Genomic DNA, 113,143 nt, shown 5'->3' on the forward strand with positions numbered 1-113,143 from the left:
CGCCTAATTCTTATTGCGTCTCTAATAAAGTGCTCTTAAAACCCTCTAAACTCCGCTGGAGCTACTGGAGTCATTACTCAGATCATTACATATGCTATTATGGAAAATCTAAGAATATTCGACCCAGACGCTCGGCACCTATAAAACCCGTGGGCTAGCACACACAAAAAATAGGCCAAATTGCTTAATTCCTATTGTGTCGGAAATAAAATGCTCCTAAACCCCTCCAAAGTGCCTCCGAAGCTACTAGAGTCATTATCCAATGCGGTATAGATGCTTCTATGGAAGAATCTAAAAATAATTCGACCTATACCCTGATATGTAAAAAATTTGTGGGCTAACCTACACGAAAACCTTGCAAAATCGCCTATTCCAATTGCGTCGCCAATAAAATATTTGTAAATCCCTCTGAAGCACCGCCAGGGATACCATCATCGTTCCTCAAGTTGTAACAGACGCTATTATGGAAGAATGCAAGAAAATTTGACCCGGACCCTCAAAACCTAAAAAATCTGTGAGCTAACACATAAGAAAAACTGGCAAAAATCGCCTAATTCTAGTTACGTCACAAATAAAATCATCATAAACCCCTGTAAAGTATTGCCGAGGCTACTAGAGTCATTTTCCAGTTCATTACAGATGCTACTATAAAAGAATTCAAGAAAATTCAACTCAGACCCCTGACTCTTAAAAAACTATGTAACACACATGAAAAACTAGCAAAATCGCCTAATTTCTATTGTATCGCAAATGAAATGCCCCTGAACCCTTCTAAAGCATCGTCGGGGCTACTAGAGTCGTTCTCTAATTCGTTACAGACGTTACTATAAAAGAATCCAAGAAACTCGACCCGGACCGCTAACACCTAAAAAATCCATGGGCAAACACACATGAAAAACTGACAAAACCGCCTAATTCCTGTTGTATTGTCAATAAAATGCTTCTATACACCTCTAAAGTGTCGATGGGGCTAACAGAGTCAATCCCAGGTCATTTCGGATGCTACTATAGAAGAACTGAAGAACATTCGACCTGAACCCCTGGCACCTAAAAAATCTGTAGGCTAATACACACGAAAAACTTGCAAAATCGCCTAATTCCAGTTAAGTCGCAAATAAAATGCTATTAAACCCCCTTTAAAGCATCGTCAAAGCTAGTGAAGTCATTCCCCATGTCATTATAGACGCTACTATGAAAAACTCTTAAAAATTTTGACCCGAATCCCTACACCTAATAAAATCTATAGGCTAATACACACGAAAAATTGGCAAAATCGCATAATTTCTGTTGTGTTTTCAATAAAATGCGCCTAAGCCCCTCTAAAGCATTGTTGAGGCTATTTGAGTTGTTCTCAAGTCGTTATGGATGCTACTATGGAAGAATTCAAAAATATTCCACCCGGACCCCCGGCATCTAAAAAATTTGTGGGCTAACATGCATGAAAAAATTGGCAAAATCGCCTAATTCCTGTTTCTCGTCAATAAAATGCTCCTAAACTCTCTAAAGCACCGCCGGGGCTAATGGAGTCATTCCTCAGGTCGCTACAGACGCTACTATGGAAGAATCCTAAAAAATTCAAACCGGACCCATGACACCTAAAAAATCTGTGGGCTAGCACACACTAAAAACTTTCAAAATCGCTTAGTTCCTGTTGCGACGCAAATAAAATACCGCTAAACCCCTCTAAAGCACCGTCGGGTTTTCTGGAGTCGTTCCCCACGTTGTTACGAACGCTACTACAGAAAAATTCAATAAAATTCATCTCTGACACCCGACACCTAAAAAATTTGTAAACTAACACACATGAAAAACTGACAAAATCACTTAATTCTTGTTGTATCGCAAATAAAATGCTCCTAAATCCTCTAAAGACCGTCGGGGCTTCCAGAGTCATTCCCCAGATAGTTACAGACTTTACTATATAAGAATCTAAGAGAATTCGACCCAGACCCCCAACACCTAAAAAATTTATGGGCTAACACACGAAAAACTGAGAAAATTGCCTAATTGTTGTTGTATTGCAAATTAAATGCTTTTAAACTCCTCTAATGAATTGTCGAGTCTACTGAAGTCATTTCCTTGGTCGTTATAGACGCAACTTTAGAAGAATCCAAAAAAATATGATTCGTACCACCCTGACACCTAAAATATCTATGGGCTAATACACAAGAAAAATAGACAAAAATTGCCTAATTCCAGTTGCGTCACAAATAAAATGATCCTAAACTCCAGTAAAACGCCGCCAAAGCCACTGGAGTCATCCCAATTCATTCCAGACGCTACTATGAAATAATTCAAGAAAATTCAACCCAGACCCCTGACACCTAAAATATCCGTCGGCTAACACACACAAAAAACTAGCAAAATCACCTAATTTCTGTTGTGTCACAAATGAAATGCTCATAAACGCTTCTAAAGAGCCGCCTGGGCTACCCGAGTCATTTTCCAGATCGTTATAGACTCTATTATAGAAGAATCTCAGAAAACTCCACTCAGACCCTCGACATCTAAAAATTCCGTGAGCTAACACACACGAAAAACTGAAAAAATCATCTAATTGTTGTTGTGTCGCCAATAAAATGCTCTTCAACCCCTCTAAAGTGTCGCTGGGGTTACAAGAGTTGTTTCCTAGGTCTTTATGAATGCTACTATATAGGAAGCCAAGAAAATTCAACATGGACCCTCGGTATCTAAAAAATTAGTGTGCTAACACACACCAAAAACAGGCAGAAATCGCCTAATTCCTATTGCGTCGCAAATAAAATAATTTTAAAGTGCCTTTGGGCCACTGGAGTCAATCCTTAAGTCTTTACAGATGCTACTATTGAAGAATGTAAGAAAATTAGACCCAGTCCTCCGGCACCTAAATATTCCATTGGCTAACATACACGAAAAACTAACAAAATTGTTTAATTTCTGTTGCATCGCAAATAAAATGCTCCTAAACCCCTCTAAAGCACCATTGGGGCTACTGAAGTAGTTCCCCAAGACGTTACGGACGTTACTATAAAAACATTTAAGAAAATTCAACTCAGACCCCCGACACCTAAAAAATCTGTGGTCTAACACATACAGAAAACTGGCAAAATAGCCTATTTCATGTTGCGTCCCCAAATAAATGATCTTAAACCTTTTAAAGCACCGACGGAGCTACTAGACTCATTTCCGAGTTGTTACGGACGCTACTATGGAAGAATCAAAGTAAATTGATCTTGGACCCCCGATACGTAAAAAATCCATAGGCTAACACATACGAAAAATTGACAAAATCACCTAATTCCTTTTGTGTTGCAAACAAAATGCTCCTAAATCCCTCTAAAACACCGCCGGTTCTACTAGAGTAGTTACCCAGGTCGTTACGAACGCAACTATGAAAGAATCCAAGGAAATTCAACCCGAACCTTCGGCACCTAAAAATTATGTGGGGTAAGACATGAAAAACTAGCAAAATTACCTAATATCTGTTGTGTCGCCAATAAAATTCTTCTAAACCCCTCTAAAGCAACGTTGGGGCTTTTGGAGTTGTTTCTAGGTTGTTATAGATGCTACTATGACAGAATCCAAAAAAATTCGACCCTGACCCACAGTACCTAAAAATTTGTAGGATAACACACACAAAAAATTAGAAAAAATCGCCTAATTCCCGTTGCATCGCAAATAAAATGCTTCTAAAACCCTTTAAGGCGCCACTAGATCTACTAGAGTCGCTACCCAGGTCGTTACGGACGCTACTATAAAAGAATTAAAGAAACTTTGACTAGGATCCCCGACACCTAAATTATTTTTGGGCTAACACACACAAAATCTAGAAAAATCGCCTAATTCTTGTGCGTCGCAAATAAAATGTCCCTAAACCCTTTTAAAGCATCGCCAGGGCTACTGGAGTCATTCCTCAGGTCGTTAAAGATGCTTCTATGGAATAAATCAAGAAAATTTTAACTCGACACCTAAAGATTCCGTGGGCTAACACATACTCAGGTCACATAATTTCTGTTGCGTCATAAATAAAATGTCCCTAAATATTTCTAAAGCACCGCTAGGCCTACTAGACTTGTTCATCAGGTTGTTACAGACGCTAATATAGAAAAATCTAAGAAATTAGAACTGGACCCCAGGCACCTAAAAAATTTGTTGCTAACACACACAAAAAACTGACAAAATTACCTAATTCTTGTTGCGTTGCCAATAAAATATTCGTAAACCACTCTAAAGTGCCGTTGGAACTACTGCAGTTGTTTCCCAGGTCGTTAGAAATGCCACTATGCAAAAATCCAAGAAAAGTCAACCCGAACCCCCATCACCTAAAAAATTTATGGGCTAATACACACAAAAACTAGCAAAATCGCCTAATTTTTGTTGCATCGCCACTAAAATGCTTCTAAATCCCTCTAAAGTGCCACCGGGGCTACTGGAATTGTTCCCCAGGTCGTTACAGATTCTACTATAGAAGAATCTAAGAAAATTCATCACAAAACCTTGGCACCTAAAAAATCCGTAGGCTAACACACACGAAAACTATCAAAATTACCTAATTCCTGTTGCGTCGCAAATAAAATGCTCCTAAATCCCTCTAAAGCGATATTGGGGCTACCAAAGTCATTCCTTAGGTTGTTATGGATGCTACTATGAAAAAATTCAAGATATTTTTGACCGAACTCCCAACACTTTAAAAATTTATGGGCTAACACACACGAAAAACTGGCAAAATAGCCTAATTCATATTGAATCGCCAATAAAATGCTCCTAAATGACCCCTAAAGTGCCTCTAGGGCTACCAGAGTCGTTATCTAAGTTGTTACGGGCGCTACTGTGGAAGAATCTAAAAGCATTCAACCCGAACCCCCGGTACCTAAAAAATCTATGGTATAACATAAACGAAAAACTTGCAAAATCGCCAAATTGCTGTAGCATTACCAATAAAATGCTCCTAAATCCCTCTAATATACCGTTGGGGCTACTAGAGTCATTACCCAGGTTGTTATGAATGTTACTATGAAAGAATCCAAGAAATTTTGACCTTGATACCTGGCACCTAAAAAATCCATGGGCTAACACACACGAAAAGCTTGCAAAATCGCCTAATTATTGTTGCATCGCCAATAAAATGCTCATAAACCCCTCTAAAGCATCGCCGGGGCTAGTAGAGTCATTCCCAAGTCATTACGGATGCTACAATGGAAGAGTCCAAGAAAATTCAACTTGGATCCCCGACATCTAAAAAAATTGTAAGCATACAAAAAACTAGCGAAATCGCCTAATTTCTGTTGTGTCGCCAATAAAAAGCTTCTAAACCCCTCAAAAGCGACGCTTGGGCTACTGGAGTAGTTCCCCTAGTTTCAGCCAAACCCCTGACACCCAATAAATCCTTAGGCTAACACACACACAAAAAATTGGCAAATCGCCTAATTTCTATTGCATCGCAAATAAAATGCTCTTACACTCCTCTAAAGAGCCGTTGGAGCTATTGAAGTCATTTCCTAGGTCATTACGAATGCTACTATAAAATTATCAAAGAAATTTCGACCCGAACCCCGGCATCTAAAAATTCCGTGGGCTAACATACACAAAACTAGCCAAATTGCCTAATTCCTATTGCGTCCTAAATAAAATACTCCTAATCCACTATAAAGTGCTGTCGAAGTAACTAGAGTCATTCCCCAAAACTTTATGGATGCTAATATGAAAGAATCTTAGAAAATTAGACTCGTACCCCCAACCTCTAAAAAATATGTGGGCTAATACACATGAAAAATAGGTAAAATCGCATAATTTTTGTTGCATCACAAATAAAATGCTCCTAAACCCCTCTAAAGCGCCCTCGGGGCTGATGAAGTCATTCCCAAGGTTATTACGGATGCTATTATGGAAGAATCCAAGAAAATTTGACCCAAACCCCAGCAGCTAAAAAAATCGTGGGCTAACACATACGAAAAACTAGCAAAATCACCTTATTCCTGTTGCGTCGCAACTAAAATGCTCCTAAACTCTTCTAAAGCGTCGTCGGGGCTACTAGAGTCGTTCTCCAGGTTGTTACAGATGATACTATCTAATAATCAAATATACTTTGACCAGGAACCCCAACATCTAAAAAATCTGTGGCCTAACACACAAAAAACATGCAACATTGCCTATTACTGTTGCGTCGCAAAAGAATGCTCCCAAACCCCTTTAAAGTGCAACCGTTGCTACTGTAGTCGTTCCCCACGTTATGAAAGCTAATATAAAAGAATCTAAAAAAATTCGACCCTAACCCCCATCACTTAAAAAATTCGTGAGATAACATATACGATAAACTACCAAAATAGTCTAATTCCTGTTGCGTCATCACTAAAATGCTCCTAAACCCCTTTAAAGCATCGCCGGGGTTATTATTGTTGTTCCCCAGGTTGTTACAGACTCTACTATAAAAGAATCTAAGAAAATTCAACCCGAACCCCGACACCTAAAAAAATTGTGGGCGTTACATACGAAAAACTGGCAAAATCACCTAATTCCCGTTGCATTGCCACTAAAATGCTTCTAAACCCCTATAAAGCACCGGCGTGACTACTATAGTCATTCCCAGGTCGTTATAGACGCTACTATGGAAGAATCTAAGAAAATGCGACCCAGATCCCCGCCACCTAAAAAAACTGTGGGCTAACACATACGGAAAACTAGCAAAATCGCTTAATTCTTATTGCGTCGCCACTAAAATGCTCCTAAATCCTCTAAAGCATCGCTGGGGCTACTGGAGTTGTTCCCCAGGTCGTTACAGACTCTAGTGTAAAAGAATCTAAGAAAATTTAACCCAAACCCTCGGCACCTAAAAATTCTGTGGGCTAACACATAAAAAAAACTTGCAAAATTGCCAATAAAATGCTCTTAAAACTCTCTAAAGCGCAGCTGGAGTCGTTCCATAGGTCGTTATTGATGCTACTTTGGAAAAATCAAAGAAAATTCATCCCGGACCCCCTACATCTAGAAAATCTTTGGCTAATACACACGAAAAACTTGCAAAATCACCTAATTACTGTTGCATCACTAATAAAATGCTCTTAAACCCCTCTAAAGTGCCACCGGGGATACTGTAGTCATTCCCCAGCTCGTTACGGATGCTACTATGCAAGAATCTAAGAAACTTTGATCCGGACCCCCGACATCTAGAAAATCGGTGGGCTAACACATACGAAAAACTTACAAAATAGCCTAATTACTGTTGCATAGCAAATAAAATGCTCCTAAACCCCTCTAAAGAGCCATCGGGGCTACTGTAATTGTTTCTTAGGTCGTTACAAATGCTACTATGAAAGAATCCAAGAAAATTCAATTCGTACCCAGCACCTAAAAATCTGTGGGCTAAGATATATGAAAAACTAGTGAAATCACTTAATTATTCCTAAACCCCTCTAAAGCGTCACCGCGAATACTAGAGGCATTCCCCAGGTCATTACAGACACTACTATGGAAGAATCCAAGAAAATTCGACCCGGACCCCAGCACCTAATAAATCTGTGTACTAACATATACAAAAAACTGGCAAAATCGTCTAATTTTTGTTGCGTCGCCACTAAAATGCTCCCAAACCCTCCAAAGCGCCGTCAGAGCTACTGAAGTCATTCCCCAGGTCGTTATGAACGCTACTGTAGAAGAATCTCTGAAACATCAACCCAGGCCCCCAGCACCTAAAAATTCTGTGGGCTAACAAATATGAAAAACTTGAAAAATCATCTAATTACTGTTGCGTGGACAATAAAATGCTCATAAACCCTTGTAAAGTACCACTGGAGCTATTGGAGTCATTCCCCAGGTCGTTACTATGGAAGAATACAAGAAAATTCGACCTGTACCTCCGACATCTAATAAATCCGTGGGCTAACACATACGAAAAATTGGCAAAATTGCCTAATTCTTGTTGCATCGCCACTAAAATGCTTCTAAATCTTTCCAAAGCACCGTCAGGACAACTAGAGTTGTTCCCTAGGTCATAACGAATGCTACAATGGAAGAATCCAAGAAACTTCGACCTAGAACCCAGGCATCTAAAAAATCTGTGGCTAACATACACGAAAAACTTGTAAAATAGCCAAATTCTTGTTACGTCACCAATAAAATGCTCCTAAACCCCTGTAAAGAGCCTCTGGGGCTACTGGAGTCATTCCTCAGGTCGTTACGGACGTTACTATAGAATAATCGAAGAAAATACGATCCGGACTCCTGACACCTAAAAAATTCAAAGGCTAACACACACGAAAAACTTGCAAAATCGCTTAATTCCTGTTGCATCGCCAATAAAATACTCCCAAACCCGTCTAAAGATCCGCTGGGGCTACTATAGTCGTTTTACAGGTCGTTATTGATGCTACTATGTAAAAAACCAAGAAAATTCGATTTGAACCCCCGTCACCTAAAATATCTGTGGCTAATACAAATGGAAAACTGGAAAAAATAGCCTAATTCATATTGCGTCTTCAATAAAATGCTCCCAAACCCCTCTAAAGCACCACCGGGGATACTGGAGTCGTTTCGCAGGTCGTTAGGGACGCTACTATAGAAGAATCAAAGAAAATATGACCCAGATCCCCGACATCTAAAAAATCTGTGGGCTAACATACGGAAAATTGGCAAAATCATCTAATTCTTATTGCGTTGCCAATAAAATGCTCCTAAATCCCTCTAAAGCACTGCCAGGGCTACTGGAGTCGTTCCCCAGATCGTTAGGGACGCTACTATGGAAGAATCAAAGAAAATATGACCAGATCCCCGGCACCTAAAAAATTCATGGGCTAACACACACGAAAAACTGGTAAATTCGCTTAATTCTTGTTACTTCACCAATAAAATGTTCCTAAACCCCTCTAAAGAGCCTCTAGGGCTACTAGAGTATTTCTCAGGTCGTTACGGACACTACTATGAATTTTTTTTTAGAAAATATGAGTGAGTCCAATCGAGGTCTCTAGGTCGCCAAATTGCCGAACACGAGCCAGATCCAAAATGATGCACCATGAGTACATAATATGTCGTAAGAAAAGGATTAGCAGACAAGACAGCTCTGTCTATGCAGCACCAAAGATTTCCCCTATATGGTCTTTCGAAAGAGCCGAGATCGTGGAAAGTCAATATGTCTTTTTGGGAGGGAAGGTGTATTTTTTTGCGATAGAAAGGGTAAAATAAATTCATCTCTCCTGTATCATTTTCCACGGTGCATAGCCATCCCTCCCTATTTGGTAGACACTCTGACCCTCTAGCTTCTGGGAGGAATATGCGCGAAACTTTCATCTCGAAAAGAGAATAAAATTCTCAATAATCGTCATCTTTGACACCCAGCATAAGCAATGAAACTTGGGGTGAAAGCACATCAAAATCTTCCTTTGTAGTAGAAATTCACCAAAGGTACAAACAACACGAAAAGCAATGAAATCTTCAATCACGTTGACACAATTTGCAATTTGAGCAATAAGATCCTTGGGAAGTTCTGCCTAGCCTGCCATAGAGATTTGAAAGAAGAGGGATTTCATGGCAAAACAAAAATTTATTTCTAGGGTGCAACACAATTAGGATGAGGACATTCCCGGGAAAGCTAAAAGGGATATTTGAGAGTGGAACGAAGGATAGGAAATTTCTATTTCTTTTTCCTTTTCTTTTGTTAAAAACATTTAATTATGGGTTAATTATGAAGATATGGGGTTGAATTAGAATATTTAAAAGTTTAGGGTAAAAATTAAAAGTTCAAAAACTTTTAATAAAACCCTAAATTCCATTCATTTTCTCCATTTTTTTAAACGCTCTGTTCTTCTTTTCCCTCCTCTCTTCTCTTTTCTTCTCTTTCTTTTCTCCAATTTTTAAACGCCCTTGTTCCTTTTCCCTTTCATCTTCTTCTTCCTTAACTTTTTTGCCTTTTTTCTTCTCCGTTTTTCCTTTCTTTTCAAACTGTTTGTGTTTTCATCATCTTCTTCTTCGGATGTTGTCATTGTCATTTTTTTCTTCACTCCGATTTAATTGTGAAAATTATAAAAAAAAATTGATATGTTGTTTATATAAACAGGAGTTGTTCAAGCAACCAAGAGATGTTGTTTGAACTAAATTGTTTAAACAACCCTAAGTTGTTTAGTTCAAATAACAGAGGTTGTTTAAACAACCAAACGTTGTTTAGTTCAAACAACCAGAAGATATTTAAATAACTCTAAGTTGTGTAGGTATTTTTTATTATTCTTTAGTTAAAACAATAAGAATATTTTAAATATCAGCTAGTTGTTTGGAGAGATATAAAAAATATTTGCTAATTGTTTTAGAGATCGAGATATGAAAACATTGATATGAAAATATTTGTTAGTTGTTTAGACAAATGTTTAAACATCTGCCAGTTATTTGGAGGTGATGATGACGTGGAGGAAGGGAGGTTGGGGGAGGATGGGGCTGAGGGATGGACGAGGGGCAGGGAAAAAAAGAGAGGGGGTCTTTTATAAATTAAAAAAACTTGTGGGTTCTTAAAATATGTGTCATTATCACTAATTAAAAAAAAGTCCCTTTTACTTCATTTTCAAGACTTGTGTCCTATTTTTTTTATTTAGACTCTCAAAAGTCTCTTTTAATTCAATCCCCCTATCTTCCCTTTATATAAGTGGGATTCAAGCCCAAATATATTCCTATTCTCACCAGGACTGTGAGGACAAACCCAAATTACATATATTCTTATAGTGACTCATATATTTTCTTTTCATTATATAAGTGAAAAGTTTTAAATTTATTTTTTAATTTTTAAAAAAATCAATTAGGGGTATATATATGATCGTTCTAGCAAAGCTTCGGGTATATTTAATTTTTTTACACATGATTTATTATTTTGATTTCTTTAATTCAACGGCTAATTAGTTTTAAAAATCTCCATTATAGATCTGTTTGCTAAAGATTATTTGAGTTTCTTATTCTTATTTAATTTTTTTTCTCATTTATTTTTTTGTGTAAAATATTTCCATACAATTGGTTCTTTTTCTCGAATTTTACTCTTAGCAACTCCAATGTTCGGAGCAAGATATATTTAGTGCCAGATACATGTAACTAGTTTGATTCGCCTCGCTGACCTCCCTCACGTTCTCGCTCGCCTCTCTCCTTGTTTCAGTGTATTTGGTAGCAAGTGGAAGTTCAAATACTTGTTGATGTAGGAGTACTTTAGGCCACAATTCGTAGCCCAAATAAAGTGGAAGTAGAAGTCCAAATCCTTGTTGATATAGGAATATGTTTCAAAATCCTTGTCAGAATTGGAATAGAATTTGCACGCTTATATATGGATATGTGTTGTTGCCCTAAAACTAGAACTAGAATCCTCTTGTTTCAAAGCTATGTCAGGTGGCTGGGCAGATTTGCCCATTGATCTTCTTGCTGAGATTGCAAATCGTATTGAAATGCTCAAAGATTTCATTGTTTTTACTTGTGTTTGTACCTCTTGGAAAATTGCTGCCCCAAAGGATAAAATTGATGTGTTTTTGTCCCAAAGCCCCTTACTTATGTTGGCTGATAAACAGGATGATTATCGAGAATTCTACTCACTTTCCAAGAAGAAAGTTTCAAGTATATTCCTTCCTGAAACTAGAGGACGACCATGTTTTCCATCGGAGGGATGGCTCTGCACCATGGAAAATAATACCGGAGAGATGAACTTGTTGCATCCTTTGTCCCGTACCCAAATTTAACTTCCTTCACGAGAAAACTTAATGGCTTCACATGGTCCATTAGAAGAAGAAATGATTTGGACCTGCATAGAGAAAGTTGTTTTATCTGCCAGTCCTTGTATTACATCGGATTATGTACTGGTGGTTAACTATCACGCAGATGTTAATGAATTGGCTTTTTGGCGACCTGGAGATCTCAATTGGACTCCTATTAAGAGTGAAAAATTCAGTGGTATCATGAGTATAAATTATTATAAGGGTCATTTTTATTTTGTTACATGTTGGGGTGAATTCTGGGTTTTTGAAGTTGCAGGGCGTAGCACTTGCAAACCAATTGTAGAGCCACGCTTGCTTTTTCAGTCCCGAGATAAAGCCATCTTTCATTGTCCTGAAGTTCAGTTTTACCTAGTCGAGCTATCTGATGCCCTGTTATTTGTTGTGCGATTTGCTCATTATTCAGACGGTCCAAATGGTGGACCTAAGACTTTTAAATTTAGAATTCTTGAATTAGATGTAATCAAGGGTGAATTCAAGGAGGAGGAGATTAAAACCTTGGGAGATTCAGCTATTTTTGTGGGCTATAATACTGGAGCATGTTCCATTGAATCACATATATTTTGCTGATAATTGGTTCAAATATTCTAGCAATTTAGATATGGGTCCTTATGATTTGGAAGATGGAAAAATTGAATCTTTCTATCCTGGACCTTCACCAAGTTCAATTTTTCCGCCAGCTTGGGTTATGCCATCATTCTTAAACTGATTTTATTTGCCCTATTTGTTTTCTGTTTGGTGATGAAAAGTTTTAATTCTGAGAGCATTAAGCTATTTAGATTGTATTTGTTGCTTGTTGATATAGACTTGAAGCGGGGTGTATTTGTTGTTTATAGTTCTACAACTTCATTTACATTGTTAATTGGGAAAAGACTCAAGGGAAAAAGGATAAATACACCCCAAACTATCTGGTATGCGTATACCCTTCATTATACTATTGAGATATCAAAGCCCTTTGTCACGGACTTAGACTTCAACTAAGACTTTCGTGCGGCACTTGACAACTTACTCACGAATCTTTCACGATCTTGCAAGCTCAAGTAAGCCTTTAAGAATAGATCGCTAAGGGAACGCTAGATTGTAAGAAAGTCAAGAGAGCTTTTATGAAGAAGACTTTTGTATTGCTTAGAAGAATACTTGATTGGTTGATGATCTTCTACAAATGAATGCCCCCTCTATTTATACTACTCCTAAGGGGCCTAAGTGTAAATAAAATTTATTATACAAGTCCTTCCGTATTTACAAAGAAGTCCCTACTCTAGAACTCTCCACACACTCTATAGAATTCCAAGTCTTTCAAGACTTCTCTACAAATTTCTACAAGAATCTAGAGTCTTCTACCTTCTTCAAGAATTCTCTAGGACATTCTAGAGTCTTCCACTAACATCTCCAAGACTCTAGGTTCTTCTACCTTCTTCAAGAATTCTCTAGGACATTCTAGAGCCTTCTATTAACTTCTTCAAGACTCTAAATCTTTCCCCATCTTCATGATCAAGTGGCGGGTCATGATACCTTGCCATCCAAAAAGGAAATAGGAATTGAGTCCAAAACATTGTTAACCAAAACTAGTCTGCCAATAAAATAATCAAATATATATGTCATACAAACATTTCCGTGATGCCAATTCTTAAACTTCGTGTCAAGTCAAAAGTTTTCTTTACTTTTTTTAAAACATGTCATACACTAGCATATGCTCTCACTGGCTATTAATAAACAAAAACTGCAAGAGTAATGCATAGTCCGATGCATTCCCATGAATCTGATGGCATTTAATAGTGATCGAGTACAGACATTGCTTTGAGAAAGGAGCTCATATCGTGATAATTAATTATGATGGAAACAGAATTAGAGTAGACACATAAATGGATGGACGTCGTGCAGTTTTTACTCTCCACTATTTACCTCATAAGTTGAGGCTACTCAGACCACACCAATATTTATGCATCTACAGTTTTATAGTATGGATCAATTCTGCTTATAGTAGTCTAGTCTCTAGTTCAGACCAAGAAGTGATAACATTATAAAGTAATCGAGTTACAGAAGCACTCAATGTGCCTACTTCCTAGTCTCCGAAATAAACTCTCAAAACCACCTATAACAATACTGTACATATACTTCTGAGGTGACGAGTCTAGTGTCCTGGTTTATTGAGTGAAAGTAGAGAGAAGGGCTAGTGGAAAATCAAGATCCGCATCGAACTTGTGAATGCATCTCGTAGAAATTTTCTAGGAGAAAATATAGTAATCTCTGTGTGTCGTTTGCATATATAATATGGGTAACCTCGACGTTTTTATGATCAAAGCACATATCCTGTATCCCCTGATCCATGATAATTAGGATTAACTTGTGCAAACTTAGAGGAGTCAATAGAAATCACTGCATTACTTCCCAAGAAAATTGATGAATCTCCCAAAGTATTGATCTCCTTGATGTCGCCTTTGATTACATCTAGTTCCACCACTTTAAATTTAAAAGTATCGCGCCCGTCTTCATAGGAAAATCGGGCAACAAGTAATAATGCACCGGATACCTCAACTAGGTAGAACTCAGTTGCAGGTTGTTCAATCATATCGTCTTCTAGATGAACAAGCAATCGGGGTTCAACAATTGGTTGAGGGTCGTTAGGCCCTGCAATGTCAAAAACCCAAACATCTCTATCAAACGTGATCCCATAAAATTGACCATCATAATAGTTGATATCAGAGATCGCACCCCATTTAACATCAGTATCATTCAATTTTTTATCAATATCATTCCAGTTGACAACTCCAGGTCGCCAAAAAGCTAAATTATTTACACCTGCATAATATTAGACTAACACCACATAATCTGATGTAACAGAAGGACTAGCATATAAGATGGCCTTGTCCACGCAATGGTAAATACCTCTAGCTTCAACTGGTCCGTAATCCTGTAAAGCCCATAAATTTTTTTCAGGAGGAAGTTGAATTTGGGTACGGGAGAAAGGATGCAACAAGTTCATCTCTCCGTTAATAGTATATGCGATGGTGCAAAGCCATCCCTTCGTTGAATAACACTCTTGCCTTTCTAGCTTCGGGAGAAATATGGTTGAAACTTCTTCTCCTACAAGAGAACAAAATTCTCGATAATCGTTATCTTTATCAGCTAGCATTAGCAGCGGAACTTGGGGCGCCAGACACACTTTATAAATTTCCTTTGTACCAGCAATTCTCCATGAGGTACAAACAGAACAAAAAGGTGTGAAGTCTTTGAGCAATTTAAAACGCTTTGCAATTAAAACAATGAGGTCGTAGGGTAATTCTTCCCAATTCCGCATAGAGTAGAATATGTGTTTATGGTTTCTGGGGCAAGTAAAAAGGTTAAACCTATGTTTATGGTTTTATATTTAGAATCGGCACAATATTTACGTCAAATCAATAAATGTATGGTATGTGTTGTAATCACGGTCTAAAAACAGAAGATGAGGAGAACGAGGACTCGCACATCAATTGGCTAGGAGTCCTAATATGAATTGGAACATACAACTTTTCCTTCTTTAAATAATATGTAAATTAAGGTTTGCCGTCAAAAAAAAAAAACACACACACAATTACACAACCATAACCAAAATTATTATAAGGGTCAATTATACAACCATACGAACCTCCCGTCTCTGCTCGCAATTTGGAGGACTGAGAATTCGCCATCATTATAGAGCTTGAACCTCCAGTCTCTCCGTGCAGCAGGGGTACTACCACAAACCCTTCCATCTCCAGCCCTAATTAAAAAAGCCGAGTTCCCTTACAGGCATTGCTACTTCTCCGGTTGCAGTTCAGCTACCGCCATTGCTGAAGTTTCGAGTTCTTCGAGCAGTTTGATGAGCTTGAAGCAGATTTTTCCTTGAGTTGCCATGAACACGTCTTGTGGAGCGAATTTGGAACTTTCGAGGTGCATTGCTGCATCCCCTGTTTGTCGTTTAAAATCCTCTTTCTTTGAGTCAAGATCAGGTGTACCCAAGCTCTAGGGCTTCTCAAAGAAGCTATTGCCTTTATGCAAAGATATAAATGCTAAAAGTAACAGGGAGGGAAGCATTACATTCTCGGTTACTTGTAGTGCCAGTCAGGTTGACACTGCTGCAGATGAGCCCAGCAGTCTTTACATATAAGGATGCTGGCGTGGACATTGATGCAGGATCAGAGCTTGTGAGGAGAATAGCCAAAATGGCACCTGGAATTGGGGGATTTGGAGGGCTCTTTCCATTAGGGGATTCATATCTTGTGGCTGGTACTGATGGTGTGGGGACAGAACTTAAGTTGGCATTTGAAACAGGAATTCATGATACCATTGGGATTGATCTGGTTGCGATGAGTGTTAATGACATTGTCACTTCTGGAGCAAAACCTTTATTTTTCCTTGATTATTTTGCAACCAGCCGCCTTGATGTTGACCTTGCAGAGAAGGTCATAAAAGGTATTGTGGATGGTTGCCAGCAATCTGACTGTGCTCTTCTAGGGGGAGGAGAGACTGCTGAGATGCCAGATTTCTATGCTGACGGCGAGTATGACAGTGGGTTTGCTGTGGGCATTGTTAAAAAGGATTCAGTTATTGACGGGAAAAGTATCAAGGTTGGAGACGTTCTTATTGGTTTACCATCTAGTGGAGTTCATTCAAATGAGTTTTCTCTTGTTAGAAGGGTTCTGAAGCAAAGTGGCTTTTCTTTGAAAGACCAGCTTCCTGGTGAAACTATTACACTTGGTGAAGCTTTGATTTGCCCAACTGTTATATATGTTAAACAGGTTCTTGATATTATTAACAAAGGAGGGGTTAAAGAAATAGCCCACATTACAGGAGCCATTATTTACGAGGGCTCTTGGACAATTCCTCCTGTTTTTAAATGGATTCAAGAGGCTGGAAGAATAGAAGATGCTGAGATGATGCGGACTTTCAATATGGGAATCGGCATGCTCCTTGTAGTAAGTCCAGAAGCAGCTCATAGGATTCTTGGGGAAGTACAGAAGACGAGCATTGCAGACCGGATTGGTGAGGTTGTAAAGGGTGATGGAGTAAGCTATAGCTGAAAGCTATGCAGGTGATCATCGGAGGATGTCAATATCAGCATGTCTCCGTTCACTCAAGAATGACATGAAGTGATGAGAGTTTTTTCTCCTACCTTCGATTTAGAGTTTGAAATTTAGGAGCCTCTCTTATTGATCGTGTTTATGTGTATCGTCTAACAACCAATGCATAGACTCTTAAAGATGTGTCATGTTATGTGTATTAGTGTGTCATTAGTTACATCTGTTAGCCATGAGGAGGATGTAGACAACTTCAAGAGATTTTGAAATAGTTTTGCATGGAGTTTAGTAAACGATTTCCGTTATATTCCATTTTGATCAAAAAATAAATAAATACAACCATGACGACCAAAATTGGACTCATATCGACATTAACAATAACGGTGGATTCGATGATATTAAGGGTGGGGTTTTGAAGTTGCTGCTCCTATTTTACAAGCTGGAGATTGTTAGTTCAGTTTTATCTAGTTGAGTTATCCAGTGCACTATTACTTGTTACCCGATTTTGTCATGTTGTTTACTTTTTATATTTTGAAACCCGTTAGTGAAAAACTTGGATTTGTTGGACAGTATGGCTGGAAAGTCCTTTGATGGAATAGTATATTCCACTGTTATTTCCACAAATATAGCATCTGTTTAATAGAGATACTCATGTGTAGTCCAAGACTTACAATTATAAATTCTCAAGACCTTCTACAACAATACTGTACATATACTGATAATACGGCGAGTCTAATGTGCTGGTTTATTGAGTGAAAGCAGAGAGAATTAGGGCCGGTTGACAATCAAGTTCCACATCGAACTTGTGGATGGGTACATTAATATAAACAACAGATTACAGATGTTTGAGCAAGAGAATGCATCTTGTAGAAATTTTCTAGGGGAAAATGTAGTAATCTCTATGAGTCTGTCTGTGTCGTCAGCATACAAAATATGGGTAATCTCGGCGTTTTTATGATCCAAAGCACATATCCTGTATCCCCTGATCCATGATAATTCCATCGCCTTAAACACCAATCTGCTGAAACACTCCTAAACTAGCTAAAAATAGGAAAGGGGAAAGGGAATTCCCTTGCCTTAAACCTCTATAAGCCCGAAAATTACCTTCTAGAGTACCTATGCAAGTAGAAGTACAAATTTTTGCGTGTTTGCAAATGATATATAATCTGTACTGAAATTCATTGATCCCATACATATTTGAGGGATAATAGCAGCCGTAATATATGCTATGACAGTATGACTTGTTTAAAACGACAAGTTTCAAAAATTCACTCAAATGTTATGGCAATGTTTAAGACCACAAATTTCAAAAGTTAATTAAAGAATGTGTAAGTCAAACTAGGACAAACAAAGTGAAATAGAGGGACTAAAGTGAATTGAATATCATAAGCCTCAATTGTCTAGACAAATTGATCAGATACGATGACATTCATTCATCATCCAAAAAAACTAATAAATCTCAAAGCTAGAAAGAAAAGGTTATCAGAATGATGGTGCAATCCAAGTTGCCTGGCTCATAAGACTTAGAGATTCGATTTTTCCATCTTCAAGATTGTAAGTCCCCATATCTCTTCTACTCTCAAAAGTATGAAACAATCCATACAATTTATGGGTAAAATAGCACCAGATAGCTCGACTAGGTAAAACTGAGCTAACTTGTGACGCCATATATGATTCTCCAGCTCAATAACCAAGCGAGGTCCTGAAATTTCGAAAACCCAAACTTTACCACACCATGTCAGATAATAAAATTGACTCTTATAATAATTCATAGCTGTGAACGCGGCGTTAGTTATTTGAATGTGAATTTTAGTCTAGTTGAGGTGACGTAACAGAAGGACTTGCAGTTAAAACAAACTTTGTCCATAAAGTTACATATCTCCTCTATAGGTCCTGCTTCGTAACCATTTAAAACCCATATGCCTTTTTCGAGAGGAAGTTGAATTTGGGCACGGGTGAAAGGATGCAACAAGCTAATCTCTCCGGTATTCTTTTCCATTGTACAGAGCCATCCCTGTGACGAAAAACATAATCCTCCTCTAGCTTCTGGGAGAAATATGCGCGAAATTTTCTTCTTGGTAAGAGAGTAAAATTCTCGATAATCGTCATCTTTGTCAGCCAACATTAGCTACGGAACTTGAGGTGAAAACACATCGGAAGTTGTCCTTGGTAGCGGCAATTCGCCGAGAGGTACAAACAGCACGAAAAACAATGAAATCTTCAATCACTTTAACACGATTTGCAATTTTAGCAATCAGATCGTTGGGCAGTTCTACCCAATTCGCCATAGTAAGGGAAAAAGAAAAACTTTGTTCAAGGTTTTTGAGTTTGAGGACATTTATGTTTGACTAGAACTCTAATTCTCCAACGAGATACACTGGAACATATGTTACGGCCCACAATATAGTAAAAATTGTTGGATTGATTTTTGAAAAATAGTCAGTATGTGAAAAATTGTTAAAAAGTAACCATTTTTTATGTGGAAATACCATTGTAGGTCCCCCATCTCGAGTCAAGGTCAAGGCTCTAGTCCCAGATTAGGGTAGAATTGGGGTTGGGGTTGGGTCTTAAGTCGATGCCAAAGGTCGAGTCTTGGGTCATGGTTGGGTCTCGTATTGAGATCAAGAGTCGGGGCTTGAGTCCCCGATTAGGTTCGGGTTGGTTCTCGGATCCCATGCTGAGACCAAGGGTCGAGGCTCGAGTCACGAGTCAAGGTCCTATCTTGGGTTGAGACCGAAGGTCAGGTCTTGGGTTGAGACCAAGGCTTAGGGCTCAAAATTCTTGAGTTAGAATCGAGGTCAAGATCCGATCAGCTAATTTTAGCACAATTCATTTATTAACTCAGTTTATTTTAACTTGCTTAATTACGATCTAATCCGCTCATCCAACTCCCTTGGCACTCCTATTCAATATCTTCTAAATACTTTTTAGTATTTAAAGAACTTATTTCCTCAAGGAATCCTACGGGTAATTGTTAGAAACGAGTTCTCATCACTAATAGCAGATAACTAAAAATACAAATGGTTCATGAAATACTTGTACAACTAATAATCTAGGAAAAATGCATAAATTCACCCCTAAAGTTATACCAAAAAGTTTGTTACGTACTTAAATATTATGGCGACCTATTACACACCTAAACTACCTAAAAGTGAAATTATTACCCCCCTACAACTGACGTGGCAAAAAAAAGGGAGAAGCGCGTCAGAAATTATGTAAAGTAAAAAAAAAATAAAAAAACAAAATCACTCCACCCCCATATCCTTTCTTCTACATTCTTCTTCTTCACATTCACCTCCATCTACTCTCATTTTGAATCTTAATTTTTTTTTCTTTCAAAACCCATTAAAGTAAAAACAATTAAAAAACAAAATTACCCCACCCCCACGTCTTTTCTTCTTTGCACCCACCTACCCTCTTCTTCTTTACAACACCTCTATTTACTCTCCATTTTGAATCTTGATTTTTTTTCTTTCAAAACTCATTAAGAAGAAGAAGAATTATTCTCCCCATTTTGGTGGAGAAGACGATTGGGGTTGGGTGGGGTGGGGGGATGGGTGGTTAATAATTAATTAGGAGTTAATTAGTATAAAATATAGTTAATAAAAAAAAGTTAATTAATAAAGAAAAAAATATAAAAAATCGGATTGGTAGTTAATAATTAATTAAGAGTTAATTAGTATAAAATATAGTTAATAAAAAAAGTTAATTAATAAAGAAAAGAAATATAAAAAATCGGATGAGTGGTTAATAATTAATTATGAGCTAATTAGTATAAAATATAGTTAATAAAAAAAGTTAATTAATAAAGAAAAGAAAAGGAAAAAAATATAAAAAATTGGATGAATATTTAATAATTAATTAGAATTTAATTAGTATAAAATAAAGTTAATAAAAGAAAAATTAATTAATAAAGAAAAGAATATAAAACATTATAATTTCTGACATGGCGATGACGTGGCACTAACATGGCGCCACGTGACAGTAAATGTAATACACCACATATTATGAGAGTGGTGTTATGCGTTCAGGAGAAATTTATGTCTTTTCCCTAATCTAAAAGCTCAAAATATAAAGTCTATCAATCAAATATATTAGCCTTTATACCCCACCCCACCCTTTGAGTTCACAATTTTATTAGGCAATAATAAAATGAATTTAATAATTCCAGAGATCATCCATCAGGAAAAAAAGGAGGAAGATCACCATATTTTTCTAAAATAACAAGTTTTTGTCTATTAACTCTATCTCTCCTATATATTTACTTCAATATATGTTAAGGGCTCATTTAATTGTAGCAAATTTCAAATTCTGTCTCGGTAGGTCGGATCAAGTTATTTCAAAATTAGTTAAGTCGAAATTAGTTATCCCACATTAAATTCGAGATAAGTTATTCCACAATTTTATTCCAACCAAACATGAGATAAATTCATCCTAAAATTAATCGTGAAATTAATTATCTCTTATCACTCCTGCCAAATGAGCCTAAAGTCTATATTTACACACTCCTTCCTTATATTATTTTTTTAAACAAAATTTTGATATTTTATTGATGAGATAATGAGTATAAACACCACCTTACACCACTTCGGTCAAAATTCATTTTCTACATGACCCAATCGATTAGGAAAAAAATAAATAAATAACAAAAAACAAAACACATAACACTTTAAACCTCCCTGTCCCCTCGTTCCCTTTGCTGGAGTTACTCTCAAATAGGGATATTTTAGTTTATCACTCACTGTTAATAATTTTTCTTCCAGCTACTTCCAAACTGATGAAATCTTGATAGTTGCACCCTCCTTTATTGATTGCAATATTTGCTAAGTAGTCTGCTAGTTGATTTCCTTCCCTAATAATGTGTTGGAATGTATGTTGTTTGTCCTGAAAGAATGTTTTGATTTCTGTCACCATATCTGTGATTATCCAAAGATATGACCATTTTCCTTGTAGAATCTTATACAATAACATAGAGTCCGTTTGAATGATTATATTAGTGTTGTTTCTGCTTGCTATGTTTATATGCTTCTAAAATCGTCTTTGCCTCTATTACAGTATTAATGGTGTTTTCAATAGTAGCTCCTTCTGCATGCATACAGTAAATCTCCTCTTTCATTCTTCAAACAAAAGGCATAGGAGCTTATACCTAGATTTCCCTTGAAGCCTCATCTATATTGTATTTTAGCCAGCCTAGTGGTGAAAAATCCCACAATACTCTTGTTACCTTCATTTAAATGCTTAAAACCACAGGCCCATTTGACAATTCGGATACGGGTCATCGTGTCACCCGTTTGACAATTCGGATTCTGATAAACTCCATTTTCTCCCTTGCGAAGCTAATCTTCATACACTCCCAGAATGAACAACCTGTAGAGCTAAAAAAAATACTCCAATTTTGGCACAGCAAAAATGCTTCTTCAATGAGTCTCAGTTCAGTAAACATGTCTTTTTCAGCAGGTAATAATTGTATATCAGCAAGGTCTATTCATCAGCCACAGCCCAACATTCAACTTCAAAGTTCATTCATAATCAAATTCCCATTTCAGAAAAGTTATACAAATTCCATTTTTCATAGAAATTTTAGAAAAAGATCACATTTTTATCAATGCCCATATGCAATTCTTGGAAAATGGAGGTCAAATTCGAAGTCCTCTGAAGATGGGGGAACCAATAATGAGGATTTTGTGACTAGGGTTTTGAAAGAAAACCCCAGTCAAGTGGAACCCAAATACCTAATTGGGAATAAACTCTACACCCTAAAGGAAAAAGAGGATTTGGGTAAGAAGGGTTTATTGAATGGTGGTGTTTTAGAGATACTAAAAAGGTTGAATATTAAAGGAATGGTGACGAATGCAAATGATGAGGGTAGTTTAATGAAGTCCGGGGATGTGTTTTTGAAGGATATTTTGAGGGAGTATAAGGGGAAGTTATATGTTCCTGAGCAAATTTTTGGTGCTAATTTATCTGAAGAAGAGGAATTTGAAAAAAATGTTGAGGATTTGCCTAAGATGAGCTTGGAGGATTTTCAGAAGTACATGAAATGTGATAAGATAAAGTTGTTGACTTTTAAAGAGGATACTGGAGCTTCTTTGGGATTTGGGGTTAGAGATTTTGTTGTTGAGTTGAAGGAGATGCCTGGAGAGAAGAGCTTGCAGAGAACTAAATGGTTAGTATCATAAACTGGTTGATTTCTTTCACTTCATATTATAGATTTTTCGTTTATGTGATCATTCTATAGGGCAATGAAGCTGGATCAAAATCAAGCTCAGGCTCTACTAGAGGAGTACACGGGGCCGCGATATGAAGTCGAGAAGCAAATGATGGTATTTCACTTATCTCAGTGCTTTGTTTAATGATGCATAGTGACATTAGCTTCATTATCGGATGGAAAAAAGTTTAACAACAACAACAACAAACCTAGAGTAATATCACAGGTGGGGTCTGGGGGTGGGTAGTGTGTATGCAGACCTTACCCCTGCCTTGAGAAAGGTAAAGATGTGTTTATGATAGACCCTCAGCTCAAAGAACGATAAAAAATCAGTAGCAGTAGCAACAGGCAGAAACAGCAACAAGATAATAAGATAACCGAGGCTAAAGGAACAACATGTAGAACTAGAAATAGAAAAATATTGAAAAACAAGAACAAAACAATGATTTATCAGCACTTAAACATATAGCTTAAGCAGGCGGTGCATTGCTATGATTTCTGAATTATTTTATTTGTTAACAAGCACTTGTACTGAAGTATAGTTTAGTGTCGTGATGATGTGGTAAGCTTCCTTGTTTTCTTATTTGATAGACATGCTTCTTTGCAACAACATTTACATATCTGTCATCAACCGAATGCATCGATTGCAAGTTCCAGATGAAAACTTAATTACTGTTTCTCATTATGTCTTGATTCATTGTAGTTACTATCTATTGACAGGAAATTCTTGTGAAAGTTTTATGGAATTAGCCTTTACTCCCTTAGGTAAAATGTTCACTAAATTCAGATTATCTGTTTTGACCTAGATGCTTGGGATCTTTTGTTGTTGACCGTTTTAAAGTAATACTCAAGCTTACGTGCCTTGTTATGCCTGTTACTAATTAAGAAGAAAAAACCTTCTTGTGCACAGTTCTAATAAACACATAGCAATATTTCAATTTGACAAAAAGACATGTAAGCAGACAAGTATAAGCTGCCATGAGAAAGTAAAAAATCAAATTGAAGTATACGTGTATTTAAAACTCAAATATATACGTAGCTGCAGACAAAAGCATATCGGCTGCTAATATTTGTTACTGCACACTGTGGTTAATGTTGATAATCTGATGGTTATATTTTAATTGTTAGCCTTTGTGGGTAAAATAAATTCATGCCATATTAAGTTACTCTCTCCGTTTCAAAAAGAATGACCTAGTTTGACTTGACACGGAGTTTAAGAAAACAAAGAAGACTTTTTCATCTTGTGGTCCTAAACTAAAGTTATGTCAAATGTACCAAAGTACCCTTTAATCTTGTGGCCTTAAACATGCCACGTGGAAAGTTGAAATTAAAGTTCTACCAAAAAAGAAAAGGGGTCATTCTTTTTGAAACAGATTAAAAAGGAAGGAGGTCATTCTTTTTGAAATGGAGGGACTACTTTGTGTTTGGAACCATGGGGAAGAATCCGCATAATATACTGGGAAGCTTTTAGGGTTAGCGGAAGATGGTGAAATTTGAAAATGGAAATCATGACTTTAGTTTGAAAACTTGAGCGATAAATGAGTTTAACGTAGACTGTTGATATATTTATGTGCTGTCTATTGGGATGAATATATAGTCGGGTTGACATTTGTTGCACATCTAAATGTCAACTGACAGCCTAAAAAGTGCTATACGAAATTATCTTTCAATCTAATTATATGATGCTTGGAAAGAGGAGCACAATTTTTAGTAATCAAATCTGTCATTTCTTTTTAAGATCATATATTTTCGAAAGTGTAGACAAATCGACATCGTGTTATACTGGTGGCTGTCTATATAACAAGGGAAAAGAGTAATTAAAATATCTGAAAAGGTTCTCAAATTCCTTAGTGTAAGGTTGTTTTATCTCATCTTTTTAGCTTAAGATTGACCTTTTAGTTGCTTGAGCCTTGAAGGAATAGGTGCTTTCTCTAGTAATCCAATTGGCAAGATTGTAGAACCTAAGTTCGGCCGGATAAAGATGTGGTTTACCAATAACAGGGTGGGGAACTCTTTGACTTTTCAAGTATGTTGGAAACCAAAATATGTTGGAAACCTTTTTTTCTTTTTCCTTTGCCTCTGACAGAGTGATCCTATTGCAGTCTTGGGTGGGAAAATTACCAGAGTATCCTAATCCAGCTGCATCAAAGATATCAAGCAGAGTAATGGTAGAACTTGCAATGTTGACTGCTGTAATGACTGCTGCTGCGGTGATTGTGGGTGCTTTCCTGGCTTCGGCTGTGTTTGCTGTGACAAGCTTTGTCTTTGCCGTGACTGTGTATGTCATGTGGCCTGTGGCCAAACCATTTCTTAAGCTGTTCTTTGGTCTCATCTTTGGTATCTTAGAAACAGTATGGGATAAGGTTGCTGATGCTTTTACTGATGGAGGAATTTTCTCCAAGTTGTATGAATTGTACACATTTGGTGGTGTCTCTGCCAGTATTGAGATGCTGAAACCAATCATGCTTGTTTTTGTGACTATGGTTCTTCTTGTCCGATTTACTCTTTCACGAAGACCTAAGAACTTCAGAAAGTGGGTGAGTAATACTCCCTATCCTAGATTAGCAGTTTAGAAACACTTGCTTCTTGCAAATTTAAGATGTTATGTGCTTCATTCAGGATATATGGCAAGGCATAGAATTCTCTCAGTCTAAGCCACAAGCACGAGTTGATGTGAGTTTCCTGTTTCTCACACTCTCTGGTCACGCACATTCACGACTTTTCTTTTGTAGATTATGACCACTATTTTGTCTAAGTAAGAAGTTTCTGTTCAGGGTTCAACTGGAGTCACATTTAATGATGTAGCTGGGATTGAGGAAGCAGTGGAAGAACTTCAAGAGGTAACCTTACACCACATATAATACTTCCTTATTGTGTATTCCCTCCATCCCAATTTATGTGATGTTATTTGACTGCACACTGAGTTTAAGAAATACAAGAAGACTTTGCATATTCCAAAACTACCCTTAAAATAAATGAATTTTTAAATAGAAGAGTGCGTCTTTGTGGACTTTTGCCCCGTAAGTGGGACCCAACATGGGAACATTTGCCAAATAAGGAAATGTGTCCTTCTTTTTGGGATTGACTTAAAAGGAAAGTGTGTCACATAAACTAGGACAGAGGGATATTATTCTTTTCCATTATAATGTGTAAAAAGCTTGTCCCTCAGCCACTCTTTAGATTAAAATGCTTCTAATTCCTGCCAATTTTTGCTGGCTAGTTGGTAAGATACCTGAAGAATCCTGAACTATTTGATAAAATGGGGATCAAGCCCCCACATGGAGTTCTTTTGGAGGGACCTCCTGGATGTGGCAAGGTTCGTTGTCCATTTCAGACCTTAGATGGGATTTCTGGAAAAAAAAAGGGTCTTCACTAATATGCTATATGATGTTTTTCTCAGACCCTGGTTGCCAAGGCAATAGCAGGTGAAGCTGGTGTTCCTTTTTACCAAATGGCTGGTTCTGAATTTGTAGAAGTTCTAGTTGGTGTTGGTTCTGCTCGTATTAGAGATTTGTTCAAGAGAGCCAAGGTGAGCACAGTACGTAGTCAATGAACAATGCGACTTCCCTTTCTATGTTTTGAAGAATGCCCTGATTCTTGTCACAGGTGAATAAACCATCAGTTATCTTCATTGATGAAATTGATGCACTCGCAACCAGGTATGGGAATTTGTCTAAATGAATAATGGTGAATGTGTGCTTCTTTTACTGGTTTAGCTTAGCACAAAGGGAAATCTGGAGCTGAAGCATCTGGGTGTTTCTCATGTCGCAACCCCTTTTTTAGCTAGTGGTAGAACTATTGAAATTGGGTTTTTGAACTTGAAGGTACTAATGTCATGTTGTGGACAATGCTAATGTCTTCAGTGTGTGGCTGTCTAGATATTCTTTTAATTGTGAAGAAATAACTTTGTCGTTCATAAATGACATGTAGACATGTGCAGTGGTTATAGTTTCTCAAAATTATTATTCTTAATAAACAGGCGTCAAGGAATATTTAGTGAATCAACTGATCACCTCTATAACGCGGCAACTCAAGAAAGGGAAACTACTCTAAATCAGTTGTTGATCGAGCTAGATGGATTTGATACTGGGAAAGGCGTTATATTCCTAGGGGCCACAAATCGAAGGGATTTATTAGATCCTGCCCTTCTTCGTCCTGGTAGATTTGATCGCAAGGTTTGTTCTCCTATTGAATTAAACTTTTTATTAACTCAGCTCCTCATGACTTGAATCACTCTATTCATGGTTCTGTGGGTATGTGCGCGTTGGTTAGGAGGAGGTAGACAACATTTTCCATGTTTATAGAAGGCTCCTGTTCGTGATTTCTCGACTTATAGAAAATTCTATAAAGATGTTCGTATATGCGGATAATATGATAAAATCTAATCAAACCTAAAATAAAAATAAAAGAAGTGTTATGATTCCACTACAATCTGTAATACAGTATGTTTTTTATGTTCTTTTATGTGATGTCTAGTGTACTGCAAAGTTCCTTTACAAAGTCCTTGGATGGGGCCACTGTATTTGGGCTTTTGAATCTTAATAGGTGCTGTTTATGGGAAAAACATGGTTTGGCTTGCAAGGTAGGAATCATTTTTCGTTTCAGGCGACTTGTTTATTATGTGAGACACCAATAGCTCTTGGTAGATTCTATAGAGATCAAGTACCCTGAAGCCTGAACAAAATACCTTGCCTTTTCAAAAATAAAGGGGCCCTGAACTTAATATAACATCATAAGTTAATATAGTTTAGTTGAGATTATGAGTCAGTTTAAGAAGTGTCAAATTACTTATAGTAGCTATGTGATCTTTTTTCCTCACTTTTTTCTGGAACACCACATTTCATGCTCGTTACATTTCTCTCTTTCAGATCAGAATTCGCCCTCCCAATGCAAAAGGAAGATTGGAAATTTTGAAAGTACATGCACGGAAAGTTAAACTATCAGATACTGTTGATTTGTCTAGTTATGCCCAAAATTTACCTGGTATTCAACTTTACTTCCTTTCTGTTCATACAAGAACATCTTCAGGCCACTAGTCTTTTGTTCCCATGACTCTAAATGATTACATCTCCTAATGCCAGTGGAAGATGAGGGTTAATGCAATAGTTCATCCATAATATTTTTGCATTATAGTGATTCTCATTTTAAATCCTGCTCCTGATCTGCTAAATGGTGGTCTTAAAATACAGGATGGTCAGGTGCAAAGCTGGCTCAGCTTCTCCAGGAAGCTGCTCTAGTAGCAGTCAGGAGAGGGCATAACTCAATTCTTCATTCAGATATGGATGATGCAGTTGACCGACTTACAGTAGGACCTAGACGGGTTGGAATTGAGTTGGGTCATCAGGGGCAGTGTCGCCGAGCGATTACTGAGGTGGGGACTGCATTGACTTCTCATCTTTTGAGGCAATATGAGAATGCAGAAGTTGAGCGTTGTGACCGAATATCTATCAATCCGCGCGGCCAGGTTTGATTTGTTTCTAGTTGCTTCATCTTTGAACATCATCTTTTTACACCTCACTCTTTTTTGGTCTTATTTATTGCTCCCGCCATTCCAAATTATGCAGAGTTTAAAAGAGAAATGAAGATTTTTGAAACTTGTGGTCGAATTCGTGTCATAACATTTATATGACTATAAAACTTTTGAAGCTTGTGGCCTTAAATCATTGTTGTCAAAGGCCAAAAGCTTTAAAAAGCTCTCGGGTCTACAGGGATTTAAGCGCAAAGCACAGTTAAATTGTGGGTAAGTGAAAAGGGACAATGAAGGAAAAAATATACGAAAGAAAAAAGTAAAAAAATCATTCATAATGTTTGTACTTAACAATTAATACATCTCTTTGTCAACTATATTTATTGTTTAGTAGTGCTCGATTTAAGATAGAACTCATGGGCATGAGGTGCATGCCTAAGTGCCTTGCCTACACTGAAGAAGCTTAAGCAACATGAAGCGCCTCCCTTGAGCTTTTCTGAGCTTCAAGTCTTAAGTACACTAAAATGAGCCTTTGATAATATTGCCTTAAACATGCCACAACACGTTTATGTTTAATAAAAAACTTCTCATTAGTAATAAAACGACAAATGTAAAGTCAACTGTTTCCAAATATTTGGAGTACAACATTACCTTTATCAAAAAAAAATTGTTTCCAAATATAGAAGTGTCATTCTATTTGGAACGGACTAAAAATGAAAGTGTGACATACAAGAACATAGGCAATATTACTTTTTCTCTTCTTCCGGACTCCACAACCAAAATTACATTTTATGTATACCTTGCCTGCATTCTATATTAGTACATTAAGTTCCTTTATTCCTGGGCTACAGTTTAATTAGAATCTTGTATCCATTAGCTATGGACTGTTAATCTCCTTATTTGTCTCTTGGACAATCATTTGCAAACCAAACTAACAATAAAGCTAAATGGAAAAAGAAAGAGCTTAGAACTATATTAATTCGAATTGTAAAATATAAGTGTGATAAAGATAAAATGGTACAAAATGAACAATATTAGATTTACTATTTTTGAATTTATTCCTTGGTCAATGAAACCTTAAAAGAAAATGAAAAATTGAAAAATGATTCATTCCCCTTTGGTTGATCAGTCATCTCCTCTACTTTCTTCGGTCAGCTTAGCAATACTAGCATGATGAAATTTCTCTCAAAGACAAATTTAGGTGTCTGCCTTATATATTTTACATTTTATGTGAAGAATTCAAGTCAAATTAAATTTTTCTTAATATGGTATCAGAGCCAATCGCTTCTTTTAGTGTTGGACTTACTTGTGTTGGGCTATTCATGTCTTTTTTTCACACTCCAAATGTCTAGTCTTGAGCGTGTTGGAGGGTGTTATATCACATATCGGTTAAGTGTATGGTTCTTAGCAATCTCTGTGTGATCTAAGTCTCCTTGTATGCAGTTATCCAAAACAACAACAACAACAACATACCCAGTGAAATCCCACAAGTGGGGTTTGGGGAACAGTTATCAAAAACAAAAAGCACAAAAAAGCTATAAGGTTTGTTGGGGCTTTAAGCGCAAAACTCAAATAAAGTGTGTGCTTGCGCAAAGGGAGAAAAAAAATACAAATATATATGTTTAGTCCAAGACTAATAATTATAAGCATGAACGACAAATATATGAACAAAGAAATTTTAAAAAATCACGATAAAGTGAAATATCAATTTTTACTGACACCTCTTCAGAAGAGGCTCATTGGCAAGAAACGTATGCCTTAAAACCTTGATGATGACACTGAAGTGCACATACCGAAGCGAAGCACTCAACATGTTTTGAGTATCGCTTCGGGGCTTAAGCACACCTTTGACAACACTTGTACGGTCTTTGATGGTGCTCACCTCTTTAGTTAGCTTTTGAAGTTGAGTTAGGCTCAAGGTCCATTTTATTAACAAAATTGAACATGTATTGATCAAGTTGTGTGTATGTTTTTACTGGAGAATTCATGAACATGTAAATTGTTTCCCGTGATTGCTGAAAATTCAAAAGTGGCATGCAGACCCTGTCTCAAGTTGTGTTTGATCGTCTTGATGATGAGTCATACATGTTTGAGCGGCTACCACGGCTGCTTCATCGTCTTCAGGTGCTAATTTTTGAAGTTATATGCGGATTTCTGCTTGCACTTTTTCTTCCGACATTCAAAGCTGATGGTTGCATTATGTACATCTTTGAACAAGGTGTTTCTCGGAGGGAGAGCTGCTGAAGAAGTCATTTATGGACGTGATACTTCAAGAGCATCCGTAAACTACCTTGCTGATGCATCCTGGCTTGCCCGTAAGATAATCACAATGTACGTACTCATTAGGTATAATTTAGTTGGCGTCGCAGTATCTGCCAGAGCTGTGACTTTTGTCCTTGAACAGATGGAATATGAAAAACCCAATGGCCATACACGGAGAACCTCCTCCCTGGGTAAAGAGAGTGAGGTTTGTGGGTCCACGTCTTGACTTTGGAGGATCACTATATGATGATTATGACTTAATTGAGCCGCCGATCAACTTTAATTTGGATGATGATGTTGCTAAGAAGACGGAAGAGCTCATATGTGACATGTACGGAAAGACAGTTGCTCTGCTGAGGCAGCACGATACTGCCTTGCTCAAAACAGTGAAGGTAGTTCTCGACACATTGAATGAGTTATCTTATAGACTTGTTTTTCGAACTTTTCTATCCTCAACTTTGGGGTAATTCTCTGTTGAATAAACTTGATGTTTGTAATGCTTCTTTTTAGAAGAAGGCTCCACCAATTGTGCATAGATTAAAAGTTACTTAGGTCCAAATTATTTCATATAATTTAGTTAAACCAGTTGCGGAGATCATTGATTCTTGTGCATGTTTATCCTAGGTTCTTCTGAATCGGAGAGAGATCAGTGGAGACGAGATCGACTTAATCCTGAGCCACTATCCACCAAATACACCCACAAGTCTTCTGCTGGAGGAGAGAGATCCCGCGAGTCTTCCATTTGTTGACGAAAAGCAAGAACAGCATAATAACATTGAATACAGTCTGTCTAGTTCTTGAGAAAACGGAATCACTTGACCCAGTACAAGTTGGAACTTTCTACCCCATTCGAAGCCAGTTTTGAGGTGCATTCAGAAAAAGAAATATTGTAGCTGGGAATTTTCTAGAAAATAGTTGGATGCTCAAAAATGCAGTTTTGTTTGCTGTATGTATCCATATCAATAGGAATTTTGTTAAAATTATTAATTTGTGCTATAGATTTTTTCTTCTATGATTCTTGTATTTTATTTGCCTTTTCTGTAGGTATATTACTGTTGAAGAGGCAATATAAATATTAGAAAAGTTGATGAATTTCTGGCCCTATGGTTTCTTGAAGTTATTTTTTTAAGCATAGTGATTAGCTTTTAGCTTTTAGCTTTTTATTTCAAGGTTTCTACACATTGTTGTTTGGATAAAATTGGAAGCTGTAGTTGTTGGAGAAAAAAAAAGACCAATGTTCTATATGATTACTTATCATGTGCTCTGGATAGATACAATTAGTCCATACTTATTTTGGTAGAAGATAGTAAGTTGGTCTAGACATTATTAAAGTGCTATTCATAATGAATTACTTCCATCCATTTGAGTGTTTTATTAATATCGAATAAAAACTACATTATTTTTACATCTTATATGTACTTTTATTTATTTAAAATGAATTTTATAGTTTAAGACATCATAAATGAAAATACATATTTTATCATAATATTCATATTAATCGATGAATAATCTTGACAAATAATTTGATGAATAAATAGTGGATGTTAAGATTAAAATACGATTTTTTTTTCTTTTTCTTGAAACATTAAAATGAGATCAAATTAAATGTATGTTTACCTTTATGCCTTTGGATAGACTATAAATTTCAATGTGATAAAAAAGGAAAAAGTTTCCGCTAGTTGGGGAATTCAATGCATTTGTTCTTCACGAAAAATTCACAAAAACTCCTCAAAAAACCACACAAAACAAGATGCACTTTTTCTTCATCTTATTTCTCTTTCCTCTGATCAAAACTCAATAAAACAAAACCTGTACTCTATGCAATGGACTCCCAATCATGAAATTTATTATTGAGAAGAGATGAAGAAACCTCGTAATGTCGTATACAACGATGTAGTCTCCAAACCTCAGCTGTTTTTGCGGCTCTTCTTTTCTATTTTCTGTGCCTTTCTCCTTTTCTATTCTCTGTTTGTTTATGGATATGGAGGTAAAATTTCGTCTACCCATTTGTTTTTTTTTCCCATTATATTACATCCCCACTTTCTTATAATGATTTTTCTAACTTGGGTAATTTGAAAAAAAAACAAAAAAGAAGAAGTTTTTTATGTGAATGCTAATGACCCTTTGTTACTTTCTTGGTGATTGTCTTCGTAAATGAACATTTTAGTGTGATTCAGTGTTATTAAATGCTTAAAAAGACAAACTTGGGTATATGGTGTTTACAAATTTAGCTAATTTAGCTCCATGAGGAGCTTAGTAGAAAAAAGATCCTTTGTTGCTTTCTTGGTGACTGTCCTCTTGAATGAACATTTAGAGAGTAATTGGGTTCTATTAAATGTCTAAAAAGACTTACTTGAGCTGAGTATCTATCAGAAATAGGCTCTCTACCTCTCAAGGTAGGGGTAAGGTCCATATACATTGTACCTGCTCAGACTCCATTTGTGGGATTAACACTGGGTATGTTGTTGTACTTGGGCACATGGTGTTTACAAATTTAGCTAATTTAGTTCCTGGAGGAGCTTAGTAGAAAAAGACCTGTTGTTACTTTCTTGGTCACTGTCCTCTTAGATGAATATTTAGTGAAATTCACTGCTATACTGCTATTAGCTTTTAAGAAAAAAAAAATACTTGGGCACATGGTGCTTACAAATTTAGCTAATTTAGCTCAAGGAAGAGCTTAATAGAAAAAAGATCCTTTGTTTCTTTCTTGATGACTGTCCTCTTGAATGAACATTAGTGTATAAGTCAGTGCTATTAGCTGTTTAAAACGACTTACTTGGGCATATGGTGTTTACAAATTTAGTTAATTTAGTTCAAGGAGGAACTTAGTTACAAGTTACAACTGAGATGACTTGGGTTTGTTTTTCGGTTTTCATTTGTTTATTATGAGTCATCTTTAAGAAAATTAAAGTGAATTCTTCCAATGCTTGAAGTTTGTTGTTTATGGAGTTTGAAAGTAAGTGAATAAATATTAAAAGTTCTTGTTTTTATAGATTTATAAACAATACCTTGTAAAATTTAAGTGAAAAAGATGACACATGAGATGTACTTATTGGTTTGGCATAAACACTGGGCATGAGTAAGCTTTTCTCTTATTAGACTCAATTTTCCTGTGAAGTTTTTAGTAGCTTCTACTGTTCTTTTTCTTTCCTCTTCTTTCCTCGGATTATGGCGTTGTTCGTTCAGAACTATTTTACTCTTCATGTTTAATGGTGCTTTAACTCTCACCCAAATGTCAATTTCTGTAGTTGGAAAACTTGAAGCTTGAGGCTACAGTAGCATGTGGAGAATGATATATCTATACAGAGAGAATAGGATAGTGATGATCTTTTATATCTCGTATATTAGTTCTCTGAATGATATATATCGTCTCAATGGAATTTTGTGCAGGGATTTCTCTTGCCTATGCTGAGACTGTAACCAATTATAGTGTTAACGATAGAGAGTTCAACAGGTCCACTCAACCGCTTCTAGAAAGCGGAGGGAAGAGCAGTAAAACTGAAGTACTATTGGAACTCAACATATCAGTTAAGATTAATGATTCTTGTAGTCTTACGAATTACAATGCAATCCCTGAGCATTCACTTCAGAAAACAAGTGCATTGGAGGATGCAGTTTCAACTATTTTAGGTTACAATATGTTGATATGCCAAATGCAGCCACAAGTAGTGCATATCCTTCGTAATGAAGATCGGCTACTAAATGGTAGAACTCACTTGACCTATCCAAATTTGGAAGAATTCAGAAGCATTACAAAACAAGAAAAGAGAGGGAGCACAGCAAGTCAGTTAGTAAATATCACCCACAGGCTCGAGCCTGATGGTACACCTTACAATTATGCCTCGTCATCCAAGGGTGCTAAAGTGGTGGCCCACAATAAAGAAGCAAAGGGAGCAACCAACATACTGAACAAGGATCATGATAAGTATCTCAGGAACCCTTGTTCTGTGGTCAGGAAATTCTTTGTTATTGAGCTTGCAGATGAAACTCTAGTTGATGCAGTCAAAATTGCAAATTTCGAGCACTATTCATCTATGCTAAAAGAATTTGAATTATCCGGGAGTTTGGTATATCCAACTGAGACATGGAATCCACTAGGAACTTTTGTTGCTGAAAATGTCAAGCATGGTCAGTGTTTTAAGCTACCTGAACCAAAGTGGCTTAGATACTTGAAGCTAAATTTACTCACGCATTATGGTTCTGAATTTTATTGTACTATCAGTTTTATCGAGGTATATGGTATTGATGCAATAGAACAGATGCTTGAGGATCTTATTGTCAATTCCCCTGAATCTTCTCATGATAAAATGGAAAATCTTAACAAAACTGCTCTGCGGTCTATGATACCAGATTCAGGTTCTGACTACCATGAAACAAAGGGTGTCGTTCAAAATTTGGTTGAGTCTGCAAACAAGGGGGTAGAAAATTTTGATGAAGGGCAAGGTCTTAATTTAGATGCAACAAGGAAAAAACAAACCATAACCAATGGCCATGAGTTTATAAAAAAGCATAGGCAGCAGTCAAATGGCAGAACACATGGCGATGCAGTCCTAAAAATACTGCTGCAGAAGGTGAGAGCGCTTGAGTTGAACTTATCTGTCCTGGAGAAGTACATTAAAGAGCTGAGCATGAGGCAAGGTGACATTCTGCCTGAGCTAGATAATGAAATTTCTCAAGTTTCAGATCTCCTAGAGAAAAGCAAATTGGAGATCAAGGATCTTCTGAAATGGAAAGATAATATGGTGTGCCTAACTATTTCCTTTTTGTTGCTAATGAGCAGACTAATGCACACATTTCAGTCATAAAAAGCAAGTTCTTTTTCCTTTCAGGAGAAACAAAGAAGTGATCTTGAATCTTGGAAAGCTTCTGTCTCAGCTCAATTGGATTTATTGGTCTACGGAAATCGCATGCTAAGGTAGTAGATCTCATGTAACCCCCTTAACAAACTTGTTTCCTTATACTATAACTTGGTTTTGTGTTATTATCCGAGTGAATTGCATCTGTTTATCTTGATTCCTTCTTCTTTAAGGTTTGTGTTCCCGGTAGCTGCAGATTTGCTGTATCTCAACGTGAGTATAGAAGTTTTAAAATAACTTGAAACCCTGAAGCTATAGGAATTTCAAAATTTTAAGAGGTTAGTAGGAGTTTGATGTTGTGAGTAAATGGTCCATTTTAGATCTTATCTTATGTTTCTCTAACACCTCAAAAAAGAAAATCTGGAGCTTTTTTTTTTTTTTTGTAATAGTAGTAGTTTAAAATGCAAAGCTGAAAGCAGCTTTCTGAGCATAATTATATTTCCTGTTCCTAGAAAAAATGAGGCAATGGACAGGAAAAAGTTAATCTCTGAAAGATCCTTTAATATTTTGTAAAACAAATACAATTAGAGAGTTTAGCTTGTGTTTTCATGCATCACAACGTTATGCATTCGGAGAAAAAGAGGTTCTTCTATTGGCATATTTGACTTTTATTGTTTCAAAGCAATTCATGTAGGACGACTCAGTAGTTTTCCCTTTATTTGATCCGAAGAATTCTACTTTGTAAAACCTAGGTCGACTTTTGATGATTTCGAGTCCCTATTTTTCATGGTCAAGATAGGTAAATGATATGCATTGTGACCCAATCATAAATCAACTGGCAATGTAGTAGTCTGTTACACACTTCTTCATACATTTTATCTTACATGAGTACAAAGGGGTTGTTACTAAAGGTGTAAGATTCTATTTGGCAACTAGAATATAAAGCTCTGGGCGAGCAATGGAAAACCCTGCTGCTGCTTCCAGTACCTGTTGGAAAATTTCTTTATAATATTTAGTTTGAATGGGGAGAAGCAAAAATTAGTCATGTAGGACAAACTGCAACATGTACTGGAAACTGCATACGGACCTCTAAAATCCTAGCTCGGTGATTTCACATCGTGCTTGAAGAGGGTTTTAGGTTTCATCCCGAGATAGAAGGGTTGGTTTGAGAGAAGCATCCTATCTTAGAAATGAAAGGGAGTGCTTGAACTTTGAACAGGCTATAAGCATTGTGTGATTTCCACTTGACAATCTGGCTTTGATCGTTAGGAATTAGGCTGACATCAGAATGAAAGTGAATAAGTTGTTTGGGCGAGGCCAGTTGCTAATTGAGTGATTTTATTGACACAAAACAAAGTTGAATGACTTTGCTAGATAAATTCTCAAAATTGAGTGAATTTTTAAGATATTAACTCCATATTAAAACTACAACTTGCAATTTTTATGTGTAAACGTAGATGGTTTTTTTGATTTTACTGTTGTTTACCGTCTTTTTAGTTTTAAAAGTAGATGGTCTATCTTTATTAAATTGAAAATTGACGTTTTGTGAGTGATCAATTTATTAAGATGAAAATTATTTATCCTCAAATAATTCAAGTGAGAAAATAGCAAACGTGGCGATAAAATTTTTCATCTCCTAGCCAATTAGAAGGCCACAAAAAAATAATGTTGTCCGGCAATTATCTACCTTGACCCAATTACATGAAATAGAAAATCCTATAATAATTCAAGGGTATAATTGAAAAGAAGCTTTTTGTAGAGTTTTAAACCAAACACAAGATTAGGTGCGAAGCAATGAACTTGATGGTGTTACTAATCCCTGCGTTATTAATCTTTGTACCAAACGACCCCTTAGAGTTTATGCTTGCAAATGGATTTCTAATTATTGAATCTACAAAAAGCATGGATAGGTTGTTGATTATTCGTTTCTCAGACTGATATAGTTTTTTCCTTTTGCGTATTCTACTTGTGCGTAAATCATTTCTGGCAGTCTAGTTATTTCTTGAGTCGAGTTCATATGACAACAAAAGTGTGAGAACTTGAAATCTATTCAAAATCGTGTGGAAAGCTTTGATGATAACCATGTTGTCACAAAATTGCTTTTCTTTTTACTCCTCCCTAAGAGCTTCCCCTTTTTTGCTCCCTTGGCGACTCAAATCTGCAACCTTATGGTTGGAGATGGAGGGTGCTTATCACTTGAGCAATCCTCTCTTGTCACATTATCGCATTAATTATGCCTGAAAATGATGTATTATTTGTTGTATCAAATTAGTTGAACCCAGAAGGTGCTTGGGTAGATTGTCAAGTATATCTTTCCATTCATCTGATATCACTTTTCATTGCCTATTTTACTTGTGTATATAGTGTTTCTGGAGGTCAAGTTATTTCTTGACTCGAGTGTATTATGTGCTCTTTGTCATTGTTCTTCTCTTAGCTTTCCATAACCATATTCCTGCATTATAGAGAACAATATGGGGCTAGGTTTCTATACCTTTTGGTATACTAATGAGGACTTCCCCAACATTAATATGACTGATTCACTACAAAAAAAGTGTGCATTTCAATAGGCCAAGTGATATTTTAATATCTCTGCTAGCAGTGACACAGAGCTGTAGTCAATTAGAAAGTGTAGGTGCTTTTGATGCTAGCAGTATCTGCTGCTAAACTTTTACAACAACAAAAAAATTCGGTGCGTAATTACTTTCACTAAAGGGATTCTATTTAAGTTGAGAGTTGAGTGTGTCACAGGCAATTGGTATGAGGAGACTTCGAATTTAACGAGGGGGATATGTACTTAGCTTCATTTTCATTGCTATTCTTGGTGCTGTTTTCTCTTACATGTGCTGGCAAATGATTTTGTGGAACTATTGAGGATTGAGCAGTTTTTTGTGTTAAACTCAGAATAAGAATCTGATCAAGAAGCTAAAATATTGTTTGTAAGAAAGAGATGTCTGTCTTGTTTGATTCTTCCTAACTTGCAATGGAATGACGATGGTCATTGGTTTAGTTGGTAAAACTGTATTGAAAATTAAAATGGATGATAAAATTTCCTAGTGGATAAATTTGTTTCATATTTGGAAGATTGTGATCAAGTTGTATTATTTATTCAACTCTCTAATCTGAACTGATTTTTCTTTCTTGTTCTTTGCTTTGAACTTCTTTTGCAGATTAGACGTCGAAAAGGTTGTGAATGACCAAAAGAGTTTGGAAAAGAAAGAGCTGGCTGTTTTCTCAATCAGCTTATCTTTCTCATGTATTGCAATTCTTAAGTTAATTTCACATAGATTCCAAACCACATTCACGACAAGTCGAGGTTGGCTGTTGATTCTTGTTAGCAGTAGCCTAATTGCATGTGTCACATTGTTTTATAGCTAATCTACTAACCTCATTGCTAGATAATCTTTATACATGTAGAAACTTGTTCACTCATACTGAATAGCTTAATTGAAAAGAAGTTTACTATAGTAGGATTTTTTTTCCCTCTGAAGATAATGGACTGCAACATTTACTAATCTTGTTTCTTCTGTTTACCATATTCCTGAAGTTTAACTATGTTATAAGAGGCTTTATTAAAACAACCGGGTTAATTACATAAGGTAATTATTATTTTGTAAAGACAAAAAATTAATGATGTTAGTAGTTCTATAATATTACTTAGGATATTTTACATACAAATAAAACAAAAGTCACTCGAGGTACAAGTATTAATGGTTATTACTCTTACATATTAATTACCATTATCGATTTGTCCAAATTATATGCATGTATGTATGTAGTAATGTGTACAAACATGAGCAGAAAGTTACATATATTTATCTTCCCTTCAAATAGATTATGCAATGACTCACGAATGATTTGTCGCAGTTTTAACAGTTACATCGTACATGCAGAAATTAAAAAAAATGGGCCAAAAATGACTCACGCAGTTTTAACAATTACGTGGTACATGCAAAAATTATAACGGAAACAATCTGCTGAAAAATTTCCAGTTCGAATGTTAGACTATATCAGTCACAGCATATATTCTCACATGGCCAACTATAAGTTACACTTTCAAGAATAATTTCCATGTCAACAATTAGGGTGCGGATTATGATAGAGCAACTCAAATGAAAGGAATATACACAAGTAATATAGTCTATAAAAAAAGTATTAGGTGAGAAAGATTTCATTACATGCTTAAACATCAAAAAAGTACAGATAATTTAACTAAACTAAGAATGTTCATTAGTTAAATAATGGCGAAACCCATCAGTGGCCCCCTAAAGTTGGCACCAACTTTCACTTAGACACCTAAATCTGGAGATGTTCATTTTAGACACCTCAAGTAAGGGTTGAATGTGTCATCTTGACACTTTTTACACAGTTGACACCTCGCGTGTTTTCCACCTACCTGAGGCGAACATCAAGTGCATGTTTTACATTGTTCAAAACTAGTTTAGTTCCAATACTAGTTTCTAAACAGATTGTACCAACACCAACCACCCTAGATACAGTCTCATTATTCATACTCAAGGTTCCAAAGTCACCAGGAGAATAGGAAGAGAAAAATTTCCTCCTTTATGTCACATGAGATGCGGCACCAGTGTCCACAACCCAGCTTGACTCATCACAAGCAATATTTATCAAATCTGCATCAAGGACTATAACAAGATTTTTGGTGGAGATGATGGCTAGGCAATTTTCATTGCTTTCTTCTTTATTTTCCTCATTGTCTTTGTTCTCCCTCTTCAATTTCCGGCAGAACTTCTTTGTGTGTCCTTTCATGCCACAATGATAACACTCAATATCTCTAAGTCTGCCTCTGTATTTTCTCCTGCTATGTTCTCTATTCTGAGAACCACGATTTTTATTTCTCCCTCTGGAGCCAGTTACTAGGACATCCGACGAAGAAGAAGAACCATGAGATTTTCTTCTCATCTCTTCGTTCAAGACACTACTCTTGATGGAATCCATAGAGAACACACCATCCGGAGTAGAATTTGACAATGAAGTTCTAAATGTTTCCCAAGAGTCTGGTAGGGAACCAAGTAGAAGCAAGCCTTAAATTTCTTCGTCAAATTTAATACCCATAGCAGATAACTGGTTCATAATTTCCTGAAAATTATTCAGTTGATCTGTCATCGGGAACCATCATGATATTTTAAACCTAAGATTTACTTTTTAAGAACATTTTGTTGTTCCCAGTCTTTCGAGCATACAAACTTTCAAGATGCTCCCATAGGGTACGAGCATGCGTCTCTCCAGAAATATGGTTCAACACATTATCGTCAACCCACTGCCTAAAAAATCCACACACCTGTCTATGCAATAGATTCCACTCTTCATCTGTTTTATTATCAGGCTTTACAGTGGTAAAGACTGGTTGATAAAAATTCTTGACATGAAGCAAGTCTTTCATTTTCCCCTTCCAAATGGCATAACGATTATTCAAAATGTTCGATTTTATGGAATCCAACAACTAGAATGCATAAGAATTTGCCTAATTTTAGACTTAGATGGATGAAGAACAATCGTCCCATATATGGATTTGGATATGATGAGCTCCATGACGATTATAAAGTAGTGGGTATTTATACTAATTATGATGGTACAGATATTGTTGCCATCAAAATATGTAATCTAAAGAGTAATTCTTTGAGTTGTGTTGATTATTCTGGGGATATATTACAATTAAATACTTCAGGCTCTAATAGAAAAATGGGGTTACTTCGTTCAGACGCAACTTTCTTTGCGAATGGGAAGCTTCATTTCGATACTATTACTTTTGTTCCTAATTCCGGTGATCGCCGTATGGGAAAGGAACATTATTTCTTTTGATTTAGCTAATGAGAAATGGGAAATGATGAAGAAGCCCTCCTATGGAGTAGGGGAGACTGATGTGTGTGTGGGAACGTTGGGAAGTGATCTTTGTGTCTTTAGGGATTATAAGGGAACTCATTTAAGTGATTGGGTTATGAATGAGTACGGGGTTAAAAAGTCTTAGATAAAGAAGTTTACCATCAGGTATCCAATTAATCACGGTTTACATCCACTATTTTCATGTCAAATAAAGGTGAAATATTGGCGGTGTTTGGATCAACTTCCATAATATACAATTCAAAAGATGACGCATGGAGATATCCACATGTTATTAATGGTTATGACTTTCATGGCTCGAGAATCTATGTTGAAAGCCTAGTTTGTCCTTTTTTCAATTGAAGTGGCAAGGAACGCAACAAACCTAAGGCGGAAAAAAGCTCTGATCAAAACAATCCAGTAACAAATAATTTGTAAGTACTTACTTCTCAAGTTCTTTCAAATTTGTTTGTTATTTCAAATATTGAACAACACACGCATGTGAAGGCTATCTTTAAACTATTTTTCTTCTGGACTAGCTTGCTGCTAATCGCTAGATGTATATTTTCTTGTGTATATAGTTCGTTTGTTTTTGGAATGACCATGGTGTCCGTGCCAACTTTCAGATGATAAGAAATCACCTAGTGTTTTTGTTGTCTTTGTTGAAATTTGAACCCGAGACCTTATGGTTCTCAACTTACTCGATTGACCACCACTAGGCCACACCCTTCGGTGTTGTGTATATAGTGTTTATGGAGGTCCAGTTATCTCTCGAGTCGTGTTTATTATGTGCTCTTTGTCACTGTTCTTCTGTTAGTTTTCCATAACCATCTTCCCGCATTACTGGAACCATATGTGGCTAGGTTTGTCTACCGTTTGGAATAGTTATGGAGATTTCCCCAACATTAATATTAAAACTTACCTTATCGAAGAAAATCATATTTTGGCATAATAGATAATCATTCCTATTCAAGAACTAATTGTAATGTATCATCAAACTGAATAATCTTCTTTAGTTTCTTACTAGTGAAATAGCCAGCGCTTCGGCGATTACGAAAAATCTCATGTACCGGGTATCTATGTCCATCAAGGCTAGGACAAATGAGAAGAATCACCTAGTATTTTTGTCGTCTCTGTTGGGATTTGAACCCGAGACCTTGTGGTTCTCAACCCACTTCATTGATTTATTAAATACTTCACGTCTATAAATGTGGACGCCTCTTATCTCTATATGTCATGCGTTCAACTATATATTGATATTTTGGAATTTTGACCCAAGCCACTGAATGGAGAAGTAGTTAATCCTTACAGAAAAAATGTTAATAGTTTGACAGACCTGCATTCACCTATACCATGGTTCTATTTGTTGAATTGCATCTGTTGTGAGTCATTCAATTGATGAAGCTAGAGAGAGAAACCAAAGGGTGGGTTGACAGCATAATATGATCATGTGATTGATATGAATGCCTGTTTTGGTAATGCATTGTAGTGCCGAGGGTTTACCAGAAACAACCTCTCTGCCTCGTAAAGCCTCGTAAAGATAGGGATAAAGCCTGATCAATCAAAGTCAAATTTGAATATGGGATGAAAATCCAGTCACTCAAATTTTCTCGTTGATCAAATAAGATCATATTGAGACTCTAAACACCAACGAAACCCTTCTACTCCACTGACCAACTAACATGAAATTACCGCGCAAGCTACTCAATTTTTTTTCTTAGCTCTGAATTATGGTTTTGATGCTACATATATAAAAGGTCGTCTGGTAAGGTGTATTAGGTAGAATAATATTGGTACTAAATTTTAGTACAATGTTTGGTTATAAATTTAAGTCTGGTACAACAAATATCAATATTACTTATATATTTATTTAGTACTATTTTATACATAGTAAACCATGACATTAACAATATCAAAACTATTCATATTCTAATATACTCAATTCGGTATTATTTTGAAATTATACAATACATGTAATTTAATACAACAAATCATAAAGTCGATAAAAAATGTCAACATAATTAAATCATTACTAATACACTCTATTCCATTCAATTCTTATAACAATCCCAGATCATCAAAAAAAAGAAAACAATCCCAGAATATTTTATTTCACAAGATAATATATCCATATACTCCTTCTATCTCAAATTATCCGTTGTGTTTCTCTTTTACACGCTCCTTAAGAAAATATTAATCACTAAGGTTTTTGACTATTTTTACTCATATTTATGTCATAATAAGTACTCTTTCTTCATTAAATATTTACTTTATTTGTACCGTCTCTCCATAATTGAGGTGTTTGTAGTTTCAAAATATAATTAGTAATAAGAATAAAATACAAAAAATAATTAATTTTATCTTGAACATTTAAAGATAAATAATTTGAGAAAATCATTTTTAAAAATCATAGTGGATAATTTAAGACAGAAGGAATAGTATAGTTGAAAGCCGAAAAAAACTTGTAGGGACAGTTGGGACTAGATATAAAAAATAAATAAGAAAAAAAGTTGGATACACTTAACTCTCCATATCCTTGAAATTAAAAATAAAATAAAATTAGATCACAAAATTCTAACGGAGTCTTATCCTACATTTCTAAGCAAGCAGGATATAAATGGTCATTTTATTTTTGAGCCGTGAAACCCTTGAAAGTGCAACTCAAATGGAACCTGAATTCTCCAATGGTACTCAATTTCCATCAAATATAGTGCAAGATTCAATTTTGACTATTCCTATTCTGCCACTAGAACTCTATCACTGAAATTCTCTCGAGGCTTCCAGTAAAATTCCTCTTGAAATTCATGTTGGTTTCAAAATTTTGGCTTGCTTTAATCTCTAGTCCTGAATTTATCAAGACCCATCTCAGTTTATCTGCTATGAACAAGAATGAGGAAGACACTCAGCATGTACTTTTTGTGGATGTTGGTGGAAAGAAATGGAATTATAAAGAATGTCCTCTTAATTATTTCTTGACTCTGTTACTGAGGCTCTTGAATTGGATTTTCCCTTTGAAAACGACATTCATCAATTTGAGGTTATGGGTTCTTGCAATGGATTGGTTTATCTTGCCAATAGTGTCGTAGAATAATCCCTTTTTATGGAATCCAATAACTAGAAAACACAAGAATTTGCCTCTTTTTAGACCTAGATCGAAAGAAAACAAATGTGCAGCATGTGGTTATGGATATAATGAGCTCCATTGATGATTATAAGGTAGTAATTATTTCTTATAATGATATTATTCGCGGTTCAGATGACATTGAGGTCAAAGTATATAGTTGTAACACCCTAATTTTTTTTTCGCGAAAACTCGAACCATTCTTCATATGCGTATAGACTCGAACTGAATGACTTTTAGTTGTGTCTATGAGTTAGGATCAATTCCTAAGTATTTGAAGAGTATTAGATGTGATTTAGGTTAATGAGGGATCTCTAACACTAAGCCAAGTCCAAAGTATTTCTATCGGTTAAATTTTCGGATGAGTCCATATAAGGGTCAACTTCAAATGACCATAACTTTCAGAATATTAAGAGTTAGGTGACCCACGACCTATTAAATTAAAGGTTTTTGAGTCCTCTTTCCAACTCCACTGAGTTTAACTCATTCCGAGTTTGGAGTCAAAAGTTATGACCGTTTTACCAAAGACTACCGCTGCAGCAGTTTATGGGCTTAACGCGGTGCGGCAGCAGCGCGCCCGAAACTAGCTGCAGTAGTTTGGGTGATGGCACAGGCGCCACTATTGCGCCTGCAGGGTTTTGAACCCATTTTTTTAGATTTTTTTCGTGAGAAAGGGCATTCTGGAATTTTCTTCACCTATCCCAAGTATAACCCTAGCGGTTTTGGGACTGAAAAATCAGTTCCCTCATAATATCCAAGGAGGTTTTCTCTCCTCCACCTTAGGAGATTTGAGAGAAGTGACTAGAAAGGAGAAGAAGAGTTAGGATTCAAGATCTTCAAGTCATGTCCTTGGTTTTTGATGAGATAATCTTCATTTCAGGTATGTAAGGCTAACCTAAAATATGGATTGAGTTCTTCCGTATGCCCCATAGATGTGTTGGATGGAAATTGTGAAAGACTTGAACCTTCTATGAATGTTTTCTTGAATTTTTTCAAAACTCTAGAATATTTTTACATACTATTAATTGATTGATGATTTTCATGACTTGAATTCTTGAATAATTACTTTTCATATTTCATTTCATAAACCATAGCTACATATTGACTACAAATGATTATGTATATGCATTGATTGGAATGAAAAGAATGAATTGGGATAGCTATGAATGTGAATGACATAAATAGGAACGAAACCTTGGTAGAGCTAGAATGTCATTTGTGTCTCTATAAATTGAACATAGAATTAAATAAGGATTTTGTAGTAAGATGTTTGATGATGATGAAAATGATATTCATCTTTAAAAAGTGAAATGTTTGATGAAGATGTAATGGTGATGATGATGTTTTGAGATGTAATGGAGTGGAGTCTACTGTGACTACATGATATGATTTGCATAATTTGATTTGATTGGAGTCATATGAGGATCTTGAGTATAAATGATTGTTTGAGAAGGAGTTTTAAAAAACAATTTGTGAACGTTTTCGAATAAATTATTTATGCACTATTTTGAGTTTAAAGAATATTTATTTTCATCTTTGATTTAGAAAAAGTTTAAGCATGATTTGAGTTTGAGAAGTCTCTTAATTATCATTTTGAGCATGAGTATTTTGAGTATAAACGAGTTGAGCATTTTTACATTAAAACGTCTATTTTGAGATTGAGTTGAGGGGTTAAAATCATGTTTTAAATACATCTAATATTTACTGCATTCATTAAGTTGAGATTGTATCAAATTTAAAAATAAGAGTTTGATGATTGAGATGAGTTGATTTTGAAAGAAGGTCCAATGAGACCAGATTGATTGAGTTTTGAAACTAAGTCCAAAGAGACTAAATGAGTATTTTACTCACCTGATAGATATGAGCATATTGAATCTTGGGAGGAGTATTGAGCACCGAATTGGGTAAGAGTATAGTCCATACTCGAATCTCATGAACTACGTAGCCAACGTAGGAAGGGATTGGACCGTTAAATATGGATGTTTCCCTATTTCATTATCCTGAAATGATAGGACTTGATTGATTGATGGATCTATGATTGGTTGATTCGTTCATACCCTGGGAAAGTATTGAACGGACATGGCAACAATGTCGGCTTGTTGTACATCACTGGCTCATAGGTGATGTTTGTCAATTAGAGAAACACCCAAATTGAGTGGATTGTGCATGATATGATTGGTTTGATTGAGATTGTAGATGATTGAGTCGAATTGTAAAATATTGTTAAATTCTAATTTGCATATCTATTGAGCTGAGTCCTTTGACTTTATTGTTGAGTTGATTGTATATGATTGTATTGGATTTGATGGTATATGATTGGATTGTATACGATTTGATTTGATTGGATTGGATAGGATTGTATATGATTGGATTGGATCGAATTGTAAATGATTGGATTGAATTGGATTGTACATGATTGGATTGCATGGTATATGATTGGATTGGATGGTATGTGATTGGATTGTATACGTTGGATTGGATCGGATTGTATATGATTGGATTGGGTTGGATTGGGTCGAATTGTAAATGATTGGATTGAATTCGATTGTACATGATTGGATTGAATTGTATATGACTGATCTCTGTCTAAACTCTATTCTTACTTTAGACTTATGACACCTTTATTGAATCTCTCTTATCTTTCTGACTTGAGATATTTGAATCGATATTATTCTACCTTGATGTATGTTTCATTCTGCCATATTACATACTCGTACATTCCACGTACTGACGTCCATTTGGATCTGCATCGTTTCATGATGCAGAGACAGGTCTAAGAGATCATCAATAGGCGCACTGTTGAGGATTTGTTCACACTCAGCTTATCGATGAGTCCTCCCCTACATTCGGAGGATACCACTTATGTTATTCTTGCGTTGAGTTTAGTCTTTTCATTCTAATTTGAGGTAGCCATGAACCTGTCATTGGCACCAATTAGATAGTAGTGATAAAGGGTTCATAGACTAGATAGTGATGGATCGATTGAGTATTTTAATTCCTTGAATTGTTCTTGTCAGACTATTTTAATGACATAGATTGGAGTTCGAATTGTTGGCCCATGGCCTTTCTTCCTTGAGCTAGATTGTTGATTGGAATTGTCCACCTAATTATCTCTTTATTTTAAGTCTCCCGCTGATTGATTGAATGAACGGATGTGTGAATGGACCAAGTGGTTCGCTTGGGAAAAAGCAATGGTCTTCGAGTGCCGGCCACGTCTAGGGTATCCTCCCGGGGCGTGACAATAGTCTAAAGAATGATTCTTGGACTAGTTTTGATTATTGTGATGGGACATGCTCTAGCAAAAAAAGTACCAGTTATTGTGGGGAAAGATTAATTTCTGAAGGATCGTTTGTGGATGGGAAGCTTCATTGGGGTACTTATATTTCTGGTCCTGATGAGCACTTGGGCGAGAATGTTATTTCTTTTGATTTAGCTTATGAGAAATGGGAAAAGATGGAGAAGCCCTCCTATGGAGAAGGAGAGACCGAATTGTGCGTGGGAAAGTTGGGAAGTGATCTCTGTGTCTTTACTAATTCTAAGACAACTGATCATTTAGGTGCTTGGGTTATGAAGGAGTATGGAGTTAAAGAATCTTGGATAAAGATGTTTACCATCACGTATCCAGATAATCTAGACGAGGAGCCAACCTTTTTCGTGTCAAATAAAGGTGAAATATCGACGGTGTTTGGAGCAACTTCCATGATATACAATTCAAAAGATGAATCATTAAGATATTCAGATGTTACTAACTATCATGACGAGTAATATGCCCAATTCTACCTTGAAAGCCTAGTGTGCCCTTTTTCAACCCGAGGGACAGAGAATGCGGAAAAAGCTCATATCGAAACAATCGAGTAACAAATAACTTGTAAGAGTACTTTCTTCTCAAGTCTTTTAAAATTTGTTTGTTATTTCAAATATAGAACAAGACGCGCATGTGAAGGATATCTTTAAACTATATTGCTTCTGGACTAGTTTTGGTGTGCTCCTTGTTGTTAATAGCTAGATGTATATTTTTTTCATGTCTAAGTTCTCATTCTCTTGCATTGTGCTTGAAGAGGGTTTTAGGTTTTAGCCCGAGATAGAAGGGTTGGTTCTGAGATATGCATCCTTATCTTATAATGAAAGGAAATGTTTGAACTTTGAACAGGTTATATGCATTGTGTGATTTCCACTTGACTATCTGGGTTTAATCATTATGATGACAACGGAATTAAAGTGAAGAAGTTCTTTGGGCAAGGCCAGTTGCTAAATGTTTGTTCTTTTATTCATTATATATCATATGTTAAAGTAGTTAGACTTCAATTTGGATCGACTAATTTCCAACACTCCTAGGAGAATGAAAATTTTCACCTAGAAAACTACATTGTTTATATGTGAACTTGACAGTACTAAAAATTTCAAATCCATTTATTGTGAGCCACATAATTGCAAGCGTAAGGAATTCAATAGAATATAGAAAAACTGGAATCTACTGGAATGCGTACCGAATGCTTTGGTGTTAACCATGAGAGTGACTCTTAGAGTTTATGCTTGCAAATGGATTTCTAATAATTGAATCTACAAAAAGCATGGATAGATTGTTGATTATTTGTTTTGGGCTCCTCGACTAATTCCACAGGATACTTGCCACCTTCCACCAGCAACAGGTACCAGGTAACTTTGTCAACATGGCTAGGACAGATTGGAAGAAATCACCTAGTGTTCTTTTTGGGTCTATGTTGAGATTTGAATTTGAAACTTGATAAGGCGTGCAATTCAGTAGGTCAAAGTGTATTTTAATCTCTTCGTTTATCTCTCTGCTGGCAATGAGACAGAGCTATAGTCCCTTAGAAACTGTGTCTATATGCACCAGATTAATATCAATATAGGTGCTTTTGATGCTAGGAGTATCTGCTGCTTAACTTTTACAACGCCAAAAAAGGCTTTGGATACTGTGTGGAAATTCGGTGCTCAATTACTTTCACTAAAGGACTCTGTTTAAGTTGAATGTATCACAGGCAATGCATTTCCTTGCTAATTAGTATAAGGAACCTGGGGGCTTCTTGGGGATATGTACTTAGCTTCATTTTCATTGCTATTCTTGGTGCTGTTTTTTCTTACATGTGCTATCAAATGATTTTGGGAAACTATTAAGGAATGAGTAGTTTTTTTTTTGTGTGTGTGTGTAAAGCACGGAATAAGAATCTGATCAAGAAGCTAAAATATTGATTGTAAGAAAGATAATCTCTTTCTTGTTTGATTCTTCCTAACTAGCGATGGAATGACTAATTAGGATGGTCATTGGGTTAGTTGGAAAATTAAAAGGGATGATAAAACTTCCTAGTTGATGAATAATTGGCTTTTGTTTAATAGTTGGAAGATTGTGATCATGTTGTATTATTTTTCAACTCTCGAGGCTGAACTGATTTTTCTTTCTTGTTAGTAGCAGCCTAACCTAACTGCCTGCATTTGTCACATTGTTGCCGCTCAGCCAGATTATCAACTTGAAAAAACATAAATCTAAGGAAAGAAGACTATAATTATAATGGAAGTTCAATCTATTAATCATATTAGAAAATGCGAATAAAAAGGGCTAAAATTTGGATTGATATTAATTTGTTTATTTCTATTTGATTTTTGATAAGTAAAAATCTAAGACTATTTTTTTAAAAGGAGCTAAAATACTTAAAGAGGAAAAGGTGGGGATTTGAAAAAATGAAGATGAGAGTGTGTGTACTTTTTGGTGATAAAATGAGACCCACTAAAACACTTGTTAAAAAGTTAAGGAGCTTACACAAATTATTGTTCGTTGTGCCTCAACTATATTTAAAAATTTTAAAAATACTTATTCATGTCTGCTGTTTATGCCAAATCAATCAATACATCTCATGTGTCAGTCTTTTTTTCTTATACTTTACAAGATATTGTTTATAAATCTATAAATACAAAAAACTTTTAATACTTAGTCACTTGCTTTCAAACTCCATAAACAATAAATTTCAAGCATTAGAATCTCGAATTTTACGACGTCATTTTTAGTGATTAAGAAACTTCCGTAGAGTTTGCAATGTAACAGCTAGATAAATCTATAGCTTTTTTTGTTTTGTTTTAAAATAAGTAATGTTTTAAGGTTTTAAGAAGGATTTGATTTTATTCTTTTAAAATAATTATTTTATTTATATAATGAAGAATTATTAATTAGTTTTTCTGATTAAGGGTAAATTAGTTAAAACGCTTGTTAGTTTCTAAGAATGTGTAGTTTATAAGGGGTATACCCAAACAAAAAAACATCACTAATTTCAAAGTGACATTATAATTAACGGCTCTATTATTTGATGGAAAATATGACGACTACTAAAATCGAAAATCTCTTGACCAAAAAATGTTTAGTTTAAGGGAAAAGTCAAATCACCAATTTACAATAAGTTTCTCTTAACTTCATTTTAATGACTCGTAATAAAAGAAAGAAAAATGAAATATCAATCTGACTAATCTCAATTATACAGTACTAACTAATATAAAATCGACTAAGAACGTAATTTTTATATATATTTCATGAACTTGCCACTAAGTGTAATTTTTAATCATAATCGAAACCTGAGAAGTAACATTAGAAACCCCCCAAAGAACATATATGTTTCATGTTTTACCCTTTACGTTAATTGTTTATTCTCCAACTGATGGGAGTATTATGGTCATCAGGCTTACAAACAAGCCAAACCTAGATATCTGAGTCGTTATTTTCACGGCAATATCCCATCTAATCTCAACTTCAATTTCATTCTTCTTGTGGGGGTTAAACAAAGAGTGCACATATTCCATCTTACTTCTGCTTATTCTAGAACTCTCAAATGAACCATCAATAAACACTACAATGTTACTTCTCTTAGTAACTTTGAACTGGCCAACTATGATTCACCACTTTGCTTAGTACAAACAGTATCAACTAGTAGTTCAAATTGACCAACTACTAGAATTAATGGTACAAGGCAGGAATATGATAGTCATGACATTTTTGGCTTGTAAATTAGGTCTGAAGTTGTAGAAAGCAAGGGTTAGATTCCAGTAAAAGTGATCTCTAGTCAGTAAAAAGTCCATGCCCCAAAACTTCTACACTCAAACCATCACATATTCAGAATAGAAAAAACAAGCAGAATCCCTGACTCTCAAGGCTGTGCTGCGAAGTCACAGTTATAACTGATCTATAAAATGACCAAAACCAGAGCCCCCGAATGCTCTTTCTTAAAGAACAGGAAAAGGGAGCGAGGTGAAGGGAGACAGAGAGAAACAGTATTTGGCGCCTGACGTCCACCATGTGTTGGATCATATAAAACAAGAGTGCAGTTCAGTCATATGGATATGCCATAATTGCTTATCTTTGTAACTTCCTTGGTGAGAACATTCCTTTCCTTTTTCGCCTCTGAAGCAAGGTTGGAAACCTGATACCAAAAATCAATGTCATCAAGAGAAGATGGTATAATTTCCACTTATTTATTCAAAAAAGAAAAAAAAGAAGCAAAAGATGGTATAATCTGACTATGGTCACGTACTCCATAACATCACAACATTCCCATAGCATGCTAATGCTTTGGATCATTTAACTGACGGAGCAAATATCCAAATTGAAGCCCTCGTTTTGGATTCTAAAAGCAACACTTAAAAATACACCATTTGAATCTTAATCAGTTGAACATCATTACAATTTAAAGCCCCACCACATATCAGACAAGTGCAATACACCAAATGTCATACCTGATACCACATGGTCAAAGTATTATCATCACTAGTCAAGAGCCATTTCGGCAATTTTCGTAGTAAGTTTTTCTAATATTATTATGGGAGAAAGAAGTCCATACAGGAATGTGTTCAAATATTTGTAAAGTAATATTTTTAAAGTGCTACAGAGTTCTGTGAGATGGAGGAGAAATTATTTGTTCAAAAATGCCTCAAAGCGCTTCTTCATCCAAAACTATCCTGGAAACTTTCTTGAGGAAACTTTAATCAAACAACCTTTTCCAAGTTTTTCAAAGGTTCGCACATCCATACGTCTCCTATGTTGATACTGGACTTAGTTAAAATGCTCGTGAAATATATTGCTTATCCTAATCTTCTCCTCAAATCTGCTGGTGTGGTTTCACTTCTCCAAACATCAAAGTAATGAAGAGCATTTGTGGTTTGAGAACTACACTAAAATCTCTAAAAAAATCCATAACAATACTACTCCCGCTGTTTCAAATTTTTGGTTTTATTCAGAGTACGAGAGTCAAACTAATGTTCCGTGTGGATTCGGACGTAGAATCTTCAATTTTTTTGAAATAAAATTTACACATTTAGAAACTACTTAAAAAGTAAGACAAGTCATATAGTTGTTTTTTTTTTATGACAAAGGAAACCCGCAGCCGCTACCCTTTGGGTGCGCACAGGGTAAAACCCCTACTCCTATGCAATAGCTCGCAAACCACACACGAAAGGTAACCCGCACTAGGCAAGTCCGGTGCGACGAGCTCGAGTATAGTTAACAATTCAAAATATTTGGGAAGTATTTGAAAAAATAATGGTCAAACAAAATATCATTTGACTATCCAAATAGCAACTAAGACAATGAAATGGAAACAGGAGTACTAGTTAGTCTGCCACATCTCAAAACGTACCAAAGTGTGCATTCCTGAATTTCTGTTTACTCTCAATCTGAAACATATAGAATGTGTTTGGCTGCTGGCGTCTATTACATGTGGCAAGAGAGGGACAACCGTATATTCAACGCAAGTCACGGCCAATTGAAATGATTGTGAAGATGATAGTTCAGGAAGTTTACTTTCGAGGGAACTTGAAACCCACGCTAGCTAGGAAATTGGAAACTTTGAACTTTTATCCTAATTGACAAATAGGTTTGATGTCTAGAAGTTTTTGGTTGTAACCTTAATCACTGGGGCACTATGTATGGCAGGTACGGTTGTTTTTCTGCATTGTGATTCTCACTTTGGTAATGGAGAAGTTCTTAGTTACAAAAAAAGAAGGTGATTTATATGTGTTAAATAGACGAAGCAGACAAAAAAGTCAAATTAAGATAGTACAGGCTAATATTATGTTTGATTTCAATTCTTAAAAAATTACTATATATTGCAACATGGTTTAATAACCAATAAGCATGTATATATAAGAGGAATGGGCAGATGGTGATTATAATATCAAAATAAGGAAAAGGACTGAAGTAGAGTTGGCTTTCGAGGATGAAAACATGAAAAACCCAGTTTCTTAACCCGTGTCTCCTCCCAAATTTACATTGCATGGAAGTAGGATTTCCGATGCAAAGTCATATGAGGAAATAGTCAACTAACTAGCTCAATCAGTCATGTTCTCCCATTTTAATTTTCTTGTAGGGACAAATCTCAAATTCATAGTTCAACAACTTCTACACGTGCAAATATGTTTTCTTCTCTTATCTTTTCATATCAAATTTAAGGTATCATGGAAATAGTAGATGAGCCTATTTGACATATTAGAAAGGAGCAGTGTAGGGAACTTACTTGTGACCGGAAGCGTGAAACTTCTCTTCGGGGAAGCTCTTTAAGAACATCTTGGAGGCCTGGGGAAAACATATATTAATTAGAGAAGCTCCTAGCTAATAAATCACTAATAGAAATATTCGACTTCACTAAGCTATGTCTCGTCCATATGACAATTGTGGATTATGGACTTCCTTGAACATGGATAACCAGAGAGAGTTGATTGCAAACCTGCAGCTTGCCTTTCTATCTTATATGCTGACTGTATGACACTACGGATTTGTTTGCCTGCCTGCCTGTATAAAGCATTAAGATTGAACAGAAAATCCAGCCTGTTCAGATATGCTAGTCATGAAGTATACACAACCAGGCAGATGGAAATGCAAACCTGAGTTTTGTCCTTCCTCGTATCATCTCTCCTTCAGCTTGTACCGCTTGATTCTGCAATGATAAGCTAAGAATAAGATTCACTTCACTTCGTGAACAGATCTGTCTACAAAGTAATATAGTTTAATTAAACTAATCAAATAGGCAATCATCACTAACTTTTCCAGCTTGACAAACATTTGCTCCCCGAGCACCAGTTAAAATGGATCCATCCAAACAAAAAAATAAGTTAACGAATCATAACCTTAAACCAGGGGAAAGAAAATGTCATACCTCCAATTTAGCACTTTCAGCCTTCAGAAGGTCAATTGACTTCTGTAATTCTTTGACTTTTGCATCTGCCCTAGAAAGCAGTGCCTGCTCCCATGATTAAAAATTATAAATTCATCATTCATGTCCTAAATTTGTAACAAAATAACCTGCTGATGGTAATTGTCAAAAGAACTCAAGCTACTCTAACCAGGCAGTATACCCATGAACAATGATTTCGAGTGTTACACAAGCCACATCAAAAATCTCACACGTTATTAAAAGAATTAAGCAATTTGTCCTCTATTATCACTGGTTCCTAAGCAAATAATGAATCTCATGTCCTACAATTAGTAACAAAATACCCTGCAACTGGTAATTTGTGAAAAGAACACAAACTACTATAACCACACAGTATACCAATGAACAATGATTTCCAGGGTTACACAAGCCACATCAAACATCTCACACTTGATATAACTAGAATAAGCAATTTGTCCTCTTTTATCACTGGTTCCTAAGCATATAATGAATCTAAGATCCTAAATGAATTTCAGCTATACTCCTGTCACACGGAGAACAACATGAAGCACTGGTAGATACCTCTTCACGCACAAATAGCTGCATAGCACTGTAGTACAAAAAACGTCTTGGCCCTACACGAGTAAAGATCACTCAGGCAAACAGGAAGACAAAGGACCAAACAGTTGGACACACATACAAGTGTCGGTCTGAGACGTACAAGTGCTGCTGCATGTAAGATAGCATGACCCCAAACAGTAATTGACAATTTTGTTTTCATTAGTAGAGGTCTTGCTATCAATTGTAGGCGCTTTATAAATGACTCTGCAAGGCCATTTTGAGTATGAACATGAGCAACAGGATGTTCAATTTTTATCCCAATTGATAAGCAATAAAAGCTTGAGATGTAAATTCTCCAGCATTATCAAGGCGAATGGCCTTAATTGGATAATCTGGGAATTGCGCTCTCAATCTTATTATTTGTGCTAACAACTTCGCAAACGCCAGGTTGCGAGATGATAACAGGCACACATGAGACCATCTACATGATGCATCTATTAGGACCATAAAATATCTAAACAATCCACTATGTGGATGAATAGGTCCACATATATCTCCATGTATACGCTCTAAAAATATAGGAGATTCGATGCCAACCTTCAGGGTTGATGGCCTGGCAATTAATTTGCCTTGATAACAAGTAGCACATAAAAATTCATCATTCGTAAGAATCTTCTGATTCTTTAACGGATGTCCAGTTGAATTTTCAAGGATTCGTCTCATCATTATTGATCCAGGATGACCTATTCGATCATATCATAGCACAAATGTATTTAGATCAGTAAACTTCTGATTTATGATCATATGTGCTTCAATTGCACTAATTTTTGCATAATATAGGCCAGAGGACAAAGTTGGTAATATTTTCAAAATATATTTCTGGCCTGAGACACTCTTGGTTATACCAAGATATTCAAATATTCATTTCATTTAGTGTCTCAACATGATATCCATTTCTGCGGATATCTTTAAAACTTAACAAGTTTCTCGAGGATTTAGAAGAGAATAGTGCATCTTCTATAACAATTTTTGTCCCCTTAGACAGAATTATAGTAGCTCTTCCGGAGTCTTCTATCATTTTTGAATTACCAAAAATTGTAGTAACATTTGCTTTTCTTCTTAGCAAGTTAGAAAAATATTTCTCGTCTTTAAATATAGCATGGGTTGTTCCACTATCAATTACACAAATATCATCGTGATTGATCATTGATCCAAATAAAATTTGAGGCATATCCATATTTTTGTTCAAAAAAAAAGGAAATAAAGTAAATATTATCATTAATACATGGTTCATTACATAAATTTTACTTGGATTAAAAAATATAAACATAATATTTAGTGCAGATAAATAAAAGAAAATTACATATTATTAGTCTTATCAATATTCATATTTTCATCTAGAAAATTAAAGAAGTCAGCTACATCAAGGTGCATAGGCTCTATATTATCTTCAGAGATAAAGTTTATCTCTGGATTATTTTCTTCCCTTTTTAATGATGCCTGATATAGCTGAACCAGAGGTTTTGACGACCGGCAAGTCCGCGACCAGTACCCCATACCTCCACATCTATGACATATGCTTTCTGAATTTTTCTTTGGTAAAGCTTCTAGCTTTTCACTCTTCTTTTTGTACTGTTGATTATTTCTCGGTGTCAACCGAGCATCATGATTAAAATTTCTTCTTTGACCACGACCACGACTATGACCACGACTGGGGCTATGGCTTCTTTCTCGTTGGTTATAATTTGCCTGATTCACTTCAGGTAGTGACAAAGAATCAATGGGCCGACTATCATGATTTTTCATTAATAATTCATTATGTCGTTCAGCAATAAGAAGGTGAGATAGTAATTCAGAATATTTTGTAAAACCTTTTTCGCGATATTGCTGCTGCAGGAGCATATTCGCGGATGGAAATGTGGAGTATGTTTTTTCAAGTTTATCTTGCTCAGTAATTTCGTCTCCGCATAAATCTAACTGAGCTATAATTCTAAATAAGGCAGAATTATATTCAGTTATATTTTTGAAGTCCATTAGTCTCAAATTTAACCAGTCATGACGTGCTTGTGGAAGCATGACCAACTTCAGATAGTCATATCTTTCTTTTAAATTTTTTCACAATTTCAGGGGATTCTTTAATGTAAGATATTGTAATTTGAGCCCCTCGTCAAGATGGTGGCGGAGAAAAATCAAAGCTTTTGCACGGTCTTGACTAGATGCCGTGTTATCATCTTTGATGGTGTTTGCCAGACCCATCGATTCTAGATGAATTTTGGCATCTAGTGCCCATGAGGAGTAGCCTTTTCCAGAAATGTCCAGAGCCACAAATTCAAGTTTTGAAATATTTGCCATTTTATGAAAATAAAATTAAATAAAAATTCTTACCACTTTTTGTTACCTTAAAAAAATAGTTGGAGCCTCGTGCGGATAACGTGTTATAAAATGAAATTGACTTAACAATTTAAGAAAGAAAAATAGAGTAAGAATGTTGAAGAAATGGTGGATGTCATTTTCCAAGTGGGTCCCACTTTTAAGTGGGCAATTTGCCCACTTGGTATTTGTTCTCCATCTTATGCCTATATATAGGCAAGGGCATACACGAACAAAAAGCAGAAAAAATCATAAAATAGAGTAAGAGGCCCTGACTCACCCACCGTGGACTAACCTTGCGGAGGAACCCGGTTTCACAATCCACTTTTTGGGGAATATGAGTCGAAGCAATAACAAGAATATTTCTAGTAGAACATCTTTCACAATCCCAAGAGAGATGGTTCACTAATAGACCCAGGGATAAGTCATTCGACTCATTCACATCCAGATCATGAATGTTTGGAATCCATATTATGCAAGGAGACATTGCTTTTGCAAATTCGAATTGAAGGGTGATATAAAATCGGTCTATTTCCGACATCATATCCACAGTTAGCCTATTCATCCTAGTTAGCAGTTCCAGCTCCGTATCAAGGTCACGATCGATATCGTCACTAGCATCAAGATTGTCACTATCATCAATATCGTCACTATCATCAATATCGATCTCATCAAGAAGAAAACCTTTAGACTTGTTATCCAAGATCCAATATTCCCGTTGGGGTTCTATTTTTCTCTTAATGGGAGTTTTGGGTGTTGTTTTATATGGTTCTAATGAACCAACATTAAATTTTGAAACATCAGTTAATCAGTCATATCTTGTGGTTTTAGAAATAATCTTCTATATTGGATTTTTTATTGCTTTTGCTGTCAAATCGCCCATTATCCCCCTACATACATGGTTACCAGATACCCATGGAGAAGCACATTACAGTACTTGTATGCTTCTAGCCGGAATCTTATTAAAAATGAGAGCGTATGGATTAATTCGAATCAATATGAAAGTATTACCTCATGCCCATTCTATATTTTCTCCTTGGTTGATGATAATAGGTACAACAAAAGTAATCTATGCAGCTTCAACATCTCTTGGCCAACGTAATTTTAAAAAAAGAATAGTCTATTCCTTTGTCTCTCATATGGGTTTCTCTCTTTTCTCTTACTCTATTTTTCTTTCTTAAATTGTTAAGTCAATTTCATTTTATAACACGTTATCCGCACGAGGCTCCAACTATTTTTTTAAGGTAACAAAAAGTGGTAAGAATTTTTATTTAATTTTATTTTCATAAAATGGCAAATATTTCAAAACTTGAATTTGTGGCTCTGGACATTTCTGGAAAAGGCTACTCCTCATGGGCACTAGATGCCAAAATTCATCTAGAATCGATGGGTCTGGCAAACACCATCAAAGATGATAACACGGCATCTAGTCAAGACCGTGCAAAAGCTTTGATTTTTCTCCGCCACCATCTTGACGAGGGGCTCAAATTACAATATCTTACATTAAAGAATCCCCTGAAATTGTGAAAAAATTTAAAAGAAAGATATGACTATCTGAAGTTGGTCATGCTTCCACAAGCACGTCATGACTGGTTAAATTTGAGACTAATGGACTTCAAAAATATAACTGAATATAATTCTGCCTTATTTAGAATTATAGCTCAGTTAGATTTATGCGGAGACGAAATTACTGAGCAAGATAAACTTGAAAAAACATACTCCACATTTCCATCCGCGAATATGCTCCTGCAGCAGCAATATCGCGAAAAAGGTTTTACAAAATATTCTGAATTACTATCTCACCTTCTTATTGCTGAACGACATAATGAATTATTAATGAAAAATCATGATAGTCGGCCCATTGATTCTTTGTCACTACCTGAAGTGAATCAGGCAAATTATAACCAACGAGAAAGAAGCCATAGCCCCAGTCGTGGTCATAGTCGTGGTCGTGGTCAAAGAAGAAATTTTAATCATGATGCTCGGTTGACACCGAGAAATAATCAACAGTACAAAAAGAAGAGTGAAAAGCTAGAAGCTTTACCAAAGAAAAATTCAGAAAGCATATGTCATAGATGTGGAGGTATGGGGTACTGGTCGCGGACTTGCCGGTCGTCAAAACCTCTGGTTCAGCTATATCAGGCATCATTAAAAAGGGAAGAAAATAATCCAGAGATAAACTTTATCTCTGAAGATAATATAGAGCCTATGCACCTTGATGTAGCTGACTTCTTTAATTTTCTAGATGAAAATATGAATATTGATAAGACTAATAATATGTAATTTTCTTTTATTTATCTGCACTAAATATTATGTTTATATTTTTTAATCCAAGTAAAATTTATGTAATGAACCATGTATTAATGATAATATTTACTTTATTTCCTTTTTTTTTGAACAAAAATATGGATATGCCTCAAATTTTATTTGGATCAATGATCAATCACGATGATATTTGTGTAATTGATAGTGGAACAACCCATGCTATATTTAAAGACGAGAAATATTTTTCTAACTTGCTAAGAAGAAAAGCAAATGTTACTACAATTTTTGGTAATTCAAAAATGATAGAAGACTCCGGAAGAGCTACTATAATTCTGTCTAAGGGGACAAAAATTGTTATAGAAGATGCACTATTCTCTTCTAAATCCTCGAGAAACTTGTTAAGTTTTAAAGATATCCGCAGAAATGGATATCATGTTGAGACACTAAATGAAATGAATATTTGAATATCTTGGTATAACCAAGAGTGTCTCAGGCCAGAAATATATTTTGAAAATATTACCAACTTTGTCCTCTGGCCTATATTATGCAAAAATTAGTGCAATTGAAGCACATATGATCATAAATCAGAAGTTTACTGATCTAAATACATTTGTGCTATGACATGATCGAATAGGTCATCCTGGATCAATAATGATGAGACGAATCCTTGAAAATTCAACTGGACATCCGTTAAAGAATCAGAAGATTCTTACGAATGATGAATTTTTATGTGCTACTTGTTATCAAGGCAAATTAATTGCCAGGCCATCAACCCTGAAGGTTGGCATCGAATCTCCTATATTTTTAGAGCGTATACATGGAGATATATGTGGACCTATTCATCCACATAGTGGATTGTTTAGATATTTTATGGTCCTAATAGATGCATCATGTAGATGGTCTCATGTGTGCCTGTTATCATCTCGCAACCTGGCGTTTGCGAAGTTGTTAGCACAAATAATAAGATTGAGAGCGCAATTCCCAGATTATCCAATTAAGGCCATTCGCCTTGATAATGCTGGAGAATTTACATCTCAAGCTTTTATTGCTTATCAATTGGGATAAAAATTGAACATCCTGTTGCTCATGTTCATACTCAAAATGGCCTTGCAGAGTCATTTATAAAGCGCCTACAATTGATAGCAAGACCTCTACTAATGAAAACAAAATTGTCAATTACTGTTTGGGGTCATGCTATCTTACATGCAGCAGCACTTGTACGTCTCAGACCGACACATTATAATAAATACTCTCCGTCATAATTAGTATTTGGTCATGAGTCAAATATAGCCCATTTAAGAATTTTTGGTTGTGTGGTATACGTGCCTGTAGCACCACCACAACGTACAAAAATAGGCCCTCAACGAAGATTGGGCATATATGTTGGTTTGACTCACCCTCCATAATTCGATGCCTTGAATCGTTGACTGGAGACTTATTCACTGCTCGATTTGCAGATTGTCGATTTGATGAAATAATTTTCCCGCCATTAGGGGGAGAGAAAAAGGAAGCCAAAAAAGACAAAGAAATTGCGTGGAAAGCTTCATCACTATCTCATTTTGATCCACGCACCCGCACATGTGAGCAAGAGGTCCAGAAGATCATCCATTTACAAAAAATAGCAAATCAAATGCCAAATGCATTTACTGATTTGAAACGGATAACTAAGTCACATATTCCTGCAGTGAATGTCCCTATCCGAATTGATGTCCCAAAAAGACCATCTACTAGTATCATAGCTTCTGAATCTCAAACACGCCTGAAGAGTGGTAGAGACCATTGGGATCAAAGGATAAAAATCCTAGAAAGAGAAGTGTGAGAAATAATAAAAATGATACTACACAAGAACCTCCTGAAGAAGGTCAAGATTTGAGTACTCCTGATATTCCTGAAGAAATCAGTGAGACCGAGACTCAAGTGAATGAAGAACTTTCAATAAGTTCTACCGGTAATGAGATAAATTTAGATCGATTGAAAATTATGGTGGATAATGTTTTTGCATATAATGTTGCAATTAACCTCATGCAAGATAGAGAAAGTCTTGAGCCTAAATCCGTCGAAGAATGTCGACGTAGATGTGATTAGCCAGAATGGCAAAAGGCAATTCAATCAGAATTAGACTCACTTGCTAAACGTGAGGTTTTTGGACCTGTAGTCCAAACCCCTGAAGGTATAAAACCGGTTGGCTATAAATGGGTTTTTGTACGAAAACGAAATAAGAAAAATGAAATTGTAAGATACAAGGCACGCCTTGTTGCACAAGGATTCTCTAAAAGACCCGGGGTCAACTATGAAGAAACATATTTACCGATTATGGATGAAATAACTTTTTGATATCACATCAGTTTAGCTGTATATAAAAATCTTGAAATACATCTAATGGATGTAGTTACAGCTTACCTTTATGGTTCACTGGATAATGAAATTTACATGAAAATTCCAAAAGGATTAAAATTGCCTGAAGCATGTAATAAGTCTCGGGAAATGTACTCAATGAAATTGCACAGATCATTATATGGTCTGAAACAATTAGGGCGTATATGGTATAATCGCCTTAGTGAGTACTTAATAAATGAAGACTATATAAATGATGTTATTTGTCCATGTGTTTTTATTAAGAAAACGAAATCGGAGTTTGTTAGACTCGTCGTTTATGTTGATGACATAAATTTCATTGGAACCCCTGAAGAGGTCCAAAAGGCGATTGAATATCTAAAGAAAGAATTTGAGATGAAAGATCTCGGAAAGACAAAACTTTGTCTAGGTCTGCAAATTAAATATTTAGCAGACGGAATGTTTGTCCATCAATCTGAGAAAATCTTAAAAAGATTTTACATGGACAAAGCACATCCATTAATTACTCCAATGGTTGTTCGATCACTTGAAGTGAAAAAAGATCCATTTCGACCTCTAGAAGAGGATGAAGAACTTTTTGGTCTTGAAGTACCATATCTCAGTGCAATTGGTACACTTATGTATCTTGCTAACGCAACCAGACCTGATATAACATTTTCTGTTAATTTGCTGGCAAGGTATAGTTCATCCCCAACGCGAAGGCATTGGAACGGTATCAAGCATATTTTGCGATACCTCAAGGGTACTATTGATATGGGTTTGTTTTATACTAACAAAGGTTGTGCAGACCTTATTGGTTATGCAGATACAGGTTATTTATCAGACCCGCATAAAGCTCGATCTCAAACAGGCTATCTATTTACACATGGAGGAACTGCTATATCATGACGATCTACAAAGCAGTCTATTGTTGTTACTTCTTCAAATCATGCTGAAATAATAGCAATTCATGAAGCAAGTAGAGAATGTGTGTGGTTGAAATCAATGATACAATTCATTAAAGAAAGATGTGGCCTAGAAAATGATGTCAAAGTACCCACAATTATATTCGAAGACAATGCCGCGTGCATAGCTCGATTAAAAGGTGGCTTCATAAAAGGAGACAGAACGAAACATATTTCACCAAAATTATTCTTCACACATGATCTTCAAAAGAATTGTGATATTGACGTACAACAAGTTCGTTCAAGTGAAAATCTTGCAGATTTATTCACAAAGGCATTACTAACATCAACTTTTGAAAAGCTAAGATATAAGGTTAGAATGCATCGTCTCCAAAATATCAAATGAAGTTTTCATCAGGAGGAGTAAAATACGCGTTGCACTCTTTTTTCCTTAACCAAGGTTTTGTCCCACTGGTTTTTCCTGGTAAGGTTTTTAATGAGGCAGCACTCAAGGCGTATTACCAGATGTGTGTACTCTTTTTCCTTCACTAGGCTTTTTCCTACTGGTTTTTCCTAGTAAGGTTTTAACAAGACACAAGATTTATTGATGTTCACGATAAATATGTATATTATGTCTTGTAAAGTTTTAAACGAGGCACATTTCACGTGGACATCCAAGGGAGAGTGTTGAAGAAATGGTGGATGTCATTTTCCAAGTGGGTCCCACTTTTTAGTGGGCAATTTGCCCACTTGGTATTTGTTCTCCATCTTATGCCTATATATAGGCAAGGGCATACACGAACAGAAAGTAGAAAAAATCATATACTCTCCAGTTTCTCTCTTTTCTCTTACTCTATGTTTCTTTCTTGAATTGTTAAGATAATTTCATTTTATAACATTAAGCAATTTGTCCTCTATTATCACTGGTTCCTAAGCAAATAATGAATCTAATGTCCTACAATTTGTAACAAAATACCCTGCAACTGGTAATTTGTGAAAAGAACACAAGCTACTCCTGTCAAGCAATTTGTCCTCTTTAATCATTGGTTCCTAAGCATATAATGAATCTAAGATCCTAAATGAATTTCAGCTATACTCCTGTCACATGGAGAACAACATGAAGCACTGGTAGTTACCTCTTCACGCACAAATAGCCGCATAGCACTGTAGTACAAAAAACGTCTTGGCCCTACACGAGTAAAGATCACTCAGGCAAACAGGAAGACAAAGGACCAAACAGTTGGACACACATATGAGTCTACGTACAAAATTTTGAAGGCTACATTACTCCTTAGTCCTTGCTAGACTACTAGTTATTTCATAATATAGCTTAGATCTTTAACCTTTCTTTTAGTCTGCACAATAACATAGATCTAAGTTCAGTTTTTCCAATAATTGCATTTACCTTGCCTCAGCTTCCACAAAAAAGGCCAAGTATTAACAAGACTATTAACAAGACTATTAGCTTAACATATCTTGCTGATTTACCCATGCTAGAAAATGCGACAACTAAATAAAAATAAAGGGCAGAAGGTAGACATCAAGACAACGTAATTTTTTGCCGAAGTTCTCCTTATTTTTTGACACATTGTTCCGAATGAAATTGTTAAGATAAACATCAACTGTCAATAGAAGACTTGATACATCGACAACTTTGGCACATCAAAGAACAAAGCATATGACAAAAGGGCAGACTTTTGTACCAACTATTTGAAGCCCAATGCTACAGCATGTCATCGTAAACCAAATAAGAGGTCTCTCTAGTTTTAACAAAGTACAAGGGAGGTTAATTAAATTATGTAATGATATATTGCATAAATACCTATAATACTCAAGTAAGAAAAGTCCAATCCAAGCAAGCTGATAATAGACTACTAAAGCTTGCTAAAATGATCCAATTGCACAATCAAACACTCTTCGAGTCCTTTATTGTGTGGGACCCGAAGGAAATAGGAATTAAGTAGATAACACTTTGACTATCTCAAACCACATGTGTCCATTCCTGAAATATGACTCAGCACCTTAAGACTTGAATAGACTTACGTTTCAGACCCAGGACTCCAACACCAAGGAAAGCTCCAGTAGTTGCTAGGGGGTGTGAAGCAGCAAGGAGAAGACCCTCTGCAGCATATTCTCCTTTGATCAAAGCTAAGGCTATGGAGAGAAATTAAAACACAATATAACAATTGGATGAATGGTAAGAACTAACCTCTGACCTTCCCAAAAACCAAGTCCTCATATACACTATATTCAGACTTCAAATCTTGCAAGGTATCCTGCAACCAGCATGCCCAAATTTAAGTAATTTATGCAATGACCAAAAGAATAACACGTAATCATTACTTAAAAGAAACCATCTTATTTGAGGGTATCACAAGTAAGGGGTTTTCCTAAGAGGAATAGATCTCGGAAACACACAATAGGGTTGCATCATGCGCCATCTGATCCGATTTATGCAATACAAGCCAAATACTCCATCATGGTGGGAAAAGATCTGATAGAGAGGAAACAAAGCAAAGATGATAGGGATAGTATAATCTTCTCATTCAAATGTGCAGCATGTCATCCGACATCCAAAGCAGATGAGGCTTATTTCCTTCCAAAATCCATAATACCGTAGAGAGCATCATAGAAGTCAAAACAACTTAACAAACTCAGTAATTGTTGAATAACGAAAATATATAATTGCAGTTTTGGTTTACTCGAAAACCTCATTATTTTTCCGTGAACCAAAATTTTTAACCGAGTCAGTGCTCAAAGTACTGTATAAGCTATCTATACGACTCAACCCTAGCGATCCACAATCATCTCAATCTGCCAACAATCCAGACAACACATTATTTTCTCTTTACACCTAAAATGCAAGTGAAATGAAAGGAATCTTTTAATGATTTCTACATCTCTCACTGTTTTGAAACAACCTTCTGTTTCTTTCGTTAGATGTGTGCCAAAGGGGGCATAGTGGTCCTGGACATTGACAAACTAAGATGTGGTGGTTTGATACTTTAATTCCTATAATTTATAAATACGACTTAATTCCTATAATTTATAAATACGACAAACTTCAATAATCTCAGTAACAGTGCATCCAGTTCTCAGATCTTAATTCATTAAAAATAGATGCAGTTGTCCAATATTCATGAAATTGGACTGAGATAGTTGTGTTTTGGTAACTTGTGGAACAAATTTCCAGCTTTTTGTTACTTCCATTGTGGAAGATATTTTCTCCAAGGAAAATATTGCCACCAAAGAGGAGCAAATGCTCACTTCTGATAAGCAAATGACTACCCTCACTTACAAACATCATACATCTTTACCATATCACTTACTTCAATCAAAACATCGAGATTGTTGTGAATGCTAAATATTATCCTACCTTGTACAATTATCATATGTCATCAACTTTTATTTCGAACAACGAACCATGGAAAATGGATCTCCCTAGGTAACATAAAGCATTCGAACCGAAAGTTGCAGCTATGAAACGAATTGTACTTGTAATTAATTTGATATGGAGCTACGGGAACAAAATACTTATTTGGAAACAAAGACATACAAAAAAACTTGCATTAGGAAGTCATATAATTTCTAACGTGACGCGAAGGAGTCATAAAGCATACATCTAGAGCGATAATAATGGAGCTTACAAGTGTTTGATTGAAGTGCGCAGAGGAGGTGGTTAAAATACGATCGAGACGAGATTTGGTCACCACAATTGCATTCTCGAAGGTGTTTTCTACGGTCTTCTGGGCAAGCTGTGCCTGTTGCACTGCGTTGTCGATCCATGGAACAATCTCTCCCCAAGTATTTGACTTTTCTTCATGCTTAACTCTTTCTGGTGGTAACGACGGCGACGGCGAATTTGCATTTGCTTCCGATGATTCGGCGATTGCCGCCATTGTCGAGTGATAGCGTTTTGTGAAATGGGACTTGGCGTGAAGGTAAAGGACGATCTTCCGTCGGACTGTGTGTTGGACCCGAATTTGTTGCAAGGATCCAGCTTGAGGTTATTGGAGCAGGAAAGTAAATTGCCATATTGGTCCCCAAATTTCACTTTGGTTGCAATTTGTCCGGGTTCAACATTTAAAGCCCGTTTGAATTTGCTTTAATTAAAAATAAAAAATCAAATTTAAATAATTTTTAAATAAAAAATAAAAAATAGGGAGAGGGTTACTTTTGATTTTTAAATTATTTTATATTTATTAAATACTTCAAAAGACAAAAACTAACTTAAAAGTAGATTTGACCAACTTTTAAGTCAATCCAAACGAACTCTTACTTGAACTAAATATTCATTTAAAAGGATTACCAAGAAAGCAACAAAGGATCTTTTTTCTACTAAGCTCTTCCTAAAACTAAATTAGGTAAATTTGTAAATACCATGTGCCCAAGTAAGTTTTTTTAAACATTTCATACAATCGAATCACACTAAACATTCATCTAAGAGGATAGTCACCAAGAATGTAACAAAGGATCTTCTAAGTTTAAATCTTAATTCGAATCTCCTTAGTGAAAAGTGTGGATCTGTCCTTCAGAAAAAGAATAGGGATAAATTGAAAGAAAAAAAAAGAAATTTATTAACTCAATCTATTTTTTTCTCCAATGTATTTTTTTCAGCTCATCAAAGTTTGAACTCATATTTAATCCGAATTTAATGTTAAGAACATATAGTAAAAAGATGCATAAATTGAGAAGTTTCTTATAACCGTCATACACTATGTGAGCTCATGATGTCCAACAGCTAAACCCAGTTGGGGCGGGGCTATCCTATACATTGCTAGGGTATAAGACCTTATCATATCTAGGTGGATCCACTAGTGTGTCCCTCTTAGGGTCATATGGAGTTGTCCGATAAAGCGATATATTCAAGTCCTACGATGGCACGTAGTTATGGGACTTAGGAATTTCTACTAAAGATCCACGGACGCTAACGAAAACCTTCATCCCTAAAGTCCACTCGATGCTAATTGCTAAATACTCCTCCCAAAATAACATAAATACATATTAATGCTCATAAGTATAAAAATGTCCATATATCTGAATCATATGTGAGACTAAGCTCAAAAGTCATATCTTAAATCATAAGTGAGACTAAGCTCATAAATCATACCTTGAATCATAAGTGTTGTGAGGCAGTGCTCAAATATCTCTTTTATAAACATATCTTTACTTCTATGCATAGGACTTTAAACATGAAAAACTTACTTGAAATCATGCATAACCTGTAAATACTCAAAAGTAAATTTCATAACTTTATAAATAATCTTGACACATGCTTGGAGAATCATAATCATATAATAAAACATATAGTTCATAGTAATTCAGTGAGATGCATAAGAAATCTTTCATAAAAACTCTAACTTTACATAAAAATCATAGCTTGAAGAAGATTGGGTAAAACCCTAAATTTAAACATAATTCATCATAAAACCAAAATACTTTAGGCATGAGAGTGGAATGAATACTCTCATTGAAGCCTTACATACCTGAGAGAACGAAGCTTGAAAGAAGAACTTGCTTGGAAACCTGGAAACCGTAGCTTTGCTTTTCTTGTAGTAGTTTCTGAGTTGAGGGAATTGAGAGCGTTGAAATTTAGGAGTAAATGCGAGGTTTTTAATAATGAAAATTGATTTCCTACATGTTTAGGGCCATTTAGATAACTCCCCAAAAGTTTTTAGGACAAAAATACCCTCAAAAATATAAAAATTGATGAAATTTGGTTGTCTGACGTCTTTTGGGTGACGGACCATCGCTCGGGTGATGGGCTATCACTCAGGCCGTCAAAGTTGGCCCTAAAACAGGCTTTCTGCCTAAGTGTGATGGCCAAGTTTGACGGGCCGTCACTTTTCCCATCGAACATTGACAACTCACAGTGTCTCTAGTAAAATGGTCATAACTTTTTACTCTGAACTCAGATTGATGCAACTTGGTGGCGTTGGAAAGAACACTCAAATAACTTTAATTTGATAGGTCATAGGACACCTATTTATTTATATTCTAGGAGATATAGTCATTAGAAGTTGATCCTTATATAAACTCATGCGAGAACTTAGTTAGTAGGAAGACTTTGAACTTGGCTTAGTGCTAGAGGTTCCTTATCACCCTAGGTCACATCTGATACACTTCAATTACTTAAGAATGAACCTTAACATACATATACAACTTAGAAATCTTCATGTTCGGGCCTATACGCATACGAATAATGGTTTGAATCTTTGTTTAGAAATTGCGGGGTGTTACAATAGATAATCATGCTTATTCAGGAACTAATTGCAATGTATCATCAAACTGAACAATCTTCTTTAGTTTTTCATAATCACAGAGAGTTTGAAGTTATGGTTTCGAGTTAACAAAATTCTCCATGAAAGAGGCGGTTTTGTAGTGATTCACTTTTCAGGCAGTGAATTAGTCAAATCTCATTTCATGGACTAGTGACAATTCTATGTCTCTGCTATAAGCGAGAGAGATTTGCGACCCCAAAAAATAAAAGGTGTGCAATTCAGTAGGCCAAAGTGATATTTTAATCTCTTTGTTTATCTCTGCTGGCAGTGAGACAGAGCTATAGTCCATTAGAAAGTGTGTCGATATGCACCAGATTAATATCAATTTTATAGGTGCTTTTGATGCTCGTAGCATCTGCTGCTAAAGGTGTTGTTTTCTCTTACATGTGCTGTCAAATCATTTTGAGAAACTATTAAGGAATGAGTAGTTTTCTTGTGTGTGTAAAGCACGGAATAAGAATCTGATCAAGAAACTAAAATATTGTTTGTAAGAAAGAGAACATCTTTCTTGTTTGATTCTTCCTAACTAGCGATGGAACGAGGATGATCATTGGGTTAGTTGGTAAAACTGTATAGAAAATTAAAATGAATGATAAAACTTCCTAGTTAATAAATTTGTTTCATATTTGGAAGATTGTGATCATGTTGTATTATTTTTCAACTCTTTAGCCTGAACTGATTTTTCTTTCCTGTTGTCTGCTTTGAACTTGTTTTGCAGATTAGACGTCGAAAAGGTTGTGAATGACCAACCACAAGAGTTTGAAAAAGAAAGAAAGAGTTGGTCGTGTTCTCAATCAGATTATCGATCTTTTGCATGTATTGCAGTTCTTAAGTTAGGTTCACATAGATTTCAAACAGTATTTACGACAAGCCGAGGTTGGCTGTTTGTTGATTCTTGCTAGTAGCAGCCTAGCCAAACTGCATTTGTCACATTGTTGTATTTGATGATGCACTAACATTTACTTTTCTTGTTTCTTCCTGTTTACCATATTCTAGAGTTGGATCTACTTTCTTGGAGATGACAATCGTTTTATTGTTACAGGAGGTATGTTTTAATTATAACTTTACAGTTATTAGTGTTAGTAAACTGTATTGTAAATATTAAAACCAGTAACAACAAGTAAAGGTAATAAAATACAGAATCTGGAAAAGTTAATGCAGAAACAGAATCGAGCCCACTGAATGCACAGTGTGTCCTTAAGGAAATTATTCCCCTCAAAGTACCCGAGGTTTTGGAATTTTTCCTCCCAGGATAGAACGATTTACTCACCAAAGTAGAGGTACTGCAAATCTTTGATGACAGCGAATCACTTGAAGGATGTATATCACACGATTTTAGGAAGTGCAGAAAGAAGAAGAAGAAGATGGTATGTTCAGAATTTTCGTATGGAACATTCTGAAGATTTACAGATATATATAGACTGTTTATACCTTTTCAGAAAAGGCACCTGTTGGGAAAAGGTTTGCCTGTTGAGAAGGTTTGCAACTTTTCGGACAAGGTTGCAACCATTCAAAAATCGGTTGGAAAAAACGGAGGGAAATTTTAAATTAATCCGGGAAGAAACGGGTCGCGGGTCGCGGGTCAGGATTTTTTCCACTTAATTAATTAATTAAATAAATAATATTAATTAATTAAAAATTTAAAGAAAATTTGGTCCAAAAAGATTATCAATCAATCATATCAATTGATCAAATCCAAATCCAAATCCAAATCCAAATCCGAAGCCGAAGCCGAAGCCGAAGGCGAAGCCGAAGGCGAAGCCGTAGCCGTAGCCGTAGCCGAAGCCGAAGCCGAGCCGAGCGAGCGACGACGACGACGGCGCGAGGGGAGACCCTCTTCTTGACCCTTTAGCAACATGAAGGAGTGCTTCTATTTTTAAATAGGAGACTTTTCATTTCCACCACCTATGTGGGACCAAAACTTATTTAATAAAATAAGAGAGAACATATCATTTCCTCTCCACTTCTTTTTCCCTCAATTTCCCATTCAACCTATCAATTAAACCCAACAATCCCCCACATGAATGGGGAATGTCTACAAGATAAAGGAATGCACGGATAAGTGTGTGATATACAAGCGAAAATTAATTGCATCTGGATAAGTAGGTTTCCCTTTGAACTTTCCATAGTGAACTTATATAGGATATACTCGATCAATCGGTAGATGCGATATCTTTGAACCGTCGAACTTTGTTGTATAACTAGACAACATAAGTCACACAATCAATCATCAACCATCTATGGTTCTCACGGTTGTGTTCGTTTCAGCCATGAACACCGCCTGGTTTCGTGAATGCATAGAGAATGGGCCTTTACTGTCATTCCCCTTGAAGCGACTTATACTTCACATTCACATAGGTGATTTCTAAACGTGTAGTCCTATAGACACACTATCTAGTTATTTTCCGTCAGATTTAGATAATCATTAAAAAACCTTTAAAGCTTTATTAACTCATTAAAAGCCTTAAGGTTTTATCCTTTGTTTCTGAACATTGTCATCATCACGAGAATGGGTTGAGTTATTTGACAATGTTGAACCGTCAATCATAACTTTGTTTGATCTCTTTGAACCTAGTTCTTGGGATCTCCAGTCTACTAGGTAGAGTTACCGCCATGTTGACTTGTCCTTGGCCTTAACCCCATTCCCCTCGATGATCTTTCAACAGCCTCTCTAGATAAGCCTTTTGTTAGTGGATCCGATATATTATCTCTTGACTTTACGTAGTCAATAGTGATAACACCACTAGAGAGTAGTTGTCTAACAGTATTGTGTCGCCGTCGAATGTGACGCGATTTTCCATTATACATAACATTTCCTGCCCTCCCTATTGCCGCTTGGCTATCACAATGTATACATATGGGTGCCAAAGGTTTGGGCCAAAATGGAATATCTTCCAAAAAATTTCGAAGCCATTCAGCTTCTTCACCAGCCTTGTCTAAAGCTATAAATTCAGACTCCATTGTAGAGCGGGCGATGCATGTCTGTTTTGATGATTTCCAAGACACTGCTCCTCCACCAACGGTGAAAACATATCCACTTGTGGATTTAACTTCAGATGATCCGGTGATCCAGTTTGCATCACTATATCCCTCAATTACTGCGGGATATTTATTATAATGCAAAGCATAGTTTTGGGTGTGTTTCAAATACCCCAAGACTCGTTTCATTGCCATCCAATGAGTTTGATTAGGATTATTCGTGAATCGACTCAACTTGCTAATAGCACATGCTATATCTGGTCGTGTACAATTCATAATATACATCAAACTTCCCAAAACTCGTGCATAGTCCAATTGTGAGTCACTTTTACCTTCATTCTTTTGAAGTGCAAAACTTACATCAATTGGAGTTTTTGCAACATTGAAATTTAAATATTTAAACTTATCAAGTATATTTTCTATATAATGTGATTGTGATAATGCTAGACCTTGTGGAGTTTTATGGATCCTAATTCCTAAGATTAAGTCAGCAACCCCTAAGTCTTTCATGTCAAATTTGCTAGGAAGCATACGCTTCGTAGCATTTATATTGGCAATGTTTTTACTCATTATCAACATGTCATCAACATATAAACAAACAATGACTTCATGATTTGGAGTATTTTTAATGTAAACACATTTGTCACACTCATTAATCTTAAATCCATTTGCCAACATTGTTTGGTCAAATTTTGCATGTCATTGTTTAGGTGCTTGTTTAAGTCCATAAAGTGACTTAACAAGTTTGCACACTTTCCTTTCTTTACCTGGAACTATGAAACCCTCAGGTTGTTCCATGTAAATTTCTTCCTCCAATTCTCCATTTAAGAAAGCCGTCTTAACATCCATTTGATGAATTTCAAGACCATATACAGCTGCAAGTGCCACTAACACCCGAATAGATGTTATTCTTGTTACCGGCGAGTATGTGTCAAAGTAATCAAGACCTTCTTTTTGTCTATAACCTTTGACCACAAGTCTTGCCTTATATTTATCAATAGTGCCATCAGCTTTCATTTTCCTTTTAAATATACATTTTGATCCTAAAAGTTTATTTCCAGGAGGAAGATCAACCAATTCCCATGTATGGTTATTCAAAATTGATTGAATCTCACTATTGATTGCCTCTTTCCAAAATGCTGAATCAGAAGAAGACATTGCAGCTTTAAATGTTTGAGGCTCATTTTCAAGCAAGAATGTCACAAAATCTGGTCCAAAGGAAGTAGATATCTTTTGACGTTTGCTACGCCTTGGATCCTCTTCGGATGGTTTACTTTCCTTTTGAACTTCTCTTGGTCGTTTAGATCTTTCACTTGAGGATTCACTTTTAGTTTTATACGGATAAATATTTTCAAAAAATTCAGCATTGTCTGATTCAATTACCGTATTAACATTAATTTCAGGATTGTCCGATTTGTGAACCAAAAATCGACAAGCTTTGCTATTTGTAGCATAGCCAATAAAAACACAATCCACGGTCTTTGGTCCGATTTTTACCCTTTTGGGCAAAGGAACTTGGACCTTTGCTAAACACCCCCACACTTTGAAGTATTTCAAGTTGGGTTTTCTTCCTTTCCATAGTTCATATGGAATAGTTTGTGTTTTGCTGTGGGGTACTCTGTTGAGTATTCGATTAGCTGTAAGGATAGCTTCCCCCCACAAGTTCTGCGGTAAACCGGAACTTATTAATAAAGCATTCATCATTTCTTTTAATGTTCGGTTTTTCCTTTCCGCAACTCCATTTGATTGAGGTGTGTAGGGGGCAGTAGTTTGATGAATAATTCCATATTCTAAACATATCTTTTCAAAAGGAGATTCGTATTCTCCACACCTATCACTTCTAATCATTTTTATCTTTTTATTCAATTGATTTTCTACTTCGTTCTTGTATTGCTTAAATGCATCAATTGCTTCATCCTTACTATTAAGCAAATATACATAACAATATCGAGTGCAATCGTCAATAAAAGTTATAAAATACTTCTTTCCACCACGAGTTGGTGTAGACTTCATATCATAAATGTCTGTGTGAATCAATTCTAAGGGACTAGAATTCCGTTCAATAGATTTATAAGGATGCTTAGCATACTTAGATTCAACACATACTTGACATTTTGATTTATTGCAATCAAAGTTAGGCAATATATTTAAATTAATCAGTTTTCGCAAGGTTTTATGATTGACATGTCCTAAACGTGAATGCCATAAATTATTTGACTCAAGTAAGTAAGAAGAAGCTTGAACTTTATTATCATCAACAACCATTACATTTAGTTTGAAAAGACCCTCAGTGAGGTAGCCTTTTCCTAGATACATTTCATTCTTACTGACAACTACTTTGTCTGAAACTAGAACACACTTGAATCCATTCTTGATAAGAAGGCCGGCAGACACCAAATTCTTTCGCATTTCTGGAACATGATACACTTTGTTCAGCGTCACCACCTTGCCGGATGTCATTTTCAGAAAAACTCTCCCATATCCTTCAATCTTTGCAGTTGCAGAATTTCCCATATAGATCGTCGCATCAGGTGCTGCAGGGGAATAAGTAGAGAATGCTTCTCGGACTGCACACACATGCGAAATAGCTCCTGAATCAAGCCACCATTCTTTGGGATTACCTACTAGGTTGCATTCTGATAGCATTGCACACAGATCATCAATAGCTTCTTTATTTTCCACCATATTGGCTTGTCCCTTTCTCTTGTCCTTTTTCGGAAGACGACAATCTGGAGCTTTGTGTCCAACTTTCCCACAATTATAACAATTGCCCTTGAACTTTTTCTTGTTCTGCTCCTGATTCTTTCCAAAAGGTTGCTTCCTTTTCTTATTCTTTGGAGCAGCATCTTCAACGATGTTCGCTCCCATAATTGCTGAATTTCCACGCAACTTCTTTTCTGCTGTTTTGTTATCTTCCTCAATCTTGAGACGAATCACAAGATCTTCCAACTTCATTTCCTTACGCTTGTGCTTTAGATAATTTTTGAAATCTCTCCACGAAGGAGGCAATTTTTCTATCATCGCAGCCACTTGAAATGCTTCATTAACTACCATGCCTTCAGCAATAAGGTCATGAAAAATAAGTTGTAGTTCTTGAACTTGGGTTCCAACAGTTCTGCTATCTATCATTTTATAGTCTAGGAACTTAGCAACCACAAATTTTTTCAAGCATGCGTCTTCAGTCTTGTACTTCTTCTCAAGTGCATCCCATAATTCTTTAGAAGTTTTCACAGCACTATAGACATTGTACAAATCATCATCCAAAGCACTTAGGATGTAGCCCTTGCATAGAAAATCTGCCTGTGTCCATGCCTCAGTAATCATAAATTTTTCATTGGCCGGCATATCAACAGCGGGCACAGGAGGATCTTCGTTAGTGAACTTCTGCATACCAAGAGTGGTAAGCCAAAAGAACACCCTTTGCTGCCATCCTTTGAAGTTGGCTCCAGAAAATTTTCCTGGTTTTTCTGCCGGTGGCACAGAAGTGCGGCTTGTTGCAGCAACAGTCGCAGAAGTAGTAGCAGTATCACTTGTCATTTCTTTTCACTGTCAAAATAGACAAACTGTCTTAATATTTCAGAATATCAGACCTTTTACAAAAACAACGACGAAGTTTTTATACTCTTCAAATCGTTGTACAAGTATGAACTTTAATATTCCAATGAAGTTTTTATACTCTTCAAATCAGAATATTTATTTCATACGGAGTAGAAAACCACACAGGTTTTAGTCTCCAAAGACAGAATACAGTTTGGTTAGAAAACAATAATAATATAATTTCCTTAAGATTGTTAGTAAACTGTATTGTAAATATTAAAACCAGTAACAACAAGTAAAGGTAATAAAATACAGAATCTGGAAAAGTTAATGCAGAAACAGAATCGAGCCCACTGAATGCACAGTGTGTCCTTAAGGAAATTATTCCCCTCAAAGTACCCGAGGTTTTGGAATTTTTCCTCCCAGGATAGAACGATTTACTCACCAAAGTAGAGATACTGCAAATCTTTGATGACAGCGAACCACTTGAAGGATGTATATCACACGATTTTAGGAAGTGCAGAAAGAAGAAGAAGAAGATGGTATGTTCAGAATTTTCGTATGGAACATTCTGAAGATTTACAGATATATATAGACTGTTTATACCTTTTCAGAAAAGGCACCTGTTGGGAAAAGGTTTGCCTGTTGAGAAGGTTTGCAACTTTTCGGACAAGGTTGCAACCATTCAAAAATCGGTTGGAAAAAACGGAGGGAAATTTTAAATTAATCCGGAAAGAAACGGGTCGCGGGTCGCGGGTCGCGGGTCAGGATTTTTTCCACTTAATTAATTAATTAAATAAATAATATTAATTAATTAAAAATTTAAAGAAAATTTGGTCCAAAAAGATTATCAATCAATCAAATCCGAAGCCGAAGTCGAAGCCGAAGCCGAAGCCGAAGCCGTAGCCGTAGCCGAAGCCGAAGCCGAGCCGAGCGAGCGACGACGACTACGGCGCGAGGGGAGACCCTCTTCTTGACCCTTTAGCAACATGAAGGAGTGCTTCTATTTTTAAATAGGAGACTTTTCATTTCCACCACCTATGTGGGACCAAAGCTTATTTAATAAAATAAGAGAGAACATATCATTTCCTCTCCACTTCTTTTTCCCTCAATTTCCCATTCAACCTATCAATTAAACCCAACAATTAGCATATATATAATTGCTGAAACTATATTAGAAATCAGAGACATCCATAATGAATAATAGGGGGTGTCGTTTCAATTATAACTTTCACTTCTGAAAGTTCATTAGTACATATGTAATAACATTCACCAATACATCACAATTCACGTCGTGTTGTATATTTGAAATAATAAACAAAATTTGAAAGCGCTTGAGAAGGAAGTACTCTTACAATTTATTTGTTACTCGATTGTTTTGATCTAAGGTTTTTCCACCTTTCTTTTGCTAGATTCTCTGTCCCATCAGTTGAGAAAAAGGAAAAACTAGGCTTTCAATGTAGATTTCCACACCATGATTGCCTTCATGGTTAGTAAGACGGAGATATCTGAATAACTCATCTTTTGAATTGTATATCATGAATCTTGATTGAATCAAGAACAACATTTCACCTTTATTTGACATGAAAAGGAGTGGATGCAAATGACTTTGATCATTTGGATACTTGATGTTAAACATCTTTATCCAAGATTCTTTAACCCCATACTCCTTCATAACCCAAACACGTAAATGAGTTCTGTTGTAATCACAAAAGATACAAAGATCACTTCCCAACTTTCCGAGATACAATTTAGTCTCTCCTACTTCATAAGAAGGCTTCTCCATCTTATCCCATTTCTCATTAGCTAAATCAAAAGAAATGATGTTCCTACCCGTATGCCAATGTAACATCCCATCCACAAACGATCCTGAACCACAACTTAATGTATCCCCATAATTATCAATGCTATTCCAAGAATCGCTCTTTAGACTATAGACTTTGACCTCAACGTCGTCTGAATCGCCATCAATGCAATTAATCCAGAGAGAGACCGGTTCCGGTATCAGTAGCTCAAATGAGCATTCAAGGAGAAGTGGCTTATTTGGTAGTTCGAATCCACCTCAGGGTATGGCAGGAGGAGCTTCACTGCCTTCGTGCACCGTGGCGGGCAGTACCGGAAGTGCGTGAATGATCCTAATGCACTGTGATGTAGGTTTGCCCAAGAGCCAACGAATAATAGGTACCCACACCCCAGGCAGAGTTAGTGAGCCGTGTAATAAGCGACCATTTCGCGCTGTTCGGAGGCACTTGAGTCAGCCGCCTGCGCCTGACATTACAAAGGTAGACTTCATCCACCGGACGCCGTGGCTTTCTGTTTGGTTTTCCAATCTTCTGTCCTTCATTCTTGAAGATGCAAATCATAGATGACAATTAAAAATACCCAGTACTTTATAATCATCATGGAGCTCATCAAACCCAAAACCATATTTGAAATGGTATGCTTTAAATCTAGGTGTAAAAAAAGGCAATTTTTTGTGCTTTCTAATAGTTGGATTCCATAAAAGGGAAAAATCATTTTCCTCATCAGAAAGAAAAAGCAATCCATTGCAAGAACCCAAAACATAGAGGCATTGAGTGTCGTTTTCAATGGGATAATCCAAATCAAGAGCGTGGGTAACAGAGTCATTAAATAAAGATGTAAGAGGAAAATCTTTAAAAATCCATTTGTCTCCGAAATTGAGTTCCTCCGAAAAAAGCATATGTTGGGTGTTTTCGTTATTAGCTGATAAATTGAGATGGATCTTGATAAATTCACCACTAGAAATTAAAGAAAGCCAAGATTTAGAAACACACCTAAATGTCAAGAGAGGATTTCACCCGAAGCCTTGATAGGGTTTTAGTCATGATTTCTGGTGACAATGAAAATTCAAGAGGGATTTCACATTCCATTTCTATTTCTCTCCAAAGATTTGATTTACAGATGCCTGACTATTTAATAGTAATTGTTCTTGGAAATTATACATGTCCCAATTATGGAGAGGTGACACACAAATAGGATGAAAATAGATTATATCTAAAAAATAAAAATAAAAATAAAAATAAAATAGTCAAGAATCTTTGTAATTAATATTTCTTAAGGAGGCATACCGTAAAAGAGAAACACAACGAATAATTCAAAACAGAAGGATCAATATATTGACAAATTATGTTGTGAAATAATTTTGAGCTTGTTATAAGAATAGTATGCGATTGTATATTCGAGTGTAGACCTCTTTTGTAAAACGATGTTGGTCGTGCAATGACATGACATATTAGAAACTGAATAAAGCAAATAACTTGAAAATTCTCACTGAACGTAATAGAAGGACTAGCAGATAAAATAGCTTTGGCGATGTGATGATGCACCTCTCCTTTAGTTACTTCATCGAACCTTTGTAAGGCCAATAAGAATTTTTCCCAAAGGAAGTTGAATTTGGGCACGGGTGAAAGGATGCAAACAAGTTAAATCCTCCGTAACATGACATGGTGAACAACCATCCGTCTGACGGAAAACACTCTCTTCCTCTAACTTCTGGGAGAAATACGCGTGAAACTTTGTTCTTGAAAAGAGAGTAAAATTCTTGATAATCACCATCTTTATCAGCCAACATTAGCAACGAAACTTTACAGAGATTGACAACGATTTGGATATTAAATTAAACTTTAGAGTTAATTGCAAGCACTATTCTATGATCAAATGACCAACATCACCACTTTTGTTGAGCCACCTACCTCGGTCCTAGCTCATTACTTAGCCAGAGCATACTCATAATTATAACGATCTCCGGCCTGACACTAATCAACCTCGAACTCAAAGCCAAAATTCAGACATGGGACTTGAGAGTACTATAGTGCCGCCTTTTTCAGGTGGCAGAGTAGCCTTTTCTATTAGTATCTTTAGCCTTTTTTTTTCTCCTTTAAGTGAACCATTGCACGCGAGAAAAAAGGTTAATGATCTTTTTGGTAAGAAACAGTACAATTGTTGAGCTCATTTGAAATATTACATGTTCTCTATTTTTACTTCTAGCTATTGTCTCTTTACTATACGCAATTGACATTCTTTTTTCTTCTTATCTAGTTGATTTGGCTATCAAAAAAAGAAGTTTAATTGATCATAATTCTTTTATTTTTAATTATGCTTTTTTTTCAAATCTATTGAGTCTGAAATATCACATGATTGATATTCAAAATCAAGATACATGAACTTCAAGCAATAAGAAATTTAATTTCAATTATATTTATATGAATTTCAGTCATATAAAACTTCAACTACCATATATCTAAATTTGTTTTAAAATTGATAAATTTATTACAAACTTTTACACACTATTAATACGACTTAAATGGTGGGGAAACCAAAAACAAAATCATGTATGTACTTTATTTATTAACATGTTAATAGTTTACAAATCCACCCCTATTACTTTTGTATATTTCACTTTGATCCCTTAAATTAAGACTTTTTTCCTTTACGGTTACCAAATTTCCATTCTCCCCACTCTCCATTTTTAGAACCCAGTAATACAAATAGGGTTTCAAAATTGAATTCCCTGAAACCCTACATGAACGTCGACGACGACTTTTTCATGACTTATGAATGGATACTAGCTTTTTCTCCAGCGCCGTCACGTTTATCTGTTGCATATTCGTAGTCGCTGCCGCTTTTTTGACTCGCCGATCAAAATCGGTTCCGACGAACAGCGGAGAGGATTCCTGTAATTGTGCGTGTTCGCGTGGTAGTTGTGGAGGAGGACGTTTTGAAAAGACGTCGTTTTTGAACGGAGGGAGTAGTAGTACTAGTAGTGTTTTTGGTGGTGTTGAGGGTGAAATGGTTGAGAAAGTCCCTGCGACATTGGCAGCGGAGAAACTTACAGGGGCGTCGATGATGGAGCAGCTTGTTCCTGAAATCACGACGCACGCGTTGAGCTATTTGGATTATCCCAGTCTTTGTAGGCTTTCCATGACGAATTCGCTTATGAGGAAGGCTGCAAATGATGATAATGCATGGAAAGCTCTCTATCATAAGGTGTGCCTCTGAAAGTTTCCATGAAGATTTAGTTCTTTTCAATTATTAGTTCTATCTGCATTCCATATACTATATTAATATCTGCATTCCATATAACATATTAATTGTATTTGACTGGATATGTTTAAAATGTTAAATTTAGATTATATACTAGTGTCGTATTAGTGATAGTGGAAGAAAGTGATTAATACGATAGTTAACAATCGATAAATATTAAAATGATAGTTGAAAAGCTAGCTTGATAGAGTAAAAAAAATCCGATGTAAAGACTTGTGATAGTCCCTTAAGTAGGGATATAGGAGTATCTTTGTCGCTTCTGTATACTACTAAATATAAAACATCCCTTATCATTGTAAAAGTGGCCAGTTTTGATCTATCTCTTAACAGAGTTACCAATACTAACGGAAAAGGTCTAAAGACTACAACGGCAATGGTTAAAGTAAACTAAAGTACCACCAATGAAAGAGAAGAGGACCGTTTCGTGTTTGCAGCCCATGGTGAAGAATTACTTCTACCAAAACTCTCCTTTCAGAAAATTCATAAGTCATTAAATGTAAAAGGCCAAAATGCATAGCGAATTTGAGATTCTAACGAAAGGCTTCATCTTTCATTCTTTTAACTCAAAAACATGTAAAACGCATAGATGACAGCTCGCATCTCCTTGTAAATTGGATTACATAAATGTCAAACTAATTGTTGGAAATTAAAGATTTAACCTCTAATTTTTTTCCCATATCTATCACAATTTTTACCGGAAGAAGAATCTATTTCAGAAACGATCATTTGAACAGTAGGCAGAATGTCATTCTTGAAATATGAAGAACAAAAGTACCATTCTCTCATCTCATAATCAAATTCCCATCTATGTCTTCCACATTGCCACTTATAATCAATATGAAAACACAGATGTCACCACAAAAAACAGCAGCAGCACAAAAATTGTACAACCCGTTTTCCGCTAGTTTTAGCAACTTTGTTAAGAGAGAGACCAAAGCTGTCCACTTTTACAAAGATAGGGAATGATTTATATTCACTAGTAGTACAGATAAGTAACAAAACACTCCTATGCTTGTACTTTAAGGGACTATCTTGTCTTTTCCTCATGAAAATCTCATCAAACCTAATATTTGAACAGTTTAATGAATATGAATGCTTGGAAGTTGAGTTTTAGAAATAGAATTGTTTCAAAATTTCTGGGACATCCCAAATTGGAGAAGTGCAGAATTAATTTGACACCCGCCCGGAGGATGATTGAAGAATTAGTTATTTGTTATAGAACATCATTATTCACCAACTATGTTTAAAACGGGTATCTGGATTGCTTTGGATTAGTTCAATGAAGAATGTTTTGCGCAGAGGTTAATGCAGTGTTTTGAGAGCGTAAGACAAGAAGCGTGTGTACTTTGTAACTTCATGATGCTTTTAAATACAACCACTTCATCAACAAACAAACAAAAAAGAAGGCAACAAGAAGCGCGTGAAGCACAATTTTTTTAAAAAGACTCAAATAATCCCTGCACAGAGACGATGTATAAGCAAATGTTTAATTTAAAAACTAAAAAAGTACATTGCACAAAATCCTCTATAGTACAAGCAAAATCCATACTAAAACATAAATAGATCAACATCCTATTGCATTTGAGTCTTTAACTCAATTTTCTATCCATAAACTTTTGCTGTTCTTCCTTCACATGAGCTGGGAAACTTGGACAAGCGGTAATGTTTGGATTATCACCATGAGATGATGTTTATGACGATAAATGCTCCCCTTTTGTGATCTTGTTACAAAAAAGAGATCTAATATAGGGCTTGTCGTTATCGAAAGACATTGAATATAGGTATCTTGTCGTTATCGCTAACTTTCTGCGCATACATCCAAACCGGGTCTTCCTTTTGATCTTGTGACGCCATTTTCAATCTTTAAGAGCAAAAGAGTTAAAAATTTCAGCTACTTTAATTTTTTTAAAATCCACTATAAATGGCAGCTACTTTATTTTTAAAAAATCCACTATAAATGGACTATTTGGAAAGAATTAAATTCAGCTACTTTAATTGAAAAATATTCACTGAACTGTGTTTAAACTGATGATTTTGACTTTTCTTTGACTCTCTGACTATGTAGATAGTAAGCTTTTAGCCGTCTTCAATCCAAGCCAAAGAGAGTAGTATCGTGCAAATTCTAAGAAAAATTTGTGGGATGGTTTGAGAAATTATTCTTATATTTCTCATCTCATTTTGTGTTTTTATCTGGGATTAGGAGAATCTACATTCTAGTTGATGCTTTTATAGAATGATAAGTGAGTTATACTATCTTAGATAGGTGCTCATTAGGTTATCTGAAGGCTGTTGTCAAATAGTCTTTTAGCTTGTCTTCCTTCAGGTGTTTTCATGTAATTGTGTATCCATTTAAGGGTATATCGGAATGCGGTTGTGCTGATTGGGTTTAAACTTCTTCTAGGAGAAAGGTCATGTAAGTGTTAGACATTAAGGAAGCTCTATCATCCTGTTTCCTTCTAATTTCCAACATTAAGCAGATGAACAATCAGCTTTTATGATACTCTTTCCTTTAGTTTTTTTTGTTCTCATAGGATGTGTCGAAAGAATTTTGAGCTTAGTGCACTTATTATTATTGCTTTTATTATTATTTTAAATAAAAAAGTACCTTAGTGCAGAATCAACAGGTGCCATCTGCTTGGTCCTTCTTGTTGTCTCAAGAACATTGAAGCTAGGTTCACTCTTCATTGTCTTCTATTATGGGCTAAATGTTTTACTTTTTCCTTCCCAACAATATGGAATTTTGAAGTAAAAAAACTGCTTAAAGTTATTACACAGAAGTTTCTGTGTCAGCACTCCCAAGTGTTAGAATTGCTAAATAGTTATGCCAAATTGAAGACTCCTCTTTTATATGGCATACCTAAGATGTAGAAATTTTAAAAATACACCCTTCTTTCATAAGCAAATCAGATCCAAAGAGGGGAATTCCATGGTAACCAATCACAAGAGGGGGTGGGGGAGGTTCAGTGGTATGTATGGAGTACAGTAGAGTCGCTCCAAAAAATGCTTAACAAGTGGACATTGGGCATGGACAATCATTCCCAGGGAAGCATATTCAATAAGTATACAAAGAGCTCAACATTCACTACTCAATGTTAAATGGTAAGTGAAGGGTATACAAGGACAGTAAACTCCAATGTTTCTTTGTGTTACACATTTATAAAATATGTGATAGAGCTCAGCCTTTTTGATAAGGATGCTGTAGAGCTTTCCTTTGAGGAAAGTGAACATTAATTCTTGAGTGCTTGTTTACTTCCCAGTTTTTGGATATTAATTGAGCCATATATGGCCTTGTGATACTAGAATATGCACACATTCATAGAGATATTTGGCCACATAGAATAACACGTAAGGCCCCCAAGGGGCTGGTGTAGTGGTTGAGGACATGAGAGTATCAACTTGGAGATTCTAAGTCGAATCCCAGCCGATCTGCTCCAGCCAGCAGGATTAGGTTGCCAATCTTTGCTTCTGAGATACCTTGGCAAGATTAGTCAAGGTGTGTGCTAGTCAAGAAGAACAACAACACAATCAAAAAGAAATATGAGAATTGTTTTACTGCTGTTAGCTACATCATTTTGATTTGCTTGGAAACTGGAAGGAAAGAAACAGAAGCTGAAAGGAGTTTACCACGTAAAAGTTATTGACAAACAAGATTTGTAAAGAATGCCATACCTTGTAGAATGCCCTTTTCTGTATCAGACAAGTATGTCTATCAGCTAATGATCTGCTATTTTAAATCAATGTTTCCGAGCCCCAATATTTTTCCATCTATAGGAAAAATAAGAAGTGCAACAACCCCTCTTACTTTTCTTTATGGACCACGAACTTCCTTGTTTCTACATGCATTTCGGATGTTGCAAATTTATTGTTTAACCAATACATGGCTGGAAATGTCAATGTAGTGATTGTCTTTTGTTTTCTCCTCCTCTCTTAGGATTTCACATTGGAGCAGGATTCTCTGACTCCAATTAATGGATGGAAGGCTTACTATGCAGCTACAAGAGCCATAATGAATGTCAATGCTGATTTCTTTAATATTATTAAAGAGAGATCAGTTCCTGCTATGGAACGTTTTTGGCTCAATGCAGATTATGTGAAGTGTTTTCATGCCTCTGGGGAGTACTTTACGGGGTATGAGTTTTTCCATCCTTCATGGGGGGTCGTCTTTTGAGCTTTACGACTTCTATATCTTTGCACCTTGCATGTCTGTCATCTTGTTCTCCCTCTCAACCTCCTCTCTTTTTCTTTTTTTTGTGATTAAGATATCTCTAATATTTCTATATGACCAACTTGTGATACTTCCCCCTGGAAAAATCAAGTCTCGAGACTCTGGTTCTCTGGGCATTGTATGTCTTTTGTTGTCCACTTTTAGGAGGTTTTTGTATGATCTGAATTGCTGGTCACTAATTTTCTTTTTTATTTGCAAGTGGGTTGAGTTCTTGTTGGTTTAGTTTGTCTGGAAATACTGTTACATATTTGAAAGAGAAGAGAACTGACCCCTCCTTCTAGGGTATAAATGCACTGCAATTAGCTTGTAATTTATTGTATTATTCTTTTTCATATTTGTTGTGCGTGGCTTCTATCTGTGTTGTTTATGTGAGGGTTTCCGAATGGTTTACGGTAGTCTTGGGTTACTCTATTCATTTCATTAAGGTCTTGGTTAGATGCTTGGATTCTTTCACATGGTAATTTGAGCCAAACATGATGAGCCGCTACCACAATTTTTCTTTGCTTGTATATTTGAGCTTCTTCCCCACAATTTAGTCCTCAAACCATTTACTTTGTATATTAACCTATTTTTGATGCCCATCCTTCAGCTTGTCAAGCTACTTCAATTTCCTAAAAAGGAAAAAATGGAAAGAAGAATTGGTGAATGAGAATCGCCCAAGTCCACTTCCAACCAAACAAATGGATTAGACGTGTGGGATATATTTGCCTTTTTTTCCTCGAATAAGCTTGTATCGTCCAACGCGTCTTTTTAGTTGGTTCTATAACTTATTTGCCAATGCAGTTATAATGCAATCACTGACTAGAATGTTTTAGTGTGGCATGTTTCATTTATACATCTTTATATCATTCAGCACATCTTGAGTTGGTTCTAAAATGTATCTGCCAATGCAGTTACAATGCAGTCATTGGCAGCTGGCAGCTGGCTTTTAACTGGGAGCAAAATGTTAATTTCGAAATTAGAGATGTAAAGGCAAGGGTAATGACAGATTCGGCTTGGGTAACTATGAAAGCGTATCTCAATATGGGATCAGGTAATGTGACTAATGTGTTTGAACTCCATAATGGGAGATGGTACATGGTCCATCATCACTGCTCAGTGATGCTCATTCATGGAGGTGCTGGACAACAAGTTGTGCAGGGATAGGATTAAACAAGGCAACAACTGTGAAGAAGATTGATTATTCTTTTGAAATTGGAAAGTGGTATAGCGATCGTTTATAGTAGGAGGATTGACTTCCCCCTGGAATCTCCATAAAATTATTTTATGTAGTTCCTACTTCCTTTTTTCTTATTTTTTTCCCATCGTTGGTGGTTAGAAATTGCTAGTTTCTTGCCATGAATTTTTGGCTTTGCTAACTTTCTTGGCAATACACATGCACAGTTTGACAAGTGAAAATGCCCAAATGTTGTCATGGTCGTGGTGATGGTTTCCTTCTTTTTGTATGTCTTGTATTTCAAAAGATGTGCTAAAAATGGGTAAATATACTGATGCAACAACAGGTGATGATATGAATTCTTTACCCGTTATCTTACCGTCAAGAGGTCTTGACTATTGCATCTGAACAGGTTCATCTTCAAAGTAATTTTCCGGTGGTAGAGGGCCTGAGGACGCCAACGACGTATCCAGTTGCAAGAGGTGCAAAAATAATTTATTCAGCAACACAATTCCGCTTCAAGTGAAAGTTTATATTATCCCCATATAGCGTTCGTTATACAATGGCTAATCAAAGAAACAAAATAGTATCTTTTTGAACTAATATAATGTACGTAGGTAGTTTACTGAAAATAAAAAAATTCCATAGGTCTATTATTTTTTTTTAAAAAAATCTAATGTTGTTTCCGTTTGTTTTTTTTTTTTAAAAAAGGAAATTTTGAAAAACTTTTCTTTTTATTTTTTTCCCCATTCCTTGGTGTCAAAACGATGTCCAATAACAAACATTATCCGCAGCCATAAGCTCCCACAGAGTGGCTGAGAAGATGAACACCGCCACCACCATGGCCACCGGCTCCGTCTTTCTCTCCGTCCCAACAGTACCATCCCAAAAGCTCCAAATTTTATCTCCGAAACAAGTTTCTCTCACTAACAATAAGTGGTCTACATTGCCCTTTCTCTGTTCTACTTCAACTCCTCTTGTAGAAGAAGAAGAAAAAGAAAATGGGTCTAGTGGTGATGTTCTTCCAGCTTCGATAAACCAAGAATCTAGTTCAATTTTACCTCCCGGGTATGCTCAATTTTTCTGCTGAAAATTCATTTCTTGAAAGTTACCCCTTTTTGGGAAATTTGCAGCTAGTTATCTTTATCTGATACCGACGGTCTTTTGAAACAGTCCATCTAGCCCACAAAAGTAGGTCAATGTCTGCATACATCCCACCACATCTAAACTATCCTCGTTTTTGAGTTTCACATCTCGACTATGGACTATGGACTATGGACTATCACGTGTACGAGTTTTTATCTGAACTATCACCAAATGTTTATTAAAACATACCTCAACTATCGGTTATTCCCTTTTGCTACTACCTAAACAATGACGATATTTCAGGTAGGAAAAGGAACAATGAATAGTTGACTTGTGTTTTGATAAGTAGTGGATAATAGTTCAACTAGGAAAAGTGGACAGCTAATAGTTCAAATAGTAAACTCAAAAAACCAAGGATACTTTAGATGGTATTTTTTATCCTTTACTCTTATCTTTGCTTCATTGCTTCAGGAATGCTTAGAAAGTGTTAAGACATGAATAATTGTAAAAAAAATATCTAAACTATCATGTTTTCGCAGGTTTCACACTCAATTATCAGTTATTCCCTTTTTTTCTACCAGAACTATCAAAATCTATGTATTAGAACTGATTTGGCAGTTGAAACTGCAAGGGCGAATAGTTTTCTGACTTCATTCAAATTGAAGATATGTGATGTTCAAACAAAGATGCATAAAACTAGTTAGATCAGTTCTCTGAGCAGAAGAAGAGGATGCAATGCAATACATAACACCACTCTCTTGCATGTTTCTGCAAAGACGATCAACATCTTGATTATGCTAAAAAATTGTAGTTACTTATTTTTGGCTTCTAAATTCTATGTTTTCTTGGTAAGGGTAACACGTTAAGTTATCAGCTATGCAAGTTTTAACCTTGATCCTGCTATTTAATGGTAATAATTGGATTAGATGTTTTCAGTCTTGACAGATCTTACAGACTTCCTTATCAAACCATAGAATTTGTTTCTGTTACATTAGAATGGGAATTTTCCATGGCAAATTTAATAGTTACAGAGGGCTGAATTTGGGAAGCTGTAGTCTGCCTGTAGATGTCTTGATTATGATTTTTTTTTTACGCTATTTCGTTCAAGTGATTGCTGATGTAAATGGACATTCTGCAATGTTAATGAATTGAATTTGATGTCTTTACAGAGCATGTAAGGGTTGTGGGAGAGTGGAGATTGAAAGTGGCTGTAATGGTGAAGGACGGATACAAGGAGGGATCGCAACAGTTCCAGGTTTTGGTTGGTGGCCGATAAAGGCTTACAGGCCTTGCCCTGCTTTTGTTGCTTGTGGTGGTAGGTACAAAAGGTTTGGACAAAGCATGGATGAAGTTGTCTCTGGGAAAGGAGGTAGAGTTAGTTCTGTCGGGACAGATGCTGTGGTTCAATCAAGGTACAGATCAAATTGGTCTGTTTCTGCTCTTTCCATCTCTTTGCGCTTAGCAATTGTTGACTGTCTGGTGATATAATTAGTAGTTTAACACTTTAACTTGATACTATTTGTACAAGATAAATGCCTAGAGTAGCAGAGTGATAAATGGAAAGTAATCTGGCATGTCATACTGAATCTCACACAAGCAGCGGCAATACAATCTTTGGATCAAACACTCTGCTACTCCATTCTACTGATTGTCTAAACGTAGTCTGACATCAAAAAACGTCAAAAAAAAACTACTCAATCCCAAGCAAATTGGCCTCAATGTCCATGTCGCTCCATTCTAGTTCATCACCTACATCATTGCTCTAATACATTTTGTCATCTACATCATTGACATGATTAAACTATTGTAGAATATCCTCTTTCTCCCTGATTTTGATTGACTATTTCATGTACTATATTGCCTTCGCCTTTTTCCTATGTTACTCCTTACCAACCAATATTTGGTGGAACATGTCACAGTAAAAGGAAGACAACAACTACTGCTATTACTACGCCTCAATCTCAACTATATCAATCCTCACAGACCATGTTTCTTTCCCTTCAAACTCATCTCAGCCAATAGTATACATAATAAAAATTGAAGTACTAGGAATTCTATATTATATATCTTTTTTTCTACTAGTAATCTGGAATATGAGTGAAAATAAATCTCTGATGCTGATAAAAAACTCCTAGAAAACATAAGACCTAAAGAAAACGTGCTAACATTACTAATACATATTCAATTCATTCTGCAATGTGATGTTATGAGTTCTCAAGTACTCGAGAGAATTTCTGCAAAGCTAGTAACTCATAATTTATGCTTTTCATCTTATATCAAACTTTGCAGCACGAAAAAGAACAGATCAAAGAGCTAACTGCTGGAAGGTAATTTCAAGAGATCGGAGGTAGTTTGGCTGAGCACGAAGTTTAAGCTACTAACTTGGCAGTTTCTTTGGCTCTCTATAGGCTTTTTGTGACAACAAAAAAACTTTGAATTGTGTGTGTATTTATATAAGTCCCAAATGGTTATTTGTGTCAGCAATTGTAATGAAGATGAACTCTATTGCAACTAGTTCAAACTCCACTCATGGAACTATACTAGATATTTTGTTGTTAGTTTTGCACTTTGCAACATGGAGTACACTTGGATCCATCTATTAATTTTTTGGAGAAAAACTTACTTACACCGAATTTTTGCCTGAAAGACAGTATTATAACATATTAGAGTTTATTCCTTGAACGGTCACTAAGCTAATGGAAATAGGTGAACAAAATCATTTTTTCCCCATGTATCAGAAAAATCATTTATCTTTTGTTATTTGACTCAATCAGAATTTCATTTATTATTTCATGTGAAAGGTCATAAAATTCCTTATATGCTAAACAAATTCTTTTTATCTGTTCAAAAATCCTAAATGCTTAGTTAGACACAGAGTACTTGCGATGGTTTCGGACTTTTAGGATATCATTTTTCTCAAGAAATATTAACAAATGATACAATATGAATTTTTTACTTTTTTTTACTAGAAAATATTCATAAATTCACTATGATTATTAATTATCTTACAATATAAATATTGTATTATGATAAGTTTGTAGTTTATTCTATATTTAAAATTAATATAGTTTTATCATAACTTCAATATAACATATTTTCGACCTAAAGTGATCAAAAGCACATCTATTACTTAATTGAAAAAAAATACATTGAATTATAAGGATCAAAATTAACATTTATTAATAACTGAAAAACTAAAATTACTATCATCCCTTCTTAGAATTGTGAAAATTTATGACATAATTTACTGGGTGTCTTGACATAAGAATTGAGATTATTTTTTTTAAAAAAATAGTATTTATTTTCAAGTTAAAAATGTTATTTAGAAATTGGAGTTGTAATTTGGACATGAATATTAATTGGAATTGTTTTTAAATTTTAATAAATGATCTGGAGTGAAAATTATGTTATAGAATTTTTCAAATTCTAAAAAATTATAACAATTTCATATTTAAACAGTTTCTTAGATAATATTAAGGAAAGAGTTCGGAACATAATTTAGACAGTCTAATGATATACAACTAATGTTAGCATGTCTACAAATAGAAATAGAAAGTTATTTCATACTCCATTAGTCTATTTTTACTGTCCATTATACTAATATAAATATTCATTTCACTTATTTAATTTAAAAAAATTAAGGAAAAGTTTATCACTTAATTCTTATTTTATTTTTATTATTAATTATAGTCATTTTCTAATTTAGTGATGAAGCACGTCTTTTTCAAGGTCGAATATGAAGACTCCTAATTCCTCAACTTCTTTCTCAAGTAGTAATCTTTCCTTTTTTTCTCCTCATTAGATTAAGAGATATCCTACAAGTTCTCCGTTCGAAATTTCATCGGCAGGGTCATCTAGTTCACCGGTATCGTCTCACATATTTACATTACTGTTATTGATGATTTGAGAATTCTAGACGACGATGTTGATTATTTTAATACTTTCAAAAGATTTGCTTATAAAAAAATATGTCTTTTATTATATTTGAAAAAGGAGAGTCAATTATTATGTAATTTTATTTTTTTTAAAAGGTGTGCAAAGAAATTAATAATGGACAAATAAAAATAATTTTGAAACGGGCCCAGGTAATAATCTGAAAAGACTACTATAAATGGAGCCCCTGCAAAATAATAGTAAAACCTAGTATAGTGTGTCATTCCATGTACTTCTCCAATTGATCTAAAATTCCGCCCCTGCAAAACCCTTTTGAAATTCTTCGATTATGGATTCTGAAACTTCCAAAAGAATCGAAGAAACAGTACTCGATATCCTCAAATCCTGTAATTTGGATGAAGTTTCGGAGCAGAAAATCCGAAGAATGGCTTCAGAAAAGCTAGGGCTTGACCTTTCTGACCCGACCGGGAAGAAATTTGTCCGGCAGGTGGTGGAGAAGTTCCTTGCTGAAGAACAAGCAAAACGTGAAGCAAATGCGGATGAAGTAAAGGAGGAGGAGGAGGAGGAGAATGATGAAGAAGAGGAGGACGGCAAAGTGAAAAGCGCCGGTGATAAGGAGTACGATGATGATGGCGATCTCATCGTTTGCCGAGTAAGCTCTTATAACTGGTGTAATTATTTTTTTTCTGCTTTCTGAAATGCTCCTTACTCTTGTAGTTTTTTTGTCTCTGAGTTTGGTTGTTTTCTGTTGGGCAAAATGACCCGGGAGCCTTGTACTTGGCTCCGTTTGTCAGTTGAACCATGTGATGTGAAATGTTTGTTGTTTTCTGTTGTTTTATTGCTGATGTATCTCGATATTTCTTTTGGGTTGATAAAAAATATATTCTTGATGTGTTTTTTTGGGAATTTAATGTAGTTGTCGCATAAGAGAAGAGTGACTGTTACTGACTTTAGGGGGAAAACTCTGGTGTCGATAAGAGAATACTACAACAAAGAGGGCAAGGAGTTGCCTACTGCTAAAGGTAATAATCATTTTGTTAGTTTTTTTATTATGAATTTGCATACACAAGTTTGTGTGTTTTCTCATTTGAAATAAGCTTAAGTGATTGCTATAGTTAGAAATGAAGTCTGTTGAAAAACTTTAAATCATAGATGTAAAACAAATTCTTTATGCTTTGAGGAGTTAAATCACACCCTGCTCATGGTTTGGATCACTACCAGGAGGAAAAAGTACATTTCTGTATTGCTTGGTCTTAAAATGTTTAGCTATTTGCTAGCCATCTTAATGCTGCTCCAAATTGCATTTCCTAGATTATATGGGGTAGAAAGAACTTCATGGGAAAATTTCATCACTTGCTGGCTTCTTGTTTCTATTCGCTTTGCCCAATTTTCTTTCAAGTCTGTCTCGTAGAGGTATTATTAGCCTGTTGTACCACCATTCCATTTGCGCTCTTATGCTCTTTTGTGGCAGATTGTGGTGGATGAAACCACCTGCAAACAGTTCTCATATTAATGCTCAAATAACAAAAAAAAAAGGAATCTCATATTTTACCTTATACATGATTTTATTGGTTTCTTCTACTGCTGTCACTTAATAAAGTCGAGAGAGAATAAAAACAAGAGAATTTTGCTGACTATAAGCACTTTCTTGCCCTATCACTTTGTGGTCAATAAAGAAGAATTTAAAGGTTTTTACATAAGCACTTCTTCCCCATTTTGTGGTAGTTTATTAAAATAAAAGAAATAATCCTCCAGCAAGTATTTCTGGCCTTATTTCTGATTATAAGCCACCTTAAGGGAGTATTGTATGGTGTCTCGAAAGGTATCTACATTCTGCTCTTTTAGTTGTTTATTTTCAAATAAATGGCTACTTTCTAGTATTGTCTAGTGGTTTTAGTTGTTTCAAAAGGTTCCTTCTTGTTAGTATTTGATTTTAGTTTGTTTCCCATCTACAAGATATTATCTGTCATTTAATCTCTGTCTTTGTCCATCTTAACAACATGTCCACCACCTTCTGTAATGGAGGTTTTCGCCACCTCTGTTTTCGAGATCCGTTTGTTATTCGACTCCATCATTTACATCATCCTGAATTAATAGTGATCCCACCGGTATAGCTAACTAAATCATATCGGCAACTAGCTTAATAAGAAGATACAATTTTCAGAAGTAAGAACTGAAACCCTGAGATTTGTTCATCTTTTTTCTTGACCCCATTTGCTTAGTAGAACGTGTCAGTTCTTAATTTTGAGACCAGCATTTGTTTAGAGCATCCCCGTAAGTGTTTCTGACCACACACACTCAAAACAACCACACCAAAACAAAAAAACAAAAAAACAAAAAGGTTTTGGGGGAAAGAGTTTAGACTGATTATCTGCAAGGAATTTATTGGCCATTTATTGGATCACCTAGGTATTTTGCTTGGTCTTTTGTTGAATGTACACCTACAACTGCTAGTGTGCGTTGTTCTCTGCTTTTCTCCTCTTCTTTTTTGATCATAAGAGGTATTAAACTTCGCTAATGAACCATCAGAGTATAGATCCAAAAGAAATGGCTGATGGTGGTACTGATGATTTGTTGGGGATGCCAAAAAAGGGCTTTTTGATAGAAGTAGGTGCTTGATCCCCCCCTCCCTTTTCCTTTATTTTGTTTTGATGAAGTAGGTGCTTGATTCTTCATTTGAAACTAATGAGTGTTGGGTCCATCATAAGGCCAAAGACTGGAAAATACGGTACTTTATGCTGTTCTATAAAATGTTGAACTCCTCTGAGTTCCACTATCTTGTACTTGCACCTGCAGACAGTATAGGTGGTGACAGCATCGTGTTCACTGCAGTGTTATTCTTCTTTCGTCCCTTATTTATTTCTGAAATTCCATTATGTAATTCTCCTAACTTGGGGAATCTTAGTAGCTCTGTTGGGTGGCCACCTGAATTCTCACCTTGGCGTTGGTGAGAGTTTGATTCCCCACCTCGTAATCCCCTCCCCCATTTCCCCTTCCCCATCTTGTAACCCAAAGATGAAATTTAAAAGGGGAAAAAACATAGGACCACCTCTGCTGATACTTGTTATGTTGTGTCCCCTGCAGGGATAAGTTTGACAGCTGAGCAATGGGCAATGTTTAAGAAGAATATTCCTGGAGTTGAAAAGGCCATCAAGGAATTGGAGTCAAGGTCTTAGTTTAGTTTTTTCCTTTGGGTTACATGCAGTAGTAATATCTGAAGTACTTAAACAGTAGGAGACATGTTCTTTCGGGTAAATTGGTTACAAACAGTAAGTAAATCCTGGTTACATGCATTATTATGCCTGCTCTTTTGGGTATACAGATGTTCTCTAATTTGAGGCAGCTGATTTTTGGAAAGACTAAAGAGAAGTTCGTAAATTCCTCATATGATTTTACATGACGTAGAAATAGGTCGCTTTTCGACCGCGTCTTTGAAAAGTAGCCATTGTCATTGTCGTTTCAAATTCCACAGGTGAAATTCCATTGACAATTGTGGAATTTATAACTTCATAATGGTTGTGATTTATGGTTATCCGCCAAACTCAGTCCATTCTGGAAAATGGCTATTCATTCGTGTTTCACCTTTAGAGTTTGAAATTTCGTGACAATAGTTATTTTGCTATTTCAGGTTTGAAAATCGCTATTTATGAATTTTATCATTTCATATTCTATCTTTTACTTCATCTAACTAATCTGTGCCCGTAAGCTATAATTTATATTGCCTAACTAATTTTATTTGTCCAAAGGCTAAATTAACTATTAGTAGCCTTTACTAATAACCAAATTAGTTCTTAATTAATGACCAAAAGGGCTATCGATTATAATTTTTGGATAGTTTTATATTATAGTCGATTTATTAACTCTTATGGTTAAGCATCGGTTACCCTGTTCTTATAGTAGATAATAAGAGACTACTTTTAAGAATTTTTGTGGGTCGTAGTAGACATTATCGAGTTGTTACGTACGTTTACCTTGTTAATTGACTTAACATATTTATTTAAATAAACTCACACTTGGAAGACCACTAGCTCGAAGCTCAACGAAATGAATGTCATTGTGGAAAATTTTTACCATGGAAGAGGCACAACCAGGTGTGTGAGGCTCCACTATAATTTTGACACATAAAGTAGCGGGTCCCATTTGTCTTCTTTTTCAAATGAGAGTAATGAACTACAGAGACAAAATATATATATAATTCATGTCAAACATAATAAATTATAATTAAAAAATATAAATCTATTTATTTATGTAATAAATTTATGAACTTATAATTTTACTCTTTTTCACATTCATTATTTGTGCAATTATTTTTTCTTGCCAAAGTTTCAAATTGAAAAATGAGAAGATATTCGTTAATGAACCTTATTTTGATACCTACTCTATTTATCATCACATAGCTAATTATGGGCATTGAGAGTACCTTTGTATATTCTTTTTATTTTTTTTTCTTTTCTCTACTTTTTGTAGTTATTTCTCGGAAATATGTATGTGTCGTTCACTAATTTAGCCACTTATATATATATATATAAGAAGCTTCTTCCAATATTCCCTCCAACTGGAATGAAGAAAATAATATTTCTATGTTAATAAAAAAAAAATTCAACAAGTGATAAAAGTAAAGGAATCCCAAAATTAAACAAAATCAAAGAAAAACCTTGATATACATTGATTTGGTTCTGATTTTACATTGTAAAAATCAACATAGCAAATATAATTGAAAAATCGAACCAAATTAACTATGTGAATGTATATTTGAAAATTATAATTACATACATATATATCAAAAAAATTACTTTTTTACGGTATAAATAATTGCCCATAATTAATTATGTATAAAAAAGATTCTCAATTTGAAAGTTAGGCCCACAAAAAAAGGTAATTGCACAAATATAACGAATGAGAAAAAAATAAGTTCATAAATTTATATTTAGATTTATCACCTAAATAAATAAATTTGTATTTATTTAATATATTTATTATGTTTGATGAACCCCCACATGAATTACTTTCTCTATTTTGTTTTGAAAAGAAGACAAATGGGACCCGTTATCTTATGTGTCAAAATTATAGTGGAGCCTCACACACCATGGTAAAAAATTTCGCCATTGCGTGTTGTAATAGAGATGATAGTAACTGCGTTACATTATACATATTTCCAACCATTAATCGTAGTAATATTTCTGGTTGATATTTGATTGAAGAAAACAAAGTAGGCCATATGATTATTTTGGTATTTTCTTCATGTGGTCTAAATGACACTAAAATAGAGTGGTATATTTGTGGGTAGGTGCTATATTCCAAGCACATAAAGTCCAAGTACCATTATAACAGGATGGCCCTCTTGTGTCTCTTGCTACCACATCCCAAATTTAGCACCATTTTAATGCCTACTCTATCTGCTGGGGCCGGATCTAGGAGGTTGGGTGCGGGTGAATTTGTAATAATAATTAAAAAATTTATTAAATATAAAAAAAATCGATCAAAATTAATAATAAAGTAGTCTCTGCTATGTTGGGACAAGGAAATATTTTAGGCCTTCCACTTTGCTTCCATAAGGAATTTACTATGTTTGAGAGTGATGAGGAACGGAGATCGAGGAGACAATTGAATCCATTTCATTTTCTCACGGTTAAGGATAATAGATGAAAAAAATACCACGTGTCTTCTCATGATCCATTCGACACAAAATCGTCTAAATCCTCATTGGCAGTACCAAACACCACATATATCATTTTTAAGGCAAACAATATATCCATATGTACTACTCCTAGTTCCATATCATAACTTAACAACTTAGAAAAAACTAAAAACATAGTAAATTTTATTAAGTATGGGTTGTGCCTCATCCAAAAGAATAGAGGTTGCCGTCGACGTCTACCGTCCACCGCCGACGAGCTTCGCCGTCTTTGATATCAACTCCGTTGAGGAGCCATGGCTCAAAGGTGTTAACAACAACAAGGTATCGTTACAACTCATGAACTTTCACACACACGAATAAAAAGAAGATAAAATAAGAGTGATAAACTAATAAGAATTGAACAATATTTGTTATTGTAAAGGTTTTCCTGTATTTAGTATATTGATAATTGTAATTTTAGTATACTTCCCTATTTAGTGTTTTTTTTTCTTTAATGATTTATCATAAGTTCTATCAAATACAACTTTCGCAGACGTAACCTTTCCTTACATTTATTCTTTTCATACTTCACTTATAATATTACATAAAATATGTTTTTGTTATTTGACATAATAAATTAATGTTCGAAACAGCTGGAAGAAGAAGAATTGGATCAAGACGAGCTAGAAGAATATGAGAAGCCAACAAAAGTAGCACAACCAATTCTTGAAAAACTAAACTCCTCTATTGATGATGCTCCTAAATCTTGGGATGAAGTTAGCAAAGCCTTAGAAGATTTAAAACCTACTCTACAAAATCCTCCACCATCAAAATCACCTAAAAAAACCCTCCTTGCACTACCCGCGCCGCCTCCGCCGCCAGCGGCGGAAGAAGGTGGTGGTTCCCCAAAAAGAAAAATTCCAAGAAAGAGTTTTTCCTTTCATACCCTTGAAGAACTTGAATCCAAATTATCATCAAAAGATTCCAAAAAAACCAATGAATTCAAGAAATCAGAGTCCATGTTTACAAATGAGGAAAATAAAAAATTTCAAAAATTCAGCAAAAAAAATGATTCACAAATTGTTGTTCATAATGGGGAAGTAGCACATCAAAGGACTCAATCTGATGAAGGGTACAAGCCAGTGAAAGAGAATATATTTTTGTTGAGGGACAAAATGGAAAGGGAAAAAGAAGGGAAAGTTCCAACTTTTATAAAGTTTAACCCTTTAAGTGACTACCCCGAAAAGTGCCCGCCACGTGGCGATGACTCATTGGTCGTCTACACGACATCGCTAGGTGGCGTGCGTCGCACGTTTGAGGATTGTAACAAAGTGAGGCTAATTTTGGAATCTCACCGGGTGGTTTTCGATGAGCGTGACGTGGCACTGCATGGCGAATTTCGTCAGGAGTTGAAGGAGTTGCTCGGAGAGGAAGAGGATGCGGGAGTACCGAGATTGTTCGTGAAGGGGAGGTACATTGGTGGAGTGGAGGAAGTGGTGAATCTTAACGAGACGAAGCGACTCGGGAGGATATTGAATTGGGCTAGGGTAGAGAGGGGTGTGGGGAGGTTAGGATGTGAAGGGTGTGGGGGTGTTAGGTTTGTGCCATGTTTTGATTGTGGTGGAAGTTGCAAAGTTGTGAATGGGGATGTTAAGGAGAGATGTCCTGAGTGTAATGAGAATGGTTTGATTCATTGCCCTATTTGCAATTGAATAATTGTATGTATTCTCGTATGCATACTTAAAAAATTTTAAATCAGTGAATACAGAGTAATGTTATTATTTTGTGAAATCCTTATGAACTTATATAGGTGTTTGGATTCTCAACATGCATGTATGCAATTACTTTGCATATATATAGTTATTGTGATTGGATTTTGTATTAGACTTTTGATGATTTGGAAATTCAGTGATATGGAAAAATGTAAAGTTTTCAATTGAATGATTTATATACTTACTGTCTATTAGACTTTGTCATTTGGTTTCCAAACTTGATAAGGAAATGGAAAAGGTGTTGAGTAAACAGTTCCCTATGGATTTGTAGTCCAAAAAAGAATAATATCTGACAAAGGAGGTTGGTTGAACCATTGTGCTTCCTCAGATCCTCCCCTCAGTACAACAAGGTAAGAAAATAAATAGAGAGGAAAGGGCCCTACCGGAATCTCTTGATCTACAGTATTTTACTAAATGACAAGCAAAATATAGGTTGTTTTTAGTAAAGTTCGTAATTTTAATGTGACAGAAAAATAGATTAAAATTAGGTAAACATTAATTCTAAACAATCCTAATGTTGAGCATAAGAGTGTACATGGATCGGGTTGGTTCGGATTTTTTACAAATCAAATCAAATTATTTGTGTCGGGTTATTAAATTTATAAACCAAATCAAATCAATAAAGTCGAGTTTTTTGATATCAATTTTATTTGGATTTTTCGGATTTTTTCGGGTTTCTCGGATTTTTCATAGTATCTAATAAAAAGCACAGAGCAGTACTTCTTAAGAAGAGTTTTAGTACAAAATATTAACATATAAGATGGAGGTAGAACATTGTTTGAAGTATTAACTTTATAATATAACTTTATAAGATACGCTTTTTTGTATATTATTTAGATAAGTTTTTCAAGTCTAAATCTAAATGTAAGAAAGAAAACAAAAATTATGAATTTTTTAAAAAAAATATTTATAAATTATATTTTAATAAATATTTTTATGGATAACATAATTTAAAAGTAGTATATCTATAATCGGGTCGGTTTGGGTTCGGTTTGACTTTTTTTAGATAAAACCAAACCAACCCTATAATGGTCGGGTTTTTTTTTCAAACACCAAACCAAATCAAACCAAACCACTAGTCGGTTTTTTTTTCCGATTTGGTTTGATTTGTCAATTTAGTGCGGTTTATCGATTTGCCTTGTACAACCCTAGTTGAACATATAATGAAATGTAGTATAGAGTTTTGACTTGTCACCGGAACAGATTTAAGATCATTATCAAATATTTAATAAATTTCTTAAAACATAAATAAGATACGTATTAAATTTCGGGGAACCCACATGCTCTACTACCACCTAAGTCTCCAATTGTGTTGAAGATAATGGGCCACGTTCATGTAGTAGGCCCAGCCTTGTTGGGCTGAAAACAAGTGGTAGCCACATTCACAGTGGTTGCTAGTTACACTATGGCATTTCAAGAAAGAGTTTTTTTATAGGAGAAATTATTTAAATATATAATTTATTTTATTATATTTTTAAAAAAAATTTATCATTTGAAAATATTATAAATCTTTTACTCTCTCCTATTCTCATATCGGTCGAATACATCACTTTACGCGATGTATCGGGACATTGGATACGTTATTTTACGTGATATATCGGTTGGATACATCAGTCTTCGTGATGTATCAGGAAGTCGGATACATCACTTTGCGCAATGTATCGGTCAGATACATCACTTTACACAATATATCAGGATGTTTTGGGATGCATTCAGATTTGACCAAATTTAAAGATTTTTTTGTAATTTGAAAAAAAGTAGGGATATAATGTAATTAGCTCTTTGCGTAATCTTTCCTTTTTTATAGTGTGAAAATATTTTTTTCCTTTTAATAATGTGTTAAAAGCCCTATTGAAAATTTCGTCTTTATGACTTTTAGTGTAGCAGTAAGAGCGCAATAAGTACACTTACATCAAATGTAATTTAAGACAATGTATGCATCAATAACACACGCCTCGAAGTTAAAGGAGGATCTTTAAGTATTTTTTACTACTTTTTTCAATATGCATTTATCAGCACAAGTCTAATATTTAAGTGAAGAAAAGTTAAGGAAACGAATTTGTTATGAACCAATTTTAAATCTCACACCATTGATTTTCGATATTTCTCGATTATTAAAAAGGCATCTTCTAGGAATTACATCAGAGTACCAACCATGTGAATATTGGCAAATACATGAACTTGATCCATTTTCATTAGCACACTTGGAGAATAAAATATAATAGTCCATTAAATAGTTTTAAAAATAGGACATTCTAGAAACTCGTAAAGTTTGTCACATTATGAAAAATATATCCAAATTAACAAAGGGTAATTTAAAGATTGAACAAAATTAAAATTTTACTATTAACATTTTCTATCGAAAACAGTTTTTTATTCCACACTTTTAAAATTACGTCTAATATGTTATTAATATTGTTGTTTGTTGTGGTTTCCTTATATTTTTCCTAGTTAAATTTGTAATCTCTTTTTAGCAAAAGTTATATTGAGTATGTTGATACGATATACATAAACGATTATAATAAGATTCATACACAAGGAATAATTTATTTATTTTCCATTTATATATGAAGTTAAATACAAATTTGATTCATTATTTAAAAGAAAAGTACACAAAAATCTAATCAACTTCACATGCCCATCTTTTAGTTGGTTTTGGTGACCAACCAATCTACTTAAAACTTTTGAAAATGTCTAAATCAAAGGATTCAAGTTTTAGCGTGTGAAAAAATTTGCACAATTTTTAATAATTACCTAATAAGGATTATAATATAAATTTCTTTTGATTAAACTTTTAAACCAAATGCTAGGGCTAAGTACCACCAAAGTCTCTTTTTGGAATTGACACACAACAAATATATATATATAATTTTATATTACCAAAGACTAAGTCTATTTTTGCAAATGATGCGCCGTGAAAGAACAGTTGAACCGTTTTCCTTTTCTTGGTTGTGACATTTCAACAAGTTCATAATAAAATTTGAAATAATATTATCAACCAAGTAAAATGGTTGTCCACTTAAAATGGTGGATAGTCCATTTACTTTTTAAGTGGGTAAATTGCCATTAATATTTTCCTCCACTTGTAAATATGGCTATAAATATAGCCTTAAACTTCAATGTAAAAATACACAAAACATATAAAAGAAGAGAATTACTATTACTCTCTCTATATTACTACTCTCTCTATTAATACTTTCTATATTACTCTCTTGTTCTTCTTCCTTTACAAAATTGTCAAGTAAGTTAATTTATAACACGTTATCAGCACGAAACTCTAATTTTTCAGAAAATTAACTTCTATATCAGGTATATCTACTAAAGAAATTTAATTTTTAAGTTATCTTTGTTACTTTCAAATTAATTTTCATCATGTCAAACTTGTCAAAATTGGAATTTGTGGCACTTGATATTTCTGGTAAAAATTATTTGTCATGGGTACTTGATGCTGAAATTCACCTTACCGCTAAGGTCTTGGTGATGCTATAATTGAAGGAAATACAGCATCAAGTCAGGATAAAGCAAAGGCTATGATTTTCCTTCGTAATCATCTAGATGAAAGCCTAAAAATGGAATACTTGACAGTGAAAGATCTACTTGAATTGTGGAAAGACTTAAAAGGGAGGTATGACCACCTCAGGGCAACGGTATTGCCAAGGGCTCGTTATGAGTGGATGCACTTACGGTTTCAAGATTTTAAAATCGTAATTGAGTATAATTCTGCTGTATTTAGAATAACTTCCCAATTAAAATTATGTGGGGAAAATATAAATGATGAGGACATGTTAGAAAAGACACTAACTACTTTTCATGCCTCTAATGTAATATTACAGCAGCAATACCGTGAAAAGGGTTTTAAAAAATACTCTGAATTGATATCATGCCTTCTGGTGGCTGAACAACATAATGCCCTTTTAATGAAAAATCATGAAGCCCGTCCCACTGGAACTGCTCCGTTACCGGAGACAAATATGGTAAAAACACATGACCAGTCTGAAAGAAGACATAATAAATATCAAGGTCACAATAATGTGCGTGGGCGTGGCAATGGAAGAGGACGATACAATAACGTCGTTGTGGTGGTCAACATAAAAGGGAGAACAATATCAGTTCTCAAAATGGCCCTTCAAAAAGTAACTGTCATCGTTGTGGCATGAAAGGCCACTGGAAAAATGAATGTCGGACGCCTGAGCATTTTGTAAGACTTTATCAAAATTCTTTTAAAAGAAAGACAAATAGAGGTGGTGCCTCTTCTTCTAATGCTCGGATAGAGTCACACTTGGCGTTCGAAAATAATGTTGAGGCAAGGCCTTTGAATAATGATAATATTGAAACAAATCTGGCCTTACGGGATGATGATTTTAATGACCTCAATGATATTACTCATTTGGAGGTTGAAGATTTTTTTAAGGATCTTAATTGATGTTTAATTTCATGTTTTTCAATATGTTATCATGTACTTCGAATTATTGTGTTTTTACGTTTATGTATTTGAAGAAAAAAAAAAAATAATCAAGGTCACATTTTTATGATAATTGTATATTGTTTATTAAATTGTGCTATTTTACAATGTTGTAATTAATTACTATTAGTGTGCTATTATTTAATCTTAATATCATATTGTTACTAAAAATAATATTCGCCTTATTTAATGTCATTATACTAACTGTTTATTCTTGTTAATGTTTTAGACATTAATAATATATAATGATTGTATTATTTTTGTCAATAAACAAATTATCTATACATGATGAATAATATTATAGTAATGTTTTATAATATATTTGTTTTTAATACTTGTGTATAATATTTATTTAAGGTTAATAAGTATATAATTCCATAAACTAAATTATTGTAACATTCATCATAATTGAATCATATAATTTTTTAAATTCTAAATTACCATAATTTAACTTTAAAAAAAAAAAGGACTTATGTTTTTCTAGCAAAATTGTTACTTATTTTATTTCTTACAATGCATTTTTATTTTATGAAGATAAATAAATTTATCAGTCTTCAATTGGATTCAAGATGAATAATGGAGATATGTGCATTTTGGATAGTGCCACAACTCATACGATATTAAAAGAAAAGAAATATTTTTGTCATTTGATTATGAAAAAGGCCTATGTCAATACAATATCTGGTAGTACAAAATTAATTGAAGGCTCTGGAAAAGCAGCCTTATTACTACCTGGAGGAACGATATTGGTAATTGATAATGCATTATATTGTAGTAAGTCTCAAAGAAACTTGTTAAGTTTCAAGGTTATTCGCCAAAATGGCTATCATATTGAGACTGCAAATGAAGGAAATGTTGAATACCTTTATATTACTACAATAAATATGGAGAAGAAAATTGTGCACGAAAAATTACCTGCACTTTCTTCTGGGTTGTACCATACAAATATTGGTACTGTTGAATCACATGTCATTGTAAACAAAAGGTTTACTGATTCTAATGATTTTATCATTTGGCATGACCGGTTGGGCCATCCCGGTTATAATATGATGCGCAGAATTATTGAGAATTCACATGGACACACTTTGAAGAATCAGAAAATTCTTCAATCTAAGGAATTCTCTTGTGTTGCTTGTTCCCAAGGAAAACTGATTATCAAACCATCAGCAACTAAGGTTGGGATTGAATCCCCTGCGTTTCTGGAACGTATACAGGGTGATATATGTGGGCCAATTCACCCTTCATGTGGACCATTTAAATATTATATGGTCTTGATAGATGCATCTACAAGATGGTCACATGTGTGCTTATTATCAACTCGCAACATGGCTTTTGCGAGATTGTTAGCTCAAATTATAAGGTTAAGAGCACAATTTCCAGATTATGCAATAAAGACAATTCGTCTTGATAATGCTGGTGAATTCACATCTCAATCATTTAATGATTATTGTATGTCGATTGGAATAAAAGTTGAGCATCCGGTCGCTCATGTACATACTCAAAATGGTCTAGCAGAATCATTGATTAAACGCCTCCAATGGATAGCTAGACCATTGCTAATGAGGACAAAACTTCCTATTTCAGTATGGGGGCATGCTATTTTGCATGCTGCAGCACTTGTGCGCGTAAGGCCAACAAATTATCATGAATTTTCCCCATTACAGTTGGCATTTGGAAGGGAGCCAAATATATCCCATCTTAGAATATTTGGATGTGCGGTATATGTCCCAATTGCTCCACCGCACCGCACAAAGATGGGTCCCCAAAGAAGGTTGGGAATATATGTTGGGTATGAATCTCCTTCTATTATAAAATATCTGGAACCTATGACTGGAGATTTATTTACGGCAAGATTCGCTGATTGTCATTTTGATGAATCAGTATACTCAACATTAGGGGGAGAACATAAGCAGTTGAAAAATGAGATAGATTGGAATTCATTGTCACTATCTCATTTAGATCCTCGAACAAATCAATGTGAGCAAGAAGTTCAAAAGATGATTTATTTCCAGAATATTGCAAATCAACTGCCGGATGCATTTACTAACCTTCCACGGGTTACTAAATCGCATATCCCAGCTGCTAATGCTCAAGTTCGAGTTGATGTCCCGGTAGGACAACTTATTCAGGCAAATGAGTCTAGACCACGCTTAAAACGTGGAAGATCATTTGGTTCCAAAGATAAAAATCCTCGAAAAAGGAAAGGAATAAATGGTCAAGATGATCATAATTTGGAGGCGAGTGCTCAAGAAGAGCCCAGAGACACAACAAATGGTGATACCACCGAGGAGGTCCAAGTACCTGAAAATAATGAGAATGAAGAAATCTCAATAAGTTATGTCTCGACAGGAAAACGGTGGAACCGAAATGATATTGTGGTCGATAATATTTTTGCTTATAATGTTGCCATTGAAATAATGCAACAAGATAAGGATCTTGAACCAAAATCTGTCGATGAATGCAGACAGAGAAATGATTGGCCAAGATGGAAGGATGCAATTCAAGCAGAGTTAACTTCACTTGAAAAACGTGAAGTTTTCGGATCAATAGTTCGAACACCTGAAGGTGTCAAGCCAGTAGGGCACAAATGGGTTTTTGTGCATAAACGAAATGAAAAGGGTGAAGTCGTAAGATATAAAGCACGACTTGTAGCCAAAGGTTTTTCTCAAAGACCTGGCATTGACTATATGGAAACATATTCTCCTGTGGTAGATGCAATTACTTTCAGGTATCTAATGAATTTGGCAGTTCATGAAAAGCTTGAAATGCACTTAATGGACGTGGTCACTGCCTATTTATATGGCTCATTGGACCACGACATTTTTATGAAAATTCCCGAAGGGTTCAAAGTGCCTGAAGCATACAAGGATTCTCGAGAAAATTGTTCAATAAAGCTTCAGAAATCCTTGTACGGGTTGAAACAATCAGGGCGAATGTGGTACAATCGTCTTAGCGAATATTTGCTAAAAGAAGGATATAAAAATGATCCAATTTGCCCTTGTGTCTTTATGAGAAGGTCTAAATCTGAATTTGTCATAATAGCAGTATATGTTGATGATTTGAATATTATTGGAACTCCGGAAGAACTTTCAAAGGCAGTAAAATGCCTGAAAAAGGAGTTTGAAATGAAAGACCTTGGAAAGACAAAATTTTGTCTTGGTCTACAAATTGAACATTTTACAAATGGGATATTTGTCCATCAGTCAACATATACTGAAAATATTTTAAAGAGATTTTATATGGATAAAGCACACCCATTGAGTACTCCAATGGTTGTGAGATCTCTTGATATTAATACAGATCCGTTTCGGCCTTATGAAAATGATGAAGAACTTATTGATGCTGAAATACCATACCTTAGTGCAATTGGTGCATTAATGTATCTTGCCAATAATTCTAGACCAGATATAGCTTTCTCAGTAAACTTGTTAGCAAGATTTAGTTATTCACCAACACGCAGACACTGGAATGGAATTAAACATATATTCAGATACCTTCGAGGTACCATTGATATGGGATTGTTTTACTCAAATGATTCCATGTCACAATTGATCGGTTATGCAGATGCGGGATATTTATCTGATCCCCATAAAGGTCGATCGCAAACAGGCTATTTATTTACATGTGGTGGTACAGTTATATCATGGCGTTCAACAAAGCAAACTATGGTTGCCACTTCCTCAAATCATGCAGAGATAATAGCCATTCATGAAGCAAGTCGAGAATGTGTTTGGTTAAGATCAATAACTGAACACATTCAAGAAACATGTGGTCTTTCTTTGACAAAAGACGCTCCAACAATATTGTATGAAGACAATGCTGCATGTATAGCTCAACTGAAGGGAGGATACATCAAAGGAGACAGAACAAAACATATTTCACCAAAAAAAAATTTCACTCATGATCTTCAAAAGAAGGTGAATAGATGTCCAACAAATTCGTTCAAGTGACAATTTGGCGGATATGTTCACCAAAGCATTGCCAACTTCAACCTTTGAGAAAATGAGATACAAAATTGGAATGCGTCGTCTTCGAGATATTAAGTGATATTTTCATCAGGGGGAGCAAAATACGCGCTGTACTCTTTTTCCCTTAGTCAAGGTTTTGTCCCACTGGGTTTTCCTGATAAGGTTTTTAATGAGGCAGCACTCAAGGCGTATTATCAGATATGTGTACTCTTTTTCCTTCATTAGGCTTTTTCCCACTGGGTTTTTCCTAATAAGGTTTTAACGAGGCACATTTCTCGTGGACATCCAAGGGGGAGTATTATCAACCAAGTAAAATGGTTGTCCACTTAAAATGGTGGATAGTCCATTTACTTTTTAAGTGGGTAAATTGCCACTAATATTTTCCTCCACTTGTAAATATGGCTATAAATATAGCCTTAAACTTCAATGTAAAAATACACAAAACATATAAAAGAAGAGAATTACTATTACTCTCTCTATATTACTACTCTCTCTATTAATACTTTCTATATTACTCTCTTGTTCTTCTTCCTTTACAAAATTGTCAAGTAAGTTAATTTATAACAAATAATCAATTGTCCCCCTAGACCTTTTTTTGTTAGTTATTCCACAACCAAATACATAAAATCCCTATGTAATTTACTATGTAGACAATTTCTTGCAACCAATCTTGTGACTTAATGTTTGAGTTCAACTTGTGTTTTTTCCTTTTGCTCAATACAACACGATTTAGACTTTAATTTAAGTAATTAATTTTTTTAAAAAAATTGTGCTTTACATATAATCATATCAACTAAAAATAATTAGGAAAATAAGCATAAATACTCGCAAACTTTAATCTGAATAATTGAATAAATAAAACTTGTGCTTTTCACATAATCATATCAACTAAAAATAATTAGGAAAATAAGCATAAATACTCCTTTGAATCATGATCGAAATCTCATAAACGCACTCTAGCTCCATCTTTATGCAAATCCGATTAGATTTTCTCTGATATGGTATATTATATTAACTAAATAACATCAATAAACAATTTTCTCCATGAACCATGACCAAAATCAATCTGATTAGATTTTCTCTAATGTGGTATATTATATTAACTAAATAACATCAATATACAATTTTCTCCATGAACCATGATCAAAATCTCCAGAACGCACTCTACCTTTACGTGAGCCCTATTATCCTCTATGATATGATATGTTTTATGAAACTAAATAACATCAATGTACAATTCTCACCATTCTCAACATACTTCATTGTTGCTCTTATTATATACAAATATTTTTAAAATAATATTTTCGATTAACAAAGTTCAAACAAAAAAAGAATTTAAAAGAAAGTTCTCTTGGTAGTTTCAAACAATCTGCAGTTAAAAACTTCTTTGCTGACTCTTAAATAGTCTAATTACAAAATAATTCCAAATCTAACTTTTCCAATGTACCAAAAGAACATGGCACTTTAGCTTAGAGCAATAAGAGGAAATAATATAGTAATAACCAAACATTTGGGATCCATAATAATAAGATACTAATTATTAAGAGAGAACAAACATAAATATAACTTGTTTTTACTCATATTTCACTTTCTTATTATGCAGCAAATTCCTGCTGGATTACACAATATATAGTAATATAATAATATTTGTCTCCACACAAAAAGTGTTTCTCCAGATCATTATATTCTTCTGCATATATATATATATATGTTACCTAATATACAGCAGATAGTTTTTTTTTCATGCCCTGCAAACTCTCTTCAGTATACTAGAAGCAAACTCTCTATAATCAGCTCTTTTTTTTTCTCCTTTATAATGGTATTGTCCATTATCTGGTTGTAATACAAGAACATCCATTTAGTTCTTGTTCTCTTCAAAAATGTCTAGAAGAGAAATAGCCTGCGAAAAACATTGCTCATGTTAAGCAAAGATTTTTTTTGTTTATGTTTTAGACGACCTATCGATGGAGATAGTAATTACCTCTGGAACGTTTAGCTCGAGGCGGAATTTAGGGCCATCGTAATGGTGAAGGATTGGCCTGAATGAATCCTCTTCAAGTGGTTCACAGACTTTCCTTGTCACAACACGAACCTGTAAGCAAGAAGAGATAAGTCGAGATTCAACCAAAAACAACTCTTAAACAGTTTGTTAAAAATGTGTGACCATCCCGTCTAACAGCTTAATTAGAAAGAGCACACTTCTATTTACGTCATTAAGTCTGCAATGTGTTCGTCAAGTTGAACCAAGTTTGAACTATAACTTTAGTCAGGTAAATCGAAATAGTGGTAGTAGGCTAAGCCACAATAATCGACGTTTGATGACAATCCAAACACTACGGCAACTATGTCTCGATCCTTAGCAAGTTGGATGGGCTTATATGAATACTCACTGACCACGTTGCTCCACTTAAACTCACTATGAAACACACGTTGTACAAAATAAAAATAAACACAAAACTATACCCAATTAATTAGAATCACCTATGTAGATCTTTTAGTTCAAAACCAAGAGAAATTATGTGTGGAATAACTTCCTTACCTGAGCAGGAAAGCGAGATTCACCAGGGTTCTTCTTGTCCTCCCAGGCCGATGGATCAATATTTGACCCACCAAAGCTTGCAGCCTGTAGTGGTTTATGCATTAGCTTTGACGAAAGAAAAACGAGAACACAAAATTCATCCATTTTTATCAACAATGTAATGCAAATAGTATAGAAATACACAAAATTACAAACCTCAAAAACTCCATGAAGCTGATGGGTCGAGTAGTTGTACAGAAAGAGAGGCAACCCCGGTGTTATTTGCCTAACTGAGTCCCTGTAACGTGGTGGCAAGCCTGAAATATAATTGTAGTAGATATCAGAAAAGGCAGAGATTTGATGGAACCAATTGAGTGAACTCCGCTGATCGACAAATTAACTCGCCTCAATTCTAAATTGGTTGGAGTCGATTATAGAATCCTATGTATTAAACAGAAGCACAAATCTTAATGGAGCTAACAGTGTAAATTCATCGCACCAATATGGATTATCCTCCACTCCAAACTGGATGGAGTCAATTACGAAAACCTCTTTATTAAAGAGAAACACAAATCTTAATGAAGCTAAAAGTGTGATTTTCTCTGATTGATTAAAATACTAAGCCTAAATCCAAATTTTCGGTTTTTTTATAGAGATCTTTTGTATTGATTCTGCTATATTCAGATCCAGTTCATCCCAAACCAAATATTGTCAAAATAAAATAGCCACTAAATTACCATCAGATCATCCTATTCCTCTTGAACTCCCACAGTTTTTTGTACACAGAATGAAATTAGGAACTTCATAAGCATCTCCAATTAATTAATCTAATAATCACCATTTCACTTGCAATTATTGGTGTAAAGAGTCAAACTTGGAAACTATCAACCAACTTCTGGAACATAAAGGATCCATCAATTCTTCAACAAAAGCTTTACCAATTGCCTATTAGCATCCTATTAAACCAATCAAAGATCCATTCAACACAACTTAATTCCACCTATTAGTCATAAATTTAACCACAACCACCAACATCAAACACAAGAAAATACCAATCAAGCCAAATGATAAATAAATGAGAATAATCAATACTAGAAAAACCATTGCTAGATGTAAAGATTCAAACTTTGACACTATTCAACCAATAGGAGAACAAATCTAGATCAAAATTCCTTGATTTTTCAATTCTTCAACAAATCTTTAGCAATTGCCTATCATCATTCCTATTAAACCAGTAAAATATCCATTCAACACAACTTAAGTCCAGCTACTAGTCAAAATTTTTAACTACAACATCAAACAAACAAAAATACCAATCAAGCCAAAAAAAAATGAGAATATTCATTACTAGAAAATATAAAGATTCAAACTTTGACTATTCATTATTCAACCAATTTCTAGAACACAAAGGAGAATAAATCTAGATTAAGATTGCTTTTAGTCTCTCAAATCTTCAAACAAATCTTTAGCAATTGCCTAACCAATCAAGATCCATTCAACATAACTTAATTCCACCTAAACATCACAAAAATACCAATCAAGAACAATCAAGCCAAAATAAAATAGAACAATAAAAACACATTAAAAAAACTTACCAAAGAGCTCCCTTTTGAGATTCTCAGCCATAGTATCATTGTTGCAAACAAAAATATATCCACCAACTGTCTCATTTCTTGGCAAAGATTCTGCTGGTGGCAAAGTCTTAAACCTTTTATCAACACCATTCTGTTTCTCACTATTAACATCCTTGTTACTCTCTTTAACACTCTTGTTATTCTTCTTCACACTTTTATGCTCATCTTCAAAAAAACCTTTACCAAATTTCTTGTTTATCCCCTTTGTACCTACTGCAACATTATTAGTACCCTTACTGTAACTGAAGTTCAAAACTTGATTTGAATAAACCCCTTTGTTAAAACCACCATTTAAACCAACCCCAAATACCCCTTTTCCGGCAGCACCACAGCCGTTCGCCGCCGTGAGAGCAGATGGGTCGGCGATTTTCCAGCCATCATTGCTAAAAAGATTGTAATTTGACTTGTTGGAAGAACTATTAGCAGTAGAGTTGAGGTCACCACCTACCCTGATATCAAAATTTCTTCTTTCTTCAGGCCTTTTAGAGCCATAGTTATTGCTCCAAATTGAATCGTTCAAAGAGAGATTTGCTAAGTTGTTGTTCTGCAGACGAAGCTGGTCACTGAACTGCCAGAAAGATGATTGATTGTTGTTGTTGATCTCCATGAGTTTTTTTTTTGCAGTTATCTTGAATACCCAAGTGAGGAATTTGTGTAAAGATTTAAGCTTTGTTGTGAAAGAATGGACTTTTTTGCTTTTTTTTGTACTTTTCTTGGATACCCAAGTGAGGAATCGGTATAAAGATTGAAACTTTGTTGTGAAAATGGAGAAGGTGGGTGAGTTTATATGGAAAAAAGGTGTAATGGAGTTGAGGAAATATCCAAGAAAATGAGGATGGTGGGGTGGGTGAGGAGTGTTGGGGATGGCGTGTGAGATTGTTAAAGGAGAGTGTGGAAAAGTAAAATAGTGGAAAAAAGCAAAAAGGAAAGAAATTTGATGGGATCCAAAGAGGAGTGAAGTATTTTTAATCCATCATAGTGTTATTATTTTTATCTAATAATTAGTACTACTTCTATATCTCATGAAATTTATCTATAAAAATAATTTCATTAATAATTTTAATTTAATCTTTATATAACTTATATCTTATTTCGTCAAGCTTCAAAAACAATTTACAACAAAATGAAAAAGAAAGAGTGTGAGCACATCTTAGATAAGTTGTGCCCTGATAAATCCCGAACTTATAAAATTTATTTTCTTAAAAAATATATTTTTTTTCTAAAAGCTGTTTACACAAATAATTTTGAAAAAATAAGCAATTTATATTTATCAAGTCAACTTTGAAAAATGTGTTTAATAGTATTAAATTTATAGTGAGTACTAGTAGTACTTAAAAGATAATAATTAATTATATTTAGATCTATATTAGGTGGGCGAATGAGAGAGCGGTGATGGCCAAAAAAAAAAAAGAAGAATTCACGCGGTTTAGAAAAGCCCAGAAAGCGACAAGAAGTTGGTGCTCGTCATTTAAATTTGTAAACAAAATTTTATTTAAAAAATATTCAAATTATAAAATGTTCGAATTAAACATCTGAATATATGATAAAAATATTTATATTACATATTTTAGATTTAATTTTTAAAAAAAAAATTATGTGTATTCTCAAATATCTATTTATATAAATAAATTAACTTAATTACTTAATATATATTTAAAAATATATATAATATTTAATAAAATTATTTTATCATTTGATCGTGAGCTCAATTTCAATAATTAAATACAATTTATTGAAAAATTTATGAGGAATATTACTTATTAAGCCATGATAAAAATAAAAAAAGACTAATGTGAGACACAAGGATAAAATAATTATCAGACAATAGGGACCCTAGACTTTTGTTTTATATTCTATTTTAGTCCTTTTTTGTTAAATTTTCATAAAGATATGCTTAATCATCTCCAATAATGATTTTCTTTCCTTCCTTTATACTTTAC

General features: G+C 35.2%; 10 protein-coding genes and 2 pseudogenes across 13 annotated transcripts; 8 read left to right on the top strand and 4 right to left on the bottom strand.

Annotated features, from left to right (window-relative positions):
* Window positions 1–14,511: 14,511 nt before the first annotated feature.
* Window positions 14,512–19,026, bottom strand: LOC129890813 (F-box protein At3g56470-like; annotated as a pseudogene).
* On the top strand, window positions 15,574–16,788 carry LOC129888612 (phosphoribosylformylglycinamidine cyclo-ligase, chloroplastic/mitochondrial-like; annotated as a pseudogene). The gene has a single exon (XR_008766691.1). The product of XR_008766691.1 is annotated as a phosphoribosylformylglycinamidine cyclo-ligase, chloroplastic/mitochondrial-like (transcript).
* Window positions 19,027–21,969: 2,943 nt separating the features above from the next.
* On the top strand, window positions 21,970–31,786 carry LOC129890177 (probable inactive ATP-dependent zinc metalloprotease FTSHI 1, chloroplastic). Its single transcript, XM_055965733.1, has 15 exons — window positions 21,970–22,904; window positions 22,977–23,061; window positions 25,049–25,483; window positions 25,566–25,619; window positions 25,721–25,786; window positions 26,167–26,262; window positions 26,347–26,475; window positions 26,553–26,605; window positions 26,926–27,121; window positions 27,815–27,929; window positions 28,136–28,410; window positions 30,454–30,537; window positions 30,632–30,744; window positions 30,818–31,067; window positions 31,300–31,786. Exons 1-15 carry the CDS (start codon window positions 21,973–21,975, stop codon window positions 31,474–31,476), a joined length of 3,060 nt encoding a protein of 1,019 aa, XP_055821708.1. The 5' UTR covers window positions 21,970–21,972; the 3' UTR covers window positions 31,477–31,786.
* Window positions 31,787–32,340: 554 nt separating this feature from the next.
* Window positions 32,341–38,935, top strand: LOC129890178 (SUN domain-containing protein 5). Its single transcript, XM_055965734.1, has 4 exons — window positions 32,341–32,662; window positions 34,066–35,417; window positions 35,505–35,590; window positions 38,639–38,935. The coding sequence occupies exons 1-4, from the start codon at window positions 32,536–32,538 to the stop codon at window positions 38,844–38,846; spliced, it is 1,773 nt and encodes a 590-aa protein (XP_055821709.1). The 5' UTR covers window positions 32,341–32,535; the 3' UTR covers window positions 38,847–38,935.
* Window positions 38,936–41,171: 2,236 nt separating this feature from the next.
* LOC129890814 (F-box protein CPR1-like) lies at window positions 41,172–48,195 on the top strand. Its single transcript, XM_055966290.1, has 2 exons — window positions 41,172–41,262; window positions 47,774–48,195. Exons 1-2 carry the CDS (start codon window positions 41,172–41,174, stop codon window positions 48,193–48,195), a joined length of 513 nt encoding a protein of 170 aa, XP_055822265.1.
* Window positions 48,196–51,472: 3,277 nt separating this feature from the next.
* On the bottom strand, window positions 51,473–67,016 carry LOC129890179 (RGS1-HXK1-interacting protein 1). 2 transcript variants are annotated; one of them, XM_055965735.1, is made up of 9 exons: window positions 66,658–67,016; window positions 65,220–65,286; window positions 65,054–65,146; window positions 64,147–64,199; window positions 54,579–54,662; window positions 54,307–54,359; window positions 54,150–54,214; window positions 53,940–53,998; window positions 51,473–51,851 (listed from the first exon to the last, which is right to left on the bottom strand). In XM_055965735.1, exons 1-9 carry the CDS (start codon window positions 66,907–66,909, stop codon window positions 51,762–51,764), a joined length of 816 nt encoding a protein of 271 aa, XP_055821710.1. In that variant the 5' UTR covers window positions 66,910–67,016; the 3' UTR covers window positions 51,473–51,761. The 2 variants fall into 2 exon arrangements, with proteins under 2 accessions (XP_055821710.1, XP_055821711.1); XM_055965736.1 differs by having other exon boundaries at window positions 65,054–65,131; window positions 66,658–67,014.
* Window positions 67,017–77,009: 9,993 nt separating this feature from the next.
* On the bottom strand, window positions 77,010–78,622 carry LOC129890815 (F-box protein CPR1-like; the record flags this gene model as incomplete). Its single annotated transcript, XM_055966291.1, has 2 exons — window positions 77,010–77,868; window positions 78,178–78,622. Coding segments are annotated over 2 exons (1,098 nt in total), but the record flags the coding sequence as incomplete, so codon positions are not given.
* A 1,660-nt stretch (window positions 78,623–80,282) lies between these two features.
* LOC129890181 (F-box protein SKIP8-like) lies at window positions 80,283–86,514 on the top strand. Its single transcript, XM_055965737.1, has 3 exons — window positions 80,283–80,814; window positions 84,803–84,999; window positions 85,990–86,514. The coding sequence occupies exons 1-3, from the start codon at window positions 80,386–80,388 to the stop codon at window positions 86,240–86,242; spliced, it is 879 nt and encodes a 292-aa protein (XP_055821712.1). The 5' UTR covers window positions 80,283–80,385; the 3' UTR covers window positions 86,243–86,514.
* A 475-nt stretch (window positions 86,515–86,989) lies between these two features.
* LOC129890182 (uncharacterized) lies at window positions 86,990–89,971 on the top strand. 2 transcript variants are annotated; one of them, XM_055965738.1, is made up of 3 exons: window positions 86,990–87,320; window positions 88,508–88,765; window positions 89,628–89,971. In XM_055965738.1, the coding sequence occupies exons 1-3, from the start codon at window positions 87,076–87,078 to the stop codon at window positions 89,653–89,655; spliced, it is 531 nt and encodes a 176-aa protein (XP_055821713.1). In that variant the 5' UTR covers window positions 86,990–87,075; the 3' UTR covers window positions 89,656–89,971. The 2 variants fall into 2 exon arrangements, with proteins under 2 accessions (XP_055821713.1, XP_055821714.1); XM_055965739.1 differs by having other exon boundaries at window positions 86,991–87,320; window positions 88,508–88,750.
* A 1,498-nt stretch (window positions 89,972–91,469) lies between these two features.
* On the top strand, window positions 91,470–94,819 carry LOC129890183 (RNA polymerase II transcriptional coactivator KELP). The gene is made up of 3 exons (XM_055965741.1): window positions 91,470–91,884; window positions 92,149–92,254; window positions 94,317–94,819. Exons 1-3 carry the CDS (start codon window positions 91,561–91,563, stop codon window positions 94,406–94,408), a joined length of 522 nt encoding a protein of 173 aa, XP_055821716.1. The 5' UTR covers window positions 91,470–91,560; the 3' UTR covers window positions 94,409–94,819.
* Window positions 94,820–96,977: 2,158 nt separating this feature from the next.
* Window positions 96,978–98,640, top strand: LOC129890184 (uncharacterized). The gene is made up of 2 exons (XM_055965742.1): window positions 96,978–97,191; window positions 97,503–98,640. Exons 1-2 carry the CDS (start codon window positions 97,063–97,065, stop codon window positions 98,559–98,561), a joined length of 1,188 nt encoding a protein of 395 aa, XP_055821717.1. The 5' UTR covers window positions 96,978–97,062; the 3' UTR covers window positions 98,562–98,640.
* Window positions 98,641–108,608: 9,968 nt separating this feature from the next.
* Window positions 108,609–112,030, bottom strand: LOC129890185 (B2 protein). Its single transcript, XM_055965743.1, has 5 exons — window positions 111,165–112,030; window positions 109,786–109,886; window positions 109,591–109,674; window positions 109,033–109,143; window positions 108,609–108,951 (listed from the first exon to the last, which is right to left on the bottom strand). The coding sequence occupies exons 1-5, from the start codon at window positions 111,808–111,810 to the stop codon at window positions 108,910–108,912; spliced, it is 984 nt and encodes a 327-aa protein (XP_055821718.1). The 5' UTR covers window positions 111,811–112,030; the 3' UTR covers window positions 108,609–108,909.
* Between the last annotated feature and the right edge of the window lie 1,113 nt (window positions 112,031–113,143).

This window comes from Solanum dulcamara, chromosome 5 (assembly GCF_947179165.1).
Source record: "Solanum dulcamara chromosome 5, daSolDulc1.2, whole genome shotgun sequence".
Classification (NCBI taxonomy): Eukaryota; Viridiplantae; Streptophyta; class Magnoliopsida; order Solanales; family Solanaceae; genus Solanum; species Solanum dulcamara.

Bases quoted from the DNA above. Each gene is read 5' to 3' on its own strand.
- LOC129890177 (XM_055965733.1), top strand. From the start codon at position 21,973: ATGCTTAAAACCACAGGCCCATTTGACAATTCGGATACGGGTCATCGT. The intron at 22,905-22,976 runs GTTAGTATCATA...ATCATTCTATAG, and splicing joins AGCTTGCAGAGAACTAAATG to GGCAATGAAGCTGGATCAAA. The intron at 28,411-30,453 runs GTTTGATTTGTT...AGTGGCATGCAG, and splicing joins CTATCAATCCGCGCGGCCAG to ACCCTGTCTCAAGTTGTGTT.
- LOC129890178 (XM_055965734.1), top strand. From the start codon at position 32,536: ATGAAGAAACCTCGTAATGTCGTATACAACGATGTAGTCTCCAAACCT. The intron at 32,663-34,065 runs GTAAAATTTCGT...AATTTTGTGCAG, and splicing joins GTTTGTTTATGGATATGGAG to GGATTTCTCTTGCCTATGCT. The intron at 35,591-38,638 runs GTAGTAGATCTC...CTTCTTTTGCAG, and splicing joins TACGGAAATCGCATGCTAAG to ATTAGACGTCGAAAAGGTTG.
- LOC129890814 (XM_055966290.1), top strand. From the start codon at position 41,172: ATGGGGTTACTTCGTTCAGACGCAACTTTCTTTGCGAATGGGAAGCTT. The intron at 41,263-47,773 runs GTATGGGAAAGG...TAATTTCTGAAG, and splicing joins TCCTAATTCCGGTGATCGCC to GATCGTTTGTGGATGGGAAG.
- LOC129890179 (XM_055965735.1), bottom strand. From the start codon at position 66,909: ATGGCGGCAATCGCCGAATCATCGGAAGCAAATGCAAATTCGCCGTCG. The intron at 54,215-54,306 runs GTTTGCATTTCC...TGCTTTATACAG, and splicing joins CGAGGAAGGACAAAACTCAG to GCAGGCAGGCAAACAAATCC. The intron at 51,852-53,939 runs GTAAGTTCCCTA...TTTTGGTATCAG, and splicing joins TTTCACGCTTCCGGTCACAA to GTTTCCAACCTTGCTTCAGA.
- LOC129890181 (XM_055965737.1), top strand. From the start codon at position 80,386: ATGGATACTAGCTTTTTCTCCAGCGCCGTCACGTTTATCTGTTGCATA. The intron at 80,815-84,802 runs GTGTGCCTCTGA...CTCCTCTCTTAG, and splicing joins GGAAAGCTCTCTATCATAAG to GATTTCACATTGGAGCAGGA. The intron at 85,000-85,989 runs GTATGAGTTTTT...CTGCCAATGCAG, and splicing joins TCTGGGGAGTACTTTACGGG to TTACAATGCAGTCATTGGCA.
- LOC129890182 (XM_055965738.1), top strand. From the start codon at position 87,076: ATGAACACCGCCACCACCATGGCCACCGGCTCCGTCTTTCTCTCCGTC. The intron at 87,321-88,507 runs GTATGCTCAATT...ATGTCTTTACAG, and splicing joins AGTTCAATTTTACCTCCCGG to AGCATGTAAGGGTTGTGGGA. The intron at 88,766-89,627 runs GTCTGTTTCTGC...CAAACTTTGCAG, and splicing joins TCAAGGTACAGATCAAATTG to CACGAAAAAGAACAGATCAA.
- LOC129890183 (XM_055965741.1), top strand. From the start codon at position 91,561: ATGGATTCTGAAACTTCCAAAAGAATCGAAGAAACAGTACTCGATATC. The intron at 91,885-92,148 runs GTAAGCTCTTAT...AATTTAATGTAG, and splicing joins GCGATCTCATCGTTTGCCGA to TTGTCGCATAAGAGAAGAGT. The intron at 92,255-94,316 runs GTAATAATCATT...TGTCCCCTGCAG, and splicing joins GGAGTTGCCTACTGCTAAAG to GGATAAGTTTGACAGCTGAG.
- LOC129890184 (XM_055965742.1), top strand. From the start codon at position 97,063: ATGGGTTGTGCCTCATCCAAAAGAATAGAGGTTGCCGTCGACGTCTAC. The intron at 97,192-97,502 runs GTATCGTTACAA...TGTTCGAAACAG, and splicing joins AAGGTGTTAACAACAACAAG to CTGGAAGAAGAAGAATTGGA.
- LOC129890185 (XM_055965743.1), bottom strand. From the start codon at position 111,810: ATGGAGATCAACAACAACAATCAATCATCTTTCTGGCAGTTCAGTGAC. The intron at 109,144-109,590 runs GTAAGGAAGTTA...TCTTGCTTACAG, and splicing joins AATCTCGCTTTCCTGCTCAG to GTTCGTGTTGTGACAAGGAA. The intron at 108,952-109,032 runs GTAATTACTATC...TGTTTTTCGCAG, and splicing joins TCGAGCTAAACGTTCCAGAG to GCTATTTCTCTTCTAGACAT.